Below are 144,179 nucleotides of genomic sequence, written 5' to 3' on the forward strand. Positions count from 1 at the left end.
TGTCTTGGGCTCAGTCCATGGATAATAGTGTATCATCTTAGATTAGGGAGTTTTTGGATTTGATGTCGTCCCGTCATGAGTGAATTGCAGGAACATGTACACTATTAGATCATGGCGAGACAATGAAGATGTAGAAATTTCACCGTAGATTAAACTGATTACGAAATGTACTAAAGCAAAATACTTAATCTACTTCTACAACCAAACTTGTGAAAGCTTAATCGATTTTGAGCAAGATCAAATAGAACACATATAACAGAGAAGAAGATTCAATCACACATGAAACATAGAAGAATACTCTGGGAAAGCCTCAGCTAAAAACCTCGCTATCTGTATTATCATACAATTGGAAATATCTCACGATTACACAAAACTTTAGCTCAAAGGCTATCCAGCTCTCGTTACAATCCCTCACTGCTGTTCATAGATAGAATAGACAACACATATGCCTTCCTTCAGTCCTCCAAGCCTCCTATTTCCTTGCACAGTTTCTCCTAGGTCCTCAAGCTGCCACCTGTGTGTAATAATCCCTCACACACTGCTCTGACCTCTGAAATAACTATGCAATCGTGAAGGAATGAATTCCTTCTGCATGGATGAGTTTCCTTTATAGGAAATTTCCTCCAACTGATAGTACACTATCCCTTCCTTTAATCTCAACTGGGTCTTCCTCTGAACTGACATGCATGAGTTATTTATGAGAGAATATTTAGTTATCTGGAGAACACTAGTTGCATGCACGCATGCATTAACTGATTGAACTCACAATTAGTTCCACAAACTATTTGGAACTAATTTAACTGGACTTAACTCGGTTAACTGAGCTAACTAATTACAACTCAAATACAACTCATCCTTCTCTCCTTAATTAAGGGATAACTTCCTCAATCAAAGGGATAACTGTTGCATGTCTTCACATAGACTTCATGTTTGATTTTCTCCAACTAATTAACTCAAGATGAATTAATTAATTATTTTTGAAACAACTGTTAAGACTAAATTCGAATTTTAATTCTCAATTTTAATTCAGGGATTAATTAAAATTAGAATATATCCTAAAATGTTATTTATAGCAATGTTATTTTTAGCATTTCTTGTTGATATTTTCAACACTAGTACCTGAAATGCTATCTATAGCAATGTTATTTATAGCATTTCTATTTTTAGCATTTCTTGTTGTTATTTTCAACACTCCCTCTCAACAAGAAAGGCATTCAACTCGAACCCGATCCTGAACCTTTGGAATGTTCTGCATGCAACACTTCTCTCAAGTGTTACTACTCCAACAACTCCATAAACAAAAATATTCAACCTGAATCAGAATGATGCCTCTGTCATCAAAGTCTCTGACTATTATTGTCTCTGTTGACTTAAAACTCTGCACCTCTGTGCCCTTCAATATCTTACTGCTCTAGCCTTTGTCACTTTGATCTCTGACTGCATTAATCACACTGAGTCCTCCTGCTGCATCTGTGTTGTTGTTGGTCCTTTCTCCCAGCACTGCATCTGCACTTCACCTCCTCTCATCATGTTGCATTGTGCTGCCCACTGCTACACTGCAACTCAATTACTGAGAAGTAAGTAACTGATCTCCCAACTGACCTCCCTGTTGGGCTAGAAACACCCTCTGATGTTGAAGCTTCCTCTGCCGCTCCATCCACATCTGTCTCTACCCACTTAGCCAATCCTGCTACTCCTTGTTGGGGCTCCCGTAGCAAGGTCTAATCAAAAGGCTGAGTAACTCAAGGATCCTACCCCTATTTCAGCCTTCTTGAGACTATCGCTTCACATCGCCCCACCTCACGCCTGGAGGTATGGCTGCATGTGATCCCTCTGCCCACTTGGCTCGAAATTTCCCCCTACTAGAGGTCTCTGCATGAGTGGATGCCTCCACTCAGTCTCCTCTCGGCTTCTCCAGTTGTGGCTGCTCCACAACCTCCTGAAGTTGCTTCACCAATTGTGGCTCCTCCACAATTGTCTGAGACTTCTTCTAGCGCTGCATGTTGGGAGGTAATGTACTCTCCCTCTCAACCACCAAGTCTCTAACAGTTGCCTTGCTCCTCAAGGTTTTACATGCATCTTGAACCTTAAGAGCATACAGGTTCTTGACTCGTGAATCGATCTACTTCACTTGTCTCGTGGTTATGTGTCTAAGGAAAACATTTCCCTTACTGAAAACTACATCATAGCCTTTGTCCTCCAACATCGCGATCGATACCAAGTTTTTCTTCAGTCCAGGCACATACTTCACATCTGTCAAGGTGATGCGAGCTCCATGCTCCCTCTAAAAAGCAACTGTGCCCACTCCTGAAACGCTATACTTTTCAACATTACCCATCTCTATGCGCATCTGGAGGTCTTTCTCCTCCAAGGTACTGAACAAACTCTTATCGTCGATCGTGTGGAATGAGGCTCCACTGTCAAGAAACCAACCACAACCCATCATCGATGAAACCATGCATGCGATGAGGGTAAAATCTAATTCAAGCTGAGAGGCCAATGCCTCACCTTCAGATCCTTCCGAGGATCCCTTCTTGGATTTCTTCAATGGACAATTAGTTGCATAATGGCCCACCTCATGACAACTAAAGCATCTCACTTTAGATTTCTCAATCTTCTTCCCACCATGAGAAGAACTAGATTTGGGATGAGAATCCTTCTCCTTCCCTTTCCTTGCCTTACTTGCTAAGGTGAAATTTTCTTCATCCTCCTTGGATGAAGAACCATCTCTGGTGCTCCTCCTGCATCAGATTCGACCACAGTCATTCCCAATCTGGATACCATGTAAAAATCTCACCGTAGATTAAACTGATTATGCAATGTACTAAAGCAAAACACTTAATCTACTTCTACAATCAAACTTGCGGAAGCTTAATCGATTTTGAGCAAGATCAAATAGAACACATATAATAGAGAAGAAGATTCAATCACACGTGAAACACAAAAGAATACTCTGGGGAAAGCCTCAACTAAAAAACCCGCTATCTGTATTATCTTACAAGTGGAAATATCTCAGGATTACATAAATATTTAGCTCACAAGCTATCCAGCTCTCAGTACAATCCCTCACTGCTGCTCATAGACATAATAGACAACACATATGCCTTCCTTCAGTCCTCCAAGCCTCCTATTTCCTTGCGCAGTTTCTCCTAGGTACTCAAGCTGCCACCTGTGTGTAATAATCCCTCACACACTGCTTTGACCTCTGAAATAACTGCGCAATCCTGAAGGAATGAATTCCTTCTGCATGGATGAGTTTCCTTTAATCTCCTTGGGTCTTTCTCTGTACTGACATGCATGAGTTATTTATGAGAGAATATTCAGTTATCTGGAGAACACTAGTTGCATGCATGCATTAACTGACTGAACTCACAATTAGTTCCACAAATTGTTTGGAACTAATTTAACTGGACTTAACGCAGTTAACTGAGCTAACTAATTACAACTCATCCTTATCTCCTTAATTAAGGGATAACTTCCTCAATCAAAGGGATAACTGTTGCATGTCTTCACATAGACTTCATGTTTGATTTTCTCCAACTAATTAACTCAAGATGAATTAATTAATTATTTTTCAAATAGATATTAAGACTAAATTCGAATTTTAATTCTCAATTTTAATTCAGGGACTAATTAAAATTGGAATATATCCTGAAATGCTATTTATAGCAATGCTATTTTTAGCATTTCTATTTTATCATTTCTTGTTGCTATTTTCAACACTGGTACCTGAAATGCTATCTATAGCAATGATATTTATAACATTCTATTCTTAGCATTTATTGTTGTTATTTCAACAGAAGAAGGAGAAGGAGGAGCAAACATGTTGGAAGACTCACTTGTAGCTGGACGAACGGAGAAGCTTATCAACAACAAGAAAATGGAACACATCCACGCAACCACCTCTCAATACCAAAGATCATTAAATACCTTGCATCATCAAGCTATGCCAAGGAGAAGAGAAAGTGCATCCAAGAACACATCCATTACTCAGTAGCAACAACGACTTGACATTGCCACCTCAACAAGCTAGTCCATGTCAACAGTGTCATGTCAAGTCATGTCATGAGTTTTCAAAGGCCACATCACTATTATGGGCCATGTCTATTGTAAATCAAATGTAATGTAAAGTGGAAGTCCAATGGACACACATGAATATGAAGAGTCATGTCAGTTGAAAAGTCACAGGAAGTTGAACAATCATGAGGGTAATCAAAGAGTCACAAGGGTCAAGCATCACCCTTTATTATATATACCCCCTCATTGTATGATCAAAGGACTTTTCACCTTGGCTCCTCCCACAAAATGTAGAGAGGTTTAGTCAATTCTTTGAGGAGCGAGGAGTGGCTCCAATGTCCCACTACTTGGGCTAGTGATGTATGATGTAAATATGTGTCTTGGAACTTTTGCTAAATACATAAGTTTTTTCAGGCCAACACGTTTCCATGCATGACTTATGGATGTCTGTAAGACTATTCTTTGAGCATTTGTAATTCTGGACAAACCTTCCTGGTTCGCACGTGTCTCTTCCTGGGTGGTACTATTACCTCTCACTTAGAGGCTCACTTTTCTCCCCCCTTTTGTAGTAAGAGAACCATGACATAGTTGCGGTGCACACTTACCAAGCACACTTACCTTGTTGTTCAAATATCCTATTGCATCACTCTCCTGTGTTGACAGCTAGAGCCAAGGAAGATCTTTGAGGATTTGACAACCGAAACTTTATATTGGATGGGACTCCTACACCAAATGGTGTAAGGTCTAGTTGGGACTTCATATTGCGGAGATCCCCTTGGTTTGTTTCACATGTACTAAGATAGCTGAACTATTTCGGTTGTTTTAGTGCTTACCTTGTTGGGAATGCTCTGCATTGGTTATCATTATTGTCTCATCCTTGTGGACTACTCCACAGGATACTAGACAAACCTTTCTTGCTCATTGGTTATAACGACTGTCACATCCATTGTGGACTATTTTGCTGGATGGTGGACGAATCTTTCCATGTACTTTGGTTTTAATGACTGCTGCATCTGCTGTGGACTATTCCGCTGGATGCTGGACAAACCTTCCTGGTTTGCGTGTGTCTCTTCTTGTGTGGTACTATTACCTCACTTAGAGGCTCACTTTTCTCCCCCCTTTTGTAGTAAGAGAACCATGACACAGCTGCGGTGCACACTTACCAGGCACACTTACCTTGTTGTTCAAAGATCCTATTGCATCACCCTCCCGTGCTGACAGTCAGAGCCAAGGAAGATCTTTGAGGATTCAACAATCGGGCCTTTATACCACATGGGACTCCTACACCAAATTGTGTGAGGTCTAGTTGGGACTTCATATCGCGGAGATCCCCTTGGTTGACAGATTTCCAACACCCTCAACAGATCCCCATCACTATGTTTTTGCCCAACATTCAACTTGGAATATGTGTCCCATGACCTTGGTCTTATTTTGTTTTATTAACTTTATTACATGCATTTTTAACTAGGGTTGTTACATTTAAGCTTTAAAAGTCGCAGGGCCTTGGGCGTTGGTAGGATAAATCCATAAAAAATTGCAAGGTACTTTAGTTGTTTGTTAATGAAGTCTTCACAACTATTCCCAAATTTAACCGACAACGTCTGTATTTTGGCAGATCTCATAGTGTGTGTATATTTTGTTCTACCTTTATCTGATTCAACATCTCACCTATTACCCATATTCCAAAAGATGATTACACTAAAAAACCAAGCTGGGAAGTGGAAGTGCGAGGTTAATTACCTGTTGGGTTATCCTATATGAAATGGGATCAGAGAAAGGGCAGTGGTTGGTAGATGTAGTGAAACATTTCAAGGATTTTCTTCATTAAATTGTTCCCAAATTCAATTTGCTTTACTTCGAAGTGTAGACCCCTTCTTTTCTATATAAGTCCAACCGCATCAACGAATAATTTTGAAAGAAAAAATCAGTGGAAGACGCTGTGAAAGTCAGTGCAGAGATGTATTTAGTGTGCGGAAGCTTTGTCATTATGCGGAGTGCGGAGATAACTTTGCACAATGAAAGCTCTCCACACTTCGTATAGACCAATTTGATGTTCATGTGCACAAGCTTTATTACTGTGCGTAGTTATGTTATTATAAAAAGTGACTATTAAAATATTAGTAAATGTATCTACACACATCTTACATAGTACGAGGAAAAGTATTCGTTGTGACTTGGGAAGATAAAAAGTTGTAAACAATCTATTCACATTTCAGATTATATAATTAACCTAACACCACCACATCCATGACACACACCATTTGTTGAATATTAGAACAAATGGTTCATGCCTATTAGGGATCGGTTCTTGCGCACTGTAGAGCTGCAACTAACAACTATTTTACATTACAAAGCCAACCTAGTTTTCACAGTGCCAATGATTATATAGTTCACAATGTTTATCTACCAGTAGAAACTTGAGCTTCTCAAATTTCAAAAAACTCAACTTCATAAAACATACATGATAAAATAAAATATTTTCAAATGAATTGCAATCAACTTGCTTTTTCTCTGCAAATGCGATATAATTTCTAGAAAATATGCACCGACAAGCAATGTAAAAATCACAACAATGGATAGAAAGTGTTACAATTAAACCTTGATCAAAATGCTACAATGGAGATGATCTTAGCTCCTAGGAACACAATACATTCTAAATAAAACGTTAATACATTGTGTAAAGTGTGAAGATGCGGAGAAGCACCAAGAGTGGGTGCTCTTTTGCACCTTCACACATTGTATCAACGTTATGGCTATTAAGGGATAAAGTCCCCTAGGGCTTTGGGTCAGAACCCTAGCAGAGCAGGAGTAATCTACAACAAGAAACAAGCATATAACTTAGGCAAAATTATTAAACGAGCAAACTATGCGAGGATGTACATACCCGGGGTCCTTCGTTCGGGTAGTTCCAGCCAAGGTTTAAACCCTCTGCAACTCCTCACGATCTTTTAACCTGCGAAACAACCAATTCAAAGATGCACAACAGCATATAGATAAAGCATTATAGTGAAATCAACTTTATAAAATATAAGTAGATGGTTAGTTATACATTGAAATAGTCATTCATACATAAACCATAACAACAACATCAAATGCATGAACAAAGTTGATATCAGGAACAAGACAGTGTTTTTTTTATTGCAGATAACTATAATAAAACATAGAAAGAGTTCACCTGAGTCTTCCTCTTCCGGCTCCAAGCGAAACCGTCCTCTGGGTCCATCCAGTCTTGGTCTTTAAAAGGATCCTTCCATAACCAACACAAGGATATCTCCCACAAGTGAAAGGATATCAACTCTCAAGGAAACAAGGCTTTCCTGAACTTGGGGAAGTGCTTGAAGCACAGGGATCTTCAGACTTGATCAGGGGATAATCTCAGCAGAGTAATTCTCTATTTTATGTCCTCCTTAAGGCATTCCCATTGAAGTCTTTTTATACTTCTCCCAAAGTAGTTTTTTAGTTGGGAAACAGTTGGGAACAGTTGGGCCATGGGCACTAATAGGTAATCAACAGGTAAAACCTGTGATCTCCGCCCATAATTAAGGAAATTTAATTTTTTTAAGTGTTTTAAGACATATACGTGGGTTGGGTATATATTGACCCGCGTGTACACGCATTTAATACAAGGCAAAGTCGCGTACAGGGAGTAAAACATTGTTTTTAAAATATTTGGACCAAGTCTGGAAGGAGGGGTTGCCCTAGGCCATAAACCAAGCATCACAAATACATAAGGTGATATTTGGAGCTATAACATATGCCCCCTAATATATGAGGTCAGAAGGGGAACATGATGGACGAAATGTATTAAGTATATGGAAAGGAAACCTGTCAAAAACTGAGACGGACTTCACTAGATTTCAGCCTGCCAAGCCAGCAAAAGAAGATCAGAAAGAAACAACTGTCTAAGGTGGGCATACCCATGCTCAAAGAAAGTAAAGCATGTCTGCATATCAAGTACAAGCGGATCCACTATGTATACAAGTATAAAGAATTGAAAGTACATAACGGGTCATCTGATCACGATCGAACAAGTACATGTCTGAATATCACATGTAAGAAGATGATCAATGAAGCTGAAAGATGAAGTTGATCACTGATGTCAAAACTGATCCCAATAGTACCAAATGAACATGATGGAATAAGATGGTACTACATCGTAACTCAGATGCCAGCATATAGGATGTCGCTGTGAAGGACCGCAACATATAATGTGGAATGGTATCAACTAGCAGGAACAGGAGCAATTGACAAGTGAACCAAAGAATGCTGATGCAACCCGAGGTCTTCACCAACCGCCGTGGTACATTTCTACACAATGGGAATAAATGATCTGAAGTCGACCATGTGAGAAATCGTTTGATTACCGGTCATTGATGTATATCGTTAACAAACGTGAGACTACTCACTGATAATGATAATGAGAGTCAAGGTACCCAATACAATCTAACAAGTGCGAATAGATGAGCTGAAGTCGAACACCTGTAAGAATTTATGAATCAAGAGACAATGATGGTTTCCCACTGTCGATAGCGAAGGATCTGCCACTGATGACTGCAAACCCTAAGGTACTACCAAATGGACTCTAGACCTTTGCCCCAGAGCAATGAGTCGTAGTCGATAGGGAAAGATCCGCTAGAAGGAAGGCATTAAGGTATCCTTCATCAATCTAGTGCGAGTGTAACCCGTAGGCCAATAATGTGGAAGGAATCGGACGAAAAAAGATGTAGTAACCCGATTGAAGCACATTTCTGGTGTACACAAGATGTAGCTAGCGCACGATAGAAACCCTCTGAACCAACCAATAATGAAAGCTGACACAGAGGCGAGGTATCCACCAATAGGGTCAAATGGAAACCAAGGTACTGCACGAATCCCAATGTGTGATAATGAAAGCTGATGTCGAACACAAGGGAAACCACTCAGTCAAAGACCCATGATACTGATCGATGCTGAGCACAAGGTGACCTATCAATAATGAAAATAGGGCTAGGGTGCGGCTCTAGGCCTGTCCTAAGAGCAATATGTCATCGTCGATAAGGACAAGACCCTCCAGTAAGAAGTCAATGGAGACCTTCTCAAACCGACACGAGTAAAGGACCAATATAATTGATGTGATGATAGACAAGATACTGACAACCAGGGATGGCTGACTGAAAAATAGGTCAAGAGACACCACAGAGAGGCTGACTCAGGCTTACTTCCCTTGAACAAAAGCACGACTCAATGATGACCATGTGGCAACATATGATGACTCTGTATAAATTCATCATGCAGGAGGCACAACCGAACTCTTTGTATGATTGGAAGAGGTAACCAATCAAAGGAGAACTGACTCAATAACAAGGTTAAGGCGTACCTAAGTCAAGCTAAATCCCACCCAAATGGAGGAGATGCTTTGTTCGAGTGCTTTGTTCAAGGGTGACATGATTGACTCTAGCTGCCAACAATAAATGGAAATGTTGTCCCATTCCCGCTCTTTTTGGAATATGTAATTTTTTGTCTTTTTCTTTAAGCTGGAAAAAGAATAAAAGAATGCTATAGTACAGTGGAAAGAACGAGTGTTAGTGAAACAGATGATCTAGTTCTTGGGATGGGAACATTCCTATGCTCAATGCAGGGAGGCGAAGCTGGTCAAGGACACTCAAAGGGATGTTCCTTCCACGGGTCTGAAGGTGTGTCAAGTTGCAGAAGCTAAGGGATTGCAAGTTTGATTTTTGCAGAAGACATGGTCAAAAAATGGCTTAAACACGAGTCCAAGTGAAGCTGGCTCAAGGCCAAAAGGTGCAAATGGTCAAAATGCAATGCAGTAGTACAACTCAACACAAAGGAGCCTCTAGGGTATAAGGCCAGAACAAAGCGAAGAAGCAAAGAGGAATGAGTCTTCAATGCACAAGTCATGGCGGGACTAGAGAGGACTCCCGAGCCTACTCAATGAAGCAGCATGGGCAACCAATGTCAGTGAGGTGCTAACTACGATGCCCATGAAAAGGATGGCTCTACCATCGTGTCATGATTTAAAAAATTAGCGAGTGAAGATGGTTTACGAACCATAACACGATGGGATCAACCCTATGGCAAGTGTATCGACAAATGGAGGCTAGTATGCAAAATGCAATGGAAAAATGGCTTCCCTAACCTATATGCTAGTGAGTAAACGATACCTGCCATGACAGGTCAACAGTCATGGAACCGACTTGAAATTTTCGAAAAAGCGTCCAAAATGTCCTGAAAAACAACCTATTCTCGACAATCCAAGCTCCCAAGTTAAAAGATTCATGAGACAAAACAAAATCAAGTTTTGAAAAAATTTGACATTTTCAAAGCTTATAAAATGATTTTTGACTCACCATTTTTACCATTTGTGTTGAGAGCAAAAGCTGTGGAGAAAAATAAGCAAACTTTCCCCTCAAAGAATTCGACCGTTCAAATTGGCTCAAAATCATCAGGTAACCCCCAAACCTAGCTTGCATCAATTTGTGATTGTTTTTAGAAATTTTAATTGAGGTTTCACCATTGGAAGTTATGTTAAAAATTTCAACGTGGCGTATATGTGGGTTGGTTATGAGAAACCCGCGTATACGCAGGCCCTACACACAACTGTGTATGAAATGGACCCGCGTATACGCGGCTTGAAATTAAAACATAAAAATCTAACGATTAAACTTGATTTTTTTTAGGATGACAATCACCTGGAGGGAAAGGGAGCATGCTATTGTTGATGATGAGGTTATGAATGATCAATAGGCTTTAGATGCATTAAGGGGATGTGGTTTATTAAATTTTCAAAATGCCAAATATGAAGGCAAACACCCACTTGCTTGAAATGTTAATCCACTATTGGAGTATCGAAGATGATGCATTTATGATTGATCAAATGCCTTTGAGGATAGAGATAGAAGATATTTACTTTATCACTGGTCTCTCCCGGAGAGGAGAAGTTGTACATTCGATAGGGCGATCACGAGGTAGTCTTTCAGTGGAAGACTACGTGCATATATACTGCCCGAGGCATCCGGAGAAGATTGGAAGCCAAATTCCAATCAAACATGTAGAGAGTTTGTCCTTGAGGATCATATTGTTCACCATAGCCAGGGTAAACGGATCAGCCTCATTGCACCAAGCGTCACGACTATCCATGAGCTTGGCCATAGATTGTCTCACTATTGTGTTTGACTGGTGTACACCTCTTCTAACCAATATGAAGAGTCAGCTATCCTCCATTCAGAAAGGATAGACCAAGAACTTCAGATATGGGACCATTTTGTGCTCCTTCTTCTTCGAGAAGGTTCCAGGGTTACGTCCCAGAGTATCAGTTCCTATCAATAGCCCCCGAGATCCTTGGATGGGTAGGTGGGCTGACCTGATGAAACGCCTTGGAGGCGGAGACGTACCGAGGACTGCTTTTGATGATGATTTCTTCTCCTGGTGGGAGCAGCAAATCATCGCTATGGACGACTATCCCTATGCTGGCATGGATTTCAGGGGAGATCCGGATCTGGTGCTGCCACCAGACACAGCATGGGGAGAGATAGGTAACCATTTTTTTTTAAGTTTTGTCAATTTTTATGATTTTTAAATATGAAAATGAACTTAATTATATTTTTGATGGGATTAAATGACTGATATAATGATCATGTTCTAGATGTGGGTCCGGTACGACCAGACAGATTTCCGCGGCACAGGCATCGCGGAAGAGGTGCCGAAGAGGCGGCTACAGAGGCTAAGAGAGTCTTATACACAATCCAGTGAAACTTGGTGAGGTTGACTCACCGGGTACTGATGGAGGCCGTAGAAGATCTACCAGAGGATATGCAGCGCCACGTGGTAGGAGTGCCACGCGACTGGGTTCGCCTTTTTTGGCGTGTGGCCAAAGCAGTGGTCACCTACTTAGTCGTTCATCCTGAGCCGGGTCATTAGATGTACTAGACATGATTATGGGCATTTTAGTCCTGATTTTGTATATTATTTTTGAAACACTTTATGTACACACAAGCGATTTTATGATATATATATACAATTCCAGATTTTTGATGTTTGATTTTATCTTGATGAATGAATGATATGCCAATCTAAAGCTTGATTAGCGATAGAATCTGCTAATGAATTATCAGATCGTGGAATGTGCAAATAAGTAATATAAACAAATGATCTTTGCAACACCCTCACTCTCAAATATTGGCGATATAAATGAGGATCTCGAACCCGATAAATGTTATTTAATTGTGACACTACCAATTGTGAATCAAGATAGACTACCAATGAATCGATTCCATAAGAAATAGCTTCAGATAGTAAATTAATGATGGCAGTATACTCGGCCATATTATTTGACGCAGGACCAATACATACTCCCCTTGATACCATCAACTGACCAGTTGGATAATATATCACCCAAGCTGCGGAAGCGAGGTTCTGAGTGTGCCGACTAGCACCATCGACGAATCTGAAATAGACCAAGTCATCCATCAACACCTGCCAAAGCAGATCAAAAAAGTGTCGATATCACAAAAACTCTCGATAAGATATGTACAAAAATACAAAATATACAAAGAAGCCATTGCTCGGTCGTAACCTAAGCAAAGTACTTCTTGAGGTAGAGCCCATTTCGGGGCTCCGCCAACTTGTTCCCTTCAAAATCGACTAATTCATAAGCCCCTTTTTCTAAAACTCGTTTCACTATAAAGGGACCATACCACATGGACTTAAATTTGCCTGCCCCCAAGGCGTCTTTATCTTAGTCATAGACCAAGACAAGGTCGCCTTCAGAAAAGACTCGAGGATGGACAGCTCTATCATACTGAGTTTTAACCCTTTTCTTATGAGCCTCATTGATTGTGGCGGCATCTCGACGCTGCTCATCGAGATGTTCCAAATGAAGGAGGCGCTCTTCGAGACTAGAGGTCTCTGGAAGGAGCTCAACAGCTAGCTTAAGAGATGGAATTTCGCATTCAACAAGAAAGATAGATTCCAGCCCGTAAACTAACTGAAAAGGTGTAAAACCGGTGGCAGTCTTTACCGAGGTTCGATACACCCAAAGAGCCGGATACAACATGAGATGCCAATTGGAGCGATTTTTATCAATTGTCCTTTGCAGGATCGTCTTGAGGGACTTATTCACGGCTTCTACTTGGCCATTGGCCTGAGGATAATACGGAGACGAATGCTCCTACCAGAAGCCCAATTTAAGAGCCAATTCAGACATCAGTTGGTTCTGGAAATGACTGCCATGGTCAGTGACAATCTCTCTTGGGATACCAAACCATGAAATAATCTGATTGAAGAGGAACAATGTCGTTGTTTCACTATCGTTTTTATAAGTGGGCATGGCCTCAACCCACTTCGTAAAGTAGTCTACGGCCACTATAATGTACTTGTGATTCGCTGCTGAAGGCGGATTACAAGTAGTAAAGTCAATACCCCACTTTGTAAAAGGACCGACAGTGATAACAGGGAAAAGAGGAGCTGGATGCGTGCGCATCTTCCGAGTATAGACTTGACAAGGGTGGCAATGTTTGACCACTTCAATACAATCTTTGAAAAGCGAAGGCCAAAAGTAGCTAGCACACAAGATTTTCTGGGCTGTAGCAAGCCCTGAAAGATGACCGCCACAAGCTCCACTGTGGCAATCATTAAGCACAGACTCTGCTTCCTCTAAGGTTAAACAACGCCTAAGGATTGAATCAACCCCTCGGCGATATAATGTATCACCAATGATAACATAGTTCTTAGCCAGGTGACGTAATTTTCATCATTCATCCTTGGAGGCCGCGGGAGGTAACTTAGAAGTCTGGAGATAGATTATGATATCTCCATACCAAGGATCTTGTGAAGAGATGAGGAACAGATGTTATTGGGGAAAACTTTCCTCATAAACAGTATCTTCTCCACAAGGCAGCTCGGAAATTAATTCCACAAAAACCAATGATTTCTTAGACTTGGCCGACAAGAACTCAAGATCGAATTCTTGTAAAATAACAATCCATCGATTGTATTTGCCCCCAATCACTCGCCTACTGAGGACAAATTGGAAAGGATTGACCGCCGCTAAGACAAATGTTTTGCATAGCAGAATATAATGGCGAAGCCGCTGGACAACATGGACAGCTGCCAAGGCTAATTTCTCAACCAGAGAATAGCGTAGTTCAGGGCCTACCAAGCCTCGACTCAAGTAGTAAATGACATGCTCCGTGAGAGCATCATCTTCCTGAACCAGAACCATACCTATGGTTGATTCTGCAGTTGCAAGATATAAAAGGAAATCTCTACCATAATTCGGTGGACTCAAAAGCGGGGCAGAGATCAATGCCTGCTTCAAGGCATCAAAAGATCATTGCACAAAGTCATCCCATAAAAATGGAACTCCTTTCCTGAGCAAACGCATAAACCCTTTAGTTATCTCAGCATAGTTCGCTATAAACCGTCTCAAGAAATTTGCCTTCCCCTGAAGACTTTGAAGTTGTCGGATGGAAGACGGGGGAGGCAACTGAACTATTGCCTCCACCTTGAAGGGATCAACTCGAATCCCTTCAGTTGACACAATGAACCCTAACAACTGACCAGATGTAACCGCGAAAACACATTTATTTGGATTCAACCGGATCTTGTAAAATCGACATCTCTCAAAAACCAACCGAAGGTGACCAGGATGATCGATTCTCTTTCGAGAACGAGTAGCTAAATCATCCAAGTATGCTTCGATGACATGCTTGATGTCGTGGAAAGCATATGACATGGCCCACTGAAACATGGCTCCAACATTTTTAAGACCAAAAGGCATCTTTTTGTACGCAAAGGTACCCCAGGGACATATGAAAGTTGTCTTATGCTGGTCTTCTAGACGGATAGATATCTGATTATAACCGGAGAATCCATCCATGAAGGAAAAAATCTCATTACCCGCACATTCATCAACGATTTGATCAATAAACAGTGTGGGGTAATTATCTTTCGAACAAGCTTTGTTCAAATCCCTAAAGTCAATGCATACACGGATCGTTCTTTGTTTTTTATCAACCGGGACTGGATTAGAAACCCAATCCGTTAGAGGAACGGGGTATATGAAACCCGCCTTGAACAACGTTTTTACTTCAGTTTTAATAGTTGTTGCTTTCCTAGGATTGACTGGCCGAAGCTTCTGACAAATTGACTTAGCATTTTCATACGTCTTGATCTCATGCTGAACGATGGATGGATCAATACCAAGCATTTCTTCATAAGACCAAGCAAATACATCCCGAAACTCTTTAAAGAGGTCGGTGTAAATTTGAATCTCTTTAGGGGAACACTCGGCTCCGATGAAGACATTTTCTATCACATTAGGGTTCCTAGAGATGTTTATCGGTATGGTTTTTGAAATGACTGACATATTACCTTCGGCACGGATGTGTGTTGGAGCCAAAGGGTTTGAAACCGTACAAACATCACTAGTAAGCAGATTGGAGAACCTGAACTTGACTTCTCGCAATGGGGGAAGAAAATATGAACGATGGTGTAAATCTTCCCAAGGTCGATCTACACCCATCATTGCTTCTAATATCACTTCCTCAGATGGTAAAACTGTATCTAACCAATCCATAACAGAAGTAGAGTCAAGGGTCCAAGCTGGGGCCACATCACCATCTAACTCCTCCTCTGAGAAAGGAGTAGGATGGTCATCTGCAGAGTTAATGATAAACTGATATCTAAGCTCTGTTGCAGACATTGGGAATTCCATTCCACCAACTTGTCCTTTAGCTAATGTGGTAGTAGGCGAAGGCAAGATCCAAGGGTCTGAAAAATAACGAGTCTGCAAGAACTCTTCCCGTGAAGACTCTTTGGAAGATGAAATGACATTGATTCTAGCTATAGGAGTGGGAAGATCAAATGTACCCATCAATGAAGAATACATCCCAACTCCTAGATTCTCGATAGGTTGACGGGGGTTATCCACCAACGGAACAGTAGAATCCGAATTTGCATGAGGGTCAACTGGAGAATAATCCAATTGATCAACCTTAACAATTTTCCCCTCATGAGGAAAACAAAGGACTCGAAATAGAGTCGAAATGATGGCATCCATTTCATAAATCCAATTTCATCCTAAGAGGAGATTGTAATCTAGGTTGGCATCAATGATTTCTACTTCGATGTTAACGACCTTCCCTCCAACACATATAGGAAAGGCCGGGATAATCCCGTGTGGCCTATGAGAATGTCCGTCAAATGTTGTCAAGAGTGTGGGTGAAGGAACAGCCGAAGGCAATCCAATGGCCTTCCAACATGACATAGACATTACGCATGTGGAAGCTCCCTCATCTATAACTGTTCGAAAAATGTTAGTTTTCCGGTAAGTAGACTTTATTTGAAAAGCCATATGATGAGGGAGTCTCTTTTTAACATTAAGCATGTCAAAAGTGAGCACTAAAGAATTATTTGGATCAACTACCCCTATCGCTGAAAGCAAAGCACTTCGTTGAGCTGGACACGACTGGAGTACCTCTAAAGCAGACATAGCGCATGGACTTTGAGCCAGATCCTCAACAATGGAGTAGTTCTGGGCTACCCTAGCATTAGGGTTGATAGTCGCGCATTTGGCGGAACCTTTCGGTATCTGAGGTATAGACTCGACAGAGGGTCGCTCAATATGAAGTGGATCTGTAGTTCCGGGAACAGATTTATCCTTGGATGTTTCAGCTTCACCATAATCACGTGACCGTGTGGCCACATTGACGTGAGAACCCATCATGAAAACATTTGAGGAATTGTCCCCCTCCTGGTTGCCCCTGCAGAGGTACCAGGGTTTGAATTCGCGCCAGCAAGCAATTGCTGCCCTTGGGGGAAAGGGTTAGTTAAGACAGCTTGGGAGCTAGAAGACCCTTGCTGCACTAACAAGCGCTGAGCATCTTGAATTTTTGGGCAGAGATGAGTCAAATGGTCTCCACTGCATAGCTTGCATGGAAACTTAACTTTCTTCTTAGACTCTTTTCCACCCTCACCAGCATTATTTCCGGACTTGTTCGCATTCCCCTTCCCATCTTGATTCTTCTTTTTACCTCGTCCCTTCTTCTTCCTATAGGAATTTTGATTTCATTTTGGGTTAGAAGTCTGAACGACGTTTACGGAAGAAGGTTGAGAAGGTGGAGTAGTAGACGATGTAGCCTGATTGGAAGAAGCAGTTTGTATAGACAACTGCTGCAATTGGCTCAGAAGGTTCACCACATTCGCATCAATCGATCCAAAAATACTGTCAACATGCGGGCCTGGCTTCGGTTTGGCTATATCAACCGTGGATCTAGGAGCATCAGGCAAGATCTTCTGAAGGGTCCCAGACTGAGAATATATCAGTTCTAACTGCTGGGCGTGAAAGATAGCCTGCTCTTCGAAATAAACTCCAGACATAGAAACATCCTTGGAGATCTCGGGTTGTAATGATTTTAAAAACCATTCGAGACGGAATTCAGGTGGAATTTTGGCTTTGATGAGCCTCTTTCTCCGTCTCCATTCTTGAATATGATCAGAAATGTGAGTACCGTGTCCTGATGAAAATTGGCCAAAAGTTCAGTTCCGGCTTCGTAACGGACAGGCAACTGAAAATGGTTTAAGAAAATGTTAGCCAAATCGGCGAAAGATGTAAAGGTGCCCCCTGGCAACTCTATATACCACTTAGCTGCATTTCCAGTTAAGGTGCACTGAAATAGTCTCAACCTAATCGAATCATTGATTAGGGAGTTAGATGAGCACCATAAATGGAACGTGGTTACATGGTCGCCCGGGTCTTCACCGCTCTTCCCTTCGAATTTTAGAATATCCGATGGAAGTTTGGTTGGGACCGGAGGCCAAGCCGGATTGTATCTGATTGGATCGTTCGTTAACTTAGTCAAGTTTGGCAGATTGAGCGTGGCCAGAAAAGGAAGTCTCAGAGGACCTTGGGGATTCCACCCAGATTGGGCGGGGTTCCCGAAAGTCTAAAAAGAATGACCTGGATTTTGAAAGGCACCAGGTTGCCCGAAGTAACTGGTAGAACCTGCTGAACCAAAAGGTGACCCTTGTGGTCCAGCAAAACTCAGAGTTTGACCAACTCCAGCCGAAACACCTCCATAACCGGCAAAGTTCCCCCCTAACGAATTATTATAAGGAGTGGACAACCCCTGATAAGGGTTCCAAGCATTAGCTAAGGGTGGAAAACTTTGAAATGAATTGACCGAGGAGTACGAAACATTCCCTTGTTGGCCGAAAAATAGATTCCCAGTTTCGATCCCACTAACCGTAGGGTTAGTCCAACTTTGAAAAGGATTAGTACCTTGACCTGTGAAAGGAAAAGGCATAGACCCCATCGTCAGATTGGAATGTGGTATATGACCACTTCCAAAAGGAAAACCCTGAAAAGATGTTGATCCACTCATCATGGACGTGGAGGCAGTTAATGGTACACTTAATGGAACTGAAGGAATACCTTGAGAGGGCATTCCAAAAGGGAAGAATCCAAAACTGGATGCATGCACTTGGGAACTTCCACTCGTCGACGGAATGGAAGTAGACCCAAACAAGGATGTGCTAGTAGTAGACCCAAATAAAGATGTAGAAGGGATGGAAATAGTTCCTCCCCCTTGTACTGATATAGGAGTCTGCATACTCGTAGCACTCGTGGTGGATGCCATGCTTCCAGCAGTGGTCATCGAAGGGATGTTTGTGTGTGGACCTGGGCTTGAAGGCCTGTGTGTCGGAGTTCTGACGTATAACAATACGTCCGGATGATCAGAAGGGAGAGGAGAGTTCGGAGCCGCAACCGACTTTGAGAGCTCTTCTACCTCAATATTATCTTCCAACTAGAAGAGTACCTGAGAAAGAATTGGTGTGTTCCTCTCTGGCTCTATGGTAGTACCAGGTCTACCTTGTACACTGATGCCCCCAAGCGGAGGATCAATCTCCGATGCGCCAGCTGCCATTAGTTGAAAACCATTGGTAGAATCGCTCCTACGGCTTCTAGGAGAAGGCTCTGGACTTGCAGGTGAAAGCCCACGAAGTCTATGGGACCGTCTAAGTGATCGGTTAGCCACTTTGAATTATTTAATAAGATCTACTTAAAGACTCAAGAAATTTGAAAGCTAGGCCGACTAGGAGCACAGAACACACACTAAAAATGTCCCTAAAGAATTCAACAGTCAAACAACTTCCAAGTATTTCCGCTCAGGTGATTAGGACCAAACACCAAAATACAAGAAAGTGAATAATAAGGGCCTTCCAAAAATAGACTGGGGTAATTACGCCCCAGGTCTACTAGCGAAGGTATCAGAGGTAGTTACGCTGACCTCCAAACAACAGCCTTTGCCGGTGCAAGCCCCCAAGCTTCGCAAGGGTGCCCTCCAGAAGTACCGCTAAAAGTGATGCAACGTCAACCTCAGGTGCCACGGGATTCCCCTCCGCAGCCACTTGTGTAGATCCCTAGGATAGGCAACTAAAGATACCAACTTGTATCAGAATCCGGGCAGAACAATCGTGAGGTAAGATCCGACAAGTAAGAGAGGGGGTATCTCTCGTCCTTATCTTCAAAAACCCTCGTGCTTAACTCCCAGTCACGAAGCTTTCCCGGTCTCCCTAACACTATTGGATTTTCACTCTTTATTCAGACTTCTACATTTGACAATTTAGAGTGACCTTGGAGAGTTTACTTTCCTCTCGCTTAATCCAAGGCTCTAAATAAACTAAAACTTGTTGGTGTACTTATTGACAATATAAAAAGTTATAGTTTATTTTATTAGCGCTTGATTTTAAGTGGCTGTTCTTTTTAAGTCAAAGGGACAATATGGAAGTGAAATTGATGGTGTTCATTGATGCAAAAGAAATTAATGAAAAACTAACTTATATGCAATGCACTTGTTTGTTCTTCGATGAAAAGCAACTTCTACTTGGGTTCTAAGAAACTTCTATTAAAGCAATAAACTTTTTTCTTTTCTTTTCTTGTAACAGACTTCACACTCACAAAAACTAAAAGACTATTGATGCTCTAATGATGCGAAACTACCCTAATGCAAGGTGTACATGATAATGCAAAAATTCTAGATTACTCTAAAAAGAAAATGAAAGTAATTTGTTTTATAATCCAACTTAAGTGTTTTGAAAGGAATAAGAATTTTGAACACAAAATCTTTCCCAAAACAAGAAGGACTAAACACAAAGATCCCAAATCACTCTAAAAAACCAAAAGAAACCAAACACAAATTCGGCAAAGAAAGCAAAAACAATGTTTTTGAAGGACTTTTCTTTTTCAAAAAAGCAATAAAAGCAACTTTTCAAAAGTACTCAAAATGCTACCAAAGACTCAAAGATCGAAAGCAAATCACAAGGAAACTTTGCAAGTTGTCAATTCAACACGAATGAAAACTTAACAAAATAGGTGTTTCAAGATGCACTAAACGATCCAAAAGCAGCAAAAAGAGGTTTGAGACACTGATCAAGAAATCAGGAAAGGCACACTTTCAAACTTGTCAACAAAAACTTTCAAAAAGCAAGAAGAAGTGAATGGCCGCAAAATTAACGAGAAGCAAAGCAAGCAAACCATAAAAATGAAGTTTGACACAAATATTGCAAGCAATCTTCTGTTTCGGAAAACTAGAACAATCAAGAACCTCTACAAGAAGCCTTGTGTGTTCAAACACAAATGATAACACTCACTGTAAAGAAAACCGAGACCAAAAACTCTTCAAAGCAGGAGAGAACTCGAAACAGTAAGCTCACTGAAAAACTAAAATCTGAAAACAGAAACTGACCACTCAGGAAGCACATAGGCCAAGAAACAAATCTTTCCAGATAAAAAGACTTGAAAAAATCATGCAAAACAAATGTATACACGACTGTGTCTCTACACAGCTGCGTGTACACGCATTTCAACCAAAAGAAACCCGCGTATACGCGGTTTCAGTTCAGAGAAACTAGCGTGTATATGCTTCTGTAACCCGACAAAGGTGTGTATATAAAGGTTTACAAGAAAAAACAAAAATGAGGCCTGATGAAAAGGATCAGACTTGAAGTCTGAGTTCCTACAAAAGCAGACAATACAATCATAGCAAGCAAACTAAAAGTTGAGCCCTGATTGGCACTAAATAACCTAAACTAGGAATAACAAGATTGTTATCCCCAATATGGTCGCCAATTCTATTATGGGATAAAGTCCCCTAGGGCTTTGGGTCAGAACCCTCGCAGAGTAGGAGTAATCTACAATAAGAAACAAGCATATAACTCAGGCAAAATGATTAAACGAGCAAACTATGCGAGGATGTACATACCCGGGGGTCCTTCGTTCGGGTAGTTCCAGCCAGGGTTCAAACCCTCTGCAACTCCTCACGATCTTTGAACTTGCAAAACAACCAATTCAAAGACGCGCAACAGCATATAGGTAAAGCATTATAGTGAAATCAACTTTATAAAATATAAGTAGATGGTTAGTTATACATTGAAATAGTCATTCATACATAAACCATAACAACAACATCAGATGCATGAACAAAGTTGATATCAGGAACAAGACATTGTTTCTTTTATTGCAGATAACTATAATAAAACATAGAAAGAGTTCACCTGAGTCTTCCTCTTTCGACTCCAAGTGGCACCGTCCTCTAGGTCCGTCTAGTCTCGGTCTTCAAAGGCTCCTTCCATAACCAACACAAGGATATCTCCCACAAGTGAAAGGATATCAACTCTCAAGGAAATAAGGGTTTCCTGAACTTGGGGAAGTGCTTGAAGCACAGGGATCTTCAGACTTGATCAGGGGATAATCTCAGCAGAGTAATTCTCTATTTTCTCTCCTCCTTAAGGCCTTCCCATTGAAGTCTTTTTATATTTCTCCCAAAGTAGTTTTTTAGTTGGGAAACAATTGGGCCACGGGCACTAATAGGTAATCAACAGGTAAAACCCGTGATCTCCGCCCATAATTAAGAAAATTTATTTTTTTAAAGTGTTTTAAGACATATACGCGGGTTGGGTATATACTGACCCGCGTGTACACGCGTTTAATACATGGCAAAGTCGCGTATAGGGAGTAAAACACTGTTTTTAAAATATTTGGACCAAGTCTGGAAGGAGGGGTTGCCCTAGGCCACAAACCAAGCATAAAAAATATATAAGGTGATATTTGGAGCTATAACAATGGCCCCCTTACCCCTGCCCACTAAGGGACCTACAACATGGGGTAGCGCTATAATAGTGTCGGGCATAACAATACGAGTGTTAGGGCACTCATTGATAGAATCACTTAGAAAATTAGTTTTTTGTTTTTGTCATGCATTGACAAATACAAAAAATAAAATGCCTTCAACCACAAAATTATGTCTCATTAGAGCTCTTGCTCAACTAATTGAAAATTAGAAATAAGATTTTCAAAAATATATTTTTAAATTTATAGAAAATAAAAATATTCAACATTTTATATAAAATTACAAAAACACAATAAAATAATACAAATTCAATACACTTTAATCAAATAAAAATAACACAATTTATATATCACTTTATAATTTCCAAATATATAATCCTATTTAACAAAAATTCAACCCATAAATCACATTGACGAATTAATGGTATGCAATATTAGAAAAAAACCACTATGAAAAAAAACAGGGATGGGAAATGAAATTCAAAACCACTTTTGGCCGAGAACTGGAAAGAATTTGACTGCATTTATTCATTACTTGAAAGCAAACCAACTATGCGCGCTTGACCTGACCGAGGAAACGTCCCGGAAGAAAATCAGCTATGCCACAAGCGAGCCGTGGACATAGCTTCCGAAGAACTCGAGAGTCTGGTCTCGCCCCGGCACCGAATATTACAAATTCCACATTAAAGGCATCGCCGACGTACAACCATGAACCACCCTGTTTTATACCCCAGAATCGAATACCATGAAATTGGCATGCCTCCCAGACCATATTGTCACCGGTTGTGGGGCCTCTCAGGCAGGCCGATCTTTAATTACTGGAGGAAGCTGAGAAATTTCTATTGCAGATGGAGACCGTCACCAATATATTTGTCGCCCAATTGCCCGAATTATTCTCAGCTATGGCGAGCCAGTGAGAATTATTTAAAGCGTGGTAGCAGGAACAACGGCATGGCAGAGATGATTGTGAAGCTGAAGAATGTGAGGGTGGTGTTCTGGATCTTAGCGGTTGTTTATGTGTTGATCTTTGCAGTGGCCGTACTGATTTGCCATGGATGCCCCGGGGAATTGGTGGTTCCTGCCGCCATTATTGGGACTGCCTCAGTGGTGCGCTTCTTTTGGATGTTTGGCAGCGGCATTGCCCAGGCGGCCACGGCGTCCGCTATTTTGGTTCAGCAGCGGGACAATTCTGTTGTCGATAATGCCTTCCGACACCAGTGCCGGGTATGTGCAATTTTTTCGCGTTTACTCTTGTTTTTTCGTTGTTTATTTATTTTCTTTCAATTTGTTTAAGCCTATCTTGTTTAATTAAGTTTATTTACTAAGTGTTTCCTATAAGAGTATGGCCCAATTTTTTTCGGCCCGGACGGCTTTCAGAGTGCGAACTATTGATCACGATCGCTTTGCTTGGGCCAAGCTGTCGCAACAGTAGATTGTCTTCCATCGCCCGCCCAATATTTGCCCCCAACTGCTTAATGGTGCCCTCTTCACCTTTCCTATTGGTTGGTTTAGCTGTTTTTTTCCCAATCTGGGAGAACATCAATGCATGTAGGTAGCTCTCAACATTTGTAAGATCCGAAATGTCGAAAATTTTAACAGATCTAGCATTTTTTAAGTGTTCTAATAAAATTCTTTGCAATCAAAACACTGAACACAACAGGGATCTAGAAAAATGCAGCCCTTATTTCAATTAATACTTAGAATATGAGACATGCCCAAATACAAGCGAAATAATGGAGCCCCTGCCTCAGCATACACAGCTGCTCAATGCACAAGAAAACAAAGACACCGAAGCACAAACATGAACCCTGGATGGATCTATCAACAAAAGTCTCTACGAGGTTTTCATACCGGGATCAAACTAGAACTGGCTAAGCCGAGTTTTCAACAAAACACAAATAAATAGATAACTCAGTATGATCCCAATGCCTAGCTCCTATCCCTTTTTATAGGCTTGATGGACTCTCTAGAAACCTTATGTTATTGTTTTCCTTGCGAAGGAAAATACCATGGGCAAATACCATAGTAAATACCGTGGGTAGATTTCGTCCATTTTGACCATATTGAGAAAAGGGAATATTACAACATTCAAATTGGAATTCTTATACTAAGAAACTAGGTGAACTACTAATCACGAGCACTTTCCTTCTGATAGCGATAGTGGGTCGTTTTCCATCACCCAAGAAATGCTTTTGGCACAAACTGCTTAATCGTGCCCGAATGCCACCGTCTTCATCTCTCATCTACTTTCCCATTTGTTGGTATCAGTCTCGCCTTACCACTTCCCCATTGGTCAGTCTTGTTTTTTTATCGTCAATCTGGGAGAACATCGATGCGTGTTACAAGCTTACAACATTCAAATCCGAATCCTGTCGTTGAGAGGTCAAGCAAACTATCAATTGAAGCACTTTCCTTTGGCTCATTTGCTACAACGGTGGGTTGTCTCCCATCAGCCGAGACTTCCACCTAACTGCTTCATCATGCGGCTCACAACATTTAGATAAGTATCTTTCTGTCTAATCTGCTGCCACAGTGGGTTGTCATTCATCACCCAAGACTTGGACCTGGCCCCAACTGCCTAATGATGCCCTCTTCACTTTCTCTTTGTTGGTCTCAATTTTTTCCCAATCTGGAGGAAGATGTGTAGCCAGATTACAATTTTCGAATCAGAATCCATCCACTGAGAGGCTGGGCAAACTATGGATTACAAGAATTTTTCTTTGGCTAAGCTGCCATACTAGTGGGTTGTCTTCCATCATAGAAGACTTGCACTTGGCCCCAACTGCTTCATAATGCTTGCAAGCCACCATCTTCACCGTCCACTCACTTTCCCCAATGGTTGGTCTCAGTTTTTTCCTAAGCTGTGACAATATCAATTTGTGTAGCCAATGTACAACCCATTGTAATTGGAATCCTTCTACCAGGAGGCCACAAGGGGTATATATTCTGCCAAATTCACCTAGGACTTGCACCAGGCCCCCACCACATTTGCAAGTACATTCACACATGAAGCACAAGCATAAACATGTTATTGGAGAGACTCGAACCTTGGTGAGGGCTTTAGCAATTTCACTAATTTGACAGGTTGTTGACATTGGTCTCAATATTTGAAATTCTTTCCAATTCTCTTTGAACATTTGAAGTAATCTTATTTTTACAGGTCCACGTGAATTGTAAAGTTAATCACGTGTGAAAATGAATGCAACTATGTTGTCCTATTCTTATATTGGAACCTCCTTGTGCTGACTTTAGCACTAAATACCGATACTAAATTGGATTAAAGGTAGAATTGAATCAAAATAAATAAAGATGATGTATCACCTCAATACCATGTTAAAATTGGCAATTGGGGCCAAATTCCACTTTGGACAACTCATTTGATGGAGATGATGATTACATTGAATTTCTCTTCTCGAGAGGACCAAAATCAACCTAAAAATCATCAAATTTGGACAAGGGAAAATATTTTTTTGAATTATGAGCCCACATGTGCATATTTGATTAGGTCGGCCCTAAAGCAAATTGGACACCCTTGGAAGGCTATAAATACAAGTGACCTCTACCTCATTTGGACATTATCATGGATCATTCTTTTATTCTCTTTCTTGTTTTTGGCTCGCACAGGTTTGAGGTAGGTTCGCGGAGAAATGGGTTCGCTCAAAGGTGAAATTGCAGGTTCCTAAGCTCGTGCATATTTTTCTAAGGTTTTTGTTAATTTTAGGCAATGATGGTATGTTCTATGCTGTAGAGCAATTTTACTTCAATTTCTTTATTAGCCCAATATTAATATTCAGATTAGCAATCACATCAACATGATAGTAAAATGCAGATAGAGCATAAACATAAATAGTAGAAGACAAGCCAAGACAAGAGGACACAAGATGTGGCACCAGTCAGGGACAAACCCCAATGTGGGGAAACCCTTGATCAATTCTTCTTATAGTCTTCAATAGTTCAGCAGAGAGAGATAGTACAATTTACAAATATGATAATTTATAACAGCAATACAATAGCCCTAACCAGAAAAGTCAACGCTGGTCAACAGGGTAGATTTGACCCTCAACAGATTGGTTAACTTCAGTCAACTTCGACCTCCAAACGGAAAGATGAATCAGCCCTCAAAATAGCCCAAAAGCAACCCAATCAAAATCTGGTCAAACAACCCACTTGCGGTTAGCCCTAGCTGTAGTCGACGTTGGTCAAAGTGTCAAGAAATTCGGTCTCCTGAAATTTCGCTCTCCTGAAATTTCAGACATGTGGAGAGAGAGAGGCCCAAAAATCTGTACCCAATCAATGAGGAGAGAGAGAGAAGTGTGAAGATGAGTGTGTCCAAATGAGGCTAAGTCGCCTTCTATTTATATGCAACGTTGAGGATGAATAGACGTGACTGTTGGGCTTCTGAGCCTACATAAGTTTGCTGGCTGACCTTGACAATTTGACCATAATTAAAATAAATTCATAACTTCATTTGTACATGTCAGAATCGAACGATCTTTAGATCAATCCTACACCTCTCGGAGAGAGAAATCCAAGAAAAATATCAGCTGTCATAAATAAGATGCCCCATGTGGAGTTTGGCCCTAGTTTCAATCAAAAGAGAGTGTCTCATACCACTCTTACTGACCCGAAGTCAATTCTAATTGATCCCAGATCAAAATCAGTCATCCTAGCATAGGTAGTATGGTATTACACGATGCGTCCATCGGTAGTACTATGGTCCCTATCCTCATTTCCCTACTCATTGGCTAGATGAGAGGTACTTCCCTTGAGTCCCAGACTACATGGATAGGATGTCTCAGCAGGAGAAGGATGAACCACTCATCCTGCCTACATGTCGCCAAGGGGTATCGTAGGGGAAGGTTGAACCACTCACCCTGTACATAGCAATTTACCACTAGGGGAAGGCTAACCCACTCACCCTATGGTTTCTCATCGCTCCAAGAAGTACCCCAAGCCCCCAGAGCTCCCAGAGCTTAATGTCCATCTCATACAGGACCCTCATAAGAGGGTCTCTCCACGACTCCAAGTCATTCTTGGAAGGTCAAGAACTTGACCTTCCCCCGGGGCTTTGTCAGAATATCGACGAATTGCTCATCAGTCCCAATGCGATGGATCCTTATTGCTCCTCGTTGTACCATGTCCCGGATAAAGTGGTACTTGATATTTATATGATTGGAGCGATCATGAAACACGAGATTCTCTGATAATCGGATCCCACTCTGGTTGTCGCAGAGGATCACGGTGGTATCCAACACATGTCCAAACAGCTCACTGAAGAGCTTCCTCAATTAGACAGCTTCACAGGAGGCCATGCTAGCAGCTATGTATTTGGCCTTGGCGGTGCTCAAGGCTGTTGATTTGTGTTAGCATCGGATGTGCTCTAGCCATGAAAACCCCTGGAGAGGCTAAGGCACGAGAGATCTCCAAGGCCCAGAAATCGTTTTGGGAAATTCCATCCAGATGAGGAGTTATTAAAATAATTAATATTTTTAATGGCTTCCTAAGTCTAAACTTAGGAAAGTAAAAATATTAATGGGTATTAATAAAGATAAGGATGAGAAACTTCTAAGAGACGAGGATCAAGTCTATTTTAATCTTAGCCATTGATTAGGGACTTAATCTCGGCCGTTGATTCATCAACAGGAAAAGTATAAGAGAAGACTTGAGGGTCATTTGGAGACACACCAACAGATACTCAGTATCCCAAGGAAAATCGATTTTCAGAGAGAGTGAAATCGATTTCAGAGGGAGAGTTGCAGGGTGGAGGAAGAGGGGGTGATTAGCAATAGTCAAGAAGATCAGAAGAGGTGACGCAGGGACTCTGAGAGACAACGCAGAGGGAGACGCAGATCATAGAGACGCAGTGGATGACGTAGAGAAGGACAGAGTAGTGCAGAGCCAAGCAGAATGACGCAGGGCTGACGCAGTAGGGAAAGGAAGTCCTCCAGGGTGTCAGAAAGTCTCAGAGAAAAGTCTCAAGTGTTTTCTCCCAGTGTCTATGCAAATTTTTTCTATAAAAGCGATTGTTGCTGAAGATTAATAAAACCCTCCTCTGCTGCACCGATTTTCCCGCATTGGGTTTTTCTGAGGACAATTGTCCAAAAATAACTGTGTTGATGTGTTTGATTCTTGTGCATATATTTGTTTCTGTATAATGGTGTGATATCTGCAGTAGAATTTATTTTAATATTTACTGAAGGGATTTCGTAAATAACTTATTGAGAAATAAGTAGGTAAAATAAATCAGTTGCTGCAGTAATAGAATTTCTGTTTAGAAATTTTCACATGGTATCAGAGCAAAGATTCAGAGATAGGAAGGGAAAATCAATTATGGGTCAAGATATATATATATATATATATATATATATATATATATATATATATATATATATTTGTGTGTGTGTGTGTGTATCCACCTCATGAGCCCAATCATTGTAGCCAAATGCATCATAAGAGTCATTTAAATACAACCTCCAAGTTGTAAACCTTCCGGGTGGGACATGATGCAGAGGCATCCATGTCAGGAGACTCGTGCAGATTTTTAGAAGAATGCACAAGAGATAGAAATTTCGATTTCTCTATGCTGGCTTCCAGATTGGAAGAAGAAGTTGCTTGCGTAGCAAGCTCTGCATCATCAGGGGTATGGTATATAGACAGTGGAGCCTCCTGGCATATGACAGGAATCCGGGAATGTTTCTCAGATTATTAGGAGGAAAGAATGAATTTTCAGATCACCATGGGGAATAAGGCAAAGTGTACTCCAGTAGGGAAGGGTACTATAGTTTTTCAAACAAAAACAGGAGAGTGGTTCCGAGCTACCAATGTGTTGCATGTGCCAGGACTGGGGATGAACTTACTTTCCGTATCTCAACTTCAAAGCAAGGGCTATGATGTTTTCTTCATTAAGGAGAAAGTATACGTCAAACACCCGAGTTGGAAAAAGAAGGTACAGATCGGAATTAGAAGTAACAGGTTGTACAGGTTGCAGCTAGAATCACCAATGGCACAGATAGGTAGTAATGGAGACAAGAATTTGAATGAACTATGGAACAGAAGGATGGGACATTTGCACCACGAGGCTTTGAGAATTCTCAGGAAAACTGTAACAAGAGTTCTAGATCTTAGTACAGAACGAGATGATGTATGCAGAGGGTGTGCTTTGGGCAAGTATGCCAAAGCAGCGTTTCTTAGAAGTGACAATAGGGCCAAGAGTGTACTAGGATTGATACACTCAAATATTTGCGGACTAATGTCCACAAAAGCTCTTAGTGGTGCCGAATACTTCGTCACCTTCATTGATGACCATTCCAAGAAGACTTGGATCTATTTTCTGAAAACCAAGGATGAGGTTTTCTGTCGATTTAAAGAGTTCAAGGCTCTAGTGGAGAATCTGACAGGAAAGAAAATAAAAGTGTTGCGCTCAGACAATGGTGGAGAGTATGTCGACAAGGACTTCACCAATTTTTGCGCTAGGGAGGGCATCAGAAGGGAGTGGACAACTCCCTACAAATCCGGAGCAAAATAGAGTAGCAGAAAGGAAGAACATGACTATTGTGGAAGCAGCTAGGGGAATGATGTATGATTAGGATATGCCAAAATTCCTGTGGGTAGAAACATGCTGCACGACAGTATATGTCCATAATAGAACTCCTCATAGGGCGTTGGGCAAGATTACTCCAGAGCAAGTCTTCACCGGGAAGACACTTGAAGTTAGTCATTTCAGGATATTTGGGAGTTTAGCATATTGCCGTATACCCGAGGAGAAGAGGAAGAAGTTAGATCAAACTGCAGAGAAAGGATATCTTGTGGGATATAGCGAGAATGCTAAGGCATATAAAATCTATCTTCCAGGGAGCAGGAAGGTAGTAGTTCGGCGAGATGTGAAGTTCATGGAGGATAGGGCCTTTAGAAAATCTCGAGAAATGCCTTCCGAGGAGTAGTCAAAAGATGAGCCGTTGGTCAAACCACTTCAACCAGCGGAAGCCAGTACCAGAAATTCTCCCTCAGAACAGGAGGAATCATAGGAAGAGGAAGAGCTAACAAATGCACCTACTACCAGAGGAAGAACAAGCCGAGAACTCCAACAGATTCTACGGGATGCAGAAGACTTTATTGGTGCACCCAGGAACAGTGAAATGGAGCGAAGGCAGCTAGACAGATATCAAGGCTTAGTAGCTCAAGTTGGGGAACCTTCCAGTTTTCAGGAGGCCGTTCAGCATCAAGTTTGGATGGATGCGATGGTGGAGGAATATAAGTCTATAATGGTGAATGATGTCTGGGAAGTAGTGCCTAGGCCTCAGGACAGAGTAGTAGGTTTGAGATGGATCTACAAGATCGAATATGTTACAGACGACAGTGTGGAAAAATACAAAGCCAGGTTTGTGGATAAGGGGTATGCTCAGTGTTAGCGCTTGAAATTTCACCTCAGGCTGAGAAAGGCAAACCTCAAGGCAACATCAAACCACTTAGCCTCGTAGCTAGCTCTACGGGGCTGGAGAGGGCTCTCTCCGGTCTATCTCGTAAAATTTTCAATAGATGAGATGACCAATAAGGTAACACTGATATTAGGCTAGTAAACTGATCAAAGAGTTTGATTTGGGGTTTTTTGGGTTTTTGGTGGCAAATTGAGGAGAGGGCAATTTTGGGTGCGGGGATTGGACACAGTTTCTGCAGGGGGTTCCTTGGGGCGAGGTAGGAGACAGTGTTGATGCCTTTGATTGAGGTGGATGGTCAAGAATGAAAGGTGAAGAGCTAAAGAGAGCAAACAATAACTTTGAATTCTCTTTAGACAGTAGAAAACATTGAAATTAAACAAACTTAAAAGCAGAGCATGGCAGGCATGAATTCTTACTTTAACACTTCATTTGTTTAATGTGCAGAAATAAAAGAAAGGAAATGAGTCACATAACAAGCTTACAAGTACATTGAGAAACACACCATCAACACATGAGTCCACAAGAATCCCAAAGAGGACTGCAAAACCCTGGTCTTCTTTAGCCAAAAATTTGCAGAGATACAGTGAATAATACAATGATAGCTTCTCCCTCAAGAGTCCAACCATGAAAATAAGCAAGAAAGTACATAATATAGATGATCTAACCTCTTTCCCTGCCTCCATGGGTCGAGCTCACTATCCTAGGAGCTGTTTCAACCACTTCTAAACTAAGCACTACAAACTAGGCAGTCAAAACAACTTGCCTCTATAAGCTAGGAAACCATATCATTCATTTAATATTTATCCTTTTCATGAATGAATATTCTAGAAATGTTACATAAGAGTAAAAGTGTCTAAAAAGTACAATAATTACATCAAAGAGGATCACAATTCACCCCAAAAAGTCAAACTAGGTCAAACTGCGCTTTTCAAAGCTGTACAGTGCATTTTTGGAAAAATCTGCCTGACGGGTCGCGTGCCTTTGGAGCCATATTTGGGGCACTTCCCGGTGTCCAAATTGGGCAAGAGTAGGCTTGTTGGAAAGGTCTGTGAGTCTACTTTCCAACCCAACTGGAATTTTTGAATTTGGAGTTCATTTGCCCTGTCAAAAATCAAATCTCCCAAGACTGCTTTCTGCAACTCAAAAATGTGGCAGAAAGTCAATTTTTGTTCATTTTTTGACCTTCTGGAGACCCAAAACTTCACCAAATCTCAAGTCCATCCATGAGCATGTGTAACTTTGCATGACAAATCTGGAAATGCTGAGTTTTTGCCAAATGGAGTTGCCATGATGAAGGGTCGCGCGGGGGGTGAGACCCGTTAATGGGAAAAACCTGCAAATTGCCTGAAAATGCCAAAATTCACCAAAAATTCTCAAAATTTCTTGGGATTTGTGCTGTGGCTAGGCTATTTAGTGCCTTGCTCAGTCAAAGAGGCTTTGGCCAAAATTTGGAGTGGATCGGGCCTTTTCCGTCGTTTTAGTGCCTTGGCCAACCTCCTTGGATTTGGCGATTGCAATTTTGACATTTCTCTAAAACCATGACACCTGTGCAAAAAGTGAAGGAGGTTTTTCTTCTTTGGCATGTTATGGACAAAAACCTCTCTCAATTTTCCAAAATTCATCTTTTATTGCTCTGGAACATCATTTGAGTGCGACTTGTCCCGATGTGTGAAACAAGGAATTTTGTCGAAATGGAGCGAAATGAAGGGGATAGGGGGCTTCTAAATTCTTGGGGAAATTTTTGGGAGTGGGGAGGGATGTTAGGAAGCAGGGGAAAGTGGAATCTCAGAGATTGAGCGAGGGGAAGGGGTCCAAAAGGGCAAAACACAGGCCAAACCTAGAAAATTGCCAGGTTGTAGCTAGAAACTAGGGTTTGTGCAAAAATGAGGAATTTTGGGGATCTAAGGGATGGGAAGCATTTGATAGGGTATTTTAAGGATAGGGGAAGGTGTATGAACATCTGGATACAAGTTTTGCCGATGACTTGACCGTCCAAGAGAAATTGCCTTCAAAACCCTAGGAGAGGGAAATGACCTTGCCAAGGCACAACTGAAGCATGAACAAGGTGTACAATGACTCATTAGACACTGAGATGATAATGACAACCCTATGAATGATGATAGACTCAGCTGAATAATGACATGGACCGACATTTTGACAACTTTAGAAGGAGTTAAAGCAAACCCTAGACCTAATGCCTAGTGACCAAATTTTGCTTGAAAACTCTTTGAAATGACAAAATTTGACCTTGACACTCTGAGATCACTTTGTAAGAGCATATTTGATCACTGGAGGAACGCTGGAAAGACTGACACTAACACTTAGAAGGAAGGAATAGACTACGAAGAGACCTTCGCTCCAGTAGCTAGGTATACATCTATTATAACCGTGATATCTCTTGCAGCATAGATGGGGTGGGAGATTCATCAGATGGATGTCAAAACGACATTCTTGAACGGGGTGATAGAAGAGGAAGTATACATTGAACAACCAGAAGGCTTTGAGACACATGAGAAGAAATCCCATGTATGCAGATTGAAGAAAGCCTTGTATGGGCTCAAACTGGCACCTAGAGCATGGTATGGTCGAATTGGTGGCTACTTGCAGAAGATGGGGTTCGTCAAGAGTGATGTCGATCCCAATCTCTACTATCTGGTTGTAGAGAATGAGCCTCTAGTCTTAGTATTATATGTGGATGATCTCTTCTTGATAGGATCATCTAGGCTCATCGAGAACTGCAAGAAGAATATAGCCACAGAATTGGACATGAAGGATTTGGGAGAGATGCATTATTTCCTGGGGTTGGAAGTTTAGCAGCAGAAGGGTGAGATCTTCCTTGGACAAGGGAGATATGCTACAGAAATCCTGAAGAGATTTAGGATGCAGGACTGTAGGCGTATGGCTACTCCAATGATCACCAACTGGAAGAAAATTGATGCATCAGAAGACAAAGATGTTGATCCCACCTTATACAGGTAGCTCATAGGGTCCTTGATGTATCTGGTCAATACCAGGCCAGACATTTGTTACACTGTCAACACCCTCAGTCAGTTCATGGTGGAACCTAAGAGGGCGCATTGGGCAACAACCAAACATGTTCTCAGATATATACAGGAAATTGTCGAGTATGGACTATTGTACACCAGAAGTAATGACATCAGGCTGAGTGGGTTCACTGACGCAGATTGGGCTGGAAGTTTAGTAGATCGGAAAAGTACCACTGGGTACTGTTTCAACATTGGATCGGGGATGACTTCCTGGTGCAGTAGGAAACATAAATCCGTAGCTCTGAGCTTAACTGAAGCAGAATATATGGCTGCTAGCACAGGTTCTCGCGAAGCCATATGGCTTAGAAAATTGCTTGTGAACGTATTCCGTAGGAGGATGGATGCGACCAGGATCATGTGTGATAATCAGAATTGCATCAAGCTCTCTGAGAATCCAATATTTCATGATTAGTCGAAGCACATTGATATCAGGTGTCACTTTGTCAGAGACTGTGTCCAACGAGGAGCTGTACAGTTGAGCTACACTCCTACAGGAGAACAGGTGGCAGACATCCTCACCAAGGCCCTAGGAAGAACAAAGTTCGTTTATTTCAGGGAGAAGACGGGGATGGTAAAGAATCCATTTCAGTAGCAGAAATAGATAAGTGTCAGGTGTTGCAGTGCAACAGTTAGCTGTGTTATGGGTAGCGTGGGCAGCATACTGAGAGGGAGTTGCAGTACAGATGTAGCAGTGGCAGTGGCAGTGTCATGGGCAGTAGTATAGCAAGCAGCAGTGTAGATGATGTGAGGCAGCAGGCCAAACATCAACACAGGTACCGATGCGGAAGGATCATTGTGATGGTTTAGTGGTGGAGCATTATTAGAGCACATTCCTCACTAAGAGGGAGTGTTGATTTGTGGTAGCATCGAATGTGCTCTAGCCATGAAAATTGGTGGAGAGGCTAAGGTACATGAGATCTCCAAGTCCCAGAAATCGTTTTGGGAAGTTCCATCCGGATGAGGAGTTATTAAAATAATTAATATTTTTAATGGCTTCCTAAGTCTAAACTTAGGAAAGTAAAAAATATTAATGGGTATTAATAAAGATAAGGATGAGAAGCTTCTAAGAGACGAGGATCAAGTCTATTTTAATCTTAGCCGTTGATTAGGGACTTAATCTCAGCCGTTGATTCATCAACAAGAAAAGTATAAGAGAAGACTTGAGGGTCATTTGGAGACACACCAGCAGATACTCAGTATCCCAAGGAAAATCGATTTTCAAAGAGAGTGAAATTGATTTCAGAGGGAGAGTTGCAGGGTGGAGGAAGAGGGGGTGATTAGCAGCAGTCAGGAAGATCATAAGAGGTGACGCAGGGACTCTGAGAGATAGCGCATAGAGAGACGCAGTGGATGACGTAGAGAAGGACAAAGTAGCGCAGAGTGATGCAGGGCTGACCTAGTAGGGAAAGGAAGTCCTCCAGGGTGTTAGAAAGTCTTGGAGAAAAGTCTCATGTGTTTTCTCCCAGTGTCTATGCAATTTTTTTCTTTAAAAGCGATTGTTGCTGAAGATTAATAAAAAACTCCTCTGCTACACCGGTTTGCCCGCATTGGGTTTTTCCGGGGACAATTGTCCAAAAATAACTATGTTGATGTGTTTGATTCTTGTGCATATATTTGTTTCTGTATAATGGTGTGATATCTGCAATAGAATTTATCAAACTGGTCCAATGCTTGATGAGGGCATCGGTTTTGAACATCCACGACAGTATTTGCAGCTTCAACCCATAAGAACTTCAAAAGACCTCGATCCTGAAGCATGGCACGAACTGCTTCTACAATAGAGCGATTCTTCCTTTCAGCCACACCATACTGCTCAAGAGTGTGTGGCATTGTAGTCTCCCTCTTAATGCCAGCTTCTCTGCAATAATCTTGGAATTCATTGGATTCGTATTCGGTCCCATTATCAGTGCTCAATATCTTGATTTTCTTCTCGGATTGGTTTTTGATCAAGGCTTTGAAGTGTCGGAACCAGGTGAACACTTCATCCTTCTTCTTCAAGAAGTAGATCCAGGTCTTGCGAGAATAATCATCCGTAAAGGTGAGATAATATAAATATCCTCCCAAAGAGTTTACGGGCATCATACCAGATATGTCAGAGTGGATCAATTGCAATATATTTGTGGTCTTGCTATTACTTGAGGGGAATGGTCCCCTTGTAAGTTTTCCTTTGGCACATCCCGGACATACACCTTCATGCTCTACTTTGAACTCGGGCATACCTGTCACCATCTGTCTCACATCGGGTAGGGCCTTATAATGAAGATGGGCGAACCTCCGGTGCCATAGATTAGATTATAAAGATGTGTCGCAAGACATGGCTCCCAGTGGACTTCCTCCAACTTGATACAAAGTGTCAACCCTGAACCTATGAGTAAAAGCATCTTTAAAATTTATTTTCCAAACATGTACCTTTCCATCGATGAATGCCACCTTGAATCCTTTGTCCTCCATGGCTGAAATGGACACCAGGTTCTTCTTGAGATCAAGTACATATAATACTTCTTGCAAATGAATAATGTTACCTTGATTCTATTGAAGGGTAACAGTCCCTACTCCCTTCACGGGATAGGTGGCATTGTCTCCAAGGATGATCTCCAAGTTTGTCTCCTTTTCTATCAGATTAGAGAGGGCTTCCTTGTATCCGGTGAAGTGCCTTGAGGCACCACTATCAATCAACCAATTTCCCATAGTGTGCGGAGGAGAAGCAGTGGAGAGGGACGATATAAGATAGTACTCTTTTTGCTTATTGTTAACAACATTTGATTCTTCATACCTGGAGTTCCTAGATTTCTTAGAGGGTCGACCATTTCCTTGATGTCCTGCATTCCTTTTTCCTTTACCATTGGACCTGCCATTCCTTTGATCGTTGTTGTTGAAGTTGCCCCTGGAATGATTGTGATCATCATCATGCGATGTGTCCCTTCTATTTGGACACTCCCTTGCATAGTGGCTAAACTTATTGCAAACAAAGCACCTGCCCTTTCTTCCTCCCTAAGATCCAAGATTTCCATGGAAATGACCTTTAGACCCTGCATTATTTTTCCTTTTGGCGTGAACGGAGAATGCAGTGGGGTTGCTTCTATTAGAAGGCATTTCTTGCTCCACCATTCTTGTTTCTTCTTGAATGCATCTCGACATCAATTCTTCAAACCCTGGAATTCGATCATTGTTGAGGACGGTGGTTCTAAATACATACCACTCAGGTGGGAGTCCTCCAAGGGTGGTGAGAGTAAGTTCCTTGTCAGGAATGACTTCTCCAATCGAGAGTAGATCATTCTTGATCTCAGTAATCCTCAAGAAATAGGATTGAATATCCTCGTCCTTGCCCTTCTTAATATCCTTCAACTTATTCTTGAGAAATAGAATTTGATTAGCATTACTAACCTTGAACATGTCGACCAACCTGTTGTAGATCTCCTTGGAGGTCTTCAATTTGGAGATGTAGGCCACTAGATGCTTGTCAATGGAATCCTTGATAATCTTCTTTGCTTTGACTTCAGCCCTATTGTACTTGGTCTTCGCAGCAACCGGTGCATTTGAAGGAGGTTCAGGGATTTTACCCTGCACATAGTCCATCACTTCTTTTTCTTCCAAGGTCAAATCAAGAGACATCTTCCATCCATGATAGTCAAATTTATCATGGAGCTTGTCTTCAGCTGGGAAGTAGGATGAGGAACCCATTGAACCTTTTGTCCTTGTCCAACTGTCTTTGGTGATTTCTCTTTCACTCTTACTTGGGCTTTGTCTTCACCTCAACTCTGATACCATGTTAATTTTAGGCAACAATGGTATGTTCTATGCTTTAGAGCAATTTTACTTCAATTTCTTTATTAGCCCAGTATCAATATTCAGATTAGCAATCACATCAACATGATAGTAAAATGCAGATAGAACATAAACATAAACAGTTGAAGACAAGCCAAGACAAGAGGACACAAGACGTGGCACCAGCCACGGACAGACCCCAATGTGGGGAAACCCTTGATCGATTCTTCTTATAGTCTTCAATAGTTCAACAGAGAGAGATAGTTCAATTTACAAATTTGATAATTTATAACAGCAGTAAAAGAGCCCTAACCAGAAAAGTCAACGCTGGTCAACAGGGCAGATTGACCCTCAATAAATTGGTCAACTTCAGTCAACTTCGGCCTCCAAACAACAAGATGAATCAACCCTCAAAACAACCCAAAAACAACCGTGTCAAAATCTGGTCAAATATCCCACCTGCGGTCAGCCCTAGCTATAGTCAACGTTGGTCGAAGTGTCCAAAAATTTGGTCTCCTGAAATTTCGGCCTCCTGAAATTTCGGACGTGTGGAGAGAGAGAGGCCCAGAAATCCGTACCCAATCAATGAGGAGAGAGAGAGAGAGAAGTGTGAAGATGAGTGTGTCCAAATGAGGCTAAGTCACCTTCTATTTATATGCAATGTTGAGGATGAATAGACGTGACTGTTGGGCTTCTGAGCCTACATAAGTTTGCTAGCCAACCTTGACATTTTGACCATAATTAAAATAAATTCATAACTTCATTTGTACATGTCAGAATCGAATGATCTTTAGATCAATCCTACACCTCTCGGAGAGAGGAATCCAAGAAAAATATCAGCTGTCATGTCTTTGGAGAAGTTATCTTGGATTGATGATTGGATTGTTCATGGATATTATCTTGTAAGTGCTTTTTTATTGAAAATTTCTATTTCATATCTAATGTATGGAATAAATTGGTGATCTAGGTTAAAATTTTGTGCCCTAATTTGATTGAAGATCAATTTTATGGAAGCTAGGTCATATTATTGCATGCACTATCATAGTATGATATGTGAATGACAATCCCCTTGGTGATCTTACTTTAGCTCTTCCAGGTGACTTTCAATCCCTCGCAAAGGTAATAGTTAGGGTTTTGATGCTAGGGCATCAAAATATCCTTACTCCTTTGCAAGTTTTAGCCAACTTAAAGATCCCATAGACTCCATCAACCCTAGAACTAGGCACTGCCCATCCTTTGCTAGTGATCAAATCAAAATTTATCCATAAGCTTTTCTCTTTCTTTCTCTCTACCTAATTTGGCCATCTTAAGGCTAAGTGACCACATAGGGTCTAGTGCGAATTGGCTAGGAAGGAAAATTTTGGCTCTTGAAAGTCTAAATATCAGGGGTAGGGTGGTTGCCACAAAATCACTCACTTTGTTAGGCATTCATTCCAATTGTCCATAAATTTCCTTGCCCTAGGGTAAAACCCTAGTTTGGTTTTAGCTTCAACTTGGGAGCTTATTGAGGGTTTCATGTGCCATATCCTTGCTAAAATACCTTATGGGAAAGCCTTTCTCTATACCTTGACCTTTGGCCATCCCAACTCTCGACCTACTAACCAAGTCCTAGGTCTTGTGTGATACAAATTCGACCTCTCTTATGAAAGCGAATTGCCTTCAGTTGTTGATTGGAGCCTTGTACTTAAGCTGAGCCTCTCCCTTAGAAGCCTCTTGGTCATATCTAGAATACCTCTTTTAGGTGACCTTATATCGACTCCTCCCATTGTGAAAATTGATAAAGAGTAGGGGGTTTTGGCTGTGGTGACAGTGGGCCATTACCCCATTATTGTCTCTTATTCTAGTGATAGCCTTGTAGGGTACTCCTCTCCAAGGCTTGCTAGATGTTGGGAAAACAAGATGATGTTGGACATTGGACAAGGGTGGAGGATGATGACAAGTTGTTGAGACAAGCCATGGTTAGCCCAGGAGCAGCTTGGCTGGATACCGACTATAGCTTAGAACACACTTCACTGGGTTTGAGTTGCACGCAGTTGTATAGGGAAAATGGATAATTAAGGGTTTTGCAATATTAATACCATTCTTGTAATGATTTGAGTAGTCATGGGATGAAAGAAAGACTACACCACTAGCAAAGACACCAAGAATATTTATCAATGGCCCGATTTTAACATTTTCCCAACCATTAGATACAATGAATACCTTATAGTTGGTCCAATCATTCAGAAATTGTTCCAGAGCACTATCGATATTGGCTGTTTCCTTGTCAAGTCCCATGGTTGTGGCTTTGTCATACTTGGGGCTCCTATATCCTTTAGAGGCACCATTGATGGTTTGTACAATTTCATGCCAATAGAGTCAGCAAAGAACTTTGAATGCTAGGCCACATGCATAGAGAAACTTGCATATTTTTCCATCCGTGTCTTCCCTACAACTTTTGTCAAGGAAATTTGATATTGTTCTATAGCCCATATGCATATGCAAGAATCCACTAGCATGGGGGAATGGGGATCAATCACTAAACGTTATTGTGAGTTTGAGGTTCCAGATTCAACCCTTGACTTTTTGGATTTGTTTTCTGTGTCTGCGTTTCCTTCCTGTGTTTGTTTTATCTTTCTTTGGCACTCACAAGTTTTAACTCCTATAGTCTTACCTTCATCCCATGGCATAATCCTGTAGAGATTCTTTCATACATGAGTATATGATCCTCTGTAAGTTTTATAACAATAGGGGCATATAAATTGTATGGCTCTGTCCCCCTTTACCCCCCCCAAGCTTTGTCACATACTTCCACAAGTGTGTTAAAGTTTGTTTGGCTTTTTGCCTATCATCATTGTTAGTTTCGTGATCTTCATCATCCCCTTCCATTTTTTCCTCCTCTTATGGTATGTGTTGCTTGCTTCTAGTTCTTACTTCTTCCTCATCATCCATGATATTTCTACTTCCTAACGCCACCATTATAATAAAAATGGAACCAAAAGTATAAATCACATTGACATACCCATCATGCTTGTTGAATCTTGAGAATGACTTGCTACCTGCAATAGAATGATGGAGAAGGAGATATGAGAAAGAGTAGGAGAAGAAAACATTCAAGCATTCAACATAGAAAATATACTAGTTTACAACACAAGAAAAAAATAAAAACAAACAAGACTGGGCTTTAGAGCCTACCTCTTCATAATTGATCGCATCTTTACCTTCCAGGCCATCATTGAGGAGGCATGACATTGTTGTTTGAAAGTCTATTGTTGCTTTGTAGATTTTTGGAAAGCTTTTGACCCTGTGTCACTGAAGCCCTATTTTAGAGGCTTAGAGACATTGTCATCTTCAAAACCCTACTAATTGCTATCACGTGCCTATATGAGTTGGTTCTTGGTTGTCTCTGCATAGTGGGATGTCTGATTTCATCAAGAGTAATTGTTACCACACAATCTAGTAGGGCCCTAAGGAAGGGAAACCTAAGGGACAACTACTAGACTAAGTGACAACAATGGGACAATGACCCACTGTCACCTTAGTCAAGGTCCCCTGCTCTTTATGGACTTTCACCGATGGGAGGAGTCTCGATAGGAAGGGAATCACTTAGGATGGATAGATCAATGATTTAGGTATGAAGTGATTCCACCAAGCCCATTCGAGGTGAGACACAACAATGGCTCAATGCATCAAGGAAGCTAACATGCTCTCTAGGAAAAGTTTTAAGATGAAGAGATCAAGACTTAAGGTTTTAGATAAGACGATGATAATAGGTATTCCTAAGGTTAAGACTCTAGGAGATGAGGTAGGACCTCTCAAAGAAGCTCTATGTGATGATTTGACACTTCCAATGGCTCTTCGCTCTCTTTGAGAGACCTAAGGAAAACTTGCGCTAGACCTAGGGTTTTATGAATGATCGTGGGAAGAAATGCTTCCAAGGTACTCACTAGGTCAAGGCAAGGGAGGAGAAAGGGTTTCTTGAGATTTATTCCAACGAATACTATGCTCATACAACCCTCAAGAAAGCCACCTATCCAAGGAAATACAAGCTAGGTTTCCCTTCTAGGGCACATGTATTTATGGACAGATAACCATGAGAAATCCACTAAAATTGGAGATTCTCTAGACAAAACCTCAAGGAAGATTCCTGTCTAAGCGAAATTCGGAAATTCACTCTCTAATAGATTTTGTTTGATGCCCTAGCTCGCCGTCTTAGGAAAAGGGGCCGAAAATTTTGGGAGAAGAAAAGGAGGAAAGAGAAGTTGATCACCAAACGACCTAGGACAGTGCATTCTTCCTTGGGTTTATGGAGTACTAAATTCGTTAGATAAGCCAAATTTGTCGCCAAGGAGGTCAAATGATGATGCCCTAGCTATGACCTTTCAATAATTACCTACTATTAGAATATGGAGTTTCATGAAGAAAAATAACATTTCATCACTACCAACATTCATTACATGCTATACCATGAATAATATATGCAAGAGCCAACCAAATAGCTTTCAAAATTATCTTCAACGAAATTAGGGCACAATAGCATTTACTCTAGTTGCAACAATTACATACATTAGACAATTTGCAAAGAAAGATTTCATCAACAAGAGCACTTACAAAATAGCCATGCAATATATCCATCCATATTCAAGAAGTAGCTCCAAGACAAGATAAAAAATCAACTCCAAATATCATAGTGCATCCAAGATACTCCAAAAGATCCAAGAGAAAAAGTGTGAAGTTGCTTAAGAGGGCCGAAAATCCCAAGTGATGATGATGAGTTCTCACAAATGAGACTCACTTCTATTTATATGAGTCTCTCTAAATCGAATTAGCCTAATGAGCCCCCAAAATTATAAAATAATGTGCTAAAAACAAGTCTTGGTCACAAGCCGACCAAGTAGCTATCACAAGTTATGAATAAGCCATCCATATGCAAGCTGAGTTGATGATGTCATGATGATGTAGGGCCGTTGGAGGGCCATGTTGAGTCCTCTAAGTGCCATGATGAGAGAGAGGGCTCCAATAAAGATGAATTAGGGGATGACCCCTAATTTTCCATGCAAGTCATCATGTGGGGCCCCAAAGTGGGTTTGGGGCACAACTGCTGGTCTCATGGGTCTGCAGATGAAAGAAAAGCCTGTACAATGCTCCAAATGAGGATTCTGATGATGTTGTCTGCCCTCACATGTCTCAAGGGTGAGACAAACCTCCTCTGGGCCTCGGATCAACTGCCATGATCATGCTAAGCCGACTGGGGCACGTTAGTCCAAGTGCATCATCTCACGAATAATGTGGGGCAATGAATAAACTGATGAAGGTGCTGAGGGTGCCCATGGCATGAAATGATGCTCTAACACATGATGGAGTCCCATGACTCTCAACGCATCCCCTAGGGGTGTCAATATGATCTTCTGGTGGGCTTGGGCCCCAATTAAGTTGCTCAGCCCATGATGAAACCTCCTGCCAAGTACATATAAGATCCAGTGTGCTTCCTCACCTTCAGTTACAATAATTCATTAGTGCATCTAAGTGAGACAAGCTTGTTAATCAAGGGCACATTGAGACTTCATAATGGACTTCCCTTCCAAATTTGGGGCTTTAAGCTTGTAATAATGATACCTCCCTAGGTAGGAGTGGCTAATAAACAACCCTATTCGGTGTTCCCAACCCCTAAGGGGAAAGATAGGTCCAAGGTATATCCTTCAATTGATAGGGGTCATGTGAATAGTGATGAGATGGAAAGAGACACAGGGGTCTTAAAGCCAAATGCCATGGGTTCAAGGATGGTAATGATGAGGGATGTCCACATATTTAGGTGTATAGATGTAGGAGGGAGCAATTGTGGATACATGAGTTATCCCGACCTTTGTTTTTCCACCCTTCTTCATTTTCCTTTGCCTTTTCTTGATTTTTCTTTGTATTACTGCTTGGGGCTCCAGGAGATGAGATCATGCTGTGTATGATATAAGCAATTATTACCCCTTAAGGTGATGCAGTTTATCGCCTGCCAGGGGTTGGGACGTGCATGGGTTCCTTAATGATGTGGGGGCACTCATGGGGCCCTAGGAACTAGGGTGATGGCCATAATGAGGGGTAGAGCTCATGTTTGGCTTTTGTCCACCTGCTAATATAATGTCCCGACCATCTTTTGCATTTAACAATGTTCGTTTCTTTTGTTTCTTGCTTGTGGCCATGATATGCTTTTAACCTTTTTTTCCTAGCTGCACCAACCTCCGAGCAACATTTCGAGGCCTGACCCAAAAATGTGGACAAGGGGAGGGGGGTGTACCAGTGCCTTGTGGACCTAGTGGTCATGTGGACCTAGAGAGGGAAGATGATGAAATAGGGCTGGTAATGTGCGGAGGGGAGTGAAAATTGAGAAATAGGAAAACAAGACCGCGCTACCGAAATCGGGGTTTCCCAAGTAGTGCCCTTCCTAAATTTGTAAGCCAATAGGGGAGATCCCACCGGACTAGTATTGAGGATTAACCCCCCATTTAAGGTGAAGGAACAAAACTACAGTCAAATCCCTTCCTTCTTTGAAGTCACCCAATAATCCATGCCTAAAGTGCCCAAGGAAAAACAAGCAGAAAAATATGATTGCACAAAGAAAAAATACCTTTAGGATCGGACTGCCCACCTTCAAACATATGCTCTCGACAGATGGGCAAGGGGACATATGATTGGCTCAGGGAGCGGAGATCAAATGGCACAATACATCGACTACATTGGTGGCTGTCAGGTGTTGCTCGCTGAAGACATATCCAGGAGAAAAATTCTCATATGGGGTCACCCACTTTTGGTGGGTAACATCTGGCTCCAACTGGGACATGAGCTCACTGGAGAGTGCACGAACCATTTACTCAAACAGGAGGTCATGAGAACACCAACAATCCTTTGGGACCGTAGACCTGTATCCTGCACATCACAAACAATGTTGGAAGCATCTATCTTGGGTGTCCTTTTATCGCCCATGTTTTCATCAAATAATAAAAACCATACCGAAAGGAAAATCTATTCTATGATGCAAATCTAATCTAAATCCACCTATTCTAGCATGAGAACATGATATTTAGATAGTAGCTATGCAAAATCAAAATGCAAATGCATCCTACTCTAACATACATAATGTACAATGTCAAGTATCCAAGAAAGTGGTAATATGACTAGCCTTGATGGGGTTAGGCCAAAGATCGTCATCAAGTCTTGCTATGTAATAGTATCCCTCACCAACCTTACCATGGATCTTGATAGGCACAGGGTTTTTGTCAACCAACACTACTTCCCGAACCTTAAATTCTCTCTTAGATTTTTGCACCCACTTCCTTTTAGGCTTATTCTCTTTAGGGTTAGGCCTTTTAAGGAGATAAACTTCTTGGGGAGGATGAGTGGCAAGGGCGTTTGAGTCCTCGAGCTTAGAAAGCTTATTGGGATATGGGAGGAGACCAAGGTCCTCAACATGAGTCGGAAATTGGAGTTCCCTATAAAGGATGAATGGGGTGCCATCAGACTGAGGAATGACGGTGTAAGATAAATCCATTTGAAGTTGTCCACCTAGAGAAGCACCCCATTTTCTAGATAACAACATTCCCCACACATTAGGTATGTCAATAACAACAACGTCCATGAGCAAAGATATGTCTTCATTTATAGCTAATGCTACTTGAGGTCTTTTGATAAGGCCCTTAACGGGAATGGATCTAGAATCAAACCCACATACATTCTTATAACGCCGGGTGATATTCAACTTGAGTTGTTTCATGACCTTAAGTGGCATAATATTTGTAGAAGCCCTTGAATCCAACATGCAATTGTGGAGAAGAAGGTTATTTATGTTTAAGGTCAATAGGAATGGTTCATGGCTGGGATTGGTTTTAGTAAAATGGATGTTTTGCAACATAATAGGTGGGTCATCTTCATCAAGCCCCAAAGCTTTCTTTACTTGCCTTCTTTGGGATGGGATCTTCACAATCTCCTTTATGGGAACCTGCATACTCATTTTACTCACAGCAACGCTCACATCAATGTCTAACTCTACTTCTTTACTTGGGCTCCCCTTTAGGAGGGTACTTTTTGATGTTATCTTTCCTAGGGGGATCTTTCTTTGGGGGTTCCTTAGGAGGAAGATCCTTCTCCTTTGATGTCTTAGAGCTTGAGGAAGATCCTTTGTCATTCTTCCTAGAATATTGCAATCCCTTAAACCTTCCACTATCCTCTGTATTCAATATAGGTTCATCTTGTTCTTCCTTAAGTTTTACTTCACTAATTTGAGGATGAGTATATGTGCCACCTAATATGATGTTGAAAGCTTGGGATTCATTGACTACATTCATTTGCTCACCACCCTCCTCATCTTCACTTTCTTCACTAGAACTATCACTTTGATATTCTTCGGAAGATGAGTCCCCTTGTTCCATTGCATTGGTTGGGGCTAAAGTATTAGGGACATTTGGTTGAACCTGCTTTCCTTCTTCATTATGTTTCTTGACGAAGACCTTGTTTTTCGAAGAGAAAGCAGATCTTTGCCCTTTTTCTAGAGTGGTAAACTTATTCTTATACATCCCATCCTTAGCATTCGCGTCATCAGGCAGTTTTTCAAGTTTCTTGCACATGATGACTAATGTTTTTTCAACTTGCTACTTGGCCTTCCTCTTTTTAGTTTCAACCTTAGCTCTAGGAAAATTGAACATTTCAATATGAGCAACATTTAGATTTTGTTCGATTTCAATGGCCATTTCCTTCGCTTCAGCAAGAGTTTTAGGCTTCTTATCTCTAAGTTGATATGTTAGGTGGCCTTGGACTGCTTTGATGAACTTTTCAAGGATTTGGGCATCAATAGGCTTGAGGCGATCAGGGATATCCCTAACAATCCTATCAAATACTTGGATGAAAGTTCTAATATCTTCATCTGATTTCTTTTGTAAATGGTAGAACTTTTCAATGACAATGTTTCCATTAGCATCTGTGGCCCACCTTTTCTTGAAGAGGTCTTCAAATTGGTCAAAGTCACTGATACTAGCTGGGGGAAGGCTAATGTACCAATCCCTAACATCCCCTTCGAATGTCAAAGCAAATAACATCATTACTACGTCTTCATCTTCGATCATTCAAGGGCCCACTGCCTAGTTTTCGGAGGTTGTTATACATATGTATTTTAGTATTTATGATTGAATTTGACGTGACATGAAATAAAAGCTACTTTTGTGTCTGTTATGTCATTAAATAATCTCATTATTTACTAAAATGTAATATATATTATCTTGAGAGTTTAGTGCAAAGATGGATGCAATTTAACAACGGGATATACCAGTTGTTCATGAAATATGGCTTTCCAACTTAGAACTATAATTATAGATCCGAACCACAAACTACACTACAACATTTTAGCATTACACATTTTATCGGCATATGTTTGCACTACAAGGGGCAATTGCAAGATACTTTGCTTGGTTGGTTTCTTGGATTTGGTTCAACAAATCTGAAAATACAAATGGTCTATCTCAATCAAAACTCATTTCATCTCATGTATTGCATTTCTTTGGTACAGATCACATACAAACGTTGGCTTTGGTGGAGTAGATTTGGAATACTTGTAATGGCAATGCAAGTTGCAGGAGCAATTTATTTGGCTATTGTGCTTATTAAGAAAGCAATGAATGGTCATAATTCATCTAGTTGCTATCCAGGTATTTTAATCTGAACTACATTACCGATATTAGGAATGTTGGAATATTAGCAATGTCCTGGAAACCGTGTTACCAATTGATTTAGCAAACCCTCGGGGCTTAAAATAACTTGCTGTTATGTAAAAGTCAGAAGTAAATTTTCTGTGTATAATAAGCCTGGAGAGTAAGTACAATGCTGATTTACATTGAAATAACAAATTCTTCCTTGGAATCCATGCAAATCTGCCTTAAATTCACCTTAAATCAGTACTGTTAAAGCACATATGTGCAGGAGAACAGCAAACTTAAGGTTTGGAATATCTGTGACCACAAGGCTTGAATTCTGGGGTTGGAGTATAAAATCAATTAATTGGGAGCAATTCCCAATGTTGCTTCGGAATATTCAAGTAAAACAAATATTTAAACATTTGAACAATTGAAATTTAGCCACTAAATAAGAAAGTACCTTTATTCCAAAGCTTTGTGTACAATGTTTAGAGATATTGGCTTCAACTTCAAAGCATTCCAGGGGATGTCAAATTGATTCCAAAGTACCTTCTCTCTCCAAGTCCAAGGATGGAATCACATGGACATGATGAGAGTGACCTCTAACTCTCAGTGACTAGTTTAGTGTGCTCTCACTCACTCAAATAAGAAGAATGGGATGAAGACGAGAATTTGAGCAAAACAATCAATGTGAATCCTCACTAATCTACCAACACTTGTAGATTGAGCTTTGGGGTGTACAAAGATCATCTCTCTGAATAGAAAAGATAAAAATAGTGAGTAGTCAAACAAAAGAGTCATGCATGAGAGAGAGAAGAAGGATGCCCAAACTAGCTAAGATCCCACCAAACATAAGCCTCCATAAGTGCACCCTAGCTCCAAGAAAAGTGCGAAGATAGAACTCCAGCATGCAAAGAATAGGACAAGAAGGGAAAATCCCACTTTGAATGGATCAACGTCCTGAAAATGAAACTCTGGCCTCCAATTAAAGATCCAAGTAATGTGCCTCAAAGTGGAATAATGTACGATGAAGTGAGCAAAATCCTCTAGGGCAAATTCTCCCAAGGAAAAAAATGGTTTTTACTTAAAACAAGTCAACTCTTAACTTAGAATGAAACAAGGTAAAAATAGCTGGAGACTGTAGTGTGCATCATCTAAAAGTCAACAATTTCAAGCTTAAAAGGCGGTGCACATCTCCTAGGTCAAATATAGCATGCAAAAGACCCTAAATAAGGCAATGGAAGTCTCCCTACGAGGTGTGCCCTAGTATCCAATTTAGAATTCCTGTAAATAAGGAAATCTCTGAAAATAGTAGTAAGAAAGACTATCAATCAAACTACTAGGTAATTTAAAGATAGCAAAATAATCTGTAATCAGGACACCTTTCACTAGGATAAGAATAGCATGAAGATTACCAAAAATAGGGCAAACCACTAGGATAAGAATAGCACGAAGATTACCAAAAATAGGGCAAAGGAAGGTTCCACATTAAGCATGCCTTGGCACAAGGATAGAACATTTATACACAGAAAAGTTCTCAAGATAGCAGCCCACTATGAACTGGAGTTAACTGAAGGGAACTAGAGCTCAAAATAGCATATTATGCTCATGTAGGGCACACTCTTCTAGGCCATAATTAGCAATAATGAAGGCGAGCAAGAAACTTGAGGAAGTTTCCTCCCATCATGTGGTCTAGGTCAACTTCATCTAAAGGTGGAACCTTCAAGGCTAGTGTGCCTGGGGTATCCAGATGTTAGTTTTCAAGCTCCAGGTGACTGCTGTCCTATGTTATTCTTAATTAAAAAAATCAGATCTGAATGTATTTAAGCACAGAAATAAGTATTTCTGAACATGCAACAATGACATATATAGTTGGAAAATGAACAACAAAAACATAATTACAATACAAAGATAGTTACCTCTTCAAATCATTTTTCATTTAAATATTCCAAGCTTACAATGAAAGCTTCACAAGTTGTCTAACTAATAGCTGTACAATACACTGAAAAATCAGATCTGCATTTAATGTGGTAATTTTGCCTGCTGGACAACTGAGAATCTGCCTGCCTGAACCCTATCTCTATGATTGTACGGATAGGTTCATACATAATCTGTACAACTGTATGGACTGTACTTTGGCCTGCTTCTTGAACTCAGCTACTCTCCTATGCTTTGGATGTGCTCAATTGATCTTTCTCTGACCTCCCGAGTCTTCTTGGTGTACAAAAAGTGTGTAGTCGACTTCTCCCATCTTATCCTATTTATGCTTTGGAGAGAGATAACTAATTTCCATAATCCTAGCAACTAATTTCCCAAATCTTACCAAGTAATCTTCTTAATCCTGGCAACCACTCTATCTCAACAATGAGGTGTATGGCTAAGATTAAACCAAATCTAAGTCACTAATATACTAGAATCTATAGAATTTTTCATTTGGATTTTTAACATTGGGGGAATATAGGAAGTTTGACTTTCACTTTTATTTATTTAAGTGAAATTACAAGATGCTATTATTTCCTACTTTTGCCAAGTGGTTACTAGAAGTTATCTTGAACTACTTATGACATGTTTACTGTTAGAAACATAATCCTCTTGGGTTATGTAAATTTGGCTTATTCACTTGAGAGGAAGGCGAAAAGCTTGAAGTGAATGCCAATAGTAACAAGAGACCTCTTGGAATATTAACCCATTTGTCAGAAATATGTGTATTTATATGTATATCTTATTAATAATATACATATCATGCTTATCATAAATTTGTGTTTTAGTCTCGTGAGTCTAACAGTGATATCAAAACCGTTGATTTTTCAAGTGCAATAGATACTAGCACTAATTTCTGAAAACTGATAATTACTTCCAATTATGTAGATATTATTTTAGCACTTCCAATTCATCATTAAGCAATTACACTTTAGAAATTCAACGATAAAAGCAGTAGGACAGTAGAGATCACAATGCACAAAGATAACACAAGATTTACCTTGGGAAAACCCACTTTTGGGAAAAACCCAACAACCTTTTCCTTAGAGAAATTCTTCAGTTCAACAAGAGATACAAAGGTCAAACTGACCAGCGATACAACTGCGGTCAGACCTGGTCAAACTTCCCTCTTGCCAAGTCTCCAATCTGCCCAACAAACTTGGGCCTGCCTGATCGGCCTAGGCCGAAATTAGACCTTCTTCTATGCCCAAAAACTGCCCAGACACTCGTCTTTCTGCGTCTGCTTCAGAAACTCGGCTTTCTGCGTCTGCTTAAGAAACTTGGCTTTCTGCATCTACTTCAGAAACTCATCTTTATGCGTCTGCTTCAGAAACTCGGCTTTCGGCATCTTGTCTCCTTTGCTTAGATGAGTAGAGGATATCTTGTCTTGTGAGATCTGAATTGTCTCTTGTGGAGGAGGATGAGTGATGTATATATAGTGTTCTGGGTGGTCGAATGGGTGCCCCTTCAACTGGGGCTGACTTGGCTTTCTTGGAGCCAAAATTCAAAATTCAGAAATCAAAATTTTTCTCTTGAAGCTGACATGTAGAACATGTCTTATATTTACTATTACATATATTTGGAGGGCTAAAAATTTTAATTATGAAGACCGACCATAGCTACAAAAGTCAATGAAAACTAGGCTTAGAAGCATTAGGTTTCCTGTATCCCTCATTGTAACTCCTTTTTTCTCCATTTTGGCACGTTGTTCAACCGGTTCTCTGCCATCTCCGCATGTCAGAATTGCTATTTTTTCTCGAGCGTTTCTTATCTTGACATTCCTTGTCTTGATTGTTCACTGCCACTCTTGTCTCCCTCACTGAAACTTGTGCTGTGCACTCCATATTGAATGTAATGTTCCTGAGAAATTAATTGTCCAAGGGATGAAATAACCTATCAATCCCTGTAGGCTATAGTCTTCCATAAAGGGGAAAAACCCCAAAATTCCCACTATTGGGCAAGTTTTGGGGAGGCTGGGTAAAGAAACCCAAAATTGGGGCTTGGAGTAAAGTTTCCTCAATCATTTTAGAAGAAGGAGACCCTTCTAAGAAATCTATAAATATGAGAGGGATGAATTCATTTTGGAGCATCATTGTGGATCAATTTATCTCCGTTTTTCTTGAGCTTGAGGCTCTGAGGGTTTTAAGACCCCTTTCCTCTTATCAACTTGGGTGGTGAAAGATTCCACCTTAGTTGATAGATTATTGGTAGAATATTTCTGGACAGTGGAGGATTATCAAACGAATTCTACCCAAGACAGTACCTGAAGTAAGAAGCAGTCGAATCCATCCCTGAGGTCAGCGAGTCTGGTTGGAAGGCAAATAGAAGCAAAATTCTGGAACATACCTACATTGAGGGCTTACGAGCTACTCTATGTCGTATAGAAGCACTACTTTTTGAAGTAGAAGAGTATTTTGGGCCAAGCGAAGGACAAATTCTAGCAAAGACAAAGGTTCTTGTGAAATTATCACTGCACTGTGATAATCGAAGTTTCCTACAGAAATTTCGTGACAGATTCAAGGTTTCGTAGGGGATTCGGAGGGTGAGCCAACTAGTCTAAACTCCGAATGAATCTTCTCGGCCAGTAACATGGAAACCTGAGGCAGATTCGAATCACTAGGAAATCATCTAAGACGTGGCAAGACATTATTGGTGAGGGACAAGACATGCGAAGACACTTATACATGGGTACGAATCTAAGGTTCTGACCTTCTAGTAAATGCACAAGGGGAATACTGAATTTTGGGTTGTGTGGGCTTGTCCTAGTGGATCTCTCCCAATAGGTCGAAATTCTTTGGAATAACCCACCGAACATTGTCTAAAGGTAATATGGGCCTGACTGAGGCATAAGGTAAATATTCATTGAAAACATATCGGACCTCTTGAGATCATCATCATATTTGTCCTAGACAATACTCCTGTAGGTTGCACAACTATCCTACGGTAGTAAGCGAGGGCAATTCTTGGGGCAGTCCGCAGTAATCCTGAAGCCCATCAATCACTGGATCTATGCAAAATTCTTGAAAAAGCTCGTTTCCTAAAGCAGAATAACTACGTCTCCTGAAGTGGAATTAATTCTGGAATGTCTATGTAATTCAAAACAATGTAGTTTTGTTGTTTGATTAGAAGTAGCGAACTACTTTCTACCTCTGTTGAATTCGAATTGTTACACTGAAGCGAACTATTTTACTTGGTCAGTATGGGGTTATATTATTATTGGTGAATTAGTCGATAATTAATCTTGTACTGGTTGGACAAAATTTTGGCAAAATTGCTTATTGAAGATTACAATATGCTAGAATGGTAATTTCTTTTTGAACAGTAAAATAAAGTTTATTTGAAAACCCTAGTTGTCTGAGAAAACCTAGGGAAAAATCTTGTTGGATCCTTACAATGGTATCAGAGTAGAAGTCATGCCAGCCTGGATGGTATTTGAAAAATTGAAAATTGGAACCACCGAAAGCAATTTTTTGCGAAAAGTATGCAGAGTTTTGGGAGCAGCAAGCAGGGTCTTGGAGGAGGCTGGAAGAGCAACAAACAGAAAATATCAAAAGATTATAAGAATTTAACAAATTTCCACAACATCTAAGAAAAATGAAATGGGACAACTTTTGGAATAGTGGCAAGAAAAACAATTCAAGTGATACTGATCATAAGCCCAAGCTTGAAAAACAAGGTATAAGAAAGGTTGAAGCAAAGATGAAAGCATGGACATGGCTGTATCCCCCGAAAGAGAAGGAATGCGATCAACCAGATCCAATATTTGGAGAAATAAATGAAGGCCATGCATGGAAATGTGCAACAAAGGATACTCAACAGGATGTTGGTCAAGGTTGTCATTGATGTCAATATGGCATTGTTGGAGATGGCAAATATTCTTGTGATGTGTGATGTTGCCCTAGATGCCCATGAAACCCTAGCTCTGGATAACTCTTGATTATTGATCATAATGCCCTAGTCCTAAATTCTTGTTGCAAGCCCTAGAACTAATGCTTGCTATATGATGTTCTAGCCTAGGTGAGAATGCCATAGCCCTCACAAATAAAGAACCCATGTAAAAGAGCCTTTACCTTGTATGCCATAGCATTAACCATATTCATTAATGAAACCCTAGCTATATGATATCCTTGTTCTTGATGAAGAAGCCCCAAAGCCTAAATGCCTTGACTCATGATAATGATGATTGTTGAAGGTCATGAAGAAGCCCTAATCCTAATAAGCTTAATGGCCTAAGTCTATGATGAAGGAGCCCTAAAAATTGAATGCCTAAAACATAAAGATAAAATCCTAAAGGCTGCCATTGAAAAATAATGATGACAGTTCACAAAAATAATTTTTATGATGATAAAATGACCTTATTAAAGGATGAACTTGGCATAAGCTTGTAGAGGACTTTTTCCTCTTTCCAACGAGCTATCGCTCGTCCTCTGACTCTTCCTAGTTTGTGAGAAAATGATTTTTTAAGATGATAAAATATACATTTTATCCTAGCCGACCTAAGCTGACTTGTAGGCTCATGTCCCTTGGCCAATAGACGTGACTCTTCGTCAAAAAACAAAATGTGTATAAATATGACGTTAAACACTTCATTTCACCATAAAAAAAAATTCGGTGATCATTTCAGAGAGAAATCACAGGAGCAGGACAGAGGCCGAGGAGGATTAAAAATTACAGTTTGGGGCAAAATTTCCTTTATTCTTCTAGCTCAAGAACAATATATAGTTACAGTCCTTAAACCAGTGGACAGAGGGAGCTCGGTGCTTGAATTTGTTGAAGACAAAACTGTTGGCAATTCATTTGGCTACCCTTCTCAAGCTTGGATTATAGCTTGTGGACAGAATTGCAGAAACTCGTGGACTGTCACCTCTGCAGCTCAGACCTTAGAACAATGACCAGATTTTGGCTCAGACAGGTGTCTACCCTACAACAGCTCGGATTGCAGAGAATACACTTAAAAACTCAGATCTGTGACCTTTTTAGCTCGGATTACAATCCTGTTACAGCCTGCAATTTCGGACAGCACTTCAAGCTTGCAATTTTGGCCCTGTGGGCAGCCACCTCAGGCCTGCAATTTCAGCCCTGTGGGCAGCCACCTCAGGCCTGCAATTTCGGCCTATTTTGTGGCCACTCTAGAGCATTTAATTCAGTGATTCAGACAGCTTGTAAAGATCTGTGGTAAAGACCTTGTTCCAAACTTTCAGACCAGTGAGGACAGTTCTATGGAGATCTGAAGCTTGGACCTGTGGATAAAGTTTTGGACACGGGCTTACAATTGCAAGAGGCTTGGATCTATGGTAGAGGCCTTATTCTAGACCTTCAGAACCCATGAATAGTGGAGTGAAGAATTGAAGGCTCAAGAACAGTGAACATTGACTCGGAATTGGTGGCATTTCTATCTTGGAACCTCAGACTTTGAAGATCAGTTTTTTGAAGACACTTGGATCACTTGTGAAGTGACCTTGAAGATTTGTTTGTGAAGACTTTTCTAGAGCTGTCTTAAAGCATACATCCTTTCCCTTGGAGCTGACTTTGAAGGTTTCTTTGGAGCATTCTGAAGTATTGCTTGGAATTGTTTTAGGGATATTCTTGAGCAGATCTTGAAATATCATCCTAGAACACCTTGGAGAATTCTTGGGGCAACCTATTGTTGACATCTTGAAGGATTATTGAAGACATCTGAAGACACTTGTAGACGCTGATCTTGGAGGCACCCTTGAGATCATGATGCATTGAAGTCATCATGAGGTGACCTTGGAGATTTAGTTTGGGGAACATGAAGCGCAGTGGTGACACTTTCATGAGAAGACAAAGTTGTCATTGATGAGTTGACTGCTTTGGAGATCGTTTGAGGGCAGTGCTGAAGGTGTAGATATTGTCAGGGCTCATTGCAGAAGATATTGAGAGCCGTGAAGAATTACTAAACTTATCTTGAAGAATTGAAGCTGTGGGTTGGAGCCCTAGAGGATAGGTGTCCTCAAGAAGACCAGGTTGGTTCCTGTACCAGAGATAGGGTTGGAGCCCAAGAGGTTGGAAATATTTCGTCAAGGCATTACCTGAAAGTCTTTTACAGGCCTGTGATGATGAGCAAGCAAAGAATGGAGGTATGGAGAGCATGCTGGGCAGTGATAAACATTTACAGGAGACTAGTGTGCCTTTACAAGAAAAGAGCCATGAGCAGAAAGACAATGGCCCAAAGACTAAAGAAAATTGTTTGGGTGAAAATTTAATTAGAACTTGGAGCGAAGGATTAACAACTGTAGGTTTTGAGTCAGACAATCAGGTTAAACTTTTAAAGATTTAAAGGGGGTGGTGATGACTTTAGGGTTTGATTCCTCCCATATAGCAGCGTCTGATGCACCATCTATCCACATTGATCATACTTCATTTGACATAAAACTAATTGTTGAAAAGGGAAGTTCTCCAGTAATGCAGCATAAAAATGCTGAAATTCAAGTCGGTGAATCTGACAGCCCTATTTGCTTTCAAGATGATCAAAATCAGAATGTTTCAATTTTCAATCCTGTGGAGAAACTTGTCCATGAGGTAACAGGCAGCCCAGGTGAAAACGGTCTGGAGAAGTGCTTGGAAGCTATTAGTGATGTGACTCAAAATCAACCTGTGGATGTGCAAGGAATTGGGAGTCAAGTGTCTCATGATCTTGAAATTCTATCTTTTGTTGAGGGTTGTGAAGACCAAGAAAATGAAGGAAGAGATGCATTAATAATATCTCTTTTACCAACAAAAGACATTGAAAACCTGGCCAAAGCTTCTTGTTTCCTAGAAGGAAAAAACATTCTTCTTCTTTCTTATGCTGGGGATGGAACTGAGGGATGTAACTTTTGCGCCATCTCCATTCAAGGCCCTACTCAATCTCCACTGCCAACAGACAGACCTATGACTGGTACATCACAGCAAGCATTAGAGTCCAAGTCAGAGTTCGACAGCAAGCACACTAATCAAATGAATTTGGAATTTGAAAGGAATGTTAAAGAAGATAATACCTTTGTTGGTATCAAAGTGCAGGATGAAGGGAAGACAAACACCATGCCTTCTTCAGGTGGACAACAGTCTATGCCCATACCTGACTCAGATCATAGCACTAACCAAACTATGGTGGAAGTGTCACAATCGGATATTCCTGAAGAGAATGTTAATTGGGAAGCACAAAAACTTGGGCAAGAGGTTCATAATGTGGCTATAAAAGTGCTTGAGAAAGAGACATAAGAGCTTGGAAAAGACAAAGGCAAGGCCGAGGCAATGGAGGTCAGTTTAGAAGTTGGAATCTCATTAGAACCTGATAATAAATCTCCTGCAACAGATAAAGAGGATAATCATTTGCAGAGTTGTTTGCTCCTTCCGAATGTTGATGGGCTTTCTGTTGAAAATAGTGATCTTGTCCAGTCTGTAAAATTGTCTTTTGTTTCCAATAAGGGTGATGATAAAGTAGAAAAGGTTGGGACCGAATTTGGAGAATTAGAAACCAAGTCTATGTCTCAAATTAGTGATACTAAATTTCACACAGTGTTTAAAATATTGGTATCGGTAAAATATTGGCAAGGGTCATGAAAACATCTTTTCGGCAATATCGGCGAAAATATCGGCAAACATAAAAAATGCATAATATATTCATTTTTTTTTTTTCAGATTTTTAAACATATAAAGCAATAACAACATGAAATAAACACATTGGCACATAAATATGAAGAAAGCACTGATATATATGATGTAGTGGATGTAAAATAAAAATGATACATCAAAGGCGATACCAAATCTTGTTGATCCCTGATAATTGTCCAATCAAGGACTCAAATGTGGAGAACCAATACAAAATAACATCACATATATAAAAGTATCTCATCATCATGAGTTATATGTAGAAAAACAAATAAAACTAGCAGCTAGCTATCTGAGATCAGTGCCCTCTCCCCCTTTTACAGGAAAATATGATGGGTTGTTTGCTAGGCCTACCCCTAGCAGCAGAAGGCATTGGTCCTGCACTTAATGTCAAATAATCACTATTGGGTATGTAGTTGTGCTCTCCTATATCTATAGCAGATGGTGTTGACGCTGATGCTCCCACAGTCTCCTCCTCCTCCTTGTGCTGCTCCTGCCCCGAGTCCTTCTTCTCTTGTTTCCCCTGTACTAATGGTTCCTCTAACCATGTAGGTGACTCCTCCAAGATGGGCACCTCAGACTCCACCCTCCACTGAAACAATACATCAATATTGTCTGAGGAAATGGCATTTGGACCCATTGGTTTCTCTATTTGCTTCACTTGAAGTCGGAGATTGTAACGCACATACAATAAATCATTGAGGCGTGAGAACTCCAACCTGTAAGAGTAAAAAAAAACTAATGTGTTTTGACTCTTAACACTTGAGGGTGATAAATTAAAATTACAATAAATGTAATTGCTCAACTGAAGGTTGAAGCTCAAAGTTATACTTGTTGCGTTTTTTTGAGTGTATTTGAGAAAATACACTCCAATTGCCCTCACACCCTGAAGAGCTACAGGTTTGACTCAGGATTCTTATGGTCAATTTCTGCAAATTTGGTGCCTTTGCACCATATAGCTTCGCCACCAAATATCTACAACAAAATAAAGAAATAAAAAAGTTAAAAACTTAAAACATAATTAAACTTTCAACTAAAACATAATTGAATTTAAAAAGTCTAGAATTATAAATAAGTAAATTCTAAATTGAAAATTCTAATGAGTCATGACTTGTCACTAACGTGGCATGAAGAGGGTCCTTTCCCAAATACCATCATCAAAGCCAAATAGGCCAACACAATCCCAATAAAACTGTATCTCATGACTGATTTTGCTATGAAGCTCAGGATCAGGTACCATCCTATGAATACAAGAATGGAGCCCTTCCATCACCTCACCATTAAAATCAAAGCCACATTTGTATGAAAATGCGAGGTTGAGGAAGAGTGATGCTTCATGAATGGGTCGATGAAGCATCCCTATCCATTGACTATCAATTGATCGCTAAACATCATCTGTATATTAAGCCTAGCAAAACCCTTGTCTGCATCATAAGCACGAATGGCCTCCTTGGTCCTATCCATGGCCTCATACAAATAAACCATTGCAGGCTTCTCCCCATCTACCAATCTCAGAATCTTTACTATAGGTTCACTAATTGAGCACACTTCTTCTACTCCTTGTCAAAATGTGTCAGTGTACACCATTTTTGCAATGGCTCTCCCATCCTGTCTCCTGTTGTATCTACAATCACGCCACTCATCAGAAACAAACATTTGCTTCAACTCAAACTGGCATCGAAGCAAAGATTGAAGAGTAATAAAGTTGGTGGAAAAACGTGTGATTGCAGGACGCCGCAACTCCTTGTTTCTAGTGTATCTCCTCATGAGGCTAAGAACAAAAGCATGGTTATATATAAACTTGGGGATGCTCCTAGCCATATCGATCACCTCCTTGATGAAGGACAGTTGCCCCATATCCCAAGCAACAAATCGATAGAATGTGTTGCACATGGAGTCCAGAACAATGTGCGATGCCTCTCCATAAGCATCCTGCCAGCAGACACATAATTAGTTGCATTATTTGTTATGACTTGCACCACATTCTCCACACCAATCTCCTAGACGAACCCATCTAACAACTCACATACCATTGCTGCATCTTTTATATATGCAGATGCATCCACTGATTTAATAAAAATGGTACATTTAGGACAATGTGCTAAGAAATTTAGAAGGGTCCTACCCTTCCTATCTGTCCTACCATCAAACATCATTGTGCATCCAAACACCTCCAATGTCTTTTTCAACTCCGCTAATCTAGAGTTGATGTCCTCCTTTTTTGTTTGAAGGATTGGCCCCTGCAACTCGTCATATGTAGCACTTTTGTACCCTGGGCGCACAATAGCAATAACATCACACATTCACTGCCGAAATGGATTGGTTTTGGTGATGCTGAGAGGTAAGTCGCTCCAAAAAAGACATCTCCCCATAACTTTGCTTCTTGGTTCTGTTTTTTAACAACTGATTTTATGGAAGGTTGTGCTCCATGTCCGGTTCATGGAACAAAAAAGGATGACCTCCCACTCCCAGTAACATTAGCAATAGCAGGTGACACTGTGGAGCCCCTCCCACTACCCTCAGCCTCAAAATCAGAAGAAGATATCCCAAAAGATCTACTTGCACGTTCAACCTTGTTTCTTTCTGCCTCTTCTTTCTTTTTGTCTTTTTCATCAATTGCTTCAAGAGATTTTTGTATAACCTCCGCACTAGATTCCGTACAAATCCCAACATCATGTCTAGGGAGTCTAGCCAGATGGTATTTCAATCGTGTAACCCCTCCTGTCATCTTGTCCCCACACAATTTGCATGTTAGATATGCCTGATTTGTCCCACCATCAAGTTCCCCATACTCCCAAAATGGGTCCAAGGGCTTTGGCATATTTGTAGTGGATTAATTCAAATATAGGGCACCAAAAAAACAAAGAATTGACATTAAACCCCCATACACAAAAAATAACAACCACCTCATTTTAAAGATTTTTTTTACTACATTATTTGCAATGAAAAAAGGCAATAAGAAGGTGCATAAGAAAGTTCAAAAAATGAAGCTTGTTGTCCAAATATGGAGAAAACCCTTGAATTGGCTCATGGGCATGAAAATCATAGCAAATGGAAAAAAGACAAAGAAGCAAAATGTTAGTAGGTAAAGAGACAAGCAAGCATAACCCTAAATCTATGAAAAAATCATTAACATAGGGGTTTTTAAGAACATACCTATTAATGGAAGAAACGAAGTTTGTCTCACTTTTCTTGAATCTTTGATCCACAAATTTTTTTTGGTTGGTGATGATAATGGTTGTTTGATCCTCAATCCCTCCTTGAAAACCACCACAAAGCTCTTCCCCGTCCTTCTCCAAGACTAACAAAGCAAAATGAGCAAATAAAAGTAAAAAATTTGGTTTTGTAGCTGCGACCCAACTTGCTTGACAATATTTTAGGTTGTCGCGTGATATTACTGCAGTAACTGATTTATTTCACCTACTTATTATTCCCAATAAGTTATTTATGAAATCCCTTTAGTAAATATTAAAATAAATTCTTTTGCAAATATCACATCATTATACAAAAATAAATATATGCACAAGAATCAATCACGTCAACACAACTATTTTTGGACAATTGTCCCCGGAAAAATCCAATGCGGGAAAATCGGTGCAATAGAGGAGGGTTTTATTAATCTTCAACAACAATCACTTTTACAGAAAAATTTACATAGACATTGGGAGAAAACACCTGAGACTTTTCTCCGAGACTTTCTGACACCCTAGAGAGCTTCCTTTCTCTATTGCGTCATTCTGCATGGCTCTGTGCAGCTTTGGTCCCTCTCTACGTCATCCCTGTGTCTCTCTGATTTGTGTCTCCCTCTGCGCTGTCTCTCAGTGTCCCTACGTCACTTCTTCTGAGCTCCCCTGACTACTGCTAATACCCCCCCTTCCTCCACCCTGCAACTCTATCTCTGAAAATCGATCTCCTTCTCTTTGAGAATCGATTTTCCTTGAGATACTGAGTATCTGTTGGTGTGTCTCCAATTGACCCTCAAGCCTCCTCTTATACTTTTCCTGTTGAGTCTTCAACGACCGAGATTAAGTCCCTAATCAACGACTAAGATTAGATTTGGCTTGATCTTCGTCATTTAGAACCTTCTCACCGAATTTTATATTAATACCCATTATTATTTTAATTTTCCTAAATTTAGAGTTAGGAACTCCATTAAAAATATTAATTATTTTAATACCTCTCCAACCGCATGGAATTTCCCAAAACAATTTTTGGGTTTTGGAGATCTCATGTGCTTTAGCCTCTCCACCAATTTTCATGGCTAGAGCACATCCGATGCTACCACAAATCAACACTCCCTGTTAGTGAGGAATGTGCTCTAGTAATGCTCCACTACTTAACATAACACTGATCCTTCCGCACTGGTATCTGTGCTGATGCTTGGCCTGCTGCTCCACATCATCTGCACTATTGCTTCCTGTACTGCTGCCCATGACCTTGCCACTGCCACTGCTACATTTGTATTGCATCTCCTTCTCAATATGCTGCCCATGCTGCACATAACACTGCTAACTGCTGCACTGCAACACCTGACACTTATCCATTTCTGGTACTGAAATGGATTCTTTACCATCGCCATCTTCTCCCTGAAATAAACGAACTTTGTTCTTCCTAGGGCCTTGGTGAGGATGTTCGCCACCTGTTCTCTTGTGGGAGTGTAGGTCAACTGTACAACTCCTCGTTGGACACAATGTCTGACGAAGTGACACCTGATATCAATGTGCTTCGACCGATCATGAAATATTGGATTCTCAGAGAGCTTGATGCAACTCTGATTATCACACATGATCCTGGTCGTATCCATCCTTCTACGGAATAGGTTAACAAGCAATTTTCTAAGCCATATGGCTTCGCACGAAGCTGTGCTAGCGGCCATATATTCTTCTTCAGTTGAGCTCAGAGCTACGGACTTTTGTTGCCTACTGCACTAGGAAGTCATCCTCGATCGATGCTAAAACAATACTCAGTGGTACTTTTCCGATCTACTGAACGTCCAGCCCAATTTGTGCCAGTGAACCCACTCAGCTTAATGTCATTGCTTCTGGTGTACAATAGTCCATGCTCGACTATTCATTGTATCTACCTGAGAACATGTTTGGCTGCTGCCCAATGCGCCCTCTTAGGTTCCACCATGAACTGACTGAGGGTGTTGACAGCGTAACAAATGTCTGGCCTGGTATTGACCAGATACATCAGGGATCCTATGAGCTGCCTGTACAAGGTGGGATCAACATCTTTGTCTTCTGATGCATCAATTTTCTTCCAGTTGGTGATCATTGGAGTAGCCATAGGCCTACAGTCCTGCATCCTGAATCTCTTCAGGATTTCTGTAGCATATCTCCCTTGTCCAAGGAAGATCTCACCCTTCTGCTGCCAAACTTCCAACCCCAGGAAATAATGCATCTATCCCAAATCCTTCATGTCGAATTTTGTGGCTAGATTCTTCTTGCAGTCCTCGATGAACCTGGATGATCCTGTTAGGAAGAGATCATCCACATATAATACTAGGACTAGAGGCTCATTCTCTACAACCAGATAATAGAGATTGGGATTTGCATCACTCTTGACGAACCCCATCTTCTGCAAGTAGCCATCAATTCGACCATACCACACTCTAGGTGTCTGTTTAAGCCCATACAAGGCTTTCTTTAATCTGCATACACGACATTTCTTCTCATGTGTCTCAAAGCCTTCTGGCTGTTCAATGTATACCTCCTCTTCTATTACCCCATTCAAGAATGTCGTCTTGACATCCATCTGATGAATCTCCCACCCCATCTGTGCTGTAAGAGATATCACAGTTCTAATAGATGTATACCTGGCTATTGGGACGAAGGTTTGTTCGTAGTCTATTCCTTCCTTCTGAGCATACTCGTTAGCCACAAACCTGGCTTTGTATTTGTCCACACTGCTGCCTGCAGCATATTTGATCTTGTAGATCCATCTCAAACCTACAACTGATTTGTCCTGAGGCCTAGGCACCACTTCCTAGACATCATTCACCATTATAGAGCTATATTCCTCTACCATCGCATCCACCCATACTTGATGCTGAATGGCCTCCTGAAAACTGGAGGGTTCCCCAACCTGAGCTACTAAGGCCTGGTATCTGTCTGGTTGTTTTTGCTCCCTTTTACTGTTCCTGGGTGCACCAATGTATTCTTCTGCATCCCATAGAATTTTTCGGAGTTCTCGGCTCATTCTTCCTCTAGTAGTAGGCGCATCTGCCAGTTCTTCCTCTTCGGGTGATTCCTCCTGTTCTGAAGGAGAATTTCTGGTACTAGCTTCTGCTGGTTGAAGTGGTTTGACAAACGACTCATCTTTTGACTGCTCCTTGTAAGGCATTTCTTGAGATTTTCTGAAAGCTCTATCCTCCATGAACTTTACATCTCGCCGAACTACTACCTTCCTGCTGCCCGGAAGATAGACTCAATATGCCTTAGCATTCTTGCTATATCCCACACGATATCCTTTCTCTGCAGTTTGATCTAACTTCTTCCTCTTCTCCTCAGGTATACGGCAATATGCTAAACTCCCAAATATCTTAAAATGACAGACTTTAGGTGTCTTCCCAGTGAAGACCTGCTTTGGAGTAATCTTGCCCAATGCCCTATGAGGAGTTCTATTCTGGACATAGACTGCCGTGCTGCATGCTTATGCCCACATGAATTTTGGCATATCTTGATCATACGTCATTGCCTTAGCTGCTTCTACAATAGTCCTGTTCTTCCTTTCTGCTACTCCATTTTGCTCCGGATTGTAGGGAGCTGTCCACTCTCTTCTGATGCCCTCCCTAGTGCAAAAATCGATGAAGTCCTTGTCAACATACTCTCCACCATTGTCTGAGCGCAACACTTATCTTCTTTCCCGTCAGATTCTCCACTAGAGCCTTGAACTCTTTGAATCGACCGAAAACCTCATCTTTGGTTTTTAGAAAGTAGATCAAAGTCTTCTTGGAATGGTCAATTGATGAAGGTGACGAAGTATTCGACACCACTAAGAGCTTTTGTGGACATCGTTCCGCAGATGTCTGAGTGTATCAATCCTAGTACACTCTTAGCCCTATTGTTACTTCTTGGAAATGTTGCTTTAGCATACTTGCCCAGAGCACATCCTCTGCATACATCATCACATTTAGTACTAAGATCTGGAACCCCTGTTACAGTTTTTTTGAGAATTCTCAGAGTTCCATGGTGCAAATGTCCCATCCTTCTGTTCCATAGTTCATTCAAATCCTTGTCTCCCTTACTTCCTATCAGTGCCATTGGTGATTCTAGCTGCAACCTATACAACTTGTTACTTCTGATTCTGATCTGGACCTTCTTTTTCCAACTTGGGTGTTTGACGTATACTTTCTCCTTAATGAAGAAAACGTCATAGCCCTTGCTTTGAAGTTGAGATACGGAAAGTAAGTTCATCCCTAGTCCTAGCACATGCAACACATTGGTAGCTTGGAACCGCTCTCTTGTTTCTGTTTGAAAAACTATAGTACCTTTCCCTACTGGAGTACACTTTGCCTTATTCCCCATGGTGATTTGAAAATTCATTCTTTCTTCCTGATAATCTGAAAAACATTCTCGGATTCCTGTCATATGCCAGGAAGCTCCACTATCTATATACCAAACCCCCGAGGAGGCAGAGCTTGCTACGCAAGCAACTTCTTCTTCCAATCTGGAAGCCAACATAGAATAATCGTAATTTCTGTCTCTTGTGCATTCTTCTAAAAATCTGCACGAGTCTCCTTGAGTGGATGCCTTTGCATCATGCTCTTGACCCATAATAGATTTTCCCTTCCTGTCGCCGAATCTTTGCTCTGATACCATGTGAAAATTTCTAAACAGAAATTCTATTACTGCAGTAACTGATTTATTTCACCTACTTATTATTCCCAATAAGTTATTTATGAAATCCCTTCATTAAATATTAAAATAAATTCTATTGCAGATATCACATTATTATACATAAATAAATATATGCACAAGAATCAATCACATCAACACAGTTATTTTTGGACAATTGTCCACGAAAAAACCCAATGCGGGAAAACCGTCACAGCAAAGGAGGGTTTTATTAATCTTCAACAGTAATCGCTTTTACAGAAAAATTTACAAACTTTGGGAGAAAACACCCGAGACTTTTCTCTGAGACTTTCTAACACCTTGAAGAACTTCCTTTCTCTAATGCGTCAGCCCTACATCATTCTGCGTGGCTCTGCACAACTTTGATCCCTCTCTGCGTCATCCCTGCGTCTCTCTAATCTGCGTTTCCCTCTGCGCTGTCTCTCAGAGTCCCTGCGTCACTTCTTCTGAGCTCCCCTAACTGCTGTTAATCCCCCCTCTTCCTCCACCCTGCAACTCTCCCTCTTAAAATTGATCTCCTTCTCTTTGAGAATCGATTTTCCTTGAGATACTGAGTATCTGTTGGTGTGTGTCCAACTGACCCTCAAGCCTCCTCTTATACTTTTCCTGTTGAGTCTGCATATCCAAGGTTCATTCTCGACTATTGGTGTGTCTTGCATTAGAGAGGTTTTCATCCTCTCACTTTGTACTTGACAGGGGGGAATTGATAGTCAACTACTAGCTTCGAAGTCATATTAGAAGAGCCTGAGTCATAGCCCGAGCTAGAGCTTGCAACTAGAGCCTAGAGCTAGAGTCAGCCAAAGCCAGAGTTAGAGCTGTAGCTAGAGATAAACTCATCTTCCATGAGCACGATTTGGTTGGTGGCTAGTCTTAAATCACCATTGACGAAACACTTCGACTTCTGCTACCCATTTCATCAGCTTGTGGTCATCTTCAAATCATCATCAGGGAGCACTTCCATTTCGTAGCAGTGTTATTAGGGCCAGACTGAACCGGTCTGAACTGGCTGGTCTTATTGTTTTGAGGCAAAAACTAGTTCAGACGAGTGATTTGAATCGTTTTTGGCCAGTTCATGTTGAAATGTGTAACTAGATTCGGTCTTCATAATGTCTATTGTAATCATGATTTTATATATTTGATATTAAAGAGAAAAGAAATTTCTTATTGTCATTCTTGATGCATGGGTTTCATGCTCAAGATAAATTTATTTATAGGTCAAGCACCCATTGAGTTCTTCTAGGTTTGTCATGGAATTATGAAGTCAAAAGAGTCATTGTCATACATGTAAGACCCCTTTGGGCTATCATCTCCTCACATGTGTGAAGATTAGGGCTACGTCACTACAACAAGATCGAAGTGCAGAAAGGCGCTGAGTTAGGGCACCTAAAGGTCTACTTTGCATGCCGAGTTCCAAAGAAGGAAGAACCAAGTCAAGTGAAGGAAAAGGAAGGAAGAAATCACCATCTTTTCCACACGTGCTAGAACTAGGGTTTTTGTAGTAGTCGAAAATTATAGTCAAGAAGTTGCTGAGGTCGAAATTGCTGGAAAAGTTGTTGGGGTCAAAGTTGTTAGAAAATTTGCTGGAAGCTGTGAAAGTTGACGTGGTCTTGGAGGGGTCTTTGTTAAGGGTCATAGGTCTTGGAATTTGTCATTTGAAGTTCTATAAGAAGAGAAGAGTTCTTGTGGGTTTTCCTCTCAAGAGGAGAGGTTTTGGCCCTGGCTTACAACCTACATTTTGTGTCCTCTTGTCTCATTGATCTTTATTGTTTGGTCGGTGTTTGATGATAGAAAACACAATAATAATCAAGTTGAAGAAGAAGGTAATCAAGTTAAGTACAAAGACATCACAAGCAATTATCGAAGTAAGAGAAATCATCTAATTGAGTTACACCAAGATTTCTCAACAGTTCGGTACTGAACCGATCAGTTCTATAATGGAACTCGGCCAATTCGGTATTGAACTGGCCATTTTCACTGAACTAGGCGGTTTGGTACCGGTTTAGTAAAGCCACGTAGAACGCAACAAGTGGGGCCTATTTTGCTTTTTTTTCTTTTAATTTTTGTCTTGGCTGGACACTAGTCCACAATAGGTGCCTAACATTCAAGCCTATGGCCCTACTATTTCATTTTCATCCTTTTACTTAAATTGTTAACATTACCATGAAATGACTCAAGATGTTTGAGAGTGATTCCGACCTCATTAGATTTCATATGGAGAAAGTAGAATTTTAGATCTCACTCAAAATCCAACAGACATAACAGTTTTTTAGGATTTCAAGATTAAGAGGATTGCGATGTTTCCATTGGATTTTGCCATGTACGAAGGTATCAAACTAGAATTTAATCAAGAGCACCAATCCCTCTATGTACCTTGATGTTAGTGGCATTGTTTGTTGAACTCCTTTATCACGATCCTACTAAAAATGTACCCATCACTCAAACAAAATCTTGAATTGACATGCTAAGCATTTTTTTATTTTATTTTGATGCTTAGAGGGTGATATTGATGACAATGATCCCAATATAGGCAAATATTCTGATGTTATGTAGGTATTTGTTGTAGCATTATCTGTTTTGGATGCTAGAGGCCATCTAGGTCTTGTTTTTTAATGTATTTTCGATGAAAATATGGATTGCACTCGATGTTATTTTGGTTATATGCACCCTTACATCCTCTATAAATGAGAACTTTTGCTTATTTGTGTATAAATGATTTGGATTCATATGGATGCACATGAATATATGTGGTTTTCTTTAAAATTTGAATATTTTATGTGTTTTTGGTTGATCATTTTTTTGGTCTAGTTTTTTTCTCAGTTTTCGTCCGGTTTTGATCAGTTCCCTGTCCGGGGGGTCTACCGATTTGATGACCGGTTCGGTTCTGATAACATTGTTAAGTAGAAGACATCGCCTTCTAGCTAGTTTCAGAATTGTTGCTGGAACTACTTCGAGCCAAGTTCTAGAGTTGGTGGCTAGCCTTCAACTACCACCAGTAGAAGACTTCGACTTTTGCTACCTCCGTTTATGGTCTTCTTTAACAACTAGAGTGAGAGAGCACATCTAGCCATTGGCTGCTATACATCTTTTGTATTTCAACTCTCTTATTGGACTCACATACACCCCTTTGGATTAAGGGGGGAATGTTGGAAACATAATCCTCTTGGGTTATGTAAATTTTGTAAGCTTTTCATAGGTTTCAAATATGGTTGATGTTCCAATAAAATTTATGCCCAGATTTAAATATTTTCACAAATCTGATTTTTATGAACAACATATCGAAAATATATGCAGAGGTAAAATAGAAAATCACACACAATAAATGATAACTTTTACCCTGGAAAATCCCAATGGGGAAAAACCAACAAATAAATGTTTATTATTTTCAGCTCTCAAAGAAATTAGGAAATTAATTAGAACAATAAATGACCCTGATACAACTCATACATTCTTGAGAAAATTGCATAGTTTTCAGCTCTGCCCAACCTCAAATTTGAGATTAATGCTACCCCTGCAATTGTACGACCGTCCGTACCACTGTACACACTGTATGAAATGCGTACGATATCATACAATTGCCTTGGGATGCATGCACTGTTGGAAAACTCTACCTCAATCAGATCTGCAATCTCTCGGCCTCTGCTATTTGATTTTCTTTCCTGTTTCTCCTTCTCAACCTCAAACTTCATCCGTTCTCTTGTTGTTCAATGTGTGTCTCCCTTTTCCCCCAACTTGCTTTTATATCTTTAAGGCGAAATGCCTAACCTTAGATCTCCAAAGAGATGGATGGCCATGATTAAATCTTGCCCTCTTGAGATCAACGGTCGTGACTTAAACTTCCGTTAAGCCAACTTAAGTAACTTTTAGTCATAAAGTACATGTTACTTCATAAATATAAAGTCATATTGGGAAAAAGCATGTGTTGGACCACTTCCACATGCTAAGACACCAAGCCTATGTGGAAGCACCTATCCGAGCTAACTTCAACAAATTTGGCTAATTCATTTGAGAGGAAGGCGAAAAGCCTCAAGTGAATGCCAACAATCATGATAAGTCCAAGAGACATCTTGGAATATGTTGAAAATTGGTAGCCGAGGGATGAATTTCCTTAAATAAATTCTCATTTCTGACAATTTTGGAGTGACTTTCTAAAAATAGAAAGTCATGTCTAGCATCTCAAGTATGAATTTCCAAAAATAGTAAATCACCTTCCATCAATTGGCAATCAAGTATAGTTGATGGAAATTCACTTAACTTACCATTAATCAATTCCAATAGTTCAATCTCGACTTAATCATCAATAATATTGATATTATTATTATTATCTTTTATGATATTATGATATTATTATTAAAAAAAGAATTACAAGTCACCTTACCTTCATCACCTCAATCACTTCGCACCTCTCTCCTTTATGTCTCAGATAGCACTAAATATCTCTCTCTATCTCTTAATGATAACATTACACTCTCTCTTACGCACTCATTAAAGACATGGCATATTCCTCTTACACTCATTAAAGGCACGTCATAAAAGATTCCTCTTACTCTCCCTTTAATGCATATGTTACACTCTCCTTAACTAAGGCATGCGTACCTCTCCGTAATGGCAAAAGTTACTAAGGCACGCCTACCTCTCCTTAATGGCATAAGTTACTAAGGCATGCGTTTATCTCCTTAATGGAATGAGTTACACTCCACTAAATGGCATATGTTACTCTTCCCTAAGGCATGTGTATTGCTCCTCCTTTATGACAAGAATTCATTGCTCCTCCTAGATATGTATCTCATATAATCTCATCTTCTTATTACTTGTGCATTTTGAAAGAGGAATTCGATCTTGAGAGAGAGTTGGAGCTACTTGAAGATTATGAGAGAGAGAGACTTAGAGAGTAAGCGCAGAACTTGGTGAGCCAAGGTTGATTCAGTTGAAGGGAAGGTTGATTCATTGTTTGCATCTGCTGCTACTGCCAGTGATCTTCATGTTAGGTCTTGTTCAAATTTGGGTGAACGCACTCATTCTCTTGATCTCTCATTGTACTTTGTATCTCTGCTAAACAATTGATATCTAATAGAAGAAGAATTTGGTTGGGTTTTACCTTGGTCATTGGACTTAAATTCTCCATGTCTCATTTTGTTCTTGGTTGTCTTCAATTGTGCATTTGGTTTATGTTCTATCTACAATTGCTTAACTAATATTGTTGCAGAAAGAAGTTTTTGGAATTAGTAATTGTTTCAACATAAAACATCAAAATTTCAACATGGTATCAGAGCTTTGGTGAAGACATGACAAAAAAGATAAGAGCCGTAACTTTGCAAAAAATTTACTTCAAAGAGATCTTTGCTGAAATTTGTTGCCCAAGAAGATAAGAACTTCCACTTCTTTGCAGAAATTTTACTTCGAAGAGATCTTAATTGCTGAAATTTATTTCCCAAGAAGATAAGAGCTGTCATTTCTTTGTAGAAATTTTACTTCAAAGAGATCTTACTTCTTGTTGAAATTTGTTGCCCAAGAAGATAAGAGCTATCACTTCTTTGCAAAAATTTTACTTCAAAGAGATCTTACTCGTTGGAGAAATTTGTTTGACTTGATCAAGATGTCTTCTTCTTACTTCAAGAATGAAGAGAAGTTGAATGATGCTTCGAATTTTGGTCCATGGAAGGCAAGGTTGGATATTACCCTTGAAGAACATGATGTACTGGAATATGTGGAAGGCGAGGTAGCAGAATAACCAGAAAATTAGAATGCTGCTATCAAGGCCAAATTCAAGAAGGGAGAAGTCAAGGCTAAGAAGATTATCCTTGGTTCTCTTGGAGACCATCTCATCACCTATGTCTCCAAGTTGAAGAAATCTAAGGAAATGTATGACAGGTTTGTTGAGATGTCAGTGCTATCATTGATGGCCATATGGATTGAATATATATATACAGAGAAAATCCCAAGAAGCGTTGGACCCAAGGAGCAGTCCCAAAGAGCAAGAGGAATAGTACCAAAGAGAAGAGTGAGAAGCAGTTCAAAGAGAAGTCATCGGGAGCCAAAGGAAAGCCATCAGAAGCCAAGAGCAGGAGCCAAGACAAGCCAAGGAGGAGCAGATCCAAGAGAAGACCGCATATGCCCAAGAGAAAGAGCCAAAAGGAAAAAGTAGTGTTATTGGAGTAATAGACTTTGGAATCCTTAATAATCCATTATCGGAATATATCACAACGCATATAATAAAACCAAACCGGAGAAATATCATATCAACGTTTTTTTAATTGTGTGTCACCACTCAAAACTTCGATCTCCGATAAGACCCAAGCCCTGATTTCTGATCTCCGATCTTCGACTCTGATCTTCGATCTTCGACCCCGATCTCCGATCTCCGATATCCGACTCGAATCTCTGACCTCTGACCTTTGACCTATGACCTATGACCTCCGACTCCGATCTCCGACTTCGACCTCCGACCTCTGACTCCAATCTTCGACCTCCGACTCCGACCTCCGACTCCGATCTTTGATCTCTGACTCCGATCTCTGACCTCCGACTTCGATCTCTGACCTCCGACTCTGATCTCCGACTCTGATCTCCGACCTCCGACTCCGATCTCCGACCTCCGACTCCGATCTCTGACCTCCGACTCCGATCTTCGATCTCCAACTCCAATCTCCGATATACGATATGGACCTCCAATCTCCGATGTGCGATATGGACCTCCGATCTCCGATGTGCGATATGGAGCTCCGACCTCCGATGCGATATGGCACCTTCGATAAGACCCTTCGATTGCCAATTGCCGATATGGTTGCGGACCCGATTGGCTTTATCTGTCTAATATAATATCGCGTCCGCCTCGTCAGAAATTTTCTATATCGCAAGTCTTGCAGGCCATGTCATGTTAAAGCTTCCGATACAAACCTCCGATATCCATGTGGTGCTGATGTACGAGAGTAAAGTGATGATGTGGCATGTGGGACCTCCTGGCATCCATTATAATATGGTTTCACGTTATTCATTTGATTAAAAGCTATGGCCCCTCCTATCTTTCTATTATAATATGGTTTCCATAACAATGAAACTATGTTATATTTGGTCGATTATTAACAAAGACCCCTTCCGACAACTATTTAATATATTTTCAATGTGCCACCTCATGCACAAGTTGGCCTCTCCTCTAATGAACGTGTCTTTTTGTTTATTGGTGAAACTCCTATAAATGCAAGTCTAAACCTTCATTTCAACTTATTGATTGGGTGAAGATCTATTACAGAGACACATTACAGTTCACAACTCGTGAACGAGGAACACCGAGAAGAAATTGAAGAATTAAATTGTTTGGGGATATCTGTTCTAGAGCTCGAAATCGGATCTGTAGAAGACATGTGAACAACTAGGATTGTAGAGGTTCGGAAGCTCAGATAGTTTTTTTAGGCTCAGTCAAATCTGTTGGGTGTCTCGGACTACCTCTGCACTTCGCATCTGTGACTAGATAACTCGGTGCTGGTCAGTGATAAAAACTTGGTGCTAGACGGTGATAAAGTTTGGACTGTGGACCTTCTAAGACTTCGGATCTGTGCGATCTTTTTTTCTGTGGCTCACTGTGACTGTGCTCGACCCACTGTAACATACTTCAGTGCTGTGGATTATCTCTGTAGCTTGGATTTTGAGAATAAAGGCTTGGATCAGTGAGACAATCACTTAGAGGAGCTTTGTTCTGTAGCTTGCAGAGAACTGTTACTATTGTAGTAGTCTAGATTTCTAAGAAGACATTACAGCTCGGTGTGTGGACGTTCTTCCTGTGGTAGCTCAATTGATTAAAGAAGTCTTGGACCTGTTTGGAGGACAAAATTATTACAATGTTATTGGGCCTCATATTTGAGCAATCAGTTCTTTGGAGCAGGCCAGATAGCTGGAGTATTAAAGAACTTTGTGAAGCAACATATTAAAGATTTGTGGAGATCATCGGAGACCTTGATTGAAGCCCTCATGGAGTGACCTTGGAGAGATTGTTTGGGTACCATGAAGAGCAGTGGTGACACCTTCTAAGAAGACAAGGTTGTCATTGTTGAAGTGATTTGGAGGAGGCATTATTGAAGATAGACAAGGCTCATTGCAGAAGATATTGGGAGCCATAAAGAATCATCAAACTTATCTTGACGAATTGCAGCTGAGGGTTGGAGCCCTAGAGGTAGGAGCCTCATAGAGACAAGGTTGGTGCCTTGGAAGATAGGGTTGGAGCCCTAGAGGATAGGAGTCCTCAAGAGACCAGGTTGGAGCCTGTACTGAAGATAGGGTTGGAGCCCTAGAGGATAGGAGTCCTCAAGAGACTAGGTTGGAGATAGGGTTGGAGCCCTAGAGGATATGAGTCCTCAAGAGACCAGGTTGGAGACTGTACTAGAGATAGGGTTGGAGCCCTAGAGGTTGGTGCCTCAAAGTGACAAGGTTGGAGCCTTGAAAAGTCCAAGTTGGTGCTTGGCAAAATACAGGTTGGAGCCTGGAAGATTGAAGATTGGTGTCTTCATCTAGGGTTGGAGCCCTACACATTATTGTATTGGATTTATTGTAAAGAGGATTGGAGTCCTCGTCATTGATTAATAAAATTATTATTCTATCATTGTTCATTTTGTGTTCTAATTATAAGTGATCTTAACTGGTAAAAATAACAATTGAAAAGAAATACTGATTCATCCCCCTCTCAGTATTTCCAACAAAGCTGATTGGAATGTATCAAGTAAACAACTTGAGTCAAATCCTTGCTTTGAAGAATCAACTCAAGGACATTAAGATGAACAGAGGAGAGACCATTCAAGCATACTTCATGAGGATATCAAAAATCAAGGATCAACTGTCAACAATTGGTGAAATTGTATCTGATAAAGAGCTGGTGCTGATTACGCTTGGAGGTCTTTCTCCAACTTGGGAAACTTTTATTACTACCATCAACAACAATGATAAGTTTCCCACATTTGATGAGCTCCTGGGAAAGTGCAGTCAAGAAGAGGCCAGAATGATTTCCAAAGGAAGAATTCCCAAGCATGAAGAGGGAGAACCTATTGCCTTTGCTGTCCAAGGCAAGAAGCAGAAAGGAAAAAGAGGTCATCACTTTTCAAGAAAGCTTGCTCTTAGATCCAACAGTTCCTTTAAATGGAACATATACTTATCAAAACTTCAATGCTACAATTGCCATAAGCATGGCCACTATGCTTGTGACTATCCAGAAAATAAAAGAGCACCAAGTTCCAACTACAACAATCGTAGCAACAACTTCAGATCTGATTATAGAAGAAGAAAATAAGCTCCTACTGTTCGTAAAGAAAGCTACTGTTCTTCCAAGACATCAAGGAACCTAAGGTTTGATGATAACACAACTGAAACACAATCACAATACTTTCTCGTTTTTGCTCTTTCTAATTCTTCTCTTGCAGATTCTTGTGATAGCTGGTTGGTTGATAGTGGTGCTTCAAGACACTTTACTAGTTATAAAGAAGTTCTTTCAAACTTCATTTAGAGGGAGACAAATCTGAATCATACTTGGAGATAACTCTACATATCCTATAAAGGGATCTGGTTTTGTCTCTTTTCGTCTAGATCAAGTTTAAACTATCTCTTCAAGAAGTTTTGTATGTACCTAGTTTGAAAAAGAATCTTGTATCTATATCTGCCTTAGAAGACAAAGGAATGAAAGTTGCTTTCATAAATGGAAAAGTTCTCACTTGGCCAATGAGATCTAGCATGAGAGATGCCTTCACTTTGGGATCGAGATTTGAAGGTCTTTATAAAGTTAATGGAAGACCAATCCATGCGTTGATTCATGACAACAATCATCAATGTGAACTTTGGCACCGAAGGTTCGCTCATCTGCACTATAAAGCATTGCCTCATGTGAGAAAGATGGTTTCTAGAATGCCGAAGATTAGAGTGGATCATGATGGAGTTTGCCAAGGGTGCGCAAGTGGAAAGCATGTAAAGGGACCATTCCCTTCAAGCAAAAGCAAAACCAGTTAGGTACTTCATCTTATACATTTTGATTTATGTGGACCTATGCTTGTAACTTCTCTTGGTGGCTATTTGTATTATATTATCTTTGTGGATGATTTTTCTCGCAAGACATGAATTTTCTTTTTGAAAACAAAAGTCAAGAATTTAATATGTTCAAAGATTTCAAAGCTCTGCTAGAAAAACAAATTGGAAAATGGATCAAAATCTTCAGATGTGACAATGGAGGAGAGTTCACTTAAAATGATTTCATTTACTTCTGCAAAGAAGTTGGAATTAGGAAAGATACCACTGTACCATGTAACCCAGAGCAAAATGGTGTGCCCGAAAGAAAGAACAAAACTATCATGGAAGCAGTCAAAGCTATGTTGCATGATGAGAAGCTACCAAAGTTTTTATGGGGAGAAGTTGCTAACGCTGATGTCTATGTCCAAAATAGATCTCCACATTGAATCTTAATCAACAAGACTCCTGAAGAAGGCTTCATTGGTGAAAAGCCCGAGGTTGGGTACTTGAGGATCTTTGGTTGCCTTGTCTACATTCATGCACTAAAGGAAAAGAGGACCAAGCTTGAAGCTTCAACTCTTAGAAAGATAAGAGACACTCCTCCTCCTCCTCCTGCTAATGTTGAAAGACAAGCAGATGCCTTGGATGCTCAAGAAGAACTTGAGCCTGAGCCTGATCTTGCTGATGAACCCATGAATCCCATGGACCCCTTGGATCCTCCTTGATGTGATCCTCCTGTTAAAAAGAGACCATTATGGCTTCCTGACACTCTACAGGATGTTGATAGACATGCTGCCCCCAGAGGAACCTTCAGAGAAAGCAAGAAACCATGCTGGTTCTAGGGATATGTTGTAGCCATGAGCAACATTATACAGGCTGAACCATGCACTTTTGAAGAAGCAGTGAAAGATCAAGTATGGAAAGATGCAATGGTCGAAGAATATGAGTCCATCATACATAATGATGTATGGGAAGTAGTTCCAAGACCCAAAGGTAAGTCTGTTGTGACTTCTAAATGGTTGTACAAAATTAAACATGGTGCGGATGGCAATATTGAAAAATATAAAGCTATATTTGTGGCTAGAGGTTTCTCTCAAAAAGAGGGGGTAGACTATGATGAGATTTTTGCACTTGTTTCTCATTATACTACCATGTGATCTATTGTGGCTCTAACTTCTAGCTAGGGATGGAATCTTCACTAAATGGATGTGAAAACTGCTTTTCTGCATGGCTTCCTCAAGGAAGAAGTATTTGTGGAGAAACCATAAGGCTTTGAAGTACATGACCAGAAAACTCATGTATGTAGACTTAAGAAAGGTCTCTATGGATTGAAGCAAGCCCCAAGAGCTTGGTATACCCGCATTGATAGCTTCTTGATGAAGCTTGGTATTACCAAAAACAATTTTGATCCAAATCTCTACTTCAAAATTGTCCAAGTTATGCCTTTGATTTTGGTTTTATATGTTGATGACTTATTCTTGATAGGTGGAGAACCTCTTGTCCTCCAGTGTAAGACGGAGTTAGCTTCTGAGTTTGAAATGAAGGATCTTCATTTGATGCACTACTTCTTGGGCCTATAGGTATGGTAAAATCCTGGTGAGATTTTCCTTTCTCAAGGAAAATATGTTGTCAAGCTACTAGAAAGATTTGGTATGACAAAATGTAAGTCCATGAATACACCAATGGAAATGAATTTCAAGAAGTTATGTGGTGAAGCTGCAGGCCTTGATTTGACAAATCCTTCTGAGTATCAACAACTGATTGGGGCACTGATGTTCTTAGTGAACACTAGACCGAACATATATTTTATATGATTAAGCCATCACATGCACACTGGATTGTTGCAAAGCATGTGTTGAGATACCTGCATGGGACCATCAATCTTGGATTGAGATATACTGCTAGAGATGTGAGACTACATGGGTACTCTGATGCTGATTGGGCTGGTAACTCTGCTGACAGAAAGAGCACATATGGATGTTGCTTTAGCTTGGGATCTGCCATGATATCTTGGATGAGCAAAAAACATAAGTTTGTAGCCCTTAGCACCGCTGAAACTGAGTACATTGCTGCTAGCATGGCTAGCTGTGAGGTAGTATGGCTGAGGAAGCTCTTTGGAGAGTTGTTTGAGCATGTACTAGATACGACAATAATATACTGTGACAATAAAAGTGGGATTTGACTTGCAGAAAATCTCGTGTTCCATGACAAGTCCAAGCACATTGAGATTAAATATCACTATATCCGGGATATGGTGTAAAGAGGAGTAGTGAGGCTCCATCATATTGCGACTGATGATCAGATAGCTAACATACTTACCAAGCCTTTACTGAAAGGGAAGTTCTTGGTATTCAGAGAGCAGCTTGGACTGACGGATGTGACCCTTCTTGGTGGGGGCGGTCATGGATGATTGAGAACATTGAGCTATGCTCTTCCCTCTTGTTTGAGCTCACAAGTTGGGATGGAGCTAGGAGAGCTCCTGGGTTGAGGGAACTCTTGACTGTAGGTTGTGCGCGATCCTTGTCATGTGTTGACAATTGGTAATCCCCCCTACCATCAAGTCTGGGACTTGCCAAGAGTATACCCCAGTATGCATCCTACCCACAAGCTGAGCTTGTTGGGATTGCCACCCATTTGGCCGATGGGTGTGGTAAAGCTTGGTTGTGCGCGATCCTTGTCAGATGTTGACAAGTGGTAATACCCCCAAGCATAGACGAGACTTGGTTGTGCGCAATCCTTGTCATGTGTTGACAAGTGATAATCCCCCCAATACATGTGGATGTAGGTGTTCTACCACTTGACTCTTATGGTAAAGCTTGGTTGTTCATGATCCTTGTCATGTGTTGACAAGTGGTAATCACCTGAAGTCTATGTCAAGGTGGGAAGATCAGTGGATATAGGGTGATAGATGAATCTCACCTATGATTCTTCTTCTTCATTAGATTGAGACATCATTGTTGTAGAGCAAAGATGAACAAAGATGAGGAGAGAAAACATAGATCTTTGTTGTAGAAAGAAATTCCTCCCTAACTGAGAGGGAGTGTTGAAAATTGGCAGCTCAAGGATGAATTTCCTTAAATAAAATGTCATTTTTGACAATTTTGGAGTGATTTTCTAAAGATAGGAAGTCATGTCTAGCATCTCAAGTATGAGTTTTAAAAAATAGTAAATCATCCTGCATCAATTGGTAATCAAGTATAGTTGATGGAAAATCACTTAACTTATCATTAATCAATCTTAATAGTTCAATCTCGACTTATTCATCAATATTTCTAATATTAATATTATTATTATCCTTTATGATATTATGATATTATTAAAAAAATAATTACAAGTCACCTTACCTTCATCACCTCAATCACTTTGCACCTCTCTCTTTGATGTCTCACATAGCACTATGTAACTCTCTCTCTCTCTTAATGATATGCTACACACTTATGCACTTATTAAACTTTTAAAGACATGGCATATTCTTCTTACACTCATTAAAGGTATGTTGTAAAATATTCCTCTTACGCTCTCTTTACTGCATGTGTTACACTCTCCTTAACTAAGGCATGCGTACCTCTCCTTAATGACATAATTTACTAAGGCATGCGTATCTCTCCTTAATGGCATAAGATACTAAGACATGTGTTTCTCTCCTTAATGACATGAATTACACTCCCCTCCCCTAAATGGCATATGTTACTCTTCCTCAAGGCATGCGTATTGCTCCTCCTATATATGTATCTCATATCATCTCATCTTCTTACTACTTGTGCATTGTGAAAGTATAATTCGATCTTGAGAGAGAGAGTTGGAGAGACTTGAAGAAGATTGTGAGAGAGAAAGACTTGGAGAGTAAGAGTAAAACTTGGTTAGCCAAGGTTGATTCAGTGTTCCAGTGTTGATTCAGTTGAAGGGAAGGTTGATTTAGTGTTTGTATCTGCTACTCCTACTAGTTATCTTCATGCTACAACTTGTTCAGATTTGGGTGAACTCACTCATTCTCTTGATTTATCATTGTACTCTGTATCTCTATTGAATAATTAATATCTAGTAGAAGAAGAATCTGGTTGGGTTTTCCCCTTGTGGGCTTTGCCTTGGTCATTGGACCTAAATTCTCTGTCTCAATTTTGTTCTTGGCTGTCTTCAATTGTGCAGTTGGTTTATGTTCTTTTTTTTTCCCCTGGAAAAAATTGTAATTTTCATTATAAGAAGAAAATTACATGCTGTATATGTGGATTTCATATGCTGTAGAAGAGGCAAAGTGTCTGTCAACACTTAAGTAAAGGTCCATAATAGCAAAATAAGGTGCCTTGATCCACGCAGGGAGGCACATATGAGCTAGTTCAGCAAAATTTTTTAATCAAAATTACTCTTGTCAAAAGAGTACCTGTCGGTTGTATGTCTGATAATTTAAAAGCATATATGAATATTTACAGATGTAACTTGTGATAAAAAAACATATTGCAGACTCCCCATGAGCCCTTTAGACTAGTGGATCTATATACGGCCGGTGGTAGTACTGGTAATGAGTGTCGTTCCTCTGTTCCTGGATCAGCCAGATGCCAGGAGGCCTGTCCGCAGCTTCTTTGGATAAGATATCGGCAGCTGAATTTCGTTCCCTGTAAATGTGATAACATACAAAGGAGTCAAAAAAAGTAATGAATCGTAGCGCCTCGTCCAGGATCTGTCTCAGAGAAAAAGCTGAACATATTGATTTTTTATTTAGCTAGTCACAGATAACTTTTGAATCTCCAAAAAGCTGAAGATCTCTACAGTGTTTTTCCAGTGCAAATTGGATGAGAAATTTGGCTGAGGATAGTTCTGCAAAGTTATTTGAGCCTCTTCCCAGGCCCATTTGTAGTTTGAAGAAATAGGAGTCTGATAAGTACAGTAAGGCCCCACCCCCACAGCCCTGCTCTTGAGCAGAGCCATCAAAGTAAGCCCAGGGAAGCAGGTGGTTAATGGATTCAGGGACAATAGGTCTGGGCTGGTGGATGACTTCCTCATCAGGGATAATGTTGTAATCATGCATGATACGGGCTGATACGGAAGGCCAGTGGGGCGAAATATTCTAAAAAATGAGGTTGTTGCGAGCTATCCAGAGAGCCCAGCAAATAAGAAGGGGGAGATTCCTGGATTTAGGTGGGGCTGCGCTAGCCCACCAATTCATCCAGGCCTCATTAAATGACACACCTTGCCATCTGCTAGAGGTGGATAAAGATGAAGAGGACAAGCTCCAGAGGTCTTTTGCGGCCTGACAGTTGAGAAAGAGGTGATCTACGGTTTCATTATTGCACTTACACAGACAACACCAAAAAGGTCCATGCTGTGCGCGCTTAAGGAGATTGTCCCCTGTTGGGATCTTGTTTTTAAGAATTGTCCACATAAGTAGACGGGTTCTGGGGGGGGCCTTGAGCTTCCATAGGTATTGCCACCATGCCTCGAGGGCTTGAGGCTTATATTTATCTGCTAGGACCAAGTAACCCTCCTTAGGAGAGTATTTCCCAGCCTTTGCATGTGCCCATATTAATTCATCTGCCCCTTCTCGGATTTTGATTTGAGCTTCAGTCAAAGCCGCTGTATAACTATTCCAGGTCTGTTCCCATTGCCGAGGAATGAGCAGGCTTCGAGCTGATTTCCAGGCTTGTTGAAACATAGAGGTATGTTCTGGGTCTGCAATTTGGCTGATATGAGTAATACCCACTTCACTGAGGCAGACTTTAAGCTTGGGGGGCAGTCTGTGGGCATTTCCGCATCCTATCCAGGGATCCTCCCCGATCCTCACAGCGTTGCCATCTTGTATTCTCCATATGAGGCCCGATTTAATGATCTCTAGAGATTTTAGCACTGCCTTCCAGATTACTGATATCCCTGATGTGATTCTTGAGGGTTGTCTTAGCCAGTCCAACACATTTAGAGGAGAAATGTATTTGGAAATGGCCACCTTTGTCCACAAGCTATTTGAGGTGATGAGCTGCCAGCCTAGCTTTGCTGCTAATGCTGAGGAGAAGTCCTCCAGCTTCTTGATTCCCCAACCTCCCCATTTTTTTGGAATAGATAGAGCCTCCCATTTGACCCAGGCAAATATCCTGCCGAGTTGATTGCCTTTCCATAGGAATCGGCTGCGTAGTACTTGAATCCTGGCAAGAATGCCTCTCGGAATCCAAGCCAGGGCCATCCAGTACACCGGGGTGGCCTCCAGTATTGCTTTTATTAAAGTTAATCTGCCAGCCCTGGATAAGTACTTGTGATACCAAATATTCAGCCTTTTTTCTAGTTTTGCTATGAGCCAAACCCAGTCTGCTATTTTGTAGCCTAGGGGTTTGAGCTTGTAGCCTAAATATCGAAGCCCCTCCTCCATTCTTAGAAGGGTGAAGTTGAACCGAAGGAGGGCTTAATGAGTCTCATGGGGCAAGCAGCCGGGTGCTGTTAATGTGGACTTGTTGCAGTTAACAATCATTCCAGTAGCTGTCTGAAAAAGGGATGTCAGGTCCCCTAAACCTCCATTAAGGAAGATCAAGACATCATCCACAAATAACAAGTGAGTCAGAATGCATCCATCAGTGATTTTGATTCCTTGGAGTCTGCCTCTAGAATGGTCGTCTTTGATGAGCCTGCTGAGACCTTCCATGATAAGCAAAAAGAGCAATGGGGATAAAGGGCATCCCTATCTAAGACCTCTCTCTGAGTGAAAGAAAGGTGAAGCCGCTCCATTTATCGGCACACTGAAAGGTATGTTAGAGATACAACACATAATCCATTTGATGAAAACAAAGGGGAACCCTAAATGAGTTAGGAGCATTCTAAGTAGAGCCAGCTTACTCTGTCAAAGGCTTTTGAGAGGTCCACCTTAAGAATCATTCCTTTCAATTTCTTAGTCTGAAGGGTGTGCAGGACCTCCTGTGCTGTTCCAACCGCCTCATGGATTTTCCTATCTTGGAGGAAGGCAAATTGCTCTGGAGAGATATGGGAGGATAGAATAGGCCTCAGGGGGTTGGCTATAATCTTGGCTATGATTTTGTAGATGCAATTACACAGAGAAATGGGCCGGAAATCATCGAAAGAGGCTGGGTTGGCTGATTTCGGGATGAGGGCAATGAAAGTGGAGTTGAAAGCTTCCAGCATCTTGCCCTCACTCCTAGAGGCCTCAACAACCTTGAGGAGATCAGGGCCTAAAGTTTCAAAGAAGGCCAGAAAGAACTCCACTGTCCAGCCATTCGGACCTGGACTCTTGTCTCTCTTAAAGCACTTGAGCGTAGCCTCCAGCTCACCCATCGAGACTTCCTTGACCAAATCTAATGCCTCCTCTTGATCCACAAACGGGGGAATAGTTGGGCTACTCAAATGATTTCCGCTAAAGAGACATTGGTGGGAGCTCTGTAAATCTGCTTAAAGTGTGATGTAGCCAAAGCTGATAGCTGAGGGAAAGTGTTTAAGGGGATCCCATTCTCATCATTGAGTTGCCATATAGTGTTAACTACTTTCCTCCCATTTGCAAATTTGTGATAGAATTTCGTGTTATCATCACCTTCAAGCAGCCAAATTGCCCTGCTTCGCAGTCTCCATGTCTCTTCTCTATCCTTTAAAATTTTACCTCGAGAGGCATATAGAGATGTGAGCTTGTCCTTTTGATCAGTTGAGGAGAAGACTCCACCCTTGTCATTCTCATATTCAACGATCTTTGCTTCGGTCTCCCGGAGGGTTCTATCATCCTGCACTCTCTTATTATGTGCCCAGATTTTTGAGAGTTTCTTCAATTCTTTTAGATTAGACACAAAACCTTCTGCAATATTCCCTCTAGCATCAGGGGGTTGGGCCTACTAGAAGGTCTTGACCATGTGAGCATAGGGTGCCTCTTTTAGCCAGGAAGAGTTGAATTTGAAAGGACCCTTGGGCTTATCAATCCTTCCTCTGATTTCAAAGTAGATAGGCAGATGATCTGATAGGCCTCCTGAGCCAACCCATTGTCTGAGGTTGAACCCTATGCTAAGGAGACCTTCCTTAAGAAGGAAGCAGTCTAATCTTCTGGATAGGCTAGCTTCCCCAACTCTGTTATTCCTCCAGGTAGGTTGCAGCTTTGCTAGGGGGATGTCCACCATACTGTGCGCTTCCAAAAGTGACTCAAAGAAATCTGAATGGGGATCAGACTGGGCATGGTGACCCTAGGATTCCGAGTGGCCTAATGAGAAATTAAGGTCCCCTCCCAGAATTAGAGGGTCCTTCCAGAACAGCTCAGAGCTCAAAAGATTTTCCCAAAACTCAGTCCTATGGTGGCAAGGGGCATACACATTAATGAGCCTGATCTCGGTACCCAATTCTGCTAAGAAAAGATCGGCCCCCAAATGCCCAGGACTGCCCTAGCAGTTAATAAGATTAATGGTCCGGGTGTTGAAGCCTAGGGCCAAGCCTCCTGATCTCTCGGATGCATCAAGGGCCTGAAAAGACTAGCGCGGGAGCATCAAAACGAGCAAGCCGGAGATAGCTTCAGCGTTACCCAAGGTTTCTTGCAGGAGAATAACATCAACATGGACTGCCATGATTAGTCTTCGAAAGGCTAGTTTCTTATCGGGCCTAGCTAACCCTCTGCAGTTGTAAGAGAGGATCTTCATGAGGGGGTTCTGCTGGGGTGTTCAATGCTCTAAGGGCCCTGTGGATAGTGATTTGCCTTCCTGAGGCTACGTCCTCCCCGGCTTGTAATTTAGCTTTGGACAGAGAAGATGGATGGCCTTGGGGGAGCTTAAGAGGGAAAGGAGTCGAGTCAAGGCCGATGCCTAACAGGTCTGGGACAAGGTTCTTTGTTTTGGAACGAGTCGGGTAACAGGGAGGAGGGGGTCCTGATTCCTGAGCACCGGAAAGGGGGGGGATTCCAGAATGGAGGGAGGGATGAAGGAGACAGAGGGGAGGGGAGAAAGGAGAGGACAGGTCGCAGGGGCAGGAGACTGAGACGGACCTTCATTAATCTTAAAAAGAGCAGATGCAGTGAGAGAGGTACTGTAAGAAGGAGCACAATTTTGAGAGGAACAGGGAACCGAAGAGCTCTTACCCGGATTACCCGCAGCCCCGGCAGCCGCCCTTGCCCTGGTGAGCGGAGGAGAGGGAGGCTGATACAGTGATTTGGCCTGCTTCTTGGAGGCCTCTTTGGAAGGGGTTTCTTTGACTGCTTCAGAGTGAGCATGTGTCTTTGCCTCTCCAAGTGGAGAGGGGTTTTCTTTTGCTTGATGATTGCTTGCTGGCCTTTCCTTGCCTGACTCCCCAGCCTTGGCCTTAGAGTTAAGAGGGCAATCCTGGAAAAGATGGCCAACCTTTGGGCATCTTCTACAACGGGAGGGCACCCCTTCATAATCCAGTGTCTGCGATCTTGAAATATTTCGCCATTGAAGAGTAATGTGCTCCTGTAAGCCTTCCCTAGTGTCCAAATGTACCAAGATTCTTGCATAAGCCATCATGCCAGTTGACAGATAGGCGTTGTCATGGTCCAAATATGTGCCAAGGGTATTTCCAATTTGTCTAAATACATCCTCGGACCAGAATTGAAGGGGAAGACCAGGTAATTGCACCCAAAGAGGGCCTGCACCCAGGTGTTCGCTCTCTGGATCAAAAAATTGGATTCCATCTTCGCAACAGGACAGGAGCCTGTTCAATGTGCCATACTGATGAGAGGACCTAGTTTGTGTGTTCGACTCGTGCAAATCTGAGCGCAAACCAACCCTTAACAAAGGTTTGAATGAAGGGGAGGTCAGCTAGATGATGGCCCCAGACTTCGGCCGCCCATTGCTTCAACCTGGCTGCTGTGTAATGTCTACCTCGAACTCTGCCGACCAGAACCCTGTTAGCAGTTTCCATGGAGTCTCCCAACTGGATGTCCTCTCCCAAACAGAGGACTGCTTCTTTAGCCTTTGTTCTTACGCACCTCTACTTCTTATTTGGTCGGAGCCCTACCTCAATGTGATCTTGAGGGGAACCTCTCGAAGGCGGGGCTATGGGAGGGTTAGGGTTTGAGGGCTCCGAGGATTGTCCCACTGGGAAAGCTCCGGAGATTGGCAGAATAAGAGTAAAACTGCCCGCAGGGGGGGCCGTGGAGAAAATGGCCGCAGGGGTCCCTGTTGAGAGACCAGGGGGAGTTGATGGGAGGATGTTTGAACTTGCTGATGGGGGGAAAGAAGCAAAGCCTGGAGATGAACCAACAAGGGTGGTTCCTTCGGTGCTGAAGACTAGGGTTTGGGCTAACGGTGGCTCAGGAGCAGATGCGAAAGGCGGCGAGGTGGGGGAGAGGACTGGATGAGTAGCAACCGAACTCGAGGGGCCAGAGAAAGAGGGCAGTGTTTCTATCTCGTCCGAGAGCTCGTTGGTAAACCGATGCAGCATTGACAGGTTTGTATGTGGAGTTGTCCAGATGGGGGTGCCCTCCAATGGGTCCTCCGAATAATCTATTAAATCCTCCATAACCGCTCTGACAAACCCGCGCCAGCTGCCGACTCAAAAAATGATGTACCCGTCGCTGTTGAGGATGGGAAGCAGGTGGAATGAAACGGAAGAGGGAACTTGGGAAATGCCTACCCTTGACGGTGAACGGTAGAAGAGGAACGGGGATGGCCGTACGGTGACAAAAACGGCCCAAGGACTGCACAGTTCCCAGGTCACGGGGGCAAAAACTGTCAAAACTTTAGGTTGCCAGCTATAGGGAAAACCCTAACCCTTGTCTGGTCACTTCCTTCGTCTCCTCATTTTTTCCTCTTCTTCGATCAATGCCATTTGGTTTATGTTCTATCTACGGGTTCTTAACTAATATTGTTGCAGAAAGAAGTTTTTGGAATTAGTAATTGTTTTAGCATAGAACATTAGAATTTCAACAGAATATGAAACCAAGGGTTATTAAAATGTGTATTTATCAATGTTGCAGACATCACGATCGGGATTAAATCGACAAGGGTCTGAAATCGGAAAAAATTGTAAAAATCGGGATAAATCGGCAAAAAAAAAAATACAAAAATCAAGAAAAAATCGGGATTAAATCGCGATTTTTTCAAAATGAAAAAATCGCCGATTTAATCGTTTCAGCGAAAAAATCGCGATTTTTGCAACACTAGTATTTATATGTATATCTTGTTAATAATATGCGTCTCACACTTACCATAAATATGTGTTTTATTTGAGTCTAACATTCACACCTAACCTGTTTCAAAAGCTCCTGCTCAAGCTATATCTCTCAAAGACCAAAAATAATAATTGCATCTAAAGTGCCGTCCCATTAGGATTCCCTGGAATGCTCCAAAATGTTAGTTTTCAATTTTAGGTGACTCCTGTCCCATGTTTCTCTTGTTTAAATAATTTTGTTATGAACTTATTTAACCACAGAAATAAATATTTCTGAACATGCAACAATCACATATATAGCTAGAAAATGATCAATGAAAACATAAACACGATACAGAGGTAGTGACCCTTTCAAATTAGTTTTTCATTTAGATATTCCAAGCTTACAAGGAAACCTCCACAAGCTGTCAAATTAATAGTTGTAAAATATACAAAAAAGTCAGATCTGCATTTATAGAGATAAATTTGCTTGTTAGACAACTAAGAATTTGCTTGCATGAACCTCTTTAAAGTTTACAACATTGTTCAAATCTATCCGTATGATGCATGAATATGTCCATAAGGAATCTGCATGATTGTATGGACTATACTTTGGCCTACTTGACTTCGACTACTCCCCTGTACTTTGAATTTGCCCAATTGATCCTTTTTTGACCTAAGTCTTTTTGGTGTAGATGCATATTCAACTTTTCCCACTTAGTCCTATTTATGGTTAGAGAGGGATAACTAATCTCCTCAATCCTCGCATCTAATTTCCCAAATCTTAGCAATTAATCTCCTTAATACTAGCAAGTAATTTCCTAAATCTTAGCAATTAATCTTCTTAATTCTAGCAACCATGTTATCTCAACAATGAGGTGTATGGATAAGATTAAATCAAATCTAACGCACTAATATTCTAGAATCTCTAGAATATTTCAATTAGATTTATGAGATTAGAACATATGAAATTTGACTTTCACTTTTATTTATTTAAGTGAAATTACTTGGTGGTATTATTTCTTACTTTTACTAAGTAGTTAGTAGAAGTTGTTTCGAACCTTACACATTCACACCTAACCTATTTGAGAATCTGATCGTTCAAGTATTCATGAACCATAGATCACAAATGCATGCTAACATAGGTAGTCAAAAGAATAGGAAATTGTTAGATTTCCTTAAAACCCAATAATTGATTCACAATTCTCTAAGTGTAAAACAAGAAATACAAACAACTGCTACACTGGAAACTTCAATTGCAAATACACTGAGTTTTCTAACTTGGTATGCACAACGGAAAATAAATAAATCTGAAGACAAACACATTTAATCACATAGAACAAAAGATATACCCAAGAAACCCCAACTCTGGGGAAAGCCTTCAATTGCGTGTGTTTTCTATTAGTTCAACAAATAATAATTTTTCTAGAGATTTATACAACAAGGGAATGCTTCCCTTCTACAATAAAACTCCACTCAAAATTTGATTTGAATCAAAAGCAAGGCAACCCCTGCGCAATGCTTATGCAAATCTCCTCTCCCCCGCACAGATGCGCACTGTACGACTGTGCAGGTTGACCTTTCCTTGCACACTACAAATTATTGTACGACCACACAAGTTGTGAGATGGGCTTAAGGCTTTTCGACCTCTTCCTTCTTGCCTCTCGATCCCTGATCTGCTCACTAACTGCTAAAAACCCTTCTCTTGCTAAGCCAATCACACACTCTCTGTGCTTCTTTGATTTGGCCACTTGCTTGCTCTATCTCCTCTTATAGTTTTGATCTCAACCGTAATATCACTCTCAACGTCTGAACAATATCCCTGATGTGATAATAACATATGTCGATGTGCTTTGAGCGATCGTGACACACTGGATTCTCAGAGTGCTTGATGCAACTCTGATTGTGATAGTGGATCACTGTGGGGTTCATCTACTGTCCAAACAAGCACACGAGAAGCTTCCTCAACCAAATATCTTCGCACCCTGGCAAACTGGCAGCCATGTACTTGGCCTCGGCTGAGTTCAATGCAACTGATCTTTGCTTTCTGTTGAACCAATAAACAACTGCTGATCCAACACTGAATGTGCAACATGATGTGCTCTTTTTGTCCGTGTAGCTCCCTGCCTAATTTGCATCTGTGAAGCCCTCAAGCCTCATCTCATCAACCTGTTTATACCACAATCCGTACTCTATTGTTCCCCTAAGATATCTTAACATGTGCTTAGTAGCAACTCAATGTGCTCTGGTAGGCTCAACCACAATCTGGCTCAAGGAGATAACTGCAAAACATATGTCTGGTTGTGTGTTTACCAAATACAACAACGACCCAATCAACTATCGGTAAAATGAAGCATCTAATCGCTCCAATCTGGATGTATCCACCTTCCTCCAGTTTGTGACTAAAGGCGTGTTCATGGGCCTGTAGTCTTGCATGTGAAAGCTCCTCATAATCTTCAGGGTGTACTTGCTCTACCCCAAGAAGATCTCACCATCACCCTGCCAAACCTCAAGCCCAAGGAAATAGTGCATTAGCCCCATATCCTCATCTCAAACTCACTTGCAAGATCTCTCTTGCACTCTTGGATGAGACTATCTATGACTGTCAAAATCATATCGTCCACATATAGCACCAAAATAAACAGCTCACTTCCAAAAACAATGTAGTAGAGGTTGGGGTCCACTTCATTCTTTTTGAAGCCCAATCCTTGAAGGTAACTGTCTATCTGAGCATACCATGTCCATGGAGCCTGCTTGAGCCCATAAAAGGCTCTCTTGAATCTGCAAATCTGAGTATCCTTATTGCATGTCTCGAATCCCCCTGCCTGCTCAATATAAATATTCTCCTCAACAACCTCATTGAGGTGTGCTGTTTTAATGTCCATCTAGTGGATCCTTCACTCCAATTGTGTTTCAATAGCTGCGATAACACTAACAGACGAATATTTGTCCATTGGGGCAAGGGTCTTATCATAATCGATCCCCTCTACCTGCAAGAATTCCCTTGCCAAAAATCTTGCCTTATATTTCTCATTGCTCCCATTAACCCCATGCTTGATCTTGTAGACCGAACGAGAGCCCACGAAAAAGTTTCCCTCTAGCCTCGACACCACTTCTCAAACATCATTCTTCGTGATGGAGGCATACTCCTCCACCATGGCATCTCTCCACACCTGTTGAGTGGTTGCCTCCTGATAGCTGGAAGGCTCGACATCCAACAACTCCGTCATAAGTGCCATGTATCCTATGTACCTCTGTGGCTGTCTGCTCTATCAAACTGATGTACTAGGAGCACCAACTTGCTCCTGTGCCTCCTTGATCAATTGATCGACCCATCTTGCTCTCCTTCTCCCTGTGTTGGGACTCACGACTTGGGTGGGCTCTACTCTCTCCTCCAACTGCATGTCCCTCTCATCCTTATAATGTTCGACCTGCCCATCAACATGTACAATTGTAGTTTGAAGTGCTGGTACAAACTCCTGCTTGGGAGCCTGCTGCTCCTCCTCCTGCATAATAGCTCGCTCATGCTTTAAGGACTTGCTCAAAGTCCTTCCCTCTTCAAACTTTACAACTCTCTTGATAACTGTCTTCCTGAGTGCTGGTATATACACCCTATATGCCTTGGATGTCTCGTTGTAGCCCACGAAGACACCCTTCTGTGTTGTGGGCTCCAACTTCTTCCTTTTCTCCTCTGGTACATGGCAGTACACAAGGTTGTCGAATATTCAGAAATGTGATATGTCTGGTTTCTTCCCTGTAAATGCCTCCTTTGGTGTAACTCGCCCCAACACTCTGTGTGGGCTTTGGTTTTGCAAGAAAACTATCGTATTGCATGCCTCAACCCCTATGTTGCCAGGAAACAGGGTGCGTGGGTTCGTCGGGTAATATAATAATATTAAATTTCAATAATTATATTTTATAAATTATAAATTTATAATTAATAATATATATGAAATTTGAATTTGTATATTTTTTCAACTTTAAACAAGAAAACTTTAATGATAATCATTTAAACATGCACATCATTGAACATTCAACATTGACATTGAAATTTCAAAATTTATCACCAAAAAACTGTTCTTTTGAATCTTTTCCGTGTAACCATGACATTGTGACAGCTATGTGAGAGAGCTCAAGGCTACTACTAAAACTGAAAATTCAAAATACATACTAGGATAAATGCTAGACTCAGCTATTTTGGTGAAACTTGGGACAGATTTTGTCACACACAGGCTTTAAAATAACTATGTAGCTTAGGTTCATTTGCAAGGATGCCTATCAATGAATCAGGCTGTGGTCGTACAGACCCTTCCTCCTACACAACCAAGGAGTGTTAGCATTTCTGCCTCCTGCTCTAATTTCAAGACAACTTCTCTCCTTATTGAAATTGCTCATTCTGGCTGGAGCTTGAGCTTGTAACTTTGCTTTGAATGTTTAGTCTCTCCCATATAAAAACACAATTTTTTCATAGGAGATTCTTCTCAACCTGATAGTGGTCTAGAATTTTCTTGATGTCTAATCATCCACCTGCCCCATGCATGGTGTGCTCTGTGGTAAAGCAATCCCAAAAACAGTGGCAACCTTACCCTTCCACAAAACACGCTTATCAGTCTTTGTTTCCCAATAAAATGCACAACAGCCATCTGATGGCTTGAGGGATAGTTTGTCTTTGAGTGCGAAGCTCTGCCTGAATATTAATTATCTAAACATAAAACATCTTCGCAGTTTTTAGAGATTACTTGGTGTACAAGTCTGTAGAGACCATATATCATTTAGGCATATTTTCCTCGTTTTAATCTTAACATGATGTTATCAGAATGCTATGAGAAATTGGCAGATTTTGATACTTAATTTAGCGATTGTCCAAAATATCCCTTCGCCATTTAACAGCATCAGCTGATTACAACTTATGGCTGGTCTCAATCCTACTTTCTATTTGACCGAAAATGTCTGAACCTGTATGTGTGCATTTACAGTTTATAATTTGATGGTTATTTTGCTTGGGAATGAATGTTTCATTCCAAATTGATTTACAAGAATTCTTAAAAAACAAGACTTGTAAAAAACTTAAAAAACCGGGTGCGGGTACCCGTGCAACACAGGTTTTGATGGTAAGGACCGTGGAAGAATGTTTCATTCCAAATTGATTTACAAGAATTGATTTAGGGTTTTTTAGGTTTTGTTATAAGTTTTACCTTTGTTATAAGTTATTTTTTAAATTTCAATAAAAAAAAATTATTTGAAAATTAAATTTTTAATATAGTTTTTTTTATGAAGAACCCAAAGAACCCAACCCGAAGAACCCAAGAACCCAAGAACCCGTTAAAGGAAAAGAACCCAATTTTTTTTTTGAAGAACCCGATTCTTCATGGAAGAACCCGGTTCTTCTGGGTTCGTCTGGGAAGAACCCGTACCCGAATTCGGTACTTGGGGGCGGGAACCCGGGATGGGTTTGAGAACCCCACCCCCGGGTGCGGGTACCCGTGCAACATAGCTCAACCCAAAGAAGCTTGGGGAACCCCTGATCATGCAACATGGCCTTGGCCGCTCCAACTATGGCCTTTTTCTTACGCTTTGCCACCTTGTTCTGGTAAGGATTCTCCTGATGCCTTCCTTGGCAGACAACTATTTTGAACGCGTTTGAGGTCTACTCCCCACCATTATTAGACCTCAGCGCCTTGATTTTCCTACCAGTCCAGTTCTCTACCTAGGCGTTAAACTCTTGAAACTTCGAGAAGACCTTGTCCTTCTTTTTTATGAAAAATATCCAAGTCTTCCTCAAGTGATCATCTATGAAGGTGACATAATACTTGTACCCACTAAGGGATACTGTAGAGAAAGGACCACAAACATCTAAATAAACAAGGTCCTAGATACCCTTGGCATTGTTATTTCTGCTGGGAAAAAAGGATTTTGCATACTGGCCATGTGTGCAACCCTTGCACACCTCATGCTGATCCACACACTGTGGCAGCCTTGTCGCTATCTCCTTGAGAATCTTCAGCGTACCATGGTGCAGATGCCCCATGCGCCTATGTCATAACTCCCCAAGCTCCCCACGTGAGTCATGGCTCCCTCTGTTGGTTAATGCTGAGGCTGTCTCAAACTTCATTTTGTACAAGCCCTTATGCCTAAACCTAATCTGCTTAGCCACCTTATCTAAGATTAAATCATAAGTTAACTTAGGAATTTTTAATTTTCCCTAAGTCTAACTTTAGGATAGTTAAATAAATTAATATTCTACTAAAGTGGTTGTCTTGTGGGTCCCTTGCTAGCCTTAGCACTTAGGCAAGCATAACCCTTATTGCTCTACTCCAATCAACATAAATTAGTTTAACCATGACAATTTGGTATTAAATTCAATACAATTCATAGTTAAAATTAAGAACACTTATCTATTTAGAATTGTTCACCGATGTTCACCGTCTAGTTGTAGAAGGATGTTTCATCCAACTGTAGGTTCTCTGATACACCAATTCTTTATAACAAGGACCACTCTTGACTTGATCTTATAAATCCACAAGGACACACTCTTCCTATGTATGGCTCTAATTTCTGCTCACAACCCAATTTCTAGGCTAACACACACCTCCAACAATTCCCGATTCACAACCTTCTTCTTGATTGGCTTGCACAACTCAAGAAATGAGATCCCCTTCTTTGCTTGGTAGTCCTTAAATGTTAATTTTAGTCAACAATGGTATGTTCTATGCCTAGTACAATTACTTCAATGTTCCTTTAGCAGCGCAATGACAACTTCCATTTTAGATTTCCAGTAGCAATCACATTAACCATTAATCACATTGACAGTAAAAGTAGATAGAACATGAAACAAAATGCAGAAAACAAGCCAAGACAAGAGGACACCAGATTTGGCGGATGCCAGGGAAAAACCCCAATGTGGGGAAAACCCTTTGATCAATTCTTCTTATTATATCAAAATGTTCAACAAAGAGAGAGCACAATAGTCAAAATTGACTTGCCAAATTCAAGTCAAAATAACCCTGTCAAGATCTGCAGTCAAACTTCAGCCCCAAGGAGAAATCATAGATGGTCAACATAGCAGTCAAACATCTCCATTGAAACTCGGTCAAAGACAGTCAAACTCGGCCTCCAGCAGTGGCCAAATTCAACCCGAACCAGTTAGAATCTGCGGTCAAACTTGGTAAAAATGCATACATTTCTGAGATTTTCAGCCCTATAATTCTGCCTTGTAATTTAGTCCTCCTTGTGCCACATGTGGGAGAGAGAGAATGCCCAATGTTGTACGAACCAATGAGAGAAGGAGAGAGAATGTGTGAGTGATGAAGATGCCAAATGAGGTGAGAGGTCACTTGTATTTATACAATTTGTTGTGGGTGAAGAGTCGCGTCCATTGGGCTTCATGAGCCTACATCTTGATGTGGTCGACTTGAGCAGTTTGCACATGTGTGGGTATAAATTCAAAAATGCATTTCCACTTGTCCAAATTGGATGATCTTTATATCAATTTTGGTCTTGAAAATAGGAATTTAATGTAATCATCATCTCCATCAAATGCGCTGTCCCAAGGGGGAATTTGGCCCTAGTTGCCAATTTTAACACTCCCTCTCAACTAAGAAGAATTCTACCTGCTAATCCATCCATCATCATCGTCGACCATCATGCCATCCCGTCGTCATGTACCATCTCTGGTATCTCATCTCTGCTCTGTTGAATCAAGATGTAATAATGAAGAAGAATTGATCGAGAGTGAGTCACAAGACCTTCCCACTCTCCACTGACAAAAGTCAGTCCAAAGGTAGAATGTTAGGTCCCTATAATACTAGTGTATTCCCTTATTATTATTGTCATTGTAGCCCCATATTGTTATTGTTGTGCCCATGTTGTCCTCATATTGTTATTATTGTGCCCTTACATTATTATTGTTATGTCAACTCTGATTATATTGTGACCCCTTAGACTCCTATGTATAGAAATGACGTTTTGTCATTTGAATCATCCAAGAATTGTTCATTTTTGTAATGTAAAGGAGGTTGCCCCCTCGAAGAGGCTGATTTTGAAGTAGTTGATCTATTTTTTCTTCTATTTTGTGAGCTGGTTGCATAACATTTGGATCAGAGCTTTGGATTCTAGGGTTTTGTTGCTTCAAACAAGTCATCGTGGCACTTTCACTATAACTTTTTTTTTTCTACGAAGTTTTAGAAGCTAAAATTAAAACCCATTTGAGTCGAAATCTTGTTGCACCTCGAGTACGAATTTCAGATCTTGTCTCGTTATATTTTCGGAGATATGATCTAAGGAAGTTAAGGTTTTTGCAGGCTCTCGAATTATATCTCAAACAGGTGACCTGGGGAAATCATCATAACTTTCTCTCTGAGCATCATATTGAAATTTCGTAAAATTGCACAAAAAGAATATGGACTGTAGTTTTCTGTGTATCGTTTCTAAGTCCGAAGGTCGAAACAGTGACACGTGGCACTTTGTTCGCTCTACTGAACCAGTCTATAATTAGGTCATCATGGGAGATTTGGATTAACTCTTTCTTGGAGAATCCAATCTTGATCAGACTTGTGGGGTTGGAAAGAGGACTCAAAGGGCTACCACAGGACGAAATTACAGATCTTGGAGATTCGAAATTACAGAGATACATCAGATTCAATATCGAGCTCTTACAAAGCGAAAAAATGTGTGTAGTCTTTTTAAAATTTTGCATAAGTTTGGTTTGAAAAATTAGTTTGAAGGAATTCAAAGGGAATAGTGAAGCATAATTATCATTAATTGATGCCCCGAAGAAAGAAAATGGAAACACATAGTAAGCAACCTGAAAGCTCTAGCATGACTCATGAAGAAGAGGAATAAATGCAACATGATATATCAAAATTACGAGACCAAATGCAACAAATTTCACTCTCACAAAAAGTAACAGAAGCTAAGATGAATGGTTTAAAGAAAGGCATGGAAGCTAAGATGGATGGTGTAGAAGTAAACATTGAAGATTTGAAGAAAGACGACAGTTTGGAAGAAGGTTTGACAAAGTTGCTACAAGAAATGCTTCCTAATGGCGAAAAGGTAGTAGAGGAAACTCATAATGAGAACAAAAGAAATGTTAGTCATGATTTCATAGACTCTAATGTTGGATTGAAGACCCACCATGTTCCAAAGATCGATATGAGGAAGTTTGATGGCAAGGATCTCGTAACATGGATACTACAGATGGAGCAATATTTTGATTTCCATAATGTGCAAAGCACACAAAAGGTACACATTGCGACTTTATATTTGGAACCCAATCAGTTTGTATGGTATCGATGGCTTTGCTCTTGTAAACAAATTGTCACTTGGGCAATTTTTATGGAAGAAATGATAGCACATTATGAGGATACAAAAAACAACACCTTTTTTAGCCAATTGATAAATCTCAAACAAAAGGGTTCAATGGATTGAGGGCTTCCAAAAATTGATATAAGGGTAAAAGATATTCCAGAGGAGCATATGATTGATGTGTTCATAGGGACTTTAAATGATAGCATCCAACATGAGGTTCGCCTTTGGGAACCTGATTCATTGGAGAAGGCATTCAGGTTGGCAAGAAAAAATGAAAGCAAAATTATGGCAACAAGGAAGCCTACCAATCACAACTATAAAGATGGAAGTGTTGTTGCCCCTAGCCTTCCATAACCTACAAGGTTGACACCACAACAATTGGAAGAAAAAAGAGCAAAAGGGCTTTGTTACAGTTGTGATAGCAAATACACTAAAGGTCATAAATGTGTTGAGAAGAAATTATTTTACATAGATTGTGAAGAGGAAGAAGAAAAGGAACAAAAAACATCAAAAGAAGAGGATACACACCAGGAACAAACCCTAGAGAAAGAAGAAATGAATCTGACCATATCTTGTAATGCATTGGCTGGAATTACCACTCCTCAAACTATCAAGATAGAAGGACATATCAAGAAGAAAAGGGTAATAGTGTTGATTGATTCGGGCAGCACCCATAATTTTTGCATTGTAAGATAGTGAAGGAATTGAATTGCTTCCTATATCCAACACCAGAGTGTCAAGTGATGGTTGCAAATGGAGGAACCATAAATTGCTCTGGAAAGTGCCATAATATTAAGCTATCCATGGGAGAATATGTGCTGAATAGTTCAATGCTTTCCATTTCAATGGGTGGTGCTGATATTGTACTAGGAGTCCAATGGCTACAATCTTTGGGTACGATAACTTTTAATTTTCAAGAACTTTTCTTGAATTTTTTTTATTTTTTATTTATTTATTTATTATTATTATTATTATTTTTATATTTTTTATTTTATTTATTTATTTTTTTTAATTTTTAATTTTATTTTATTTTTATTTTTAATTTTTAATTTTTTTTTTCAGAAGGAAAGGAAGTTGAATTAAGGGGTATCGCAGGAAACTGGGAAAGATAATCATCTCTAACGGCATGACAAAGCTTCTAAAGAAAAAACAACGTGGCGTAATTGCACAATTATGTTCGCTAGAGGTTCCCACATCGAAATCATCTATTTCTATAGATATCCAAAAAGACTTGGACAATCATTCCAAGGTATTTCAGACTCCCAAAGGCCTCCCACCTATTCGTGATCATGATCATGCTATTCATTTGATTCCAGGAAGTGTTCCTCCAAACATCAGGCCTTACAGATATCCCTATGCCCAAAAGAGTGAAATTAAACGTATGGTTGCAGAAATGCTAGAGGCTGGTATAATTCAACTTAGTCAAAGTTCTTTCTCTGCTCCAGTAGTATTGGTGCACAAGAAGGATGGATCATTGCGCATGTGTCCGAATTATAGGGAGCTCAACAAGCTCACTATTAAAAATAAATTTCCCATTCTTGTCATTGATGAATTATTGGATGAATTGCATGGAACAATTTACTTCACCAAGTTGGACCTTCGTTCAATATATCATCAAATCAGAATGAAGACTGAAGACATTTCGAAAACATCATTTAGAACCCATGAGGGTCATTATGAATTTTTGGTCATGCCTTTTGGTCTTACCAATGCACCTTCTACATTTCAAGGTTTGATGAATTCCATTTTCAAACCCTTCCTTGGAAAATTTGTGTTAGTATTTTTTGATGATATAGTAATCTATAGTAAGTCTTGGAAGGATCATGTTCAACATGTTGATAGACTGCTCAAACTATTGGAGGAGAAACAATTATATGCAAAAATCTCCAAATGTTTCTTTGGAGTACAAGAGGTGGAATATTTGGGTCATATTGTATCTCATGAAGGTGTTAAGGAATGGAAAATCCCCACATCCATAATGCATTTGCGAGGATTTCTCAGGTTGACAGGGTATTATCGCAAGTTTGTTAAGAATTATGGGAGAATAGCAGCACCTCTAACAACATTACTAAAGAAAGATGCATTTTCTTGGACTCCAGAAGTAACGAAAGCCTTTGAACATCTTAAAGAGGAAATGTGCCAAGCACCGGTTCTAGCTATGCCAAACTTCACAAAACTTTTATTGTGGAATGTGATACCTCAGGAAATGGAATTGGTGTTGTTTTAATGCAAGAAGAAAGACGAAAGCTTGCCAATCAAAGGAAAGTATTTACACAAAGCTATTTATGAGAAGGAAATGTTGGCAATACCACATGCACTTAAGAAATGGCGACCTTACCTAATGGGAATACACTTCAAGGTAAAAACGGATCATGATAGTCTTAAATACTTTTTAGAACAAACATTATCTTCAAAAGAGCAGCAAAAATGGGTCACAAAGATGTTGGGTTATGACTTTCAAATCATCTACAAAAAAGGGAAGCAAAATGTTGGTGCAAATGCACTCTTAAGAAGGGACGAGGATGTGGAAGCATTGCTTTGTGCCATTTCTATTATCCAACCAGATTGGATAAACGAAGCAAGGGATGAATGGAAGAATGACGGAGAAGTGTGGGAGCTCATTTAAAAGTTGCAGAAAGATCCCAATACATCTGATACATTTAACTAGAAAAATGATTTGTTATGGTAAGATGGCTTATACCTTTGTAAGAATTTCCAACTCAAACAAAAGATTCCTTTGGAATTGCACACCCGTCCCTTAGGAGGGCATTCAGGATTTTTAAAAACTTACCACAGGGTTAAGAAGGAATTTTTATGAGATGGCCTTAAATCTGATATTCAAAAGTTTGTGGCGGAATGTTTGGTTTGCCAACAAAATAAAGTTAAGACAATTAAGACCCCAGGTCTATTACAAACTTTATCCATTCCAAGTCAACGTTGGGAGGAGGTTTCAATGGATTTTATCACAGGTTTACCCAAGTTCGAAGGAAAGAGTGTCATCATGGTCGTAGTTGATAGACTTACCAAATATGCACACTTTTGTGCATTATCTCATCCATTTAAATCCAGTACAGTTGCTACTGCATTTATGGAAACAATTCAAAAGCAACATGAAACCCAAAGATTATTGTGAGTGATAGAGATCCTATCTTCACTGGAAATTTTTGGACAAAATTATTTTCTTGTCTCGGTACTCAGTTAGCTCATAGCTCATCTTATCATCCTCAATCTGATGGGCAAACTGAGATAGTGAAAAAATGTTTGGAAGGATATCTTCGTTGCTTTGTATCTGATAAATAGACACAATGGGTCAAATGGTTGCCTCTGGCTGAATGGTGGTATAACACTTCCTTCCATACTGCAGCAAAAATGACCCCATTTATGACACTTTATGGATATCATCCACCGTCCATCACATCATGTTTAAGAGAAAATTCTAAGATTAAAGCAGTGGAAGATCACATCGAGCATCAACAAAAAGTTCTCCAACTCTTAAAGGATAACCTGAATTTGGCGCAAAATAGAATGAAACAATAGGCAGATCAACATCGCAGCGAAAGAAGTTTTGATGTAGGTGACTGGGTATTTCTATGACTACAACCATACAAACAAATGTCCCTCAAGCAAGCTAAGAAGGATAATAAATTATCGCCAAAGTATTATGGTCCGTACAAGGTGTTGCAAAAGATTGGTACTATGGCATACAAATTGGAACTTCCTGCATCTTCCCGAGTGCACCCAGTTTTCCATGTTTCATGCTTAAAGAAGGTTATAGGTGACAAGCTCCCAGTTCAAACAATATTGCCAGAACTTGACGAGGAAGGAAAAATCATATTGGAACTTGAAACAGTCACTGAAAGAAGAACTCGACAGCTACGGAATCGATCAATTTCAGAGTATCTCATCAAGTGGAAGAACTTACCCGCTGAAGATTCCACATGGGAGGATGAGAATGTTATACAGAAGCATCCAGAACTACTCAAGAGTTGAGGACAACACTTTTTTGAAGGAGAGGGGCATGTTAAGTCTCTATAATACTAGTGTATTTCCTTATTATTATTGTCATTGTAGCCCCTTATTGTTATTGTTGTGCCCATATTGTCCCCATATTGTTATTATTGTGCCCCATAGAAGCCCACTATTGTTATTGTTGAGCCCGTACATTCTATTGTTATGTCGACTTTGATTATATTGTGACCCTTTAGACTCCTATATATAGAAATGAGGTCTTGTCATTTTAATCATCCAAGAATTGTTCATTTTTGTAATGTAAAGGAGGTTGCCCCCTCGAAGAGGCTGATTTTGAAGTCGTTGATCTATCTTTTCTTCTATTTTGTGAGCTGGTTGCATAACATTTAATAATGAAGAAGAATTGATCGAGAGTGAGTCACAAGACCTTCCCAGTCTCCACCGACAAAAGTCAGTCCAAAGGTAGAACCTCAATTTGTACCTAGATTAAGTTGTTGAACACCATGCATCCTAGACATAGGGAGTACGATAGGACACGATGTGTCCATCGATAGTGCTATGGTCCTTATCCACATTTCCCAACTCATTGGCCAGATGAGAGGTACTTCCCATGAGTCCAGGACTACATGGGTAGGATGTATGCTGGGGCATCAACAGGAGAAGGTGAACTGCTCATCCTACTCATATGCCATAGGAGGAGGTGAACCACTCATCCTATGCATATGTCAATTGTAGGGGAAGTTGAACCACTCACCCTACACATAGTCAACCATCATGGGGTATCATAGGGGAAGGTGAACCACTCACCCTATACACAATGCACCAATAGGGGAAGGTGAACCACTCACCCTATGGTCGCACATAGCTCCAAGAAGTACCCCAAGCCCCCAAGAGCTCCTAGAGCTCAGTGTCCAACTGAAGAGGGACCCTCATAGGAGGGTCTGTCCATGACTTCAAGACTCCCTCGGAAGGCTAAGAATTTGACCTTCCCTAAGGGCTTTGTGAGGATGTGGGCGACCTGCTCGTTAGTCCTGACGTGTTGGAGCCTTATTGCTCCCTGTTGTACCATATCCCGGATAAAGTGGTACATGATATCAATGTGCTTGGAGCACTCGTGGAACACGAGATTCTTTGAAAAGCAAATCCCACTTTGGGTGTCACAGAAGATCACGGTGGTATCCAACACGTACTCAAATAGCTCACTAAAAAGCTTCTTCAACCAAACAGCTTCACAATGACCCATACTAGCTGCAATGTAGTAGGCGTCGGTGGTGCTTAGAGCAATTGATTTATGTTTCCTGCTCATCCAAGAAATTGAAGCAGACCCCAATGAGAAGTGACATCCAGACATGCTCTTACGATCGACCACACTGTCAACCTAGTCAGCATTAGTATATCCATGTAGCCTCAAATTCCGGCAGTGTATCTCAGTCCATAGTTGATTGCGCCATGGAGATATCTTAAGAGATTCTTAGCAACAATCCAATGTGTGTGATGAGGCTCGACCATAAATTGACTCAACGTATTCAGGGCAAGAGTTTACCAAGAACATTAGGGCCCCCACAAGTTGTCTATATTCGGAAGGATTTGCCAATTCGGGCCCAACAACATTTCCACATCACTTTCTGAAGTTGAGTTCCATCGGAGTAGATGCATATTTGCAATCCACCATCCCACATCTATCGAGCAGTTTCATAATGTATTTTCCTTGAGAAAGGAAAATGACACCTAGTTTTTGCCAGACCTCCAAGCACTAGGAAGTAGTGCATCAGACCTAGGTCCTTCATCTCGAACTCAGAAGCAAACTCCCTCTTGCATTGATAAATGAGAGGGCCTGCACCTATCAGAAAGAGATCATCCACATAAAGGACCAAAATGAGAGGCATGTCCTTTTTAACCTTGAAGTATAGGTTAGGATCAACATCCCTCCTTGTAAATCCCAAGTTCATTAGATAGCTATTGATCCTCTCATACCAAGCCCTAAGGGCTTGCTTCAACCCATAGAGGGCTTTCTTCAACCTGCACATGTGTGTCCTTCGATCTTGTACTTCGAATCCCTCAGGTTTTTCTACGTAGACTTCCTCAAGTGAGCCATGCATGAATGTTGTCTTAACGTCCATTTGGTGTAGGCTCCATCCTTGAGAGACAACGAGAGCAATAATAGATCAGATAGTGATATATCGGGCAACTGGTGCAAATATGTCGTCATAGTCCAATCCTTCCTTTTGAGAGAAGCCTCGAGCAACAAACTTGGCCTTGTATTTTTCAGCACTCCCGTCAACTCCATGTTTGATTTTGTAAAGCCATTTAAAAGTGACCACAAACTTGTCCTTGGGTCTAGGAACCACATCCCAGACATCATTCTTCATGATTGATTCGGACTCCTCATTCATCGTATCCTTCCATACTTGGTGTTTCACAGTCGCTTCGAACCTACATGGCTCAAATTGAACAATAGTACTCATAGCAGCTAAGTACCCTTGATACCTGTTCGACTTCTTACTTTCACAAAATTTCCCTCTTGGAGCAATATGTCTTTCAACATCTTCAAGAGTGTCTTTGAGCCACAAAGGTCTTTTCCCTTAGGTAGAGGGATCACCAGGAGGTGGAACAATGAGATCCATCGGGCCTTCAACATCAGGCATTGGTGCATTCGTCAGAGGTTCATCCCGTTTTCTTGCAACATCATCATTGTCCTTCCTTGGGATAGGGAGACCTCTGGCTTTTCCAAGGGCAAAATCTTCATTGAAAGTGACATCATGGCTTATTTCCACTCTCTTTGGCCTGGCACATAGATTCTACATGCTTTCGAATTTTCACTGTAGCCCACAAATGTTCCTTTCTTCCTAGATGCTTCTAACTTGTTTCTTTTCTTTTTAGGCACATGAAAATACACGGGACATCCAAATATTCTACATTGAGAAACATCAGTTTTCTTCTTCAAATCGGGTACATACAATACTTCTTGTAGATGAAGGGTTTGACCTTGATTTAAGTGAAGAGTGACAGTCCCTATCCATTTCACGGGGTAGGTGGCATTGTCTCCAAGTATGATCTCCAAATTAGTCTTCTTTTCAATCAGGTTTGAGAGGCACCACTATCAATCAACCAATGATCCAAAGTATCCGGAGGAGAGGCAGTAGTGAGATCGGAAATAACATTACTTTCCTCATACCTGGAATTTCTCGTTCTTTTGGGAGGTCGACCATTTTCATCTCGAGCAGCGGGAGCATTCCTCTTTCCTTTATTGTTGAACCTATTGTTCCTTTGATTACCATTGCCTTTGTAGTTGTTGTGGTTGTTGTTGTCATCATCCCTTGGAGTGTCCTTCTTGTGAGGACACTCTCTAGCATAATGGCCAAACCTATTCCAATTGTAAGTTTGTAACACCTTCATTTTCTTCCTTTTTTGAATCCCTGCTTGAATCCCCGACCTTGTCTTTTTGGACCAGCACTGTTCGTCCTCTTTGCATGAGTGGAGAAAGCAGTAGGTTCATTTCCATTTGAAGACTTGTCTATCTCCATCATCCTCGTTTCTTTTTGAGTGCATCTAGTCAATAATTCATCGAAACTAGGAATCCTGTCATTGTTAAGAATGGTGGTGTTAAACACATCCCATGCTCTTTTGAGACCTCCAAGAGCGATGAGAGTGAGCTCCCTGTCAGCAACAACTTCTCCAATAGATAAAAGATCATTCTTTGATATCTGTAATCCTCTTGAAGTAGGATTGGATAGACTCCCTTTTGTCTATCTATATCCTTCAACTTGTTTTTGAGAAAGAGGATTTGATTTGCATTGTTCACTTTGAACATCCCAAGCAACTTATCATACATCTCCTTTGATGTTCCTAAATCAGAAATATAAGCAACCAAATGCTTTTGAATCGAGTCCATGATAATTCTTTTAGCTTTGACCTCATCTTTCTTGTATTTTGTCTTTGCAACAACAGGCGCATTTGATAAGCATGTTCTTCATGCTTCTAGAATTTTGAGTCAAAGAGTCAAAGTCATATTTTGGACCTATTGTAAAAGAAAAAGAAAATTATTTTTTTAGATGTAAATTTTGGGATAGAAACTCCTCTAGATGCCAAGTTGACCTACAAGTCAAGTTAGCCTTGCCCCAATGGACATGTCTATTCGTACCCGTCTGAACTATATAAATAGAGGGAAGATAGAGCTCATTTGGACACACACTTGGATGGTTTTTGGCCTGAAATATCGCAAAGATGTAGAAGATGAGGAAGGCCGACGTCTGGAAGAAGATCTGCCTTGTTACATCTCTTGTTGCTGGTTTCTTGATGGTGAATCTACTGGAAGGAAGAATGATTTGACTTGGCATCTTGAGGTGGAAATTTCTGTGGTTATGGGACTTGGATATCTCATTTGATCTAATTCTATAAGAAGGGATTTTCTGAGTTTTCCCCTTGGGGGGGTTTTGCCCTGGCTTGGAACCTATATCTTGTGTTCTATTTTCTTTTGTGATCTTCATGTTTTATGGTAATTGCTTGATGAAGAAAAAAAACATAATAATAATAATGCTTATAGATTCATAAGTAATTATCATGTAATGGAAATCTAAGATAAAATTGAAAAATCTCTTGATTTCCAACCTGGTATTAGAGCTAAGGTGGTTTAAAAATTGGAGGCTTGAAAGATCACATTCATTTGGATTGAAATCCTTGAAGGTTTCCTCTCTTGGCAATCCGAATTCTGGTCTAGAAAATTCTGTGATAACCCTAGCATTCTTTGTGAAAAGGTACTTTGAAAATTCAAAGGCTCGCATCAATGGGCTTACAACCAGATGTCGCATTCTTGGCTTCATATATATATATTATAACATTGCATGATGATTCGATCATCATCCTGGCTTCGTTAAAATATGGCAAAGTTTATAAGGCTCTGTGGCTCTCACCTGTTGCTAGCTGTTCGAGCTATAAAATAATTATTTGTACACAGTGAACTCTAAAAATACTCGCATAAGATATAGTGCATAGTTGTGGATCACAATGATTCTTCGTAGTGACTCGCCATTGGTTTGGTCTGACATTGTCACAAGATCGCTTCCCCGCACTATGTGTCATCGCATCAATCTATGACTTCACATATGGCAAATAAATGACACACAATGGCATCATGGTTCGCAAAATTTTGAGGGTTTGTAACTAGCTGTGTGGCATGATTCAGAATAGTCTAATTCCTTCATGTACAATGCGATCATTACTCCGTGTGTATTGACAAAAAGCTCAAAGGCTCGTATTATAATCTCAGGAGCTCGTATTATTTTATGAGAACTCGAATTTACAGTGAGCGATTGTGATGTTTAGCATCACCACAAATGTTCGTGGCTCACACATACATATATATATATATATATATATATATATATATATATATATATATATATATTGCAGTGACTCGAACTTGTAAGGCTCACTACAATAGCATGTTATAGTGGTTCGTTGAAGTTGATCACATCACATGGTTTGTACGTCATTGATGGCTTGAAATTGAAATTGAAATTGAAGCATGAATAGTTATTTGTATGACAACAATTGGCATGATGGAATTATGGTTACAATACAGTGATAGAGATAACATTTGAGTGAAAGTAAAATTGTGATCCACTGTGACAGTGACAAAGGCATGACTGTAACCAAATGACCTTAGTATTGCTAACAGTGATGGTCAATGAACAATAGTTTGAATCATCTCATGACGTTAAGCAAAATTGAAGAGAATGATGCCATATCTTTGTTTCGACTAACAATAATTGAGTACGTATATGGTTCCATTTGAACTTACTCTATCAATGAAGCCAACTTGGAGTTTGAAAGAAACATGAAGAGGAAAGGAATGATGTTTGAGATTGGCTTCGCTTTGCGTAAAGGCAAATTTGGCAACTCAACATAAGAGAAGTTGAAGCATTTGTTGAAGAATGATTGGCCCTTGACAATTGAAGAAAGTTCGATCTGTAGCTGGGAAGCAAAAGAAAAAGAGAGTGAAGGTCTAGAAGAAGAAAGGAGGGATGAAAATCCTATTTTTGGGTTCAATCTCTCTCACACATGCGAAGGATTAGGGATTTTGCAGCTTCAAAGAAGGGCCGAAATTGTAGGACCTAGTTGTAGTAAGACAAAGTGCAGTATCTTGTTGCTAGAAGGAAGAATACTCTATTTTGATCTCGTTGACCTTGGGAGGAGTTGTCTTGCTCTAGGAAGGTCTCAAGAAGCTGAACCAAGGTTTTTGAAGCAAAAGGAAGCGCTAAAGTTGTAGGACAAAAATTGGAAGTCGAGCTGCGGTATTGAAGTTGGCAGGTCAAAATTGCAAGTTGAAGCTGGTCGGTACAGAATCACGGAAGAACTTGTTGAAGTGTTGACTTGTTACTTGGAGGAGGACTTGGTCTAGAGTTTGGGTCTTAGATGTCTCATTTGAAGCAGATTCTATAAGAGAAGAGTTTTTACGAGTTCTTCCCCTTGTAGGGGTTTTGCCCTGGCTAAGAGCCTAATTTCTGTGTCCTCTGTTGTTGCTATTTCTATTCTTGATATTTGTTTGATGAAAGGATCTAAATAAAGAACACAAGAAGACTAACTAAGTTCACAAGCATGTATTAAGGTTAAGGAAAATTGATATGATAAGTTGCCATGTTGAATTTTCCAACATGGTATGAGAGCTAAGGTGCACAAGAAGGCAACTAGAAGGATCATCTTGTGGACACAAAGGAGGGTTTGCTTGTCAAGGGGAATCATCTGTGGAAAAAAGAAATAGAAGACCTATTGATCTGGAAGGAGGGTTTCTACATTAAAGAAGGGTCGAAATTGCGGGACCGAGTTTGCAGTAAGACGAAGTGTAGTATGTTTTTGCTGGAAGGAAGAATACTCGATCTTGATCTCGTTTTCCTTGGGAGGAGCTGTCTTGCTCTAGCAAGGTCTCAAGAAGACGCTGAACTAGGGTTTTTGACGCAACAACTAGGGCCGAAGTTGTAGGACGAAAATTGCAGGTTGAGTTGTAGTACTGAAGCTCGTAGGTCGAAAGTGCAGGTTGAAGTTGGTTGGTGTAGAATCACAGAAGAACTTGTTGAAGCGCTGACTTGGTTCTTGGAGGAAGACTTGGTATAGGGTTTGGGTCTTTGTTGTCTCATTTGAAGCAAATTCTATGAGAAGAGAAGAGTTTTTCCGGGTTTTTCCCCTTTGAGGTGTTTTTCCCTTGCTGAGAGCCTAATTTCTGTGTCCTTCGTTGTTGTTATTTCTATTCTTGATATTTGTTTGATGAAAAGATCTAAATAAAGAACATAAGGAGACTAGGTTCACAAGCAAGTATTAAGGTTAAGGAAAATTAATATAATAAGCTGCCACATTGAATTTTCCAACATAGGAAAGAACTCTATCTTTGACAGGTATAAGAACCAGGGCCTTTAAAGATTGGTGGCTAGATGGTTGTATGGAAGAAAAGATTACATAAGATATTGATCATCATCAAGAGTAGTGTCTAGAAGAAAGAAAGGGAGTTAACAGTAACAAATCCAAGGAAGATATTGTAACTTGATAATCAAGTTCGATCCATGGGCATTTTGATTAAAATGAATGCATGATGAAGGATTCATGTGGAGATGGATCATGCGAAACGACATTGATCTCAAATAACTAAACAACGCTGATGCTTTGATGAGAAGGCCATCATAATGAGGTAAGTCTAATGTTAATATTTTTGTTATTGGTTATCTGCTACCTGGAAGGATATTGCAGGAATACATGATGACAGTTGAGTCAAGTTCAACTGTATGGATTTAATATATGGTCCTAGCAATTATGTAGTCAAGATGTTTGCAACATCATCTTGGGATTGAAAGGTAACAATGTGAAGAGATTACCTGAAGTTCAAGTTTGTACAATGAAGATCACTTTCAGAAGGAGCTATATAATTGGCTTGAAGTTAGATAAGGCTCAGTATAATGCCTTCATTGATGATAAAGAAAGGAAAGTGATATGCAAGGTTGATGTTCCGAACCTTGTCACTAGATTGAAAAGATACCAAGGAAAGAAGGAACCATGGCTCTGTCTCCTCTAGATTTGAGAGGGAGTAAAGGAGTCTCCTTGAACAGGAGCAAGGATCTTTTCCCTAATCAAAAGGGAATGGGGATATCCTCTCTGGTTGAGGAGGAGTGATGATGGACATCACATGTGCATTCTCTTTTCGATGTGTAATGCACTTGACCAGGACTAACAATCGTAACTGTAAGTGAAGGCCATAGGGGGAGAGTGGTGGAGGATTGGATAAAGCATCTGTGGTTTCCCTTAGGATAGAAAATCCAAGAAAGGAAAGACACCGACACTCTTTGAGGATAGGACAGGTATCTAAGATAAGAGTGGTCAAAGAGGACCGATATTCTTTGAGGATTGAGGGATAAAAATACAAGATAAGAATAGTCCTAAAATGACATGCCCGGTGAACATCCGGATGGGGTATGTGCCTTAGAGGTAGTGCGGTAGTGTGGTATCTCACGTAAAGCCTCCAAGCATAATGCTCTCAAATGAAGTTGAGCTTGTGAAGTTAGGCCTCGATGACAGTGCTGGTCATAATGTTGATGCTTACAGTGATGGTCATAATACTCTTATGAGAATATTTCTGTCCGAGAATATCATTGTACCAGGTGTACAATTATGAATACCTCCCTAGTTGAGAGGGAGTGTTGCAGATTGTAACTAGTTTCTGTCTTCATAATTTGTACCATTATGTATTTTTATGTAAAAAGGCAAAAGAAAAGAAAAAGAAAAATTATTATTATTTTCTAGATAAGCATGTTCTTTGTGCTTCTAAGTTTTTGAGTCAAAGAGTCAAAGTCCTATTTTGGACCTATTGTAAAAGAAAAAGAAAAAGTTTTTTTTAAATGTAAATTTTGGGATAGAAACCCCTCTAGATGCCAAGTTGGCCTACATGTCAAGTCGGCCTTGCCCCAATGGACATGTCTATTCGCACCCCTCTGAACTATATAAATAGAGGGAAGATGGAGAAAATGAGGAAGGCCGAAGTCTGGAAGAAGATCTGCCTTGGTACATCTCTTGTTGCTGGTTTCTTGTTGGTGAATCTGCTGGAAGGAAGAATGATTTGACTTGGCATCTAGAGGTGGAAATTTCTGTGGTTATGGGTCTTGGATATCTCATTTGATCTAATTCTATAAGAAGAGATTTTCTGGGTTTTCCCCTTGGAGGGTTTTTGCCCTGACTTGGAGCCTATATCTTGTGTTCTATTGTCTTCTGTGATCTTCATGTTTTATGGTAATTGCTTGATGAAGAAAAAACATAATAATAATAATGCTGACAGATTCACAAGTAATTATCATATAATGGAAATCTAAAGATAAAATTGTAAAACCTCCTGATTTCTAACATATACCTTCAATACACACCTCCTTTACAATAGTGATTGTAGCCAGCAAAAATCAGAAAGTGGGCTGAAAACAAGTGTCTGAAGCAGTAATAGTGAGGAATCACTTCCAGTAATCTGCTCCATGTTTGCTATGATTTTGCATGCACAAATACTCTTACCTGTAAGTTTTATGTGATCTCTCTTCAACCTGTGTAGTTTTAAGTGATCACTGGGAAGCCTTTTGGGTTCTTGTGGGGGATGTCTAATTTCTTACAACTTACCTGAAACCCCTTGATTGTATTCCTACTTTCCTCATGAATTCATTCTTATGTTGAATACCTCTCTCTTGCCTCTGTCAAGCTTATGTGGACTTTCACCAATGTCGAAATTAACTTCCAAAACTTCAAATGCCATGCACAATATGGGAGGGTCTGAACTTTGAAGAATATTTTTATTGTTAATTTGAGACTGTAACATCATGTCAATGACATCTCTGCAAAGACTCTTAACCATACCTGCTCTCTCGTGTATCCTTTAAAGTTTATATTATTATCAATGGCATCATGCTCCATCTCAGACATCTCTTCCAATGGACCTCCGTTTACATTTTTTCTTCTGTTTTGTGTGTTAACTAACTTAAAAAATGCCAATGCAAGTGGTTGTGCTCCAGTCGGAAGGAAAATATCAAATAATTTACTCCCTGGTTGGTTTGCTGGCAACAAGGAAATTTCAAATTCTGCTCATCTCCATACCTGCATATCAATTTGTTATTGCCACAGGACTTGAACTGCTCCTGTAGAATTACTAATTCTCAAGAGTTAAAGTAGCTAAAGACTCTTTGAGTTTTTATTTTGTTATGATCTATAGCTATTCCATTTTTATGCAAAGTTGATCTTTTGCAGTGTCAAACCTTGAATTGAAAATTATTCCTGTTATTGAAAACTTTTGGATTCTTTTGTGGGGTTAGCCACGTAATTGATGCAAGCACATTGTATTCACAATCACTAATTAACTGGAGCAATTATATTCATTTTACTATTTAGCCATCATAGACTGGTTTGATGTATATGATTCTACTGCACAGGGTTCCTTTAAGGGATCCATGTATGAATCACTCTATTGAGTTCCAAACTTGAAGTGGTCATTACAACAGGTCATGATGGTGATGAGGAAAAGTGGAAGCAGATTCTAGTTGTTTCCCTTTCAATTATGGCATGGATTTCAGCAACTGCACAATGCTGTGCTGGCTCTAACGTTCTACCATGGAGGTCATTTTATGCAACACATGATGGAGCTTGGAAAGCCCATTACCGTGAAATTTTTGATCATGGTATTCGAGAAGTACTATGCTGCCTTGGAAGGGCCCGATATTTGTAAGTTGTCTTATTCCTGATAGTGGTTTAATTATGAGTGACATATTGCTTTGTATGTTCCTATGCATTCTTGGTTCCAACATATAGTAACTATTTAATTCTTACTTGGAAATATGTTCAGGAGTGTTTTGGAGGAAGATGAAGTTCACTCTGTGGCTGGACTTTTGGGTGACCTTGTAGCATATCGTGCAGCTGGTGCTGGCCATTTGGAGTTTCTGGCAGGTAATGACTTTTTTTGTTTACTTCATGTAATTGGTTGAAGATAACTACTGATATTATGCTTTCGCCACTAATTTTTGTATTAGAAATTTTGTTTTGGTGCTGTATACATAATTAGTTGCTCCAGAGTCCAGACAGCTATATAAGTGATACTATCACACAATTAGCACCGTCAGATTAAAGTCCCAATGATAGGGCACTAGCCTTGTGGAACTAGGAGGTTGGCCACTGTCGCCTTATGAACTCTCCTATGCACTTTAGGCTAGGGTAAATGGAATCCTAACCAAGGGGGTTTTCCCAATGGGTTATGAAGCTCAATGTGTATGAAGTAGAAGTAATGGGAGTGAAAAAGAGCCTAGCAACAATGCCACAAATGGAAAATGGAAAAGTAAAAGGTTGGGGAATGATGGACAAAAGAGAGATGGCGTCTTTCTTGTTAGGTAATGGAGTCATGTAGCAATTCAAGAGGGCAAGTCATGGACTATATGCAGCCAATTGGTGTGTCATAAAACCTCCTTAATTTGGTTCAAAAAATGATTTAATGGAAATCAAACAATCAATTGATGTGAATTACCTAACCCTTAATTTGTTTGCTTGATTTTCAAATGAAACGGTGGAGAGAATCTATTAAAGATCTACTACTCAAGACATGTTACAAAGGTGGCCTCTACCCAAGATTCTATACAAGTACTCCTAATCCATAGATGTAGAATGCACAATGTTTTATCTTAAAGGCAAATGATTCAAAAGGGAGATAAGAGGGAGGAAACCATTACCCTATCCCTTTGCAGTATGATGAGGCATCTCTCCTTTCCCTTTCACTTGTCCTTGGCATTGAAACACCTACAAATGAACTTACAATATAGAGCACCTAGAATATACATCCACACCAATGTCACTGAAATCAGACTGGAATTGTTGGTCTCACTGTTTGGGTGCCTAAACTGGTCTGACCTGTGGCACCAAACCGGAAAATGCTGGTTGCTAGAATTACTTAAAATCCAGTAACTGATTTATGATTTATGAGTTTTCTAAGCATAACATGCACAATGGAAGTAAGTAAAACTGAAGACAAACACATGCAAGTTTGCAACACATGCAACACCAGATATACCCAAGAAACCCCAACACCAAGGAAAATCTGCAATCTGTGTTCTATTAAGAACTTGGGCTCTCGTACCAGGGATAATGACCCATTAGAGGAAGGATACAAATAGTTTAAGTAGCCTTGATGCTACTCCCTAACTGCCCCCTGCTCCTTTTCCTCAGGCCCCTGCCCAACCTGATGCACACTAGAGTGAAATCCATTAACTCAAACTATGTACATGGTGTCTTCACCTCTCCCTTATATCTCCTTTTATAACTTATTAATGACTAAAAACCCTAACCCTAGATATCAATGGCCAGGATTAAATATTGCCATCTTAAGATCAACGACAATGACTTAATCTCTCATTGAGATCACTTAAATCACTTAAGTGACTCAACTTTATAATAAAGTCACTTCTAATCATTAAATACAAAAAGTACTTTATAGAATCATTTTACAAAGTTTATCATCGAAATTCTTCCTCATGTTAAGGCCCCATAGCATTGTGGAAGTCCTACCGAGCTACACAATCCAACACTCCCTCTTAGCGAGGAAGGTACTTCCATAACTTGGGATCCATCTCCAAGCTCATCACATCCATTGTAGCTACTCCCTTTGACACAGAACCCTGTCCTGCTACTTGACATGAAACTTGAGCTGAGAACCATGCTCTTAGAAGCCTCTCGCTCCTGAGCATCCTGCATGGCCATCTCGAACCATGACTTCCTTGAGGCTACCAACTCTCCCTTTGGTTATCTCTATTTCTTCCAATGATTTGAGGGCTCTGTAGATGATTTCTAGATTTGTATTTGTGCGAGGGCCTACTTCATGTCCAGGAATTTGTGCAAGGTGGAACTTCAATATGTATACCCCCATTGTCATATGATGACCACATAACTTGCAACTCAAATTTGATCTGTCAAACCCTCTATCAGGTTCACCAAATTCCCTTAGAGAGTCCAATTTCCTTGGCATGTTTGTAACTTTGTTGAACTCGAGTTTTAATGTAAGAATAAAGTTTGAACTTGGGCACAAGAAGAATTGCAAGTTAAACAAATGAAATTAAAATTTACATACAACATTTTGAATTTTTGACAAAAAAAAACCCTCAACTCAATGCAACAATAATGAAAAAAAAATACATTCAAACCCAAGCAAAAATCATGGAAAAAAGCTAGGGGGCAAGAAGAATTTAAACAAATAAAACAAACAATCAAGATTTTGCACTTTTGACAAAAAAACCCTCTCCACTAAATGCAACAAAAATGACAAAAAAACATACTAAAATCCAAGCAAAAATCATGGAAAATATATGGGTGACAAAAACCCAAGTAAAAACAAAAAAGGGGCCAAATTTGATGCCCATACTTGAAAACTGTTGAAATATGTAACTAGGTTCAGTCTGCCTAATGACATATGTAATCATGATTTTATGTAAAGAGAAGAATAAAATTAATTATTGTTATTTTTGAGGCATGTGTTTCATGCTCAAGGTTATTTGATTTATAGGTCAAGAACCCTTTGAGTGCTTCTAGTGCTTGTCTTTGAGTCTACAAGTCATGAGAGCCATTGTTATGTATGGAAGAGCCTTTTGAGCATGTCACATATTGTAAAGATTTTTTTTTTTTTGAGTCAAAATAGAGTCAAAGACCCTCCAAGACATTGTCATAATGCTCCAAGCCAAGTCGGCCTTTCCAAGTGTTAAGTCGGCCTAGAGACAGTGATAAGTTGACCTACAAGCTAGGACGGGAAGTCTATATATAAGAGGCTAGTCAACCACTTTTGAAGGCATCCAAGAAGCACACACAAGTTTGATCAAGAGAAGATAAGAAGACCTAAATCCAACAAAGAAGAAGAAGATTCAAAGAAGGAAGAATCCGAGTTTTTGACTGTCTTTGGGCTGAAGGTTTCACACATGCGAAGAGAAAATTAGGGCATTTGTACAATTGCAGCAAGGTCGAATTACAGTCCCTACATGAAGTTAAGTTTTGGGGTAATTTCACTCTAGTATACAAGCCAAATTATTGAAGAAGGAACTGCTGCTCAAGCGAAGGAGAAAAGAGACCATTTCTACCATATTCCTGTCACACGTGCGAGTTAGGGTTGCTGCAGGAGGGCTGAGAATCACAGTCAAAAGTGCAGGTTTGAAATTGAGGTTGAAGAGGAAGCAAGCAACTGTTGGAAGGCTAGTTTGACTATCATTGACTTTGTGGAAGAGGAGCTCATCCATGAGAAGTTTGACTTGGTCTTGGAGGGGCCTTGGTCAAGGGTTATAGGTCTTGGAATTCATCATTTGAAGTTCTATAAGAAGAGAAGAATTCTTGTGGGTTTTCCTCTCAAGAGGAGAGGTTTTGGCCCTAGCTGATCACCTATATCTTGTGTCCTCTTGTCTCATTGTTCTTTATTGTTCAATGTTTGGTAGTTGTTTGATGATAAGAACACTTATTATAATCAAGTGGAAGAAGAACCTAATCAAGTTAAGTAAAAATACATTGCAAAAACCACGCCTTACTGAAGAAACTTTGTCCAAACTCCAATTTTTTTGCTTGGGATGCTAAATTCCTTAACTTTTCTCCTCTTTTGCCCTTGTAGATGAGTTCTCCTCCTCCTTAGCTTTCACCTTTGCCCTTTGTTTGCAAAATGAAATATAAAAGAACCCAAAAAAAGACTTTAAAAACTCGTTGTCATGCGGCTCAGCGATTTTTGTGATTGGATTGCGATTGTTTTGGGAAAATCACAATTTTTTCAAAGTGAAAAAATCATCGATTTAATCGCCATCGCGAAAAAATCACGATTTTATCAGGATTTTCGCAACACCGGTTTCCCCCTTGTGGGGTTTTTCTCTGGCTTGGAGATTTTTCCAAAGCGAAAAAACCGCCGATTTAATCGCCATTGCGAAAAAATTGCAATTATATCGCGATGTTCGCAACACTGGTTTTCCCCCTTGTGGGGTTTTTCCTTGGCTTGGAGCCTAATTTTGTTGTTTATTGTCTCTTTGTTTTTCTTGAAAGACTGAACATTTGTATAGTTGCTTGATGAAGAACGCATAAGAAGTGATAAGAATAGATTTAACATTCACAAGTAATTATCAAGACATAGAAATCAAGCCTAATTCTACTACACGTGGTTTCTCAACAGGAAATAACCTAGATAATGCTATGATGACACACTCCCAAATCCTCCAACAGAAAGTCAATATCCAAAATTCAATGGAAGTCTGCGATAGATGTATAGAAAACTGAATAGGCAATATGACTTAAATCTTGGTGGTAATATAGTCTCACAAACAGGGCAAAACTTCCATTCATCTTTGGAATGGATCAATCATCAATTATTAATATTATTCTTGAAGGTTTTCTCCAAATAGAACCTGCTAAAGAACATTGTAAGCAATGAAGATCGCAAGTTAGCTTAAGATCGATGAAGACCTCTTCAAGATATCAATAGAATTTTGATATGCTGCTTTTTAGCTGGGGTTGATAAGTTCTATTCATTGTGCAGGCATAGCCCTGCTGCAGAGACAAACAACAACGCTGCCGTCATTGGAGGAGTTCGCTGAGGCACCTGAAGACCAAATTCAAGAAGCTGTAGTCCTGCATCCTTTTGCTGAAGCTGCATATACGGTATGCTAACTTGATGTATAATATATTCCAATTCAAGCAAACTAGCAAACTTATGTGTGGAAAGACATAGTTCTGAGGGCCAGTTTTATGTAGGGTCTCCTGCTGGATGTTGGAAGGAATCCAATTATATTTCCATGTGCATGGCTATATCGGCAAGGTGTTTTGACCCCTTGGAGCCGTAACAGGTTCATTTAGTTTCATCTCTGGCCTTGGTCAATTTAGTTTTAAAAATATTGCTGTCTCTATATTGGTCACTTTCATCTGAGAATGATTGGTGAGGATATTTGATTTGCATGATTTCCATATCTTAAATGGCTTGTTGAAGACATTATTCAATAGATATTGCGTGTTTGTATACTTACTTGTTGTTTGAATTACTGTATTTTAAGGAGACCTGTATTACAAGGTGACAATTGGTGGCGGGGTCATGCTGCGGCATATCTGAAATTTGTTAATCTACCTCCTGACACCCTGCGAAAAGGACGTGTCTATCAAGTGAGTGGCTGAGGAAAGCTTCACCTCTGAATCTATTTTAACCATTTTGTCGGGTTTAATATTTTTTATGAATTTTTAAACCAAATAAAAAAGGAATTTGAATTTGTTATTCAGTTAAGCGGTTGCTTCTTAAATGAATGTATCTGGATTCTGCCCCAAATGTTTCTGGTCATAGTACATCAAGAACATCAATCCTAAAGAATGGAAGAAATGATGTTGTTGAAGGGTAGTAGTCATCTCTGTTGTTGGAAATGAAATGAAATTGAAATTGATACCTAGAGGCAATCAAATATGGTAAATGGGGCTGTAGAAAAGATACAAGCGTGGAAGAAAAAGGGGAGTGGCTAATAATTAATAGCTAAGAAACATTAAAGGACTTTACCCAACCTTGTGTCACATATTTCACATGTCGGACAGGACACGTGTGTAACACCTCCAACACGAGTTTGACTCTTGTCTTGTTCGTAGGACAAGAGTCAAACTCGTGTTGGAGCCCTACTCACGTCCTGAAATTCAGACATGTGTCTGGCGAAGAAGCAGCCCGTGGCTTTCTAAATTGATTTTTTGCCTCATTTTCATGCAATTCAGTCACAATTTTGGAGCTATCACATGTTTTGGAATGCAGCTAAGGGTGATTAAGCAATGTTAGAAGGATTCCAAGTGTTGGGAAGTGGATTTGTCTAGGCCTTGCTAATGCTATGTAATTAATGGCCCTACTAATTCTCCTTTACCTTTCGTTTTCATGCTTTTACTTACATTTTTAACTTACCATTAATTGATTTAGGATGTTTGAGAGTGGTTCCAACCACATTGGATTTCCTATGGATAAATTAGAATTTTAGATCCCATTAAAAATCTAGCAGACTGAACAGTTTTCAAGATGTCAGGATTTGGTGGATTGCAACATTTCCATTTGATTTTGTCATGTATGAGGGTATGGAACTAGTATTTAATCAAGAGTCCCAAATCCTCTATATATCTCGATGTTGGTGGCAGTGAACGTTGAACTCTTCTGTCAGGACTCTAGTAAAAATGTACCCATTACTCAAACAAAATCTTGATTTGACATGTTATGCTTTTTCTATTTTATTTTAATATTTAGAGGGTGATATCAATGATGAGGATCACAATATAGGCAACGATTTTGATGATATTTAGTATTAGTTATTTGTTGTAGTATGATTTTTTGGACTCTAGAGGCCATTTAGAGTGTTTTTGTTGATGTTTTTTTGTTTTACAGATGGGTTGCACTCGGTGCATTTTTTATTATATGGACTAGTTGTATGATTGAATTTGTATCATCATCATGTATATGTTTTATTTTCTAAATTGAATCTTTCTCTATATTTATTTTTTAATGTGTAATTCACTAATTTGTTATACACACACATGCATTTATATAACATGTCCTCCATTTCTTGTTCTGGGGATTGTCGTGTCACGTGCTGGATACTCTTATTTTCGTGTCCAACATGTCCTATGTTATTGTGTCACGTGACTTAGGTTAATATATATGTACTACAGAATAAGAAAAGAGCAAATGCTAGGTCAAGTAGGCAATGAGAGTAAAGATTAAGATCTGTAAATGATTAAAGCAATGTTCCACCAAGTTTTAGGGATGAAGGATGCAGGAACGGGAAAACACATCTAGGGGACATGTGTCGAAACTCCTCAAGTTTTAGGAAATGACATAGGAAATGTGAGGGGATCCTGTTTAAAATCCTATAAAGATAAATTTAAATACATGAGAAACAAAGATAAGTCACAAAGATGAACAATGAAAGTGTAAAACAAATATTAATAAATATTCACATTCGCTTTAGTGTTTTGATTTTTTGTGCTTTAAAAGAAAATAAGATAGATTTCTTCTAATGCCATTGGGATCAAATTGTGGGGTCATGCCTATGTGTACACCATAAACAGGAGACACCCCCTACTAAATATTCCCATTCTGGAAATTTGGGAGGCATGGGGGATGTTCCTCACACCTGGGGGAGCTTGTCCCATTTAACACTGGATTAAAGTTGTGTGTTAGATACTCTTGGGACAAGATATCCTTTCAAATCTGTCGGATCTAGCATCATTGATGCACTTTTCTACCATGCAAGACTGCAAAAAAGTAGGTACTGAATTTTGTAACTTGTGCAGTGTTACAGCAAGTTTCAGAAATGTGGGGACAAATCTTGGGGTCATGTGGAGAGACCCCCCAAATTTAAGGGGATTTCATAGGTACATCTAGGTCTCCAACCCTAAATGGGAGTCCACCCCAAATATCAAATATATAGAATAGTATAAAAAATAACAGAGTTTTTTATTGTATAATTATTCACAAATTTATACAATTAAAGCAGCTACATCCTTGATTCCGTTGTCAATAACACTGTTGATATTGATATTCAAAATAGGAAGAAATTGGTATGCAAAATAGGAATTCATTGTATTTGTCATTGTAAAATCATCTATGTCCAAATCAAAATGAAGTACACTGTAAAATCATATAATCACATCTATGATCACTTACACAATAACAAGTCAAACTGTCATATTAAAATATTAAAAAAAAAAAGAAATGCAAAAGGCTTGAGCTACTAGTCTTGATCTGTTAGACACATTTTGGTCCTGTTGTCGCACAGAATGTCTAGGCACCGTGACAACGCTCAGATTGGGGGCTGTCACCTTGATCTCCAATCTTTCCGTTTAAGTTGTCTCCCTATCGCATGCTAAGGGGGGTAGACCCTATGGAAAAATGGAATGAAGAAGAACTAGTTGGGAACCAACCAGTTCGGGAGACACAACGAGGCGATCTAGTACTTGATTAAGGCTTAGCAAGACTTAGAATTTGATTAGATTTTAAATGATTAATACCAGTGCCTTATGGAGTCAACGATCCAAGTAATTGATTAGCTGCTGCTGCTTAGGAAACAGAGATATGAAATCTGTTTATAATTCCACGATAAAACTCTTAAACAATCGCTTGAAAATATTTGCAAAATGTCTAACATGTAACGAGCATTAAATAATCCAAGCAATGACGATAGATAGATGCAAGATATTCAACAGATGCACAATGTCTTAGCAATTAAATTTCAAGAGATACAAATACCTTAATCAACCATGAAATTTAAAAGCTAACCAGTTCAGATCCTAGAATTTAAATGATTATGCTTAAAATTCCAAATCTAGGAAATTTACCACTTTCAAATAGTTAATCTTCAGATATAAAAATTTAAGCACATTTAACTATAGAGAAATGACAAATACCACAAAAATTTACCTTTAGATCTTACCTTAGCACAAAAGACACCAAGAAGAAATTTTAGATTGACAACTTAATTATTCCTTAGGTGAATTTCTTGATATTTTAAGCAAGACTAAATGTGACCGAAATAAATCGAAAAAGATTTAATAATTTTTAAAATTTTTTAATGGGCCAGAGGCCACATAAAAAATTTAAAACCCTTAAATATGAAACTTATTTCGATTTAATACTTTAGGATTTCTTAAAGTGACAAAATGTGAAGTCCCTTTTAGCTTTTTTTTAGAAATTTTCTTTTTAAACTTTTTATTGTTTTTTAGATTTTAGATTTTTTTAAGTTTTTAGATTTTAGATTAAAAGGAAAGAAATAAAAACCAAATCGAAATTTTTTAAACTTTTAATTTTTTAAAGAACCAAACTAAAAGAAAATAAAATCGATTTTTTTTTTTAAATGAATAGGGTCCTAACCTAAGTCGAAAACCAAATGAAATAAAAAAAGAAAAAAGTACCTACGCTAACCCTACTCATACGCATACATAAAAAATCGAATGTTTGCTATTGTTTGTTGTTTATTGTTGCAGGTGATCCCGAAGGCCGAGAGGAGGTCATGGAAAGGAGAAATGAGCAGGTCGAGGAGGAAGGAGGCTGCGATGGGAGGGTGGATACAGCTGCGCGGAGGGGTTCGAGGCTTAGCAAGGGAACGGGCGCAGGTTTGAAGGAAATACGCAGGCTTTGCAGGCAGCGTATGGGCAGAGGGAGAGATGTAATGAAGGACGCAAGCAGGCAGAAGAAAAAGGAGAAGGACGCGGGTGCAACAAGGAGGCAGCGTATGAAGGAGGAGGTTTTTTGCAGGTTGGAGCAGCTATGGGCAACTGCGTGAGGGAGAAGGACGCAAGGGAGAGATGAGCGGGTTATAAGGGTCGAGGGCAATGATGGAAGATGAGAAAATGATGGAGCTGCTTATAGAAGAGAGGGCGGATCTGATGGGTAGCGAGAACAGCGAGGGTTTTCAAAAATTTCGAAATTTTCCTGCAACAAAAATGAAAACCCTAGGTAGCAGCAGACAGGAAAAGAAAATAACAGCCCAATAAACCCTTAAAAATTTCCCAAAGATTTCTGAATAAAATTTATATGTTTTGCTTCAGATTTATTACTTGAAACCCCTATAAAATCGTCTCCAGATAAAAAAAATAATTTAAAACCCTGGATTGCAGAAATAATGCCCTTGTAAGAGATGGTTCTAAGGTCAGATCTTACCCTCCAGGGCCTAGATCTGGCTTCAAAATCAAACTGCACCTTCAGATCTACAACCTGTTCCTGAAAACACAAACACTCAGAATCCCGTTATACCAAAAAATGAAACCCCAGAAACCCTAAGTTAGAAAAATTAAAAAAAATTACAGATCTATGCACAGGAGTAGCAGATCTACCAGATTTGGCGAGTGTGAGTCCAACTCCGCTCGCAGATCTGACAATTTGAGGCTCTTAAAAGCTAGATTTATCAATTCAGCATGGAAAATTTTTGAAATTTTAAATTTAAACAGAGGTGCTTCGCCCAAAACCCTTCATGCAGCAACAATGAAACTTCTTATGATAAGCCTGGGATTCAATCAAACCGGGCTCTTCAGAAAATACTAATCGGGAGTTGGCTGGTCCAACTGAAAACTTCCCCAAACGCCCGATGATTTAAAAAAAATCAAGAATTCCTTGCACAACTCAATTCAACCATTAACTTAGAGCGAGAAAACGATAATAAAATTCAGATTTAATAGTGATACTTGCCATTATATTCAGAACTTAAATTACCATTCAAATCCAAGTGATCAAACAAGATAATTGTGCTTAAATCACTCTTCATAAAGCTATCATCAATGGCTAAAAGGAAATCTATGCATGAAAATAACACATCTTACAGCATTTCCACGAAGAGTAACACCAGCAGAAATTAACTCCAAAGTCTTCCTTTATTGCTCATAAAAAAAGATTACAAGAGAGCTTTCACTTAGCACATGACTCAAAGATCGAATGATCTCAACTGACAACTGACTTCCTATTTAAAGATAAATCTCTCAACGGCTAGTTCGAGTGATCCTTGTCAAAGTGATCTCGACTGTTGATGAGGATCAAAATTTCTTTTAATCTCATCCGTTGAAATTTTAAATATTGAGGAAATTTCAAATTTTTCAATTAAATGCATTTTAATAAATTCAAAAAATAAAATTTCGCATTAATTTCCTCAAAATTTTGATTTTGACTTAACCCCAGGGACCCAAGGCATAAAATTTAGCAAAATAATCAATTAACCTTAGTCCCTGGACTTGTTAAGATTTTTTTTTTAAAGGACCCACGAATTTTGCCTCTGGAAAATTTAAATTTACCTAGGACCTAGGACCTATGAGGGGATAATTATTTTTCTAACCCTCAAGACACTTTACATCATGATTTTTTTACATTTTTTACATCTCAAGGGGGAAAACCCATTTGAAAAAGACCCTCACAGACTACCCATTTCTGCGACACAAATATAATCCAACAGACTAAGCAACTTGCAATAAAATAACCTAACCAAATAGTTAGGACTATTCTCAAATCACTTTTACATAGACTGGATCTATAACACTAGGACTCGCCTAAGATTCTGGTGACAAAATTCATTCCGGCTTTGGGGTAAGGCTGAAGAAAAACTCTGCCGACCATCCGAGAATGGATCGGTGAGACAAAAAACCTTCCGGAATGTAAATCATCACCAGAAAAATAGGTTTACCTAGGAAATTACATACATGACATAGATCTGCTGAGATTATTTACATCATATATATGCAGAATGGGTTTACATTATAACATGACAACCAAGCTGATGATGATAGCTAGACGGCACAGACACATCGATCAGGTGCTATCTCTTTTACGAAAAATGGGGTGTACTGCTATGGGTCATTGACATGTAGTTGTCAACATCTGGCTCTACTTGGGGACACATTGCTGCACTGTAGGAATGTGAGAATCCAGAATATGTATCCACGCAACACACAACAAAACATAAGTAGCGTCCATCCAAAAATCATCATATAACATTAAGCACCGGAAAGATATAAGCTCTCCATTTATTAACTATCTAGTAACATAAAAAGTAAATCTAATCCTAAAACAGAAATGAAATGCTAAAATGACAAGGTGTAGGGTTAGAAATATAATACAGAGGATGCCCCATGGCATCAGATGTCATCTTTGAAGAATAGCTTGAGCATTTGGCCATTCGCAGGTAAGTCAAGTGGTTCACCATCCAATCTGCTCAAGTGGAATGAATTTGGCCCAACAATGTCTCGGATAATGTATGGTCCCAGCCACAAACTGTCAAACTTCTTATGTTTTCCCGGTTTTTCATTTTTGCGATCCCAAAGGAGAACCATATCTCCAACCTGCAAAGATCTAGATCGAGATGATTTATCAAAGCTTTTCTTAATGTTAGATTGACTTTTACATATATTATCAAAAGCTGTCCTACGAGTTTCATCCAACTCCACAATCTGATCAATTCTATTTTGAACAACATCTTTATTAGTGGAAAAATGCTGAAGGAGTTGATAAGCTGGCAATTTCAGGTGCACAGGTAAGGTTACATCCAAGCCATAAACTAATTCAAAGGGACTTTTACTAGTAGCTTTCTTTTTAGTAATCCTATCTACCCATAAAGCATACTTGATTTTGCTATCCCAAGATCGCTTATTATCTCCTACTATCTTCTTGATAATGGTTATGAAATTTTTATTACTTGATTCAGCAAGTCCATTACCCTGAGGATAGTAATTTGATGAATGAGATAAAACAATGCCATACTTGAAACAAAAAGATGAAAATTCTGAAGAACTAAAAGCCTTGGCATTATCAGTAGTGATCTTAGCAGGGACACCAAATCTAGTAATGATATTATTTTCAATGAAATCCATAATGACCTTTTCAGTGGCATTCTTAGTAGGGATGGCTTCAACCCATTTAGTGAAATAATCGGTAGCAGTCAAAATCCATGAGTAGCCATTGCTAGAATTTTCATGAAACTTCCCAATGAAGTCCAGACCCCAATGCTGAAAAGGTGCCTCAACAATGACAGGTTGTAAGGGCAGGGCAACAAGCTTCTGTTTCCCAGTGAACAGTTGGTAGGCTTGACAACTTCTAACAAACTTATGCACATCAGAAAAAATTGAAGGCCAATAATAACCAGCTCTCAGAATTTTGTGGGCAGTAGTTCTAGCAGCATAATGACCACCACAAAACCCCGAATGAAACTCAGAAACCAATTTCTTGGACTCAATTTCGTCAACACACCTAAGTACTATGCTCTCAGGATTTCTCCACCCAAGGCCATCCTTCATGGGACAATATTTAGTGGCTTTTAATCTAAGAGCCCTTCTCTTATGAGCGACTAAATGGTTAGGACATGTAAGATTTAATAAGTAATAAATAATGTCCTTGTACCACTCATGCTCTCCTAATCTTTGCAGCTTAGGTGAAGAAGAATCGTTAAGACAAATCAAACCAAGAGCTTTTTCATTACCTTCGGTCATCATTTGAGCCAAGCGTTGGCCTTTGACTAACTTGGTGGGTCTAGTCTCTAAGTCATATTCTTGTATTTTAGTGACCCACCTAGCACGAGTCCCTAAGCAATCAGTTTGAGTTAATATATCTTTAACCGCAAAATGTGGGACAAAAGCAATGATTTTGGAATAACCCACATAAGTCTTGAAATGCTTAAGAGATTTGACTAAGGCATAGGCTTGCTTTTCCATGGTATTGTATTTTAATTCAGAATTTTGAAGCGCTCTACTCATGAAAGCAATAGGTTGCTCGTGACCATCCTTATTTTTTTGCAATAAGACACCAGCAATGGTATCTTCAGAAGCGAAAAAGAAAATCATGAAATCCTTAGAATAATCAGGACTGACTAAAACAGGGGCTTTTGCAATAGCACCTTTGATTTCCTGAAAAGCCTTTTTGCCATCTTCTTGCCAAACAAATTTTACATCTTTTTTCAGAAGACTTTGAATAGGCTTAGCTACTTCCGCGTAATTTGGAATAAATCTTCTAAGAAAATTTGTTTTTCCAAGAAAACATTGAAGGGATTTAAGATTATGGGGAAGAGGAATCTTTTGGATTGCCTCAACTCTTTCAGGATCAATCTTGATTCCATCTTTAGAAATGATGTGACCAAGTAATTTCCCTTCAGTTACTCCAAAAACAGACTTAGCTGGATTTAAAGAAATCCCGTACTCTCTACATTTATCAAAAACTTGCCTAAGATGACTTATATGACTAATACCATCCTTAGAAAAAATAGTAAGATCATCCTGATAAATTTCAATAAACTTTCCAATTAAACCTTTGAAGGCATAATCCATAGCTCTTTGAAATGTAGCCCCAGCATTGGTTAATCCAAACGACATTATAATATATTCGAAAGTACCCCATGGTGTGGTGAATGTAGTTTTGTGACGATCCTCCTTCTTAACCCATACTTGATTATATCCAGAAAAACCATCTAGCAACGACATCATTCCAGAACCAGTTACTCTTTGCAACATAGTCTCCATGTTTGGCAAAGGGTAATTATCTTTCTTACATGCTAGATTAAGGTTTCGAAAATCGACACAAAGTCTTATTGTACCGTTCTTTTTCCTAACAATCACCAGGTTGGAACACCATGTTGAATGCCTCATTTGAGCGATAATTCTTGCTGCAAGCATCTTTGAAAGCTCCTTTTGAACCAAAGGGGCTAACTTAGGATTTATTTGCCTAAGCTTTTGACAAAAGGGTTTAACATTTTCATCTTTCAAAGGGATAGTGTGCTTTATGACATCTTCCCTATAACCTTTCAATTCATCATAAGAAAATGCTAAAATATCCCGATATTCACGAAGTAAATTGGTTAACTTTTTTCTTTCTTCAACGTTAGTACCCTTGCCAATTTTGATAATCTTTGGATCTGTAATATCCCGTTTCAGGGATATCCCTCAAACCCAAGCAAACTCCAACTCAATATGTGCAAATGATATAGTAACCGGGAAAGGAAAATAACAGTGATGCAACATGTAATAATATAAACACAGAATACAAGCAGATACTCAAGAAATGCAGAGAGAAATGCTAATCCATTTTATTATACTGAGTAATCGAATGAGTACAGGAGGTGATCAGAAAGATGGCACCTCGACTTGCACAAGGCAAGTGAAGAAATACACTTAGAATAGCAAAGGAATGGCCTCTCTCTGAACTGCGTCCAAGTTGCTGGAGAACTGTTGTGCTGCTGCTACTGCTGGAAATCAAATGAGGATTTGGGGCTGTTCCCCTCAGAAAATGCTGAAACTCTGGAATCAGACTCTACTCAAGAAACCCAGAAAAACCCAGAAAGCTTTTCTGAAATAGCTGACCCCCGAAAATCACCCCCTTGGGGATCTACGCTGTCCCTCAAGGCTCTGCGCTGCCACTGAATAGAATCCACCAAAACTCAGCCCGAAACTCTGCCAAAATCCTCCAATATGCAAGAGTTGATCCCTTGCTCAATCTCCCAGCTCAAATCCTCTGCAAACCCTCAATCTGGAACTCCCACCAAAAGAACTGCGTCCCTCTCTCAAGACTGCGCAGTTATCCAAAATGCTCAGTTCCTCCTCACTCCAAAGATCAATCCTCCTGCAAAAGACTGCTGAAAACTACCTTGCCCGAGCAGGCACTCGAAGTCCCCCGGGGCTAAGGGTGAGATCTCTGAACGAAGACACTCGATGCACTAAACAGTGCTGCAGACTAGCTAAACAGCCAGCGTGCTCTAAGTCGAAGTGACTAGCTCAAATGCACATAATCGAATGACAAAATGAGGAGGCTCCCCTCTCCTTTATAGCGTTGGCCTCTCTCAATCCCAAGGCCCACCTCCTCCAATGTAATCCCTTTCTTGCCACGTGTTTCTTTCCATCTGCGCAGTCCCTCCAAGTGTCTGCGTGGGCCCCATCTCTGCGTGGTCCTTTGGCCCCCTTGGCTCCCCTTTAAGTCACAACGTTGTGCTACTAGGAAGTGACTTTATTCTAAAGGTGAGTTATATCCCCCTTTTCCTCACTTTTTTATTTATAAATAACTATAGAAGGCAAAATTGAGCAAAATCGAATATTCCAATTAGCCATGGCTAATTAGGAATATTACAGGATCCCTAGAAGTACCAATGTTTACCTCAATGTATTCGCCTGGATCCATTTTATTTTCCTCTTTCATCTTTGTGGCATCATGCCGATCAAAGTGCTGTTCTAAAGAAACCACATTCCTAGGAGTAGGATTTATGATATCTTCATGATCATTAGATCCATCCTCCTTAGAATCTATCCAAAAATTTTCAAACTCATCCAAATTATCAAGAAAACGAATCACTTGTTTCTCGTCATCAAAAACTTGCCAATGCTCTGAGTTATCTGGAACAGAAGGCCTAAATATAACTTCCATTTTTATCTTATCCTTAATCAGCCCATCAGATAACAACAAAGTAGAAGCAACTATAGCAAGCTCATCTGCCGAACTATTCTGCTCTCTTGGGATAGCCTCAAAGTCAAGGGCATCAAATTATTCCATAGTATCCCATATAACATTTCTATAATTCTTTAATCTTTGATTTTTGCATGTAAATTTATTTTTAATTTGCATGATAATTAAGTCGGAATCCCCTTTGATGCTAATCAATTTAACTTTTAAAGCCTTTGCCAACTCAAGACCCAACAACAAAGCTTCATATTCAGCAACGTTGTTGGTTGCTTCAAATTCCAACTGATAGGCAAATTTGAAAATATGACCAAGGGGAGATTTTAATACTATCCCTACACCTTTACCATGCCTAGACGACGCCCCATCAAAATACATGTACCAAACTTTATCCTTGAGACCCCCAATGTTTTTATCAACCTTATCATCTGGAAGAATTATAGAATTAGACAGGATAACATAATTCCCAATGTCAGATTGTTCTTTAATTATTTCATTATGAGGTCTCTTAGGATCTTCAACATGGAATCTTCTCTCAGGTTCTCTATTAAGTCTCACAAAACCATCACCTCTAGGAGAAGGAATCATCGCATATAACCAATTCATTTGAATACTCCCTCCTAGATCAAAGGCCCATTTTCTAGATAAAAGCATACCCCAAACATCAGGCACATCAACAACAACAATGTCCATAACAATCATAATGTCAGGGTAAACTGATAAATGAACTTGTAAATCCTTGATCAGGCCGTGAACTTCAATCTTCTTAGAATCCATGGCACATATTGTAGAAAGGCATAGAAACTCTTAAATTAAGTTGTTCCATGACCCTCTTGGTCATGAGACAAGCCGACGCACCAGAATCCAGCGTGCAATTATTTAATTTATACCCATTAACCATCAAAGTAATAAAGAATGGCTGATGATCCTTGTTATCTGAATCTAAACTTTGCAAATATATAGGAGCATCCTGATAATCAACCTCAGGTGCCTTCTGTTGAGAAACATTCACTTGAGGAGCTTCAATAGCTTTTAGTAACTTAGCCCTTTGGGAAGGAATCTTCGCAATCTCGGAGACAGGAACCCATATTTTTTCATTATTAAACCAACTTCCTAGATCGACATCTAATCCAGAGTTTGAACTCGGGTTAAAAATTCGAGGGGGAATTTGATTCCTGGTTTGATCTTTATCCCTTCTTTGATAAGTTAAACCCTTATCTTTAGCAATTTCCATGATTTGCTCTGGAGAAGGCTTCTCACCATATAATTTAACCATCATATCATCTTCATTCTCAAAATTATTTATACTAAAAGCTGATGTGGGAGGCATAACATCTCGACTGTTTTCCTTAACTTCCATCCAGTCTTTCATAGACAAAGAAAACTCTTTACCCACACAATTTATTTGATTACCTGCCCCAAACATTCCATTATCCAAAATTCTTCTAACTATGGGGCAAGTTGCCTCCTCATGAAGAGCATCACAAGCCCGACAATAAGGCGGAGTGTCATCGACCAAATTAGTATGTTCAAGCGGATTAGGTGGTCTCTGCTCACTAGATTGGCCTTTCTTTTGCCAATTATTATTTTGATTATTATTATTATTTCTAGGCTGGAAATTTTGCGTTTGAGCTCTTTCCATTTAGACCAACCTATTCTGCAAAGTAGTTATTTCCTTAGCATGGTTAGAGGTTAATTTCGCTTGGTTAATCTCCATGCTTTCAATTTTTTGCAGTAATTTTTGAACAAGATCGTTATTAGGTTCTTGAACCTCTTTTCCTTTAGGTTCTTTCAATTTCGTTGAAGCCCTATCAAAACCTGGGATTTCACACTTCCCAGATGTTGCCTTATCTTTTTCAAGCTCTACTGCTAAAGCTTCACAATCCCTATAATCAGGAAGTTTAGCACATCTTAACTCATAAGAAGGCTCAGTGCTAAAGGCATCAATATAAAAGTCCCGAAGAGATTTATCAGTAGGTTTATAATCTTGAGATAATTCCTTAATAATATCATTGAACCTCTTATTAAATTCTTCTGCGGTCTCATTTTCTCTCTTTTTAATGATACTGATAGCTTTTACGAGATGCCTTCTTTCTCTCTTATCTCCATACTTTTCCTTAAAGGCATTAACAATTGATTGCAAAGAATCAAATGAATTTTGAGGCTTTTCCGTAAACCAATCTAAAGCATCCCCCTCCAAGGTAAGAACAAAAAGGGTCATTTTTACATCTTCATGGTTAAAATCAGCAGCTCTTGCATGCTTACCCAGCCATGAACTAAAAGATTTTAAATGAGAGTTAGCACTAACTACATTATTGCCCTGAAAGATAGGCAATTTATCCATCCCATGCTTTGGAATATCATTGGGATAACCTTGAATGTTAGCAAAGTCACAAGGGGCGAATATGTCCATGATGTCGTGCTCGACCGGGTTAGTAAAAAGCAAATGGATATCAGAGAGGGCTTCTTGTCCGAGATTAACAAGAAGGGTACGAGAAGAGAGTTTGTGTAATCGTACTCTGAGAGCCCTTTCAGGATCAGGAGCAGGATTAACCAAACTGCTTGGATGTCTTCTAGTATACACTCTTGCAGAAGATAGATGAAGTGGAGTTGCCACCCGGACAAAGAGTCTAACTCAAAATAACCCGAAAACAAGGAAACAAGGACAAGGAACTTATCCCAGCAAGAGACGAGAGGAATGAGATGAATGTTGAAGAAACCAAGGACAAAAAAAACTCCTTCCCCGGCAATGGCGCCAAAAAATGTTGTCGCATAGAATGTCTAGGCACTGTGACAACGCTTAGATTGGGGCTGTCACCCTAATCCCCAATCTCTCCGTTTAAGCTGTCTCCCTATAGCAGGCTAAGGGGGGTAGACCCTATGGAAAAATGGAATGAAGAAGAACTAGTTGGGAAACAACCAGTTCGGGAGACACAACTAAAAATTTCCCAGAGATTTCTGAATAAAATTTATATGTTCTGCTTCAGATTTATTACTTGAAACCCCTATAAAATCGTCTCCAGATAAAAAAAAATTTAAAACCTTGGATTGCAGAAATAATGCCCCTGTAAGAGATGGTTCTAAGGCCAGATGTTACCCTCCAGGGCCTAGGCCTGGCTTCAAAATCAAACTTCACCTTCAGATTTTCAACCTTTTCCTGAAAACACAAACACCCAGAATCCCGATATACGAAAAAATGAAACCCCAGAAACCCTAAGTCAGAAAAATTAAAAAAAATTACAGATCTATGTATAGGAGTAGCAGATCTACCAGATCTGGCGAGTGCGAGTGCAACTCCGCTTCCAGATCTAACAATCTGAAGCTCTTAAAAGCCAGATTTATCAATTAAGCACAATTTTTTTTTGAAATTTTAAATTTAAACAGAGGTGCTTTGCCCAAAACCCTTCATGCATCAACAATGAAACTTCTTATGATAAGCCCGGGATTCAATCAAGCTGGGCTCTTTAGAAAATACTAATCGGGAGTTGGTTGGTCCAACTGAAAACTTCCCTGAACGCCCGATGATCTAAAAATCAAGAATTCCCTGCACAACTCAATTCAACCATTAACGTAGAGCGAGAAAACGATAATAAAATTCAGATTTAATAGAGATACCTGCCATTATATTCAGAACTTAAATTACCATTCAAACCCCAGTGATCAAACAAGATACCTGTGCTTAAATCACTCTTCATAAAGCTATCATCAATGGCTAAAAGGTAATCTATGCATGAAAATGACACATCTTACAACATTTCCACGAAGAGTAACACCAACATAAATTAACCCCAAAGTCTTCCTTTATTGCTCATAAAAAAAGATTACAAGAGAGCTTTCACTTAGCACACAACTCAAAGATCGAATGATCTCAACTGACAATTGACCTCCTATTTGAAGATAAATCTCCCAACGGCTAGTTCGAGTGATCTTTGTCAAAGTGATCTCAAGCGTTGATCGGGATCAAAATTTCTTTTAATCTTATCCGTCGAAATTTTAAATATTGAGGAAATTTCGAATTTTTCAATTAAATGCATTTTAATAAATTCAAAAATTAAAATTTTGCATTAATTTCCTCAAAATTTTGACTGACTTAACCCCAAGGACCCAAGGCATAAAATTTAGCAAAATAATCAATTAACCTTAGTCCCTGGACTTGTTAAGATTTAATTTTTTAAAGGACCCACGAATTTTGCCTCTGGAAAATTTAAATTTACCTAGGACCTAGAACCTAGGACCTATGAGGGGATAAATTATTTTTCTAACCCTCAGACACTTTACATCATGATTTTTTACATTTTTTACATCTCAAGGGGGAAAACCCATTTGGAAAAGAGCCGCACAGACTACCCATTTCTGTGACACAAATATAATCTAGCAGACTAAGCAACTTGTAATAAAATAACCTAACCAAATAGTTAGGACTATTCCCAAATCACTTTTACATAGACTCGATCTATAACACTAGGACTTGTCTAAGATCTTGGTGACAAAATTCATTCCGTCTTTGGGGTAAGGCTGAAGGAAAACTCTGCCGACCATCCGAGAATGGATCAGTGAGAGAAAAAACCTCCCGGAATGTAGGTCGTCACCAAAAAAATAGGTTTACCTAGGAAATTACATACACGACACAGATCTGCTGAGATTATTTACATCATATATATGCAGAATGGGTTTACATTATAACATGACAACCAAGGTGATGATGATAGCTAGACGACACGGACACATCGATTAGGCACTATCCCTTTTGCGAAAAAGGAGGTGTATTGCTATGGGTCGTTGACACGTAGTGGTCAACAGGTCCTTCACATCTATATGTTCAATATGACACTATCTAGTATCAACATCATCTTTTGGAATGTGAAGATAGTTGGCAACTAGTTCAAGTCTTACTGCTCCTCTAACTTTTCGAGCCAATGAAATGAAAAGGGATACATGGCTCTCCAGGTTACATTGAAAGAATGCTCTCAGCACTCGAAATGCATATGAAATATGGTAGAAGTCAATGTTGCAAACATCATGATTTTATCGTGAAATTGCGATTTTTTGGCCTAGCTGATGTTTGCAAATTTTTACCGATACTTTGGTGGTATCTTAATTTTGCCGATGTTTGCCATTTTTTTGCCAAAAGTTCCTCAATTTTAATGTTTTTTGGTTTTTTGGACCCTTGCCGTTTTTATTCTGATTCTGATGTTCACAAAATTGGTAGATATTCTCTGTTGTCCATGCTTTTCTGCCTTTGAAAGCTCGCTGTTCATAAAGCCCAATTGCAACCTCCTTAATGTTCTCAAACTAGTGTGTTATAGGAGATAAATGACATAATATAGGGTTTGGGAGGCGTCATATTGAGAAGAAATAGCAAGGTAAGGGTGGTGGTATCCCCCACCTTGAAATATTCATTGGCAGGCAACCCTGCTTGTTGGTTGCAGTCAACCCCTCCATAGTCACTATGCTGTTCTTTGGCAGAGTACTGGATCTTCGATTTTGTATAGTCTGCAAATTTTTCTGTAAATGTGTTTGAGTGAGTTGTCAGTAGTGTCTTTGCCTTTCAAAAGTTGGCACTAGATCAGATAAATCTCAAGCCAAGGCCAATGATCTTTTGCTATGTTGTGATGTTAAGAATGTATCTGTCATTACCTATCTTGCAGTAAATGCCCCTTGGCCTTCTACTGCTACTCAAAATGGCTGGAGCTGCTGAAATGGAAATGTTCCTCGCTGTATTGGATAGCATTTCCTGACTTGGAAATGCCATACAGTATGATTGATGGTGTTTCCATGCTATTTTGACACAAATATAAGTCATTTCTACGGCTTCTTTTTCTTCTGTGGGCCCATTCTAGGGTTGTGGGGGAGTGGCTCCCCCCCCTTGAACCTGCTCCCGGAGCGCGCTCCCTTCAAGAGTGACTTGGGAGCGCGCTCTCGAAATCGCTCTCGCAGGGAGAGAATTTCGGGAGAGAAATTTTCACTCCCTAGCCTTTTTTGCAATAAGGAGTGAGGTCTTTTTGTCCTAACACAACTCCTAGAGCTGTGTCTGAAGCATCAATTGATATATGAAAAGACAATTTCCAATTAGGTCCTTTTAAGATGGGTGCTTCAGAGATCTTTTTTTCAAAGTTCCAAAAGCCTTTTGACAATCAGAGTTCCAACTGAATTCACAGTCTTTGGTGAGTAATTTGAAGAGTGGAGATGCAATCTTTGTGAAGTTTTCTATGAATCTTCTATAATATCTGGTAAAACCAAGAACACTCCTAACATCTTGTTGACAAGTTGGGATTGATAATTTGGAAATCATTTCTACCTTAGATGAGCCTACCTTAATTCATTTTCCTGAAATATGGTCACCTAAAACAATTCCTTCATTAAACATCATAAAACGTTTTTCATGACTTAATGAAAGATTTGCTTCTTTGCATCTTATGAGAACTTTTTCTAAATTTTCAAGTGCTTCAAAAGAATTTCCATAAACTGTAAAATCATCCATATACACTTCCACGCAATCATGAATAAGATAAGAGAAAATTCCTACTACTGCTATTTGGAATGTTGCTGGGGCATGGCATAATCCAAAAGGAAGTACTCGGTAAGCGTAAGTTCCCCATGGACAGGTGAATGTGGTTTTGTCTTAATCCTAAGGTGCTCCCTGAATTTGATTATATCCACTAAAACCATCCAAAAATGAGAAATATTTTTTTCCTGCTAATGTTTCTAAAACTTGATCTATGAAAGGAAGTGGAAAGTGATCTTTCAAAATTGCTTTATTCAATTCCTTGTAATCAATGCATACTCTCCATTTTCCATTTTTCTTAGGAACGATTACTAGGGGTGAAACCCATTGACTATTTGATATTGGATAAATGAAATTTACATTTAATAGTTTCTGCAATTCCTCTTTAACAATTTCTTTTAAGTTTGGATTCATTCTTCTTTGTGGTTGTCGAACTGGTCTAACATTTTCTTCAATATAAATATGATGCATGCAGGTTTTAGGATCAATTCCCTTCATATCAGTGTATTCCCATGCATATGCTGAAGAGTGTTTTTGCAATATTTCTACCAGTTTCTTTTTCTATAATTCTTCCAGGTTTTCATTGATGTTCAAGATTTTTCCTGGAAAAAATTCTATTGAAGAGTTTCCAAATTTTTCCATAGAATGTAAAGACATTTGTCTAGATGATAGATATTCAATATTACATTGTTCTTGAAAATTTTGACTATTGTCACAATATAAAGAGGGTTCATTATTTTCTATTGAATTTAAAATTTGATCCTCTTCATTTATTTGTGCAATAGTGAAAACTGGTTGTATATCATTATCATCATCTATCCATTCTTCATTTTCTACTTCTATCATTGTTTTTGCAGGTGGGTACAATGTAAATTTCTTTGTCGAGCTTCCATATGAGATAAACATGTCTCCTGATCTACAACTGATAAAAGCATCGACTGTAGCTAACCATGGCCTTCCTAAAATTAATGGATGTCCTCCTAAATTATTCTTGGGTGTTAGAATCATGAAATCAACAGGATATTCCCAAGAATCTAAGGATACATATATATCTTCTAACACACCATCAGGTTTAATTATAGACCTGTCTGCTAATTGTAACAATGTTGGTGTGCATTGAAGATTAGGAAGCTTCAATTTATCCATTGTTTGTTTGCTCATTAGTTTATGGCTGCTCCTAGATTAATCAGTGTGTTTGGTATTTCAATTCCATTGATGTCTGTTTTCACAATGGGGCTTCCTGGATCTAAATATATTTGAATTGTTGTCTTCCCCATCATGATATCTGCAATTCTCCTGACTAGTTGATTTTTTTTATTTCTTTTCTTTTTCTTCCTGATCCTTGAGTACTCAATTTAATTGCTTTTGCAAAAATCAGTATAACTTTTATTTCTTGTAATAAATGAATTTTTATACAGACATTTTTCAATTCATCTAACATATCATAATTAGATAATATGATTTGTTTTTCTACTCCTTTATCGATTTTCAACCTTTCAGGAAAAGGTGGTCTTGAGATAGATACTGAAGGTTGTTCTATAATAGGAGTATTATTAGAATGTGTAGGATTTTTTTTTTTAATATACCTTTTCAATATTTTCTTTCTGAGGAAGGGAAATCTCTTCTTCAGAGTTATTATTATCTTTTTGAGAATTCTTTTCTGTTTCCTGAATAACAACAGATGGTTTCTTCCTTTCTAATACTCTACCAGACCTTAATTGAACATTATTCAGATCTAATGGAGTTATCATGTAAGTTTGAGGATTCTGTCCTTCTAAGTTGTAAACAGGTTGTGAAGTTTTATTGTTTGGATTTGGGAGTGGTTGAACGGGTAATTGATTTGGTCTTTGTGAAAATGGTAAAGAAAGTTGTCGATTTGCATTTTGAGCTTGAGCTTGAGGTAACTGGTTGGTTTGAGGGATGTATTGTGGTGGAAAATTTGGATAAGGTGGTAGATATTGTTGATATTGAGAATATCTTCCATAAGGATTTTGCCATCCTTGATTCCAAGATTGTGGTTGAGCCCAAGGCTACCATGACATAGGTGGATTCCAATTATTTTGTGAAGATTGTGCAAATTGTTGAGGATTAAAACCTTGAGTTTGATTTGTTTGAGGATTTTGCCATGGTCTTTTGGCAATAAAGTAAAGAGGGTCTACTTGATTTGGCATTCCTTCTTCACTAAACACAGCCTTAAGACCTGGTATAGAGGGACATTCTTTTGTATCGTGATTTTCCGCACATATAACACAGGTTTCTATGCTTTTTAAATCTAAAGGACATTCTCTCAGAGCATGTTTCTTTCTACACCTAGGACAAAAGATGGATAATGCAACATTTTCGACTTTCTGCTTGTTTTGTATTTTAAGGGTGTCAATTTGCTCACTAAGACTCCCTAAAATATCTGTTTTAAAGTTATCAAGCAAACTACCTATTTCTGCCCTACTTACTGTCCCGACTGCAGATTTGTTTACTCTTGATAAAAGAGGATCCCTTGAAATTTTCCCTGTTCTTACTTTACCTCTTGAAATATGTACACATAGATCACAAATATCTGCAAATGGTAACTGAGAAATATCTCCTTTTCCCATTAGATTGAGAAGATCAATCCACTCATCTTTAATGGATTTAAGTAAGAGAGCTTTCAAAGTTTCCTCATCCAGATTATTCATTTTTCCATTTTGATATTATAAACAAATCTTTCAACAAAATATTCAAGATTCTCATCTTCTTTTTGTACCATTTTGAAGACTACATCTTTAATGCTATGAGGCATACAATAATCCTTATATTTCTCTAGGAATGCATCTTTCATTTGTGCCCATGTCTTTATAGAATTTGTTTCTAAACTCATAAACCATTTTAATGCTAAATCCTTTAAGGTGGCAGGGAACAATTTTAGTTTTTGAGCATCATGCAGATAATCATATGATCTACATAATACTTCAAATTCAAAGAGAAATGTCTCTATGTCTTCACTTCTTATTCCATGAAAATTGAGGAGGATAGAAGGCGAGATGTTTTTCATTGTTAATGTTGTATCGTCATCAAGGATAGGGAACCTAAAAGATTCTGGATTTCCTCTTCCTGTACCTCTACCACCTCTTCTTCCACCTCCTTTATTTCCTCCTCCTCCTCCTCCAATCCTATGTTGTTCACCATTGACATTGTGTACTTCTCCTTCTCCTTCTTCAGTCATGATGGATTCCTTAGAATAGATATCTGGTTCTACAATAGGATTATCTAGTTTTTCTTCTAGTTCTTCTGGTTCCTCTATCAATGGTTTGAAGTAAGTTTCTTCCTCTTCTTCTTCAGTAGGAACTTCCAACTCTTGAGCTAGAAGTTGTTCTCCAGTTGAAGATAGGAAAATTATTCCAGTTGTTGGAGATGTAGGATCTACTTCTATTACAACTTCTGTTGATGAAGTTGGTGAACCTTTAGATTGGATTTCGGATCTTAAGACTTCAGGAAGTCTATATTGGCCTGCTATGGATGGAATTCGAGTTTGTGTGGGTGGTGTGGCACTACGAGGTCGTGGTGGAGTGAGTGATGATGTAGGAATTAAACTTCTTCCTCGACCTACAAACCTACCTCTAGAGTCTCTTTCCCTATGCATATCATGTTTTTATTTGATTTTTTTCTTCAAGTCTTGTATTTGCACTTCCCCGACAACGACGCCAAAATGTTTGGTCAATTTAATGTTCTTAAATTGCAAGCATAAATTATTGACCGGATTTGGTAAACTTATGAAGTGCAGGTGCACTATATATGCTAGAAGCCTTTTCTTTAGTTTGTAAGATGATGGTTATGTTTGTTTTGGGATTTTTGTTGTTATCTAGATTCCTATTAGATTAGAGTTAGATATCTACAAATTAATAAGTGGAAGTTAAGCTACTATTAGATTAATCTACCAAGTCATATCTATATTGAGTATCATCCTAAAATATCTTATGTTAATCATCCTATAATTATGAACCTATCTAAATACCTTGCTGCTATAAAACAGAGTATTGAAATTCAAATTATTCTAACGATCCTTAAAAAGCTTGTGTACAAAATATATACAAATTCTGATTCTAAAGAGCATGAAAGTAATCTTCTAATTGCTGACTACAGAGTAGATACAAGTTTTAATTCTAAAAGCATAAAATACTGACTGTAATTAAGCGAAAAATGTTTGAAGAACTAAACCATTAAACAACTGTGAAGAAATGTAAGTGCAAACGAAATAACGAAATGATAAATGAAATAACTGAGTTATAACGAAATGATGAAAACAACGAAGTAAGGAAACTAAACTAGAATGCAGTGATAATGCGATAACAGAAAGCGATTAAATGAAAACAACAGAAAGCGATGAAATGAAATAAACTAAAACCTCGACTATCTGTAGGGGCCCTTCGCATCCAGTAGGTGTAAATTACGCTCACATACGCATCGAATCACAAAAAGGTAACTTTAATTCAATATGAGAACAAAGGTCTGTTTCACAACTCTTCAGAAATTAACTATTACTTCCTTCCTCTCCTTTATAGAGGATACATACTTATATATAAAATGCATGCTCAACAGTTTGAGACTTCTACGCCTACAGGTCTGTTAATCAATCCTTATTCAAATTTGAAACTAAATAGAAAAAGCGTTATCTTGTCGATTTGCTATTTGGAAAGCAAATCGGAGAAACGTGATGCATTTGGACTTCTGCTGCTACGTGTTTGACCCGTGTCTTTGATCGCGCCACTGTGTGATTCCTTCAGTGAATTGGCTCGAGCGAATAGGAGATCCATGAGGGATCGATCCTCAACTACCCATGTGCTTCTTTGCTTCATTGGCGCACCAAAACCCCACAAACCATGGAGGTAGCTGCATATTTGTAAAATAGCTACAAAATCATGTTAATTTTGTAGCTAATGCAATCTTTAACATAACAATAAGGCACATTAACGAATATGAAAAATAAGACATATAAGAGTTTTTACCTTATCAAAATCTGTGATTTACTGCTTTTATTGAGTTGATAGCGATGATGAAAAAGAAAAAAATGGAGGAAAAAGGGTGTCAAAACAAAACAATTATGAAACTCTACAGCCTCCTTCATCTCCAGAAGCCGCCGAAGTAAAATGTAGTAAGTTGCAAATCTGGTGTCCGCTGGTTTAAGAAGCTCCATTTTTGCGTGCTTGCGGTAAATGGCTTGTGGCTGATGATTGTTGCATATAAACATTTGAATTTTGCGGCCATTTTCAATTAATGCTTGAATCCATTCAATTTTCCCAATGTCTTTCAATGCATTATTCAAAGAATGCACTGCATATGGTGTCCAAAAAATATGCCTGGGTACATCAATGACAAAATTAAAATATTAATAAATCAAAATGTTTATTGTTTAATAATAGAAAAGTTAAAACAAATCAAATTTGTACTCAAAATAAAAAATGTAATTCATGTAATTTAAATAGAAGATAAATCAAACTTGAAAGTTGAAACTTGTCACGCACTTGTACTCCTTCTGAACCATTGCCCCTGCTGCTTTTTACATTAGACCTGCCTCAGTAATAACTTGAACAACATTGGATGGCCCCACCTCCGCAATGGCATTACATAATTGGTCTTTCAAGAACATAGTGTTCTTTTTTTGACCAGAACAATCAATGGCCCTGAGAAAATAAGGGCCAGACATGGAAGAGACAATGATGTTTATTAATGGACGATTCCTACAATCAGTCTATCCATTCATGACAATTGAGCATCTATCTACACTCCAAGATGCCTTCAAGGGTGCCATTTCCTTCTCAAGGCGAACTTTCTCCTTGTCCACCAACACAGTTCAGAGCTTCTCATAACCAGGAGCTTTATACCCTTGAGGTCCATCATTAATAGTGTGAAGCATTTGCTCAAAATAGGGGGAACAAGTTGCATTGAAGGGAATGCCACATGCAAGAAAAAATCTTGTTATTGTAAGATCAACACCCTCCTTACCTTTCACATCAAACGTGTCATAAAGGCCACCAAGTTTAGGCTTCTTACATGTTTGACTGGTAGTAATTTTTGATGTTCTAGATGACATTGACACAAGCTCATCACCAACTTGAACTTCATCATCAGAGGGTAATTCTTCCTCATTTGAATCATCATTTTCATCAACATTATGACACAGCCTAGAGATTGCTTTCCCTGCCTTACCATCAGCATTTTGTTGCTCTCTTTGTGCACTAGGAAGTCTAGTGGGATCATTTGGGTCTCTAGTGCAAGCATCAACACCCTTCCTTGGTATCTGCATAAAATGAGCTTTTAACTCTGGTATAGCTCCCTTTCCATTCAAGATGACAAAAATTGCATTTTATTGTTGCTGTCTCCCAACACCCTCTGGAGATTTTTGCCTATCCACATATTTCCAAAGTGGATATTGTGGATCTGATGAAGACATTTTTTATTTTGCAAATTTTGGAAGACAACTTGAGTCTGTTTAACAAAATTCAAAGTAAAATTTATGTCAATAGATGTTAATAATAATGAGAGTCTAAGCTATATTTGATGAAACCATAACATCCTTTTCAGTGTAACCATGACAGCTATGTGAGAGAGCTCAAGGCTACTACTAAGATATAAATAATAATGCAACCAAAAGAAGGTCCAACCAAACCACACCCACAAAAAGATTGCACAAAATAGAAACTGCTCAACAAGCATATGGTGGACTAGATCCTTCAAAAATAATAAATTTCAGCAGCAGATTCACCCCTAAAAATGAATTCGGATGGCTACAGATTTAGGGTCAGAATTGTCACATTGAAGAGCATTAGTATACCTCAGCTTTTAGGCCTCAATCAAGAAACCACCATAGTCAAACAGTTGTTACAGCTATCCTTAGTTCATCAATACAGGGAAAATGAACCAAAGGTGTATGCGCAGGGCAACATAATTCAACAAATAGAAATTTTTATGTCATTGGTGGACGAAATAAAAACCCTGAATGCAACTTTCTGAATAATATTATTGGTTGCTTTCTAAATTCATTCTGCTACCTAGATTTTGTATGTAGTGTTACTTTTATGTAGAGATTGACAACAGCTGATATGCCTCTTCTACCATTTGGTTAGGAAATTGACAAATAATATATATGACATATGTATATTTCTGTGCACTTGATTCCTAAATGAAGGTCTTGGGCTGTGCCTGTTCTTGATTTGTCTCACAAATTTGATTTGTACCCATATATCATGTGACATATCAGGAGGGTCCAGCATTGCTATTATATATAATAATATCAGTGCCATAGATTTGTTAGTATATGGCCTAGTGTATCAGGTCGGGGAGGACTGTTTTAGTCTTTAGATGATTTGAGTGGAAAGTTCCTCTGTGGTCAACAACTTTGTAGCACATATTGGTTCTGCCGTCTGGTTGCCACATTTCTGAGTCACTATTAAACAATTTAATAGACATTTTTTTTCGAAGTTTTTGTGTCTCATAGTGTTGGAGATAACAGATTTCTCTGATATATTAAGCATGCTGTTGTTCCCAATTGTATTGTTACTTTGGTAACTCTTGAAATTTTTTGTCTATGTTCTGTTTCTTTGAAAACACTTTTCTTTTTACGTTCTTTCTTTGGTGTTCATTAACATTTGTATAGGCAGAAGATCATACTCTATAGATGTGATCTCTATTAGTGAATGCTCCATACTTTCTGGCTTTGAGTATTTAAAAGCATCATTCGAGTCTAGGTTAAGCTATCATGGTAGATTTAAGTAGGTGAATGGATGGGGGAAATACAAGCTTCGCAGTTGCAATGTAAAAATTATGCAAACTATATCAGTATCCTGAGTTTACTATTTAGTATTTACCTTGCAATTCCCGACGTGAACCAACAGAAGCCCGACGTGAACCAACGAAAGTCCGACGTTAACAGAAGTAACTGAAAGCCCGACGTGAACATGAAATCCGAAATATTTAATGAAAGCCCAACGTGAACAAGCCACAGGAAATAGCTAATGAAAGCCTGGCGTCTCTGCGTCTCTGCCCTGTGCATACACCAGCTCGTCCTCTGCCCTCTGTCGGTGAATGAAGACGTTGAAGAGTCCACTGCCCTCTGCCCTCTGTGCAAATGCTGGTGCTCTGTCAGTGAAATGCTCTGAAGGTGAAGCTTAACGCTTCTGCCGTCGAAGGTGCTCTGTCTGCCACCATAAACGGGTAAACAGGTTGAACAGGTGAACCGAAAAATGAAATTCGATGGGTTAGTTAGGTTTACTTCTAGTTTTGTCTTGGAAAAGAGAAATAGATTTAGGTTTCAATAATTTTTTTAAATTTTATGTTTTAACTTTTAACTTTTAAGTTTTTGTTAATATTAAATTTTAAATTTTATTTTTTAAATTTCAATAAAAAAAATTATTTAAATTTTTAATATAAAATTCCTCAGCAAGAACCCAAAGAACCCGATTTTGGGGTTCTAAGTACCCATCATATAGGTTTGCCGTACCCGTTAAGGAAAAAGAACCCAATTTTTTTTTGGAGAACCCAGTTCTTCATAGAAGAACCCGATTCTTATGGGTTCTTCTCAGAAGCACCCATACCTGAATCCAGTACTTGGGGACGAGAACCAGGGACGGGTTCGAAAGCCCCACCCCCCGTGTTCGGGACCATGCAACGTAGAAAAAACGATTTATTCACTCATTCCTCACACATTCTTCAGCGAGGAGAGCTTCTTACAGTAGCAACAAACATTTTACTTGTGTTTTAGAGCATTGGGAGCAAGCTTTGGTGCATTTCCAGCAAGAGGACAATTCTGGGCAGTAAGATCACTTGCTGACCAAACTTTGGCCACCACATAGTCCTCAGTCCAGTCCTTTATCAGCCATCGTTGCTACAGCCAGCCACTAAACTGCCCTTGGTATGCTGCTTGCATTCTGTTTAGCCAATCTGGGCACTTCGACTACCCTTTATTTGAGCCTCAAACTCTCCTTTGTCCTCCTCAGACCCTCGACCTCCCTATCAGTCGTTCCAACCCTCGTTATGCTTGAGATCTACCTTAACCATGTTGAAATTGTAACTAGTGCCAGTCTTTATAATGTAATGTAATGTAATTCTATCATTGACATATTTATTATATTCATTACTATTATACTTTATTTTTGGTCAAAGCATGTTCTTCATGCTCAAAAAGAGTCGAAAGAATTTATTGTGTCAAAAGAATTTGTATTTGAGTCATGTGACATGTCCCATTTGGACATTTGAAAGAAAAGAATTTGAAATTTATTTTCGAGTCAAAGAATCAACACAAGGAACAAGTCGGCCGTCCTTGGACAAGTTGGCCCTGTGGTACCTATGAATAAATGAGCAAGAACATTTAAATGACAAACATAAATGACAAGTAATATTCCACCATCACTTATATTTGGATCCTCGTCATTAGTATCACCATTTGCCTCTACCTCAATCCTCTAGGGACACCAGTCAACACCACCTAATTTTGATGAAACTACCTAATCCAAGCTTTAAAATATGTTACGAAAAACCTAGCATGCTTGATCAAGGATTTTGGTTTGAGTGAAGGGTACATTTTTGCTAAGGCCATGACAAAGGAGTCCAACAAGAAATATCTCTAACATGGAGGTACATAAAGGGCTTGGTGATCTTGATTAACTTTCAATTCCATACCCTCATACATGATAGAATCTATTGAAAATAATCTTGAAATTCAGTTTGTATGAAACACATTTCCAACATGTGAAATGTGTTTTGTACGAAGTGAAACACGTTTCAGTCGGGTTTCAGAGTTTTGATACGGAAACACAGCTGATACGCAGGGGGGGCCAAGTTTCCTGCAACATAGCTTTGGGCCTTTTCTGTGTGCTACTTTTGAATTTCATTGAACTTCACTTTATGCCTAATTTAAGTTGTTTGTTGCTTCTGATATACTAGATGTCAAGTTTTCAGTGCTTATATTTTAAGAAAGGCATTGTTAAACATATCTTTCTCCTGTTTGACTGTGGCTCTTGTATCACCAAGTGATCAATAGAGAAGTAGACAAAGAAGATTTTTTTGATCAAAACAATTTTCAAGTGCTAAGAAACACACTTGGCATTGAAACATTGTACAACTTGTGGATGAGTCATTGCATGCTTATCATCTTCAAATGATTCTAGAATGGACGAGGAAAAAGCTTTCTTTGATCAAATCAATATTGGAGTTACAAGGGATATGTTTGGCATTAAATATTGCTTAAACTCATAGACAAATATTTGGAGCTATGGCATATTCTTCTGGGACTTGGCTTTATCGATCATAAATATGCTTTAGCTTGCTACTCTGCAGGATTCAAACCTGACTACTTTTTTTGAACTCCTGAAAAGGCTTGCTCATTCAATCTGCTCACCTGACAAAACCACCCCTTCTATTATATTTATTTAGAAACCATTTTTCTCTTAGGTTTTTCATGGTCACTTTTGTAGAGAAACAGTTGGCATTGAAACACTGTAGAACTTGTGGATGAGTAATTGCATGCTTATTGTTTTCCAGCATGGCCGAGGAAGGAGACTTCTTTGATCAAAGCAATTCTTATCTTCAAGGGACATACTTTGCATTAAAACACTGTTTAGCTCATATATGAATCTTTGGAGCTATGGGCATATGCTTTTGGGATTTATTGGCTTTATTGATCATGAATATGGTTTTGCTTTCTACCTTGTGGGGTTCAAAACTGATTACTTTGTGTGAATTCCCAAGAAAGGGCTTGTTCATTCAACCTGGTGGAACGAACAAAGTTTGTTCTTCAGGTTAAATACTCCAGAAGACTTGGAATATGTAAATCTCCATCGAGATACAAATATATATATTAAAAATTAAAATGAATGAATAAGAATGATGATACAATTGAGAGTGAGGGTCCTATATATATAGCCAGGTAAGCACCCTTTCACAAGCGGTCATGTCTCCTTAGACATGCTCTTTGTTTAACTAATTATTGATTAACTAATCATTATTACAATTATTTATATTTATATTATTTATATATATTTTATTCGCAACATTGCCTTCCTCCTCAAAAAAGCTTTGTCCTCAAAGCTTGTTGATGCAAAAGGCTTGATCTCTTTTTCGGTTTTCGAATGTCTTCTCTCGTCTCGACATTGTCATCTTCGTTGATACAAGTTGATATGATCTTCTAAGTGACAAACAAAACTGTCGCACTGAGAAGGGATCAGAGCATCCTAGATTAATCTTCTGTGGAATATTCTGATCACTGGGATTTTGTAACAAATTGTCATCATAGGACTGGATTGAGGTTACATCAATATTCTTTGGAACATCAGTTTGTTGTTTTTTTTCTGAATGGTTTCGATACGTAGCTTGGTTGAGTTGTCTACTCTCATGATTCAGATGTCGATATGGAACTTTTTTGTTTGACTTTCCCTATTAGGTGTGTCGAGATTTTTTTATTTCATTCTTGTACTATGCTTGTTGAGTTAGGTAGACAATCTTCGTTTGGAATTTTCATCATTTGGATTGAAACATGTGAGTGTGTTTTTCCTTCAATTGATTGATCCTCTTCTTGAGTTCTACTATTGACTGGTTCGATATTTGTTTCTTTATCTTCAACTGGGGATGTTACACCTGGCGACTTCGATACTTCCTCTTGAATACAATGTTCTAACTTGTCTTTTAACGACTTCTTGTCCTTCTTAAGCTTTTTAATTTGTGTTAGTAATTTTTTGCTATGATCCTTAAGTCACAAGACTTCTTCATTTCTATCAGCAGTGATTTTGTCAATTTCATTTTGCATATTTTGTAATACTCTTTTACTTTCTTGAAAAATTACTTTTTAAATATCTTGGATGTCTTCTGGTGTCACTGAATTGGCTTCACAGTGACATCCTGTAGTGTTATTTTTTTCTTTTTGTAAGAAAATGTCAAAAACTTCTTTTTCGTATTCAGGATGAAGGAACCAAGGGTTTC

The 144,179-nt window shown here is 39.5% G+C and overlaps 1 protein-coding gene across 1 annotated transcript; it reads left to right on the forward strand.

Moving 5' to 3' along the window:
• The first annotated feature begins 22,608 nt into the window (after window positions 1-22,608).
• Window positions 22,609-119,102, forward strand: LOC149150698 (uncharacterized). The gene is made up of 9 exons (XM_089442906.1): window positions 22,609-23,368; window positions 46,915-47,053; window positions 109,320-109,539; window positions 109,661-109,761; window positions 114,350-114,471; window positions 114,565-114,656; window positions 114,861-114,966; window positions 115,081-115,105; window positions 118,804-119,102. The coding sequence occupies exons 1-9, from the start codon at window positions 22,853-22,855 to the stop codon at window positions 119,100-119,102; spliced, it is 1,620 nt and encodes a 539-aa protein (XP_089299032.1). The 5' UTR covers window positions 22,609-22,852.
• Window positions 119,103-144,179: the final 25,077 nt, after the last annotated feature.

The sequence above is a fragment of the Pinus tabuliformis genome, chromosome 9 (genome assembly GCF_031772625.1).
Source record: "Pinus tabuliformis cultivar Carrire ecotype Pingquan chromosome 9, CPIR1, whole genome shotgun sequence".
In the NCBI taxonomy this organism is placed as follows: Eukaryota; Viridiplantae; Streptophyta; class Pinopsida; order Pinales; family Pinaceae; genus Pinus; species Pinus tabuliformis.

Excerpts from the sequence above, each read along its gene's own strand:
- LOC149150698 (XM_089442906.1), top strand. The coding sequence starts at position 22,853 with ATGAACCACCCTGTTTTATACCCCAGAATCGAATACCATGAAATTGGC. Across the intron at positions 47,054-109,319 it reads TTCATCTAGTTGCTATCCAG|GTCATGATGGTGATGAGGAA; the intron begins GTATTTTAATCT and ends TCATTACAACAG. Across the intron at positions 109,540-109,660 it reads CTTGGAAGGGCCCGATATTT|GAGTGTTTTGGAGGAAGATG; the intron begins GTAAGTTGTCTT and ends AAATATGTTCAG.